At 46.5% G+C, this 144,179-nt stretch overlaps 3 protein-coding genes across 3 annotated transcripts in view; 1 reads left to right on the forward strand and 2 right to left on the reverse strand.

Annotated features, from left to right (window-relative positions):
* The first annotated feature begins 17,053 nt into the window (after nt 1-17,053).
* On the forward strand, nt 17,054-56,900 carry LOC142765952 (uncharacterized). Its single transcript, XM_075867757.1, has 10 exons — nt 17,054-17,216; nt 20,787-20,884; nt 27,589-27,715; nt 31,033-31,264; nt 34,855-35,017; nt 39,024-39,148; nt 42,060-42,180; nt 51,311-51,478; nt 52,845-52,979; nt 56,574-56,900. Exons 1-10 carry the CDS (start codon nt 17,054-17,056, stop codon nt 56,739-56,741), a joined length of 1,500 nt encoding a protein of 499 aa, XP_075723872.1. The 3' UTR covers nt 56,742-56,900.
* Nucleotides 56,901-62,547: 5,647 nt separating this feature from the next.
* On the reverse strand, nt 62,548-99,063 carry LOC119168069 (uncharacterized). The gene is made up of 10 exons (XM_075867758.1): nt 99,006-99,063; nt 94,285-94,394; nt 92,764-92,911; nt 87,330-87,561; nt 75,112-75,271; nt 70,982-71,106; nt 68,525-68,642; nt 66,803-66,970; nt 64,840-64,971; nt 62,548-62,995 (listed from the first exon to the last, which is right to left on the reverse strand). The coding sequence occupies exons 1-10, from the start codon at nt 99,061-99,063 to the stop codon at nt 62,825-62,827; spliced, it is 1,422 nt and encodes a 473-aa protein (XP_075723873.1). The 3' UTR covers nt 62,548-62,824.
* A 26,641-nt stretch (nt 99,064-125,704) lies between these two features.
* Nucleotides 125,705-144,179, reverse strand: part of LOC119168520 (uncharacterized) — a 57,218-nt gene continuing 38,743 nt past the window's right edge. Inside the window, exons 7-9 of the mRNA XM_075866270.1 lie at nt 143,326-143,493; nt 133,690-133,833; nt 125,705-127,115 (exon numbers count right to left, since the gene is read on the reverse strand). Coding sequence (XP_075722385.1) covers nt 126,945-127,115; nt 133,690-133,833; nt 143,326-143,493 — 483 coding nt within the window. The 3' untranslated portion in view covers nt 125,705-126,944. The remainder of the gene's footprint in view (nt 127,116-133,689; nt 133,834-143,325; nt 143,494-144,179) is intronic.

Raw genomic sequence — 144,179 nt, forward strand, 5'->3', positions numbered from 1 at the left:
AAAGGCAGATGTTAACATATGGGCTTAATTGTTTTTTGCTTCGGCGTTATGTTTGGTTGAACCTTACGCTACAGGTTACTGCTTGCACTACTGCGGTGTGATGTGTGTGTGTGTGTGTGTGTGTGTGTGTGTGTGTGTGTGTGTGTGTGTGTGTGTGTGTGTGTGTGTGTAAGTGCCTTCCCCGTCCTACTTTGTCGTTTTCGGCCCAGTCTACCTACACATATATACACTGGTCTCATGCAGCTCATTCAAGACCATGACACCTTATTTTATCAGCTGCATGCATGCAGGTATAAGTGCAGTTGGTGGCACCAGTATCTTCCTTCTTCCCAGTCAGCCGGAGAGAAGGTTCATATATGCTTCTCCCCGAGGACAATTGAGGCTTGGGCCAGTTGGTGATGCATATTTCATGGAATGAAGTGCTATGAACGTCTCTGCTCAACACAGAAGACTAAGCTTCACCTTCTGTGACTGAATTTGTTGTCCCGTTAATCGTGCTTAATTCGATCAAGTATGCTTATCCGTATAACTGCCATCGTTTCAAGGTGGTTTTAGTGTTACACCCCACTAGCATGGGTAGCATCATCCAACACCCATTGTTTAGGGCTTTTCACAAACACGTAATAAAGTAGGGTGTAACGTTTCTTTACACCCTATGGTTTCAGGGTGTTTCTAAACACCTTATTGTTAAGGGTGTTTCTATACACCCTAAAAGGGTGTTGCCCATGGGACAAAACAAATACACCCTTATGGGCGTAAAAATTTTTAGAGTGTAGAGTACATCGTATACTCTAAATTGTCAAACACTTGTTGTAAACATTTATTCAATGCTAATAGAAGAGTATGTGTCTTAAAACTGTGGCAGCTTGCTTTTCTGTAATACAGTACACCGTACTTTTAATCGTGACTCAATTGTTCCAAACACACTTTCATCGTTGCTTGGTGCAGTGTGGCACGATTTGCCCAACTTCTTTAGTAGAGTTCAAAATACACAAAGTGCTCTAATATAATATTTGTTCGACGTGCCAAAACCACCATATGGATATGAGAGACACCCTAGGGGAGGGATCTGAAAATTTCGACCACCTGGTATTTACCTAAATCTATAGGCACACGGGCCTCAAGCACTTTCGCGTCCACCGAAAGTTCGACCGCCGCGGCCGGCATTCAATTCCACGAGCTGCGGATGAGCAGCCGAGTGCCTTAGCCACTAGGCCACCATGGCGAGTCACAAAATGCTCTGAAACGTCCACCGCTTTAAACGATGCTGTTATTATTGGAAGCTTTGATGTTCGCAGGCCTCCGTAGATGGGAAAAGAAGTAGGCGCCACTACTCACGACATTCACCACTCTTCCCACTTCTTTCACCCACTTCATTCAACCCCACCTCTTACGATGTCCCATCATTCAAGCGGCTAATATTACTGGCGAATTGGTGGCTCCTTTGTTAGCCAACAACTTCGCTGTATCATCAGTGTCAACTACGCAAAGCTAATTGAAATTATTTTACAACCGAATTGGTAATTCAGCACGTCGGCTACCTGGCCGTTTATTTTAAACGAAATCACGAATATCTTCTGCAGTTGCCCCTCTCAATGCTGTGGAGCGCAATGGCGGCTGAAGGAGGGTACATAAGGGCACAAACGTGATTTTCGACCGCGGCGTCTAGGTACGACTGATGCGAATAATTATCACATAATCACGTCACTTATGGCGTCATCCCGATGGCACAAATCGCCAAAATTTCTGCCGTCATCTTAAAGTCATCATGACAACGTCACATGGTGATGCCATGACATCGGATCGTAGCTTGGTAAATGGTGGTCAGGTCACGGAGGCTATGCAAAACCAGGTCTGATCCCTCCAATCTTGACGGCCACGCGAAACTATGTTAGGTCACAAGACGAACGCGAACACACGCTGTGCTACTGCGACAACAATGTTCGTTTTTCGAGACGTTTTCGAGATGTTAGCCACACGGGTTGGCCATCATCAATATTTGGTACATCTATTCAATTGTGAACTGCAGCTTCTAGTGAGGATTTACTATAAAAACTTTCAAAAAAATTAACCTACTCCTCTGCCATTCACCTTCATGTGGTATTAGTCATGGTCAGAAAAAAGCAACTTGTTTATGATCATCACGAAAACTTAATTGAATGCACAGAAAAAAGCACAGTTGCATTGTTTATATACATGTACTGTGCATATAATGCTATTCATGTGCTTCGAAGTTCCATGTATATAATGTACTAACGTGTTTCATAATATAAAATGTTATCCGTAGATTTATCAGCTCATATACATGAGAGTGCACGTGCAGAAGGGGGCAGAAATTAATAAAAAACTGAACAAAACAAAGTTTTTTTACAGCAAACATGTCAAAGGCAAACGCTGACAACCGCTAAGATTTTCTAAAACTTGTATTAACTCGTATCAAGGTGGATTCACTAGCGGGGAGAGCAATGGAAGGGGAGCCGGCATTCACTGTCAGGCATGAAGAGTTCGACGGAAGTTCATCTGATCAAGTATCAATATAAGGATGTAGATGCAATCACTGATGAAGTCAAGGTGAAAAAAACGCGGCATATCCATGAAGTGAATGATGATTATACGAAGCAGTGGAATCGTTCGTTGTTACCGTAAGTCACCAGTGACATTGACCATTCACGCGTGTAAATGAGTGCCAAAACGGTGTATGTTTATATGAAAGGTGTGCTCCACTTGTAAGGACGCCTTAACATTGTGCAAGGTGGCCGTGATGAACGGAACTTTAAATCGACCCATGCGCGGCTTCGCATGCTACTCTTGGTTCCGTTTAGTGGGAGATGGTGCAATTTTCGCCCCCGCCCATTTCACCTTCAGCCAATCGTCCATAAAGGATATAAGCCACTAGTTCAAACGTCATCGTCATCATCATCATCAATTTTATCACACTTATAATCATCATTCATCGTGATAATCATCAGCACTAGCAAATTCCTATGCAGCACGACAAAATAAAATAAACTAAAATATCTGCCTTTACCGTTTTAAAGCTTTATGAATTATGAAGCACTTTTCAAAGTGATGTAATTTGTCTGGTCTATTTTGGTCAGACTGTACGTTTTTGACCAATCTTTCAAAGTGGGTATGGGCCAATCACGTTCCAACTTCAACTTCAACTTCCGTTTATGCACTGATTTCCAGAGCAAGCTCCAGGAGTGTCTCTTCGTGACGGATTCGTCGAGAAACCTGGGACACAATGGGTAAGAAATGGTCAAAGTTCCTCACGTGTGACGTTGCATCCATGACTCGATCGCTTGACGCCTTTACGTCGTCGGTTCTGAGCAGCAGTCACTGCGGCGCAGTCTTACTGATCCTTTAACATGAGATCTCAAATGGAGCGGTTGTCTTCAGACGTCCGCGCAAGCTCTAAGTCATCGGCGCGGCAGGAGCTATTTGCGAACCTCATTGACACGATTAAGCGTGGTCGCGTGACCGATGGGAAGGACTTCGCCCTTGTTCTGGATGAGCACAGATGGTGTAGACGCTTTTCCGCAGCAGCGAATGGGCGCAGCCACGTTTGAACACGTGTTCTAATGGCCTTTTCCTTTCCACCTTCCCCGTCGATGACGGTCGGCCAATTAGCCACCGCTGTTCCAGGGTAGAAGTCCAGCAAAGCGGCCGCAGTGCTTACTTCGGTGAGGTTGCGTCATCTAGTTTTGCTTAGAAAACTATCTGCGGAAAACAGTCTATAGCTTGGATAGTTGGTTCATCGTATCTACCTTGCAATAATTTTATCCATCTCCCTTAAGTCTCTCTCACCTTCTCTGAAGCCATTTCTGTCATTGCTGTGGCAACGAGGCTGTTAGGGAAAGTGGCGTAGGTGTTAAATATTTGCCAGGGTTATACTCTTGGAACATCCAGACGTCCTTACCACGCGGTCGAAGACTCCAGTACTGTCACAACAACCGCGGTTGCCACGTGCAGCCTTGTAAAGCGCGCTGACAACACAAAAACTCGTGCTCAACAGTGCTATCAGTCACACCTGCCTACGCTGATATGAAACTCCGCACATGCGCGGTTCTTTGCGGTGCGGTTATTTCACTGTAGCCCGCATCACATCATCGCTGACCATCTCTGACGAAGAAGCGTTCAGACGACGCGCTCAGCGCAGTGGTAAAATATAGTCTCATCACTCAGACAGCACGCATGCATGCGCAGTGGATTTATGTATGTAAGCGTCAGCGAGTCGCTGATAGTACCGTGCAGCAAGCGTTCTATGTTCACGCTTAACGTGTGCATGATTGTACAACTTAGGTTGAGACGCAAGGAAGCTTAATCGCACTTTCAACATTCCTCAAAGGTACACTAACGGAAAAACAAATTTTCCCGCATTGTAAATTACACGTTCACGATAAAGGAAAGTGAAACGCCTACCAGTATGAGACACCTGGTAAGCTATAAGAAGCACAAAAAGAATATGAAGGAGGTGACGGCATCTTAAAGTTACCACACAACTTCGCTTTGACGTCTCTGATTTTGACGGCATCTGATGGGCTCTTCACAATTCTTAATTGCTAAAATTGAAGCACGCTGTCTGCCGACAGAACCAAAAACATAACATAGTTGTAGAACTATTTCGAGCTAATATGACAAAAGAAAACGCAAACAAAATGCACTTTTAAATTATGACGTCTGATACAGAAGTGTTTCGCGCTCAGCCTGAAGAGTGAAATTTGATCTTCATTGCCGCTTATATTAATGAACAAACCATAGGAAAATAAAGGACAATAGAGGGCTCATGCACAAACTATCTGTCGAAGTTGACTCGTTCTTTCAATTCGGCGTCCCTTTAAGTAGCCCTTGCTTTGTCCGGCGGTTTTCAATGTGCGATGCCAATGAATAACGCGCTGTGAATGTCCTAAGCGCAAAACAATATACACCCCCACGTATGTAAAAATTAAAGCAAACCTATTGTTCCGAACCAATATCGGACTTTCTCATGTGTGCTGATGGGTAAATAGCTTCGCTAACATAAGAAATGGGAGTCATTTAGAAATTTGCGATGTCAATCGCATAATCGCACCAAGTTGGTTCACTCTATATGTAGGTCATGGTGGTGGAAAACATTTATTAATATTTCTAAAGTGAGAAGTATAAATGAGGCGAGTCTCTAAACAACTCACCCTGTACAAATACTACGAGGGTTCCCTAGTCAACTCAATTGCTGAATTTCGTGCCGACCGGTTGTTCCCCCGCCATCCCCGACGACAGCGGAGCTCTGGCCGACTGGCTCGCCCTACGCCATCTCCTGACGCCGACAAGAGCTCTCGCCGTGCGGTGCCCCATCCTCGAACTCCTGTGACCATGTCCATGTTTCCTATCTTCTCCTTACCTCCATATATGGCTCTCCCTGCGCCTCGCTCTCTTCTTCCGCTCTCTGTATCTCTATACTTGTTAATCCTATGATTTTGATTCCTCCATACCCCCATCCCTCGTGAGCTACTGTTGAGGTGTCCTCCCCTGAGAGACAGTTAAGGGGCTCACTTTTCTCTCCTTTTCATTTCAGAATGAACCCCCCCCCCCCCCTAGTACGGTATTCCTGTAGAGGCCGGTGTGCCCCGCCGCGGTCGTCTAGTGGCTAAGGTACTCGGCTACTGACCCGCAGGTCGCGGGCTCGAATCCGGGCTGCGGCAGCTGCATTTTCTATGGAGGCGGAAATGTTGTAGGCCCGTGTGCTCAGATTCGGCTGCACGTTTAAAAACCCCAGGTGGTCGAAATTTCGGGAGCCCTGCACGTTAAACCCCACATACAAATCAATCAATCTGTAGAGGCCACGGCGGCCCCGGCTTTCGTTACCAATGTCATTAGGCCTTGGAGGTCACATCAACCGGGCAGGACAGCTTCCCAGTCCTCTCGGGTGAGATGTGGAGGGGGTAGATAGGTGGTATTTGTGGGGCGTGCGCACACCATGTGATAGGTGTCACAAGACTCCTCCGCACAGTGCGGGCAGGAGTCCAAAAAGACCGAATTGAAATACTTTCAGTACAGCCCGGCACAGTACAGTAATGGCGAGGAGGTGGGGTGGAACCTTGAGTTAGGGCGGAGATGCACCAATTCCGATTTGCTCGGCGAGCATTCAAGGTCACAGCGACGCGCACAATCGTGGGAAATAGCTGCCGCTTGTTGCAGGTTGCTCTCGATTTCACCAACCAAGCCTTGTGTTGCCCAGATGATGATGTCGTCCGCATAAAGCGCATGCTGCATACCGCCGAACTCAGAAAACCGTGTAAAGAGCCTAAATAATAATAATGGTTAAATAATGGGTTATATAATAACAGAATAAATATTAGTGGTGACAGAACCACTCGCTATGAAGTTCCTCGTGTGCCTAATTGACATGGGCCATGTTCTGTGCCTTCTGGTTGTATATATAAAATTTGACATTTGTGAGGAATCGTCTATTGTGACGGAAAGTATTACTACCACAGCCCGTTTGCGACAGGTCCATGCGATAGGACAATGTCATCGGTCACATTGTCGAAGGCACTCCGCAGGGCGAACCACTTTATGTAGGATGTCAATGAAACGTGGTCATGTGGCTTTTCTAGCGAGAACTTTTTTGTTGTTGTTGAAAGAGCGCCCACAACGCGTAAAAATACAACACTGTACACTGCTATAGTCGGGTACAACATAAGGAGGCTTGAAGGGCTCCGTCTTCATACACAGAACGTGGCATACGATGACTACCGCGGCTAAAGAAATAGTTTCACTCACCAACTCGGGAATTCTCTCCCAAAGCCGGTTTGCCGAGCGTCTGATTCATGACGTCAGCACGGGGCGCGCGCTTATTGTGGCATTATTGTGTGCATCCGCCCCTAAGTTGTACTAAAACTGTTTGAAACGCCCTAAGTTTGAAATGCCGCTAGATTCTAAGGTTCTATGCAACTATCGGTATTCTGTTGTTCGCTTGCGCGCCTTTACTGATGACTGCTTCCTGTTTGCAGCGGATCAAGGCTTTTATGACTACAGTTACGCGGCTGACCCTTATTACCAGCAAGGTTCTTATATCGGGGATGTGGCAGACTCGTCAGGTAAGTAAGGAAAGCCGAAGTTGCTTTTTTTTTTGCACTCACAGTTTCTGATGGAACACGCTAGCGCTTTTCCCGTATAGCACGCCGTTATTATGAACTATACGCTATCTCTCATATACATGTAAAGCCCAGCAAAGCTCTAACACCATCGTTACAATATTGCCAGCTGCAGTAAAGTCTGCGGTGTTGTTCACTTGAGGGCCTGGTGTTTAACAATACTTTTCAGAATTTTCTTCCCTTCGATTGCCTCATCTTGTGCAGTGTGTGCTAAAAAATACTGACAGGCAATATTTATGGTATTTGTTTTGCTTGGTGTCGTAGAAAGCGTATCTGTGAGTGCGTCGAATTACCGAATATTCACACGGAAAAAAACATGAGACATTCATAATAAAAAAATTTCGTTCTTTAGGAACTGCGAATTAGCATACACGTAACGCATACATATAACAGCTCAAGGTGAGCTCGAGAGCCTTTCGTGTATAAGCGTGGTGGTTTGCTACGCATGTGTGCACTGCACGCAAATTCACCGAAGCTCGATCCACGTGTTCCACTATATAGTTGGTACAATGGTAGCGCCGCTACCAAGTGGGCGAATTCCTTTATCTCGTAGGCAGCACAAAACAGAGCGGGAAAGGGATCATGACTCGCATACTCCAATTTTGAGCACTATCTAGATATAACGCGCATCAAAGCACCAGACTCTGTGCAGCAAGGTGAACGATACCATAATCCAGCTTCAAGGCTCTTCTGCTAAATTGTGGAACATTTATGTTTTCTTTTGTCGCTTGTAAAGATGATTTAAAAATATAAATTCTACTCAGAAAGCGAGCAAGATGCTTTAATTTGTCACCATAATTCACGGCCGCTTCGTTTCCACCAGAATTACGAGGATAATTCGGACAATACATTGACCACGATTAAAAGCAACTGAAAGCACGACGTTTTGGGTCCCGTATGGGAGCCATACTCACAAGTGAAAAATGACTCATTTTTAACTTGTGAACAAGGCTGCCGTATGGGAGCTGAGACGTCATGCTTTTGTTTGCATTTAACTTTGGTAAGTTTGTCGCTTGATATGTCCTCATGTCTGTTCTAGACAACACGGGTTTTCATCCAACTATCGATTTCACCACGATAATCAGACATTCTTGCCAGTTGCAGGTCCCATTATTTTAATGTTCTATATAAATCACTCGTTACTAAGGGTAAATGACTGGATTCCAAGAGAAGGCAAACACGTTAGTGGAAGACAAAATTAAGATTGCAGATGATATTTAAATAGTTTGCAGATATAAGGTGGCAGCAGAGAGAACGACTGGATTGATTGGTGAAACATGGGAGAGGCATTTGCTCTGCATTGGGTGTAGTCAGGATGGCAATGATAACGATGTTTTGAGAATAAAAATCTCCATACATTTCATCGCGCTGCTTCTCACGACTGCCAGTCGCAAACGTAAGCCTGTTAATACGAGAGGCTTATATGCTTCATTAGGGTGTTTTAACAAGTTACGGAGATACGGTACGCAAACATGCTTTGGTGGTAGCATACCGCTCCTCCTTGCACACTCGTTGTGAATTTGCTGCACCTAATTACAGCAAAGGCATGCCCAGACACAATATAAGCGTTTTTAAAACATTACTGTAGAGTAGTCACGCCTCATCGTTGCCTCTCAGCTGACACATTTTGTCAGGGAGTCATAGGACAGAGGAGCATGATTGCATAAGACAAAGACTAACGGGACACGACGCTTGTCCTGTCCGGGAAGTCGCGGGATCGAATCCCGGCTGCGGCGGCCGCATTTTCGATAGAAGTAAAATGCCGCAAGCCCGTGTGGTCAGATTTGGGTGCACGTTAAAGAAACCCAGGTGGTCGAAATTTCCAGAGCCCTCCACTACGGCGTCTCTCAAAATCGTATGGTGATTTCGGGAAGTCAAGAATCATCAATCAATCAATTAATCATGTCCTGTCCATGTCACCTGTCCTGTTAGTTTTTCTTGACCAGTGTGTCCACGCTGTTTCCTCCTTTTATTAATCAAAGCCAACAAGCTCATGTGATAATCTTTTAAATTGACGAGGAATGTGTGGTTGGGGGGGGGGGGGGGAGATGCACTGTCACTGGAACTAGGAATAGCGAAATCACCACCAACGAGAAAGGAGGAGCTGTACGATGACACTGTTTGGAACCATAAGTTCCGTGAACGAGCCATAACACCCTATTTGACGCAAAAAGCGATACTCGGTGTCAACATGAGTGACGCGAAAAATCATGCTGTGATGACGAGGGCTGTCACAGATATTCAAGTGGAAGTAGCCAAATGACGAGCGAAAAGTCGCCAAAAGCTGCCATTGTTCTTGAATATGCGCCAAAAAAAGACGCCTTTATATATAAGCGTGGCATGCCTGTAAAAACTAATAATTATGTACAGCCCACGGAGTACAGTACCATTCATAACTCCTAACTAATATTGACGTTTCTATTTCCGATCACATCACCGGCTTCACCATGGGAGCACTTGAAGGGCATGCATGCACCAGCAGCGTCCCTGTATGCGAGCTAGCGTCTCATAAGAAAAGTATGGGATTGTTTGAGTTGCGGCGAATATACAGGGCAAAATGTCGCTAGAACAAGAGATAAAGCGCTTGCGTGGCCTTCCTACACATATAGAGAACATCATAGTAGTGGAATCATTAGTTTGATAATTGAACGACCTAACCACAATGCAATGGTAATAAGTTCGAAAGTACTGCATAACAGTAGATAGCAATGCCCGCACGGCGTTCTTGTGCGGTCATTTCTACGAAGCACAATCGCCTCAGTGGGGTTTCCGAAGGTTGTCCAGAGAAACCAAGGTTTTGGGGGGCCTAAAAAGAATGGTAATAACAAATTTAAACTCTACGTTCTAAATTAGTGAGTACTACAGCAGTGAAGAAGTCGACAAACTATTCAGGGCAGTTGGAGCAGTTGTCGGAACACGTGGTTTAACCGTCACCTAGCCACTTCAGATGCATAACATTAAAGAAGCCTAGAGCTTTTGAAGCACCTACACAACTCAGTACGCCCAACCACCTCGCGACACGCGATGAAGTCTCTGGCGCACTGGTGCATGTCGGTGAATTGAGAAAATGTGCACGTGTCACAGGACAGACACAACTGAACGGCGCGTAAAGTGCGCGTCGTATACGGGTGAGTCTAAAACTACAAATATTCAAAAAACGTTCTGACCCCTTTGTCTTGGAGACCACAAGTATAAAATACATAACTCAGTCGAGACCCAAGCCGAAAATATTGAAAATTTGCCATGTCGCCATTCATAACTTTAGGTCGCCACGGGCCTCTGAAATTCGACATTATGGCAAAAAGTAGCCACCTGTCGTAACCCTGGTGGTGACGTATCTACGTGACGTCATCATGACGTAAAAATGATGTGGCATAACGTGACGTCATACAAAACGTCACCACGTTCAATTGTCACTTGTTTCAAAGAGGGAGCCGATCCAGGAGGCGCTGCATAGCCCAGTGAGAAGTACATAGCAGAGAAGAACCGAGCATTGGGCGAGTTGGTATTGCATTGTGGAGAGGAATTTGGCAGGAAAATCCTGCGCCTCACCATGCTCTCCTTTTTCCTGGCCGTGTTTTGTGTGTGTGTCTGTGATTTTGGCGAGTGGTCTGGAGGGGGCGCTCTCAATGCAATCAAAGCCTTAGAGCCATCTTGGTCGAATTCTCAGAGCATGTGTGACTTTTCTCTGCTTTACCTTAGGTATGCCCCTGTGTAACCAGAAAAATAAGAATGGGGTGGAGCACATTTGACAAGCACTCTCAAATTATGACAGGTAGATTGCCACTGTCTCTCAAGAAGAAGGTATATAACAGCTGTATCTTGCCGGTACTTAGCTACGGAGCGGAAACCTGGAGACTTACAAAGAGGGTTCAGCTTAAATTGAGGACGACGCAGCGAGCAATGAAAAGAAAAATGGTAGGTATAACCCTAAGAGACAAGAAGAGAGCAGAGTGGATTAGGGAACAAACGGGGGTTAAGGATATCTTAGTTGAAATCAAGAAGAGGAAATGGACATGGGCTGGGCATGTAGCGCGGAGACAGGATAACCGCTGGTCATTAAGGGTAACTAACTGGACTCCCAGAGAAGGCAAGCGGGTTAGGGGGAGACAGAAGATTAGCTGGGTTGATGAGATTAAGAAGTTTGCGGTTATAAATTGGCAGCAGCAAGCACAGGACCGGGTTAACTGGCGGAACATGGGAGAGGCCTTTGTCCTGCAGTGGACATAGGCTGATGATGATGATTATGATGATGCCCCTGTGTGGACAAAGAAGCAACGTCAACGTGAAATCTCGAAATTGGACATTTGCCAGGAGTGTTGGCAATGAAGTCGTGCGTCCAGTGTGTATAAAATGACGACAATGGTGCGCGAGCGAGAAAACTAAGAGGCGCTCCTCTGTGTATATGTGCTGAGATTGTAAAAGATTGGCTCAGTCATGGAGGTTCTTACAAGATTACCTAGCGGGAAATCTGGTGTTGGTGAGCTGCTGGATGCAACGGAATGCTGGAATATGTGAGCTTCGAACTTGACTCGGATTCGCATACCTCGAAGACGCGTCTGGCTTCACGTTAAAATGGTTGATATCATACTAAAAGAGCATTTAATGACCTATTTATTTTTTGCCAATACGCAGAAACCTGTTTTATTTACCACTTGAGCCTTCTGCGGAAATGTATAATCCAGGAAGCGTAAAAAGTAACCAACGGCCGCTAAAGTTAGCAGGCAGATGACAAAGCCAGAGTTACCTCTGTTGCTTCACGTCGTCTGTTTCTTTTTCTCACCATTTGGTTGTAACTTCAAGGTCGGTAGACTTTTATTTTAGGATATATTACGCGTGGACGAGCACCGTTTACAAACGTTTGTTTTAGAGACGCTTTATTTACGCAGCCATATTCGATTTGGAGCTGAAGCCTCGCTCTAAACAGACCAACAAAAGCCTCGCAGAGACATACGCCGTAATTCCCAGAGCTCCAATGGGGCGCTAGAAATTTGCATAAGCGGTGGTGCCACATTTCGCTCTTGGTAGTTTTGTGAGAAACTCAATGTGTTTGGTGAGGCCTAGGTGTATCCGAAAGACTGCGCGTATAGAGTGCGCTCGGTTTGCGAATGGTGCAAAGACTGTGCTCCGACTGGAGACACTAAATTATCAGCTGGGTGTGCAAGTAGTGTCAAAAACAGCTGAGTGCCTTGGTTCTGCAGGGTTGGTTTGGGCTGCTGAGGGTCTATAGGACACGTGACATATCTCTAATAAGCAGAATATGTTTTCATGTTGAAAAGAGCCCCGAAAAAATCTTGTGTGACTGTGGTCAAGCTTATACAAAGGTTTTAAGCGATTGCGAGGTTTATACATGCGCTCATCGGCAGTTCGGTGTCTTAATGCAAAATTACACGTATCGACATCTCGCGTAAAAGCCCAGTTCAAATTATAGAAATATTTATTTATTTATTTTATTTATTCAGTTACCCTCAAGGCCCGAGGGCATTACAGAGGGGAGTGGGTACATACATACATGTACAGCATACAAAGCAAAATACAACAACCGAAAAATTGCAATCATCGCTTGCTACAGGGTTGAACTGAGGCTACGTACAAATAAAATTAGTGAGGGCAATTTTAAATAAAGCAGCATCTTTTATACCAACAATATCACAAGGAAGCTGATTCCAGCATACAGATGTTTTTGGCACAAATGAATTATGAAAACACTTGGTGTGCGCTAAAGGAAGTCCTACTTTATGGCGATGATCAATGCGAGTGGAAACGTAAGTTGGTTGGGCCAATAATCTGCTTCTGAGTAACGGATTGGTGAAGTAAATTTTATGGAATATACACAGCCGAGACACTTTCCTGCGAAGAGACAGTAGGGGTAATGCTAGTGTAGTTTTCATTGATGTGACGCTCGAGGTGCGATGGTAATTTTAAAGGATGAAGCGCGCTGCCCGATTCTGCACTCGTTCTAATTCATAGATAAGCGAGTCATGACCAGGGTCCCAAAGAGATGCTGCATATTCTAATCTGCTACGTACCAATACTTTGTAGAGTAAGAGTTTCAAGGAAACGGGTGCCTGATTAAAATTTCTTCGAAGGTAACCCAACGTGCTATTAGCTTTACCTGCAATATGTTCAATGTGTGTCTTCCAAGACAATGTAGAAGTTATGTGGATACCTAGATACTTATAAGAATTTACTACTTCGAGAAGAACATTATTAATATGATACGACCTGATACTAGTGCTGTGTCGGTTAACATGCATGTACTTGCATTTGTTAACGTTTAACGCCATGCCCCAAGTCTCACACCATTCCTGAACCCGATCCATATCAGCTTGCAATTCTAGAACGTCTGAATGTCCCTTAATTGCCCGATAAATTACGCAGTCATCTGCGAAAATACTCACTGAAGAAGTAATGTTTAAAGGCAAATCATTTATATAGACCAGAAAGAGCAATGGTCCCAACACGGAGCCCTGTGGGACCCCAGAGCCAACCGGGACCCTGGGCGAATCAAAGTTATTAACAGTTACAAATTGGGAACGGTTACTGAGAAAAGCAATCACCCACGCGACGACGTTATCATCTATATTGAGGCTCCGTAATTTTAAAATGAGTAAATCATGAGGTACTTTGTCAAACGCTTTTGAGAAATCTAAAAAGATACAGTCAATAGGTGTGCCGTTGTCGAGAATAGAATGCAAATCATGTATAAAACATATTAGTTGCGTTTCACAGGAAAAGTTTTTACGAAATCCATGCTGCGAATCAGTAAAGAAAGAATTGCCCTCTAAAAATTTTACAAGCTGCGAATAAATTACGTGTTCCATTATTTTGCATGGTATCGAAGTGATTGATACTGGTCTGTAATTTTCCGGACAAAGTTTATCACCTGACTTAAAGAATGGAATAATTCTTCCCACACTCCAATCATCCGGAAGACAGCCCGCTTCCAGAGATTGCTCAAATATTTTTGTTAAGATTATGGCGCTGTAGACTTCAGTGTTGATTAAAAACTTGGAAGTAATGTTGTCAATTCCGGCGGAAGACGAGACTTTAAGATTTTCTATTATTTTTTGTACACCTGCTGTGTCGAAACGAATTGCTTCCATCGGGAGATAACCACTAGCTTGACAAACAGGGTTTGAACCTTTGTTGAGGAGACCTGACACTGCCGCCGCGAAGGTGTCACAGAGAATAACAGCGCAATCATCTTTATGGGTTACCCCGTCCGAAGTTTTAAGTGTTATTTCATGAGTATCTTTTTTATTCACCACCCTCCAAAATTGTCTCGGGTTGTTGGCTAACATATTGGGGAGTGTATTATTAAAGTAGGTTTCCTTTGCTGCTTTTGTGGCCCTCCTATATTCCCCATTAGCAACGTAGTAAGAATCCCATCTGGCCTGCGTGTTAGAAACTTTAGCGGACCGAAACAGCCTTTTTTTCTTATTAGCCAACCTTTTCAAAGATTGGCTATACCAGGGAGCATGCTTATTGATGGTGACTAGCCTCAGGGGAACAAACGTTTCAGTCAGGTATGCTACTTTTTCTTTGAACAAAATCCAGTTCGAATTAACGGAACGAGCCTCGAATTCATCAAGATAGCTGTCCAGAAATAAACAATGTACTTACATAAACAAATATGTACTTACATAGGCCCGTGATAGCGTTGAGAAACTTAACCAACTTGTGGGTGCTGGTATCGTTATACAATGACAGATTTATATATATATATATATATATATATATATATATATATATATATATATATATATATATATATATATATATATGTATATATATATATATATATATATATATATATATATATATATATATATATATATATATATATATATATATTATATATATATATATAAATATATTTGTATATATATATATATATTTATTACTTATAGTCTTACTGGGTACTTCATCTTTTTCAGCTTCCGGTGACTCGCAGTTCTCGCAATCGACTGAAAGTAAGGAGACAATATCTAACTTGAACATAAAGCTTCACGTTCATTTTCTCTACTTAAAATCTAGTACGTACAGTGTAATCTGGCATGTTGACTTTTTTAAATACGCTCCGAAGTAGTAGGCATGACAAATATTCAACAATATTGGAGCTCATGAAGAGAATATTATTTACCTAACAGGCTTTTTTTTTACATGAATCATAACAAAGGCATCTAAAACAAAAATGACTTGCGGATCTTTTTCTTACGAATTCAATGGCGTATTTGTTTAACTTGATTCTCTGAAACTAGATAAGAGTTCAGGAAGCACATTCTCGTCTGTAATACGTCCTTTATCAAGAACTAGCCTTTAGTAGATGTTTTCGAAGCTTTTTTGTATCGCTAAATCACGCTCAATTGTTTGAACGTATGCTAAATGTGATGTTATTTATTCCCATTGCATACAGTGGACTTGAAGTGGTCGTTTGATTTCAATGTGGGATGGAAAGATAACGCGATATGAAAAAGGCTACACGATGCAATGAATCACCTTTAGTGCCTTTAGTCAATAGCGACAGGGTGTAATTATATGTTCTTTAGCAAGCTTGGTCATTCTGGGTCCTTCATGCATTGCAGATTGGTAATCTAGGCAATGTGGGACATCAACTCTCTATTTTTTTTTTTCGTTTAGGCAAAGCGTAAGTAGAAACCGGAAAGTTGTTTTATTTACTCCATGTGGTCCAGGACGTAACGCACATGTAGCGCCATGGTTGCATCACCCGAAAAATGCAGGACGTAATCTTCATGGCACCTTTATAAGCACTGTTGAGCAAACCTACTTCACAATATATTTTCCCACTTTTGTAATTTACTCATTGATTTAATTTGTTAAAGAAATTGGGAATATTTTGGGGCATGTGGTGCTTAAGTTTATTGCAATATAAAAATTTAATAGCGCAATAATATTTATTGTCTGAAAACAATGACCAAATATTGCATCACACTTTATGAGAAATTGATATTAGACTTTATATCGGTTATCTCAGGGTTTCTTGACAATGCACCGTCGTTTTCGCCTAACAGTACTACAGAACATGGGCCTAGCAATTTGAATCGTCTTAAAACTGATCAGTTGTCAGACAAGTGACGTACCCGAAACATGTCATAACACCATAACTAGTAAAAATAGAGATGACTTCGTCCTCTTTGCTATTTCGTGTTATGGTAATATGGGACGAGGAAGACGAAGTAGGCCCGCTGTTATGAAGTATATGTCAAGCGTTACGTTCACGTGTTATTTTTTATGAACAAAACTCGTCCTCGGATCGCCATTCTTACAGGCGAGATGGAAACCTTTACTTTAAAGGGGCCCTGACACACTTTTTCAAGTAGCCATGGAATAAATCTACTGGAAGAGCTTATTGCTTCATGAATTCAACACCGCAGAAATTTTCAGAGTCCATCTAGTGCGAGTGGAGTTACAAAGGTTTGTCGCATGGTGCAATTGCATTCTCTCTTCTCTCGTGACGAGGAAAGCGCTGGAAGGTAAGAACGGAGGGATGGCAGGACCACAGAAAAACGTCACGCGTGCTTCGCAACCTTGGGTACCTTTTTTTTGTCTTCGAGTGCGTGGCATTTTTAATGTGATCACTAACGCACGCGTGGGCAAGTAGCGGCCTCTCGTGGCGATCTCTGTAATGAGCGAGCGCACCATGTTCAAATCAGCCAATGGCTCATAGATGGGTCGTGTACGTTTGATTTTTTGGTATATACCGTAATTTGTCGAGAGAAGAGAAGCAATCTTTAGCTGATAATGATAATTATTGTGAATTTCAGGCCACGTGTTGTGCTATGATAGTTGGCTCGCGTGTTGCTCGGATCTTCTACTACCGATCAGCAGCGTTTTCTGACCGTGCTCAAAAAAGTGTTGCAGGGCCGCTTTAACGAAACTGTTCAATAGTAAACATGGTGTTGTCCTCACCACTCAACGCCTCACCACTCAACTTTCTTCTCTCAACCAGTTCCGAAGGAGAAAGCGTCAGGATATGGGCCGGCATATGCATCTTCCTCGTCATCTGCCTCATGTTTGGCGTTATCATTGTTTTGCTGATTGTCCTTCAACCAGACGGTGAGTGTTGCGGGGCCCACGTGAATGCCGTTGGCAACCCTAGTGAAACAATCTTTATGCTATTAGGATAAGCCCACATGATTTTTGTGTCATTGCAACAAGGCTACTCATGGCTAAGTACTGGCGTATCAAGTGTGCAGGCAAATCGATGCATAGAACGCTAGCGCATCCACACTCGAAACGGCTAGCAGAACGCATTTCTGCGCCCCTCACCTCTTCGCCACTGGTGCCCCTCACCCTTATCGTTTTCTGTCTTCACCCGCTCGCTACAGGTGTCCCTCACTCCTATATCTGTTGATAGTCGCTCCCTCACCACTGGTGCCACTCAGGCCTATTCCTGTAGGTCCTTTCCCCTTGCCACACGTGTCCCTCACCCTAATCTTTGCGGATCCTCACCCGATCGCTGCAATTTCTCCTCGCTTCTGGGCAGCACCCACACCTCTTCGGATTATCTCTCTCTCGTCATAGATGCCCTTTAGCTCTTCAGTTTCTCCCCTTTGCCAAAGTTTTTTCTCAGCCCATTTTCTCTCCCCCCCCCCACCATTGATGCCTCTTTCACAAGTCCCACGACACATGGAGGTGGCACTTTGCAACAATCGTTGTGTGTGCCTCTTCTAGAGGCACACTTGTGTGTGCCTCTTCTAGTATAAAGGCAGACATAGAAAACATCGAAGCGTTGTTGTGGCACCTCAGATATGCGCAATAATTGCTTTTTAATTGACAATCGCACAACTATGAACGCCAAACCTAGAACAATATTGGTGGGTGCTGCGGATAGGGCAGGCGGGCGGGCAGGCAGGCAGGCAGGCGGGCGGGCAGGCAGGCAGGCAGGCAAAATTTTTCCGTTGAAGGTCTCCAAGAAAGACTATCGTCTTTAAAAAAAGGGCGGCAAGTGTTAAAGTGCCAATGTGCGCAGAAGTGCCAGTTGTCACGCAAACGACGAGAAGCCAGTGCCGCAGAGTGTGGAGCCACCATCGCGGGGTTCACTGGCTTCCGTATGCGGAGTGCATGTCCATGGCATTCAATGTCAATTGCAGTCTTGCCGATAAGATGTGCTATTGTTATAATGAACACGGTATGCTTCAGCCGCGAACACTGGCAGTGAGTGGTTAAATATTCGCGTTTGCCATATGACGAGGGCATGTGGTTGGGCCATGTTTTAGGGCTCGTCGCTAAGTTCTTTCTCAGTTCAGATTAGCCCTGAGCGCTGATACGTTCCATCTTTTTAGCCAACACGATGCCCGTCTTTTCAGCGTTACACATTCTGATGGAGCTTGACAAAGTGCTCTTCCTGGAACAGTTCTCAAAATGTTGCCGTGAATTCCGGCACAATGACGTAGGAAGTGAACATCGTCAGTTCCCACCGTAATATTCAATTCTTGGGACAATATGTTCATGTGGTCGCGACGTTGACGAAGGGAGGTACAGCCTGTCAACAAAGAAGCTCTATTTTGGGCCGAACATGTGGCCGGAAAAATGGAAATTCAAACTACAGCAAGCAATGCACGCTGTACATTGATATCGATTGACAGAGCCTTGTCAGTCGAAAAAATGACAAGTAGCCGTGCGCGTTCGCTTGTATACATGTATTATCAAAGGTTCCAGCGTTGTCGCTGGAACCTTTGAACCAGAACCAACTCAACTGTTCATGCTGTGCACGTAATCTTATTGGAATATTCTAACGTTATCTAAGCGATTCGCAGTCATTCGCATGCGATTTGCGCAAGGCAGTGGTTACATTGCAATGGTTCGGTCACATGAAAATAGATGAAAATAAGCCCGTGCGGCAATATCACAGGAAGTGGTCCACCATCGGAAGTAGATCACCATTCAGGAGAAAAGGCAGTGTCACTTTTTGGGCATTTGTGTGTCCCTGTTCTGCGCTTCTGGCTACGATGCCCCTTGGTGTTCCGAGTTAGGACATCGCCGTTTCTCAGACATTCAAGTAGGGGGGTCCCTAGGTGACAGTGTGCTAAACATGTGAGGGTAAATTGGTTTAAAATGACGTCATGAAGGCAGTCAAGTGTTCACCGCGCAGATCCTTCATTTAGAAAAACTATTCCCGCGATTTTTTCCTGCGCCTGACCAATCCTCCTTTCACGCGCAGTCATGCAAAGTCACCAGTCGGTGACTTTATACGTATCACACAGCTCAACGATTGGCCTAAACCAGTCACGACGACGGGCTGCTCCTTACGCTCCTTGCGAGAAACAAGGGTGGCGAGGACGCGCGGAAATTCGAAACTAGCTGAAACCAATGTTCTAACCACTATACGTTTCTTGAATACAGCGTATATTCGTAAAATTATTGAGGCAGAAGCAGCGTGTTCACCAAGCAAAAGTTCACCATTGGTAATAATTTTTGGACCTCGAGGTGTTTACCAGCCCTTTAAGAAGGAATGTCGTATTTGGGCACAATGTAGCGTGCTTAGTGAAGCCCAGCCAGCAGGGTTGCCGCTGGGCGGAATCAAAAAGGTGACACAACTCAATCCAAATGTAGCCAATATATAGCCATGGTATTTAATACTATCGCCCAATTTGTTGCCAAATAGAACAGGAGTTGTATTATGAACAGAGTATGTACTGCTGACTAGAAAAAAAGACCATTTTGACTCAGTAAAATTATAAGTTTACATGTATTCAGCAAATAGCCATGGCGCGAACCGGAAATTTTCGTCGACAAACGGGTCGAAAAGTAGCCACTTTGGCGGATCGTAGCCACCAACGGTAACGCTGCCAGCCATATACACAGTATGACGTTATTGCACGTACTCATCAATGTGGTTTACGTGTTTGTACGTGACAGTATTCGTTGTTGAAGGAACGCTAAAACAATAAAAATAATTTTTCGCGTAATAACAAAGTACATCTCGCACTCCTGAAAACACCCCTCTTACCCTGAGGCGACACTCGGCGAGCAAGAAAACGCGCTTAAATGAGTGCGGGTGCAGATGCCACCTTCAGATTTTTGCACCCGAGCACACCATACATTTTGAAGTCGTCTACACGGTCCAACGTAGTTTCCAATCGGTAAAAATGAAGTACAATATAATATTTTGGTGCCATAGACCTAATATACGAAGTTTTGGAAAAATTTCATCGAGCCCACGTCGCGAGAATACGAAAAATACATTTTCAAGTTCGTGACGTAACTCACCTAGATTCGCATGCAAAGTTGAATAATGAAACACATAAACCTTCGTTTCCTTCGCTAATAACAAATTTTTGTTAGTAAAACTTCTGACATTGGAGTTTTTCAAGTAAAATTGATGAATCTAAACCAAGTCATTGTCCCACTTTAGTGCCCCTTTATAACTAAAACCCTGGATGCCTCATCAAATGCTTGAAGTGACCGCTGGCGTCAGTGCGAGTGAGGCAAGCAATCAAGTGATGGCGATACCATTTTACGCCATCATGACGTCACCGTTCACTAAAGTGCGAAAATGTATAACGAAATGTGCAAAATGTATGAGTCGGAGACGACTAGCCGCCACTGTTTAGGCTAATTGCATTGCAGAAAGGATAGGATAACAATAACAAAAACAGATAGTTAATCCACTTTCATTTTCAGGGACTGACATGGCTGAGGAAATCAACGCCAGTGGCTCTGCCTCTGCATCTGCGGACTTGAACGTTCCACCTCCCGGAGAACAAACGATGCCTCTAAAGGTAACGCTTGGTTACACGTTTTTAAACTTTGAGAAGCTTTTCTGTCGCACGCATCAGTTTACAAAGGGCACGAGATTCAAAACTATATACGAGGTTTACAAACAAGCAAACTATCAAGCTCATCTCATCTTGTAGGCTGCGACGAGAGACGCGTTGGATGTTTTTTTTTTTTTTTTGCGATTATCAAGTTGGGCCCCGGAACACCAGGGTGTTACTGGGAAGCTCGATGCTGATGAGACCGCTGGAGGTTTCACTAATTACTGAGTTGCCGATGACAACACCGTGGAGGACCCGACACCCATCATTCCAAGTTACAAAGCCATCCTACACATAGTATTACAGAGATTTGCCGACATTACCCAGCACCACACAAGAACCTTTCGGTAATAGATTTTGTGACGTTACGCCGACTCCAATTTAACACATACATACACATGCAGAGATTTTTATGCGTCCTACCCCACAGCATGCCGATACACATAGGCGTATCAGCCGGGGTTGGGGCAAGGGGGGCGCCAGCCCCTACTGAGAAAAGTTGGGGGAGGCTGAGCCTCCCACATTCGGCAGTGGTCACTCTTGGCTGCACGATGGGTAAACCAACAAGTAAGGCGTAACTTTTCATCACAACACTAATCACTCAAATATGCTTTGGGAGAATGAAATTGTTTCGAGGATATGTTACAACATAGTGAAAATTTGCCAACACTACCACTTTGCTTGGGACGTAAAAACAGCACAAAAAATTTAGACAAGGACAAAGGAAGAGACGACACCACGTTGAACTCGCAACTAAACTTCATTGGAAGACACACGCACATATATAATGCATTCGACCCGGTCACGTGGAAAACCAAAGGCGTCTGCGTAGCATAGCAAACAAGGTACGAAACAAGGCTAATCATAGTGAACAGCAACACGTGTGTAACAACCGTGAAAAGGCAAAACAAACACACACACACACACATCTTCATACTTGCCAAAAACAATAAATTGATAAATTGATTAATATGTCCTGCCACATTTTTCAGTATGTTGACAATTTCTTAATTGTAATTAAAACCGACAGTCAGCATAGCATGAGAGCTAAAATATTAAACTTTTTAAGGATTCTGGCCATGGGCTAAATTTCACTTACGAGCTCCCTGAAAAAGGAGAGCCCAAGTTTCTAGATATTAGACTGCAATTTCTCGAGGAACATTTGTGTTGGCGGTGCAAGCCCCGATCCGTAAAGGGTATCTTGCCGTTCACCTCAGGCCATTCTAAGATAGTTAAGCCCGGTATTATTTATGCTGCGCTGCGTGCTGCGCTCCTGAAAACGTGCACGCTTGCGTTGAAAGAAAGTTTCATGCGCCAGGTTTAGAGGCTGAAGTTGGCGGGCTACCCTGATACGGAAATCTTGAGGAGTTGTCAAAAGCTTGACTGATTGATATGTGGGGTCTAACGTCCCAAAATCACCATATGATTATGAGAGACGCCGTAGTGGAGGGCTCCGAAAATTTGGACCACCTGGGGTTCTTCAACGTGCACCAAAATCTGAGCACACCGGCCTACAACATTTCCGCCTCCATCGGAAATGCATCCTCCGCTGCCGGGATTCGAAGTTGTCAAAAGCTAATCAAGTGGGTCAAGGGCATAAGTGATACGCACAGAAGAACAGAGCGCGTGTGCAATGAAAATAAACCGGTTGTGGTACCCTGCGTGCACAAGTTTTCACATTGCTTGAAAAATGTGGCCAGTAAGTATGGGGTACGAGTAGTGATGTCTGCTCCCAAGAATTTGTCCTCTGTTTGCTCCCGCGTGCATAAAAGAAGTACGGCTTCGCGAAAGATCTGCTTGTTCTCTCCGGAGAAGAGAAAAAATGGATATGTTCAGTGTAAATCGTGTGTTGTATATATGTTGCCATTGTCATGCGGGGGGGGGGGGGGGGGTTATATAGAACCAACCGGGCGGTGCATTAACGTAAGACTAAGGGAACACTTAACCTCTATAATGGCTGATGGCGGGTTGCACCTGCCAGCTCATTGTAGGGAGTGTGGCTGCCAACCTATGACTGATAAAGTCAATTGTTTGTTTGGATATCAGGACAAGTGTACTAGGGAAGTGATGGAGGGTTCTTTCATTGAAAGGGAGAGGAAAGGTGTGTAAGTAAACCGTCTGTGGCCCTTGGTGAAAAGAATGTTCGGTACCTATGTTCAGCGCTGCCTTGTTAAAGTGATTATTAGTTTGTTATGGACTGTTGCGTATGATTTTGGCGGGTATGAGGGTGTGTTTTTTTTATTTTTCACGGTTGTCACACACGTGTTGCTGTTCACTATGATTAGGCATGTTCCGTAACTTGTTTGCTATGCTACGCAGACGCATTTGATTTGCCACGTGACGGGTCGAATGCTTGATATATGTGCGTGTGTCTTCCAATGAAGCTTAGTGGCGAGTTCAGCGCGGTGTCGTCTCTTCCTCTTTCCGCTGTCCTTGTCTATATTTTTTGCGCTGTTTTTCCATCCCAAGCATAAACCACCAACTAGCCCAACTCTTGCTATTATTACCACTTTGATAATTTTTCTGCAAGGCTCCTTTACACACACACACACACACATACATATATATATATATATATATATATATATATATATATATATATATATATATATATATATATATATATATATATATATATATATATATATATATATATATATATATATATATATATATATACGTGTGACGCTATGATGACTGGGTGACGTGGCCTGGCTCATAGGCCATGTTTTTTTCCATTCTCTCTGACTTCTTCCTTCTCTACCTCTACTAACCATCACTTGATACGTCACACGATTTCCCCTCCCCCCGAAAGATGGCACCGTTTATAACCTACAAAAAATTGAAGAAGCCAATAAACAGACAATGTCCAAATTCACAGTATCACGTCCCGACGAAGTTCCACAGTCTTTTTAAATCTTCAAGCCCGAGGGAGCAGTCCGGTGAACTCTATAACAACTCTGGCGGGCGAGGCTGACTGTTGCGTTCCGGACAGAGCTGGATACACGTGGATAATGACAGTACTGCTAGAACTCTTGTTCGGGCTGACCAAGGTTGAAACGCCTTGTTGCATCGGCAGCTCGGATGTCGCCGGGGTTGTATTTTTCGCCGTGAATAATGCAATCCCGATGCTTCTTGCTTGCGTGCTTCTCGACAGACTGTGATGGAGTGCCTGAGTGCTTGCGGTTTGCAAGCAGTGCTTCCGCGTCTTTCTCGGCGCTTCCTGTGGTGTTGCAGTCGGCGGAATAGCAGGCGCTGGGAGCGTTTCTGGCGACTTTTTTTTTGTCCGAAAGTGTATGACGCCTTGTTGGTTTGGAGATCTTATTTTTCGATGTTCTTCAACTGGTGAACGCGCTTTCATTGAATTTGACGTTCGTCGATGCCCTCGTTGCAGTCTCTCTTGTTGTTTGCTTAGTTTGTGAACTTCGTTTTGCTTGCTTTGCTGGTACTGCTCAGGAGAAGGCTGTAGTGGCACCCGTTCCAGAATGGGGCGTTCATTTCGTTCGGTGTTTGACGCGTCCTGTAGACAGCTGATAAATGGTGAACTGGTGTCTTGCTTGTCGGGCATAGTTGGCGATGCGTCATCATTGCTAGCATGCTCTTCAGAGGCTTCGGTGACGGGGTTCATTAAGGGCGCTTCCGAAAGACAACTGTGTACAAGGTTTGATGTATCATGCACTTCTGAATTTGTTCGATTCTTGGATTGGTGACCACTGCATGAGGGTACCACATGTGACGTCGCATCACCAGGTTGAAAATTCAAATTTTGGCAAGTCTGCGGTGCCGTGGAAATGAACTCTTGCGACAAAAAACATTCAGAGTTGACAGATAGTTCATCAGGGGCTTCTTCTTCGCGGCTCACTATGAGTGGTTCTTGCGCCTGGTAGCATGCGACGTTCGATGCGTCTGAGCCTTCTGTGTTTGGAGTTTCTGGTGGCTGCGCACTGGACGGCAACATTGCAACAGGGGTAGTTCGGTAAGGTTTGAGTTGTGAATGGCCCTCTTTCTGTGCGACTAACGATGCGAGCTGTTCTGGCGCATGAATCTGGGTGGTAAGTCCAGGGCTTGGCGTAGCATCGTCCGAGCTCCGCAGCTCTATTTCGACCATTGTGAGCGTGCTAGATGCGAGATGGACATTGTGAGCGATGAAAGAGCCAAGCGATGGAAAACCAGGAGGCAGGCCAAGTCTGCGAGATGGGGAGTAAGCTGCTCCAATGCGTGAAGACTGATTGTCACTCTTTGAGTCATCTTGACATTGTTTGGTATTTTCCCCATGTGTCAGCTGGTCTACCATGAACAAGGCGTCTTTATGACACGAATAGTGACCATTAGGAGCCTTTGAAGAGCTGCGTCGTAGAAAACCAGGTGGTGGACCATGTACGCGAGACGAAGCATGAAAGGCATCAGTAGGGTGAGCGACGTCTCGTGTCGTATGTTGGTGCCACGACTTTGGAAATGCCGACTTTCGTGAAGAGAAACCTGGTGGAACGCCACGTTTCTTGAGAAATAAGCGTGGACTGTGACGGTCGAGTGTGGTTGTATGCAGATGGTCGGTAATGAGGAAGTCCTTGTCATAGTCATTAAAACGGGCAATCATCTCTTCCCTGATCTTTTGCCATGATTCGTCGTTTTCGAATATGTGTGTCAGGTAAAACTTGAATGCCTCACCGGAGATGTAGTCAGTGAAGTTGGTGATCATTTCCCGTTCCGACCATGATGCAGCGGTTGCGTGGTGCTCGAACAGGTCAAACCAGTCCTGTACAGGTCCATCGTCCGCTGCTCCGGTGTACTTGGGGATCGGAAGGTCGTCTGATGGTGCTGTCATAATGCTGGTCTTGGTGTAGTGTTGGGATGTACTTTCGTGGTCCACGTTCGGTCACTGCGTCTTGCTGAGACGTTCGGAGATGGTGGCTGGTTGATGAAGCGGCCGCCAGGTCTTCATCCTGTCGACTCGTGTGACGCTATGATGACTGGGTGACGTGGCCTGGCTCATACGCCGTGTTTTTTTTCCATTCTCTCTGACTTCTTCCTTCTCTACCGCTACTAACCATCACTTGATACGTCACATATATATATATATATATATATATATATATATATATATATATATATATATATATATATATATATATATATATATATTACGCGTGCAAGCGCGACGTATCTATAGTAATGCTGTGCACTGTGGTCACTTCCCTCTGCCATAAAGAGCCTCACAGATGGCAGTACATTATCTAGGGTTTGCTGTTTGCTTGATCAACGCAACTCCTCGTCTACGCCTCTGGAAAGGCATGATATGTTTTCCGCTAAACGTACATAGTTGTCCATTTTTAGAGCTGTTTGAAAGTTCTCGTGTGTTTTTAGCGGTGATGGCTGCATATATCCCGGCCTTTTTCGGCGTACCTTTATGGCCTCCGAAATGCGCCTACAAATCACCGAATGAGCTCGTTTTCGTGGTGACACCTGTCGAACAAAATGCGTTAAGGAGATTCCTTCCATACACTTCATGGCATTTATGTAGTGTTTATTCCCGAAGCAGCTGCAGGTAACATCGTGGCTTAGTGGTAGAAAACCTGCTTGCCTCGCGAACGGCCAGGGTTCGATCCACAATGGGACGAGAAATTTTATTCTTCATTTTGTTCGCTTCTTTCCCGATTTTTCGCTCAGGGACAATTTTTCCCTCACAACCAACGGTGCCGACGCCGACAGCGGAATTTCTGCGACATGAGCTCTCTAGCGCTACCGCGTTAATATGCAACGAGCGTGCAGCCTCCTGAGATGAACTCTTGGCAGCGTGGATCTCCGATGCCATGCTCTGAATCTGCGATCGTATTAGTCCTAGAATGAAATTTATTGCGTGGCCTCCCGTTTAACACGCCAGCGTGATTAAGTCATGACTTACCACTTTTTGCAACAATTGAATGCGCCGTGATGGCATCAGGTCAAGTTGACATGCCCATTAGATGGTAATAATAACAGTGTCACGCAAGGACACAAAGCGAAGACACAGAAACACGTATCACAGGCGATACTTTAGACAATAATGAAAAATTCATGAAAGACAAAACATATAGTGCTCCAAACGTGCCGGCGCGCGAGTGATATTAGGCAGGGGGCAGTGGGAAGAGACAATACATCAACTGTATACTATTAAACAAAAAAAGATATGTGCAGCGGCAAACAGGACAACAGGCGTTTGACTTACACAGTCGCTACTATTTTCTTTATTAAAAGCGCTACTGAAAGTTGACACGTGTTTTTTTTTCCTACTCGTACTCAGGATTTGTCATAACAAGCTTTGCAATACGAAGAAAGATTCACATTTACTTGCTTGTTCAAAGTTGTACATTTAGAAGCCCAGTTCCGGAATACTTTTCCAGTTAGGTCGCACGCCGGTGGTGGGTTTCAGCTGTCAATAATTTTTTTTTTACGCTTGGGGGTGCAGCCACCGGTAGCTGCCACCACTGGAAGTGTGTTCACCGGCAGATGCCACCTTTGTGCCTTCATCTAATAGCCCGTTCCCGTCGTAGCTCACGAAAGTGTCACATTTATTTACACTTGCTCTGTGGGTCAATTCATTTATCGTGACAGCGGTTAATGTCGTGCATGCATTGCTTGATACATTTTACTGGTGTAATTTGAGTGCTTTTTCATGCTTTTCTCATTAGCCGACTCCAAGCCCTAGCCCCCGTTCTATGCGTAGTAAGAGGACTCGTCCGTCCAGGCCGACTCAAAGGAGCACTACCAGCCGGAGGACGTCGACGACTCCCGCACCGTCAGGTCCCACTACAACAAGTAAGTGTCTTCGAAAACATCGAGCGATGCCTGCAGATGGATGAGCTTATAACTTCACACTAAATTGACAAGCTTACGCTATATTTCGCACAAACATACCGTCAATCAGAAAGTATCTCTTTGCGCGATTAACAGTGAAATACTTATGTTTCCCGTTTCCCTTTTTGTTTGTTCGCCTGCACCGCTTTCTAAGAGAGAGCTGCTTTGAACATTCTAAGTGGAGCTCATGGACCTGAAGTTTTGTCAGATGTTAATAATTTGATCACATCCCGAGCGAAGTGGCCTTCATCATCAGCAGCATCAGTCGAACTGATGCGAGGTGATGGACACTCCCATGTCTTTTTTTTTCACAACCCGGCTAGATGCTAATAGTCCCCACATTATCACCGCAATCTTACTAAACTAATCTGTCATCTTCTTCTTCATGTCATCTGTAAAATGTCGTTAACGCACGTTTGTTCTCTCACCCATTCTGCTCTCTTTATGTCGCAGAGGTATGCTTGCAATGAAATTATGTAGAGCCATCTCGCAGATGCTCATCACAGAAGAAATACGACATCCAAACACGGAAGGGAGAGAACCAGACAACAAGGGCTTGGGTTATAAATGGAGGTGCTGCGCAGTGCCATGTACGAATTTAAATACAAACATTTCGAGTTAAGTGCAACACTGTTATGACGTCATAAAGATACAGTTTACTTCATACAAAACTTTTGCCGAAGGATGTCTCAAACGTAGAAGCGTCAAAGAAACTTTCTTTCAATTTTATGTATAGGTTAACTATAGGGCTGCCGAAATGAAGCGCGTATACGGGCACAGAATCCGGAAACACTGACACAAGAAATAACGGATCTTATGAACACGTAAAACTAAATAACAACGATAATAAAGCCAGCCCATTGTAATGTACATTTACCACAACAGAATGCTTTATGACTTACAGAAAAGACTAGCGAACAAAAATTCTTAATTAGCGAAGTAGCTACATTTGTTGTAACGCAGGGTAAAGACAATTTATAGAGCACGGCAAGATGCCTTACACGATACACGTAATAGGTATATAAAATGCAAACATTAGGAATGTTTAGGTATGTCAAAGAATAGAAATAGGACAGCTGATGCGATCAAAAGTATACTTACCACTTTGAAAAAATGTTGCTTTATTTGGACTTTCTTTAATGGAACACGGCGTTGATCTTTTTTATAGCGAGTGAATAAAGAAAAGAGACGCTGGCATTCATAGATTAGCATTTTCAAGTGGTTGATGGATGATGAAAGGAAAGAGAACTGACCAACTCCAGTTTTTAAGCACAAAGATATCAGGAAATCCACACAGATTTGTTGGATCTAAAACATCTAAGTCTGACGAAAAGTTCGCCCTTGCAGCGGGAATGAATGCGGGACCGATATCTTCTAGGATGGCCCCCCTGGGGGGCATGACGAATTGTCAATGGTCCAGCGGACCAGCCACTCTTCTCCAATGCAGGAGTATCTTAGCTGGATTTTAGGTAAAAAAAAAATGCGCGAGGCAATTATGAACGATATGGTAGCTTTCCACTAGTGGGGCCGAGAATAGTTTTTGATTTCCAACTTTTTTGAGAGGTATGATTTTTCTCACGTATTTCCCCATTCATTTAAGGCAGGCCACCGTTCTTGCTGCCGAGAGATGTCGCCACGTCCCGATGTCCCCTGATTCCTGGGAATATTTTGTACATTGAAATAAAAAAAAAACGCCCCGCAATGGAGTCACCATGCGCTGCCTAGCAACTGGTTGCGCAGCTGTGCGCCAGCTTTGCTAGCCCGTACACTCATCCACCGCTAACCCTACTGCCTGTACACTGCGCGCAACCTTGCAGTTGTGCCAGTCGTAATGTCTGGTACAACACGGCAGCCACTTGTTTGTGCGGTATAATGTTGGCATGTGACAGTGGCGTGTGGCACCAGACGCTGACACTGGGATACCGAGGAATATTCACGCACTGCTTGTCAGGAAGCCACTTAGCGAAAATCGCGGCGCACTGCAGGCTGGTCAGCTGTCAAAGTTGTTCGTGACGTCATGAAACTGTGCTGAACTCGAATGGAACTTGGTATCAGTTTTGTATAACGTTGCATCATTTCGTATCACCAGGACGACCCCAATAACATGCTGTCGAAATTTACTACCACGTTAACCTTGTGTGAGGAAAGCTCCCTTTTCTTCCACAAGGGGCCAGCTCTGTTCAAAACTTTGCACATGGCACGGCAAAAAAAGGGACAATTTGCTGCCTTCACGGAATGAAAGAGCCCTTTTCAGACTTTCTGGGCGTGAACACAGGAAGTAAACAAGCAGTGGAATCACAGATCACGTTTCCTCGGTCGCCCGTATTGTAAACAAACTCACAGGGCCATAACCCTGAACATTAAAAAAAAGGTAACGTCAGAAGCCAAATTAATAAAGTTATGAGGAAAAATTAGCACCTGCTCCCTGCTCCGAGAAAAAAGAAAAGGAGGCTGCCCCCCCCCCCCCCCCCCGTTCCCTGCCTGCCCTCTGCGCACGTCCTTCGCCTTGCACTAGCGTGTTGCAACGCTGAACAACCCATCAGTGCGAACAAAGCTTCGTTCGCTTTCAGGCACTGCCGTATCATCGCGTGGAGCAGTAGTTAGCGTACATGCACGCGGCTTCAGTGGTCGCCAGTTCGAAATGTGTGTGTTTGTTGCAAGTCCTGCGTAATTCATTTCTCAATTAGATGTCTTTATAATAAGGGTACTTAGAATCTCATGCCCCTCAGATAATCCTCAAAATCCTGGATTGCATAGGCCCACCAGAAACTGTTCTCTTTTGCGAAAGTAGTAGCTGTTGCTCCCTTGGAGAGCCGTGAAGAAGCATCTGTTGCTCCTGCGAGGAATATCGAGAAATATTAATTGTTAAGGAGTAAGTGGCGGGGCGAGTAACAGCTTGTCCCTTCGCAGTTACCTCTATAGATGAGAGACGTAGTGGAACACGAGTTAGTTCCTTAAAAGATGCACCAAGATGTCCCTCTTTTTCTTTTACTTCTTAGGGTGTCAATAAGCTTTGCGGTGCCTTTAAGCTTGCTTCAGTAATGTAAGCTATATGCCAAGCTACTTGTTGGTTGTTCTTTTTTTTTCCTTTTTTAACGCAGATTTCTCTCTTTTTCTGCTCCTTTGCACCCTTAGTTGCTTCGTTATTCTAACGCCCATTATGTAGAACGCTACGAGTAGGTGTAATTGTCTTCCTTTATACATCCATTTTTTTTCACCCCGGTTGAACGTATATGCCTTTAGTGGTGTTGTAATTCATTGTACCAACGCTTGCGCAGCGACGGCGCCAATTAAGCCGCCTCCTCTGCTGCTGTGCTCGGTCGGCTCGCCGGCAGCCGCCATTCAGCCCCTGTACCCTCCGGACAAGGCGTGCGACATCATCTTCTTAACGCACGTGCGCATCAGAAACAGCAAGCTGCAGCCGGTGCTGAACACGGTCAGCTTTCCGACGTTCAGGAATGCCTGCGCCGCCTACCAGGACACCACTTGCGGCCTGTCTTTTCACTCATAGTAAGTGTAAAATTTCACTTGAACGAACTAAAAGGCATCTCTGACAAGTTTGTTAAAAGTGATTGAACTCAGACAGCTGCTCAATAAACAGTGCGCAACTACCAAATAAAAGGCTAGATGAGGAAAGAGACAGCGCTTAGATTAACCTCACTGGTCCTGGGCATATATAAACTCGCATCTGTAACTGAAAAAGAAAGCGTGTCCATTTATCTTCTCTGTTATTGACAGTTGTTTCGTTTAGCCAATTCTAATGCATTTTCACATTATGCTGACTTTCTTCAATAAAAACTTAAAAGAAAGTAAGTGCCTTTTAAGGCCCCATTTCATGTCTTGTACCTGCATGTGAAAACAACATGGTGCGTGCTTCTGCAAGCTGTAACACCAACGCTCACGCATATTGCACCTCAGAAACGCGGAACGTAGAGGTTCGTAGATAGAGCCACAAACGCTAGCCAGCGTTCCACGTCCTGCCGGCCTTAGCTTCGCTCCACCAAGGCACGACATGCTCTCGTCGACATTAGAGAGTTTTCGAATAGGGGGCTCAAAAGTTTTGGGCCCCAAATAAATAACGTCAAGGCAACGGCACATGCGTGAAACCCAAACCGCATTTGTGTTTTGGGTTGCGGACCCTGTTTCTCGATTTTAGTGGGAGCCCCAAAACCTGCCTACGAGAGTTTTGGGTCAGACAAATGAGACGGCACCCAATGAAGTGACGGCTCTCGGCCAAGACTAAAGAGTAACATAGAATACGCAGTGTGGGCAAAGCGCCACAGACCCTATTCGAAAACTCATAGCTCCTGCCTGACCTAAAGTGTCCATACGCAAAAAGCTTTGGGGCTCCAAACTTTTGGGGCCTCTATTCGAAAACACCCTATTGTTGCCTTGCTACAGTTTTCTTGATTAAGCCGGTGCTATCAAACGTGTGTGTTGTGCCCAGCGTGGCGTAAGATGATGAGAGGAGTGCTGGCTGTGAACATAGTTGTTCTGATCGTGTTGTCAGGCATGTCAAGTTTCTACCACTAATAAATAGTTCTTTCCGAGATTCGTGGTCACCGGCTGCCTCCCGTTTTTGGCCAGACGGCAAACCCCACAACCGAAAAAGAGCGGACCTGCATCACGAAATAACATTAGGAATTACACAATTAAAATTGCGCTACGATTGGCTGATATAAAGCTCTACACTCATCACAAGAGATTTTTGACATAATTATTAAATCATCAGCCATAGGATGAAAAACGCGTTACCTACGTGAAAAACGCGAAAAACGCGGTGGGCTGATTTCATCGCACTTTGGCCCTTATGGAAATAAAAAGATGCTAGAGTGGTTCTTGATTGTATCGTCGATTACTCTCACGGTTTGCGAGTACAGTACAGGCTGCAACCGATTGCTAGGATATGCGAAGGTACAGTCAATGTATTGATGCATTGTTAGCGTTTCTTTCAATTACCACCGTACGAACACACTACCTTACGTATGCTTTTAGGTAGTTCGTAAAATTATCATGATTCATGCTGTTGTATAGACTTCGCGACTTTAATTCCAGTAGGCGTCTTTAAACTACCCTATAATGGTCGATAAAGAGGCCACTTTTTCAAGTTGCACTGCGACGAGGCTGAGTGCTTCGTACTGGCCCGATATATAGTTATTTTGTTTATTTGCTCTTCGATGTTGCCATACCGTACATTTGATTGAGAGCCCGGAAGCCCAAGACAAGCATACATGGAAGACCTTGAGTAGCAATCACAAGTCATCAACAAACTGGAGTTGGATACCGGAATTCAATCAGGGGCCTGGAAGTGAATACTGAAATGAACGTTCTATCGGAACAGTGTAACCTTCCCTTCTTTTTTTTCGCGTGGTCTGGCATTTTTTGCGTTTTGTTTTTGTATGAAACCGGTTATCGCAGATCACAAGGCAATGGAGAATATATACAAAATAGGTCTTTGAAGGCACCGTATTCTAGAATGAAAACAGATCTTCTGTCACTGATGAGTAATCGCCATAATGTTCTCTTGCCTTTTTTTTAATTATCACCCCTAGAATGGCACATTCCAATAGCAAATGGCGTGGGCACTATCAAAAGCATGTCGCACGTTTCGTCGTCACATACACACTTTATCATGTCCCAGTTAAAGTGCTCGATACAGCCTGGAAACCAGATATTTTTAATTGATTGATTGATATGTGGTGTTTAACGTCGTAGTGGAGGGCTCCTGAAATTTCGACCACCTGGGGTTCTTTAACGTGCACCCAAATCTGAGCACACACGCCTACAACATTTCCGCCTCCACCGGAAATGCAGCCGCCGCAGCCGGTATTCGATCCCGTGACCTGCGGGTCAGCAGCCGAGTACCTTAGGCATTAGACCACCGCGGCGGGGCAACCAGGTATTTTTTGTCTGGTTCCCTGGATATAGCCACCATTTAACCAGGACCTGATTAACAGTGTAGCCAGCGTGCAGTTTCTGGAAAGTGGAACAAGGATATAATAAAGGTTACTGTTGTTGGACAGAAAGACATTTACCCGTAACGACGCTAAAAGATATTGCAACAGTTTACGACGTTCCACAAAAGCAGTGAGATTTTGAGCGCTATAGGGAATTAACTGAAGCTCAAGCTTGACCGGGAAATTTGCGTGGTCGAGCTGCGTATCAACGGGTGCAGAAGCCGTGAGCGAGAGTGCTTTGTCGCCGAATTCGGTGCTGGAGACGTCAAGGACACGTGCGCGCGTGCGATTTTTATTCGGCTCGGAGCACTTCTTATCAGTAAGAGTTTCACTGCTTCGCCCCACAGATGCCATTTGAAAGCTCACCGCGCGCGCGGTGAGACTACGCGGGGCAGTAGTCGTCTAGTAAAAAAGCACCATGGATATTGCCAATCACGATAACAGCAGTGATGCCCTCTCAGTTACTGTGTAAGTCTATATAGACTGCCACAGAATAATAACAACTTCTAGGGTTGTACTCGGCAAAACTATGGTATGATTAGTAGGCACGCCTTAGTGGAGGGCTCCGGAAATTTGTAACACATAACGTTCCTAGCATGCACATATACATAAACAAACGAGTCTTTAGTCTATTGGCTCTATCGGAAAGTGGCAGCCACGGCCGTTGTCGAACCCGCGTTCTTCGGGTGAGCAGCTGAGCGCCAACACCGCGCTGTATGACGGCCATGGCCAACAGCGATTAGTCTAACCGCCGCCGTGTACAAGTGATATAATGGTGCTTGATTGCTGGCCTGAAGGTTGGTGGGCCGAATCCTGGCTGCGTCCACCGCATTTCAGTCGATGCGAAATTCTGGAGGTCCGTACTAGAAAGTACTAGAACATCCTAACACGCCCTAACCCTAGGCGGTCTGTTATAATGACTCCTTTTACTAAAGCTCTCGTAAACATACCGAGATTTCGGGAAGTCAAAACCTTCAAATTATGATAAGCACTTACACTCTATTGCGCCATACCTTAAATAAAAAGAGCCAAAAGCAGTATTCGTGTTTTTTTTACGAAGCAAATGGCATGGTTCACCACAGCCACTATCCTGTTACATAAGTAACCTCAGCGTAACCATCGGCGAACGATATTCTATCGCAGCTTCCTCCATCATGAGGATTTTTATCCTACGGAATTAGTGGAACACTTGAAAGAGCTCACGAAGACGGCCCACATCAACCATTACGGCGTACTCAACGTGTACGGGGCACCGGCCTACGTCACTAATGTCAGCACCACCATGGAATTCACCGAAACTCTCAAGGTAAGCTCCGGTAACATGCTAACATGTGGTACGCTAACTAAAGATTGAAATTTTGGGGTCTCGTTGTAGCGAGGGAGCGCCATGCTCTTGGAGTGAACGGAGACAATAGACACGGTCGGATCAAACCAAATAACACATATTTACCTACTTTTTGATCGACTTTTTGATCGAATTATTATAACATCGATCGCGATCAACACTCTAAGACATCCTAACACAATACTGGACAGCACTCAACACCATGACAAACAAGACGTCGTCGCCAACGCCTGTCTTAGCACGTGGGCCCACCGCAGACAGCCAACGGTGCCGTACATGGCAAACCCGCTGCTGGAGGCAACCGTCCGCGCTACTACCCCACGCAAAAAAGAGCCCAGCTTATTTCTCGCTTGCCGCCACCAAGGTGGTAGAACTTTCCGGAGCCCTCCACTGAGGCGTCTCTCATAATCATATGGTGGTTTTTAGCCGTTAAACCTCACATATCAAATCACTTTGAACAAAAGTTATGGCTTAATGGGTATTTGGGAGTGAATCAATTTTAAGCTGCAGTTTCACCCGCGAATGTTTCTACTTGTCGGTTTTTAACATCCAGTTATCGCACTGCACACAACTCTTATTCCAGATTGCTGTATAAGCTGATTTGTCTATAATACTCCAATTTTCAAAAGGAGCTTGCGGCCCCAAAACTAAAAGAAATATATTGCATTATAAAAATAGCAATTCACAATAGAAAACAATCATCCTCATATCCAAAGAGGCAATGTTGTTAGAAGAGCTTGCTAGGTGGAGCATGGGGCGTTTATTGGGGACACCTTTTCTGCAGGAAGGCTTGTTCACAGGTTGGTGCATTATGTGTACGTCGACGGAAGTGTTGTTAGGCACGTTCCGCGGCCGGCATTGCATAGTGTCGACCCCGTCGATATTCACGTTAAACACCCACGCCTTTATGTCATACTGGCCGCTGACGTGAGTCTAAGGCTTAACGCTCTTAAATGTCAGCCGTGGAGCTTTCAGGCGTTCTTCAACGGGATTGAGAGTGGGCAAGTGAGTCTTGGGAGGATATCAGTACCCGTGCGTAACATTTATCGTAGGGAACTTTTCACGTACCGCCGTGCTTAAGAAGCGTCGAGAACAATGCCGCAAGGAGGCGAGAATGGGGGTCAACGGACACCGACGCCTTCGGTGGTGGTGCGCAATCTAGTAAGCATTGTTGGAATCATCGGAGTGGACAACCTTGAGCGGTGACTTGAGAAGTGTACACGCCGAACACCCACCGCCACTACCGGACAAGGCGTGAGCATTAGAAGCTTGCCGCGCTAGCTCCGAATGTAATAGCATAGTTGAAATAGCCCACAAATATACATAAACTGATAGTTTAACGAAAATTGACAAATAGATGAAGAAAAGTACTTCGCGGAATTGTTGGAAGACAAAGAGACGCAACGCAGTATGAGTGGCACGTATGGTGGCGTAACAATAAAATTGGCCTCGTTTCTGCATGTTACACCACAAATTAACTATCAGTTAAAGCGCACGAAAAACAGACAGGAAGACAGGACAAGCGCTTATCCTGTCTTAATAAGCGCTTGTCCTGTCTTCCTGTCTGTTTTTCGTGCGCTTTAACTAATAGTTATACCATGCATATCCAACTAGCCTAACTTTCGATTCTGCTACACCGCAAATTTCATCGAAAGACTTTAGTCTTGCGTCTGGAGAGAGTGAACAAAACGTTTATTTGATGTTCGGCGCAAGAAAATCCTGGAATGGTATCTTGGAGGTGCTGCGTAGAGTGTCTCGAGCGTGCAGCGGAGGCGAACGAGCGCCTCAAGTCAAGTCACACGTGATACATGAGCGCTATTTGGCAGTTATCCTGGAAAACGGGGCACGTGCCATGCGCGCTCGTTGCTGAGGTGATAACGTGTACAACGCAAGGTGAAGGGTAGGTGCTACCACCGTGCCGTCGTAGCAAAGCGTTGGAAACACTTTCCGTTTCGTGCAAGCGATGCATTGCCAGCGCAGCGTTATAAATGCTACGATCCCTAAAATTACTTATGTGTGCCTTTTCTAATAAAAAATGCGCATGCAGAATATTGACGAGTTATTATGGTGCCTCACATATGCGCAATAATTGCTTTTTAATTGACAATCACACAGGTATGAACGCTAAACCTTGAGCAATATTGGTGGGCGCTGCGCATGGGGTCGGCCGTTTGGAGTATTATTTTGTCACTTTGGTGCCATTTAGGGTACCGTTACAGGTAAACAAACAGCCTCAACGTTGCAAGGGACGGCTTACTGCTCTCCCATAGTTGAGTACGAAGTACTCTAAATCGTTAAACATGTTTTCTGAACAAACAGACAGACTAATATGTTTGCGTCGAAGGCCTCTAAGAAAGACTGTAGTCTTTAAAACGCTTGATGTGGTGACACCATGGCGCCACAGATTTTGACCATCTGCGAAGCTCTCACTGCGTCACGGGATCACGTTACAACAGGCCATTTCCTCTCTACCCGCCACACAATCACAGGTCACATGGGCATTTTGGGCGGATATCGCGACAGTCGTGAAGCCTCACCGAGCCCCGCGCGCAAATCTCGTGGTGGCTAGCGCCAATAGCCACATAACAGAACACTCAAAAGAAGAGATGTCTCGGTGTATATCTAGAAGCTGCCCTCTGACAACTCTAAGGTCAATTATTTTACTTTCAAAAGTTCATTATTAACGGATAAATTCAAGGTTGAAGTTTTATTTTTGAATTTCACGCCAAAGTTTCCGTACGTGACGTCAAAATTTTGAAAATGCATTTGTGTTGTGGGCTTTTCTTATTTACTTCTTCCTTACCTCTGTATGACCATTCCGCAAATTTCAAACTTTTCATATGTGTATATGTTGCACGCGTTTCCACGCGTACCCACCTGCACATACAAACACGTGAACGAACATATAAATGAACATGTCAAACACATGAACACACCAACCAATATGTCTAATTTTTGCGCTACGCGAACAGTTTCGCATTACCAACAAGCCCGACTTTCTACTCTTGTCAGCTATATTTCTAGTACAGCAGACGCTTTTATGTGTTTTCCTTATAACTCCTCTGCGATAATTCAGTTAGCGCCTATTTTCGTGACATTTCTTGTCCTCTCGCACATATTTGCGCTTCATCAACATAAAGGGTTATCGGGTGGTTCATGCTGCCCCCGTCTGAAAAGTATTTTTAATACTCCCCTCCTGGACTCACGTTAAGCTTCGCGCGCCTTTCAAAGAGTTGAACGCGATAGCGATATTTTGTTCCTAGTGCGTATTCCAAATACTTAGTGTGTGGAATCATTTCGAACTTGCTATGCAACCACTACGTAGCTTAAGGGCAAAGTAGCATGTGTGCCTTTTGTGGCGGGTCATTGACTCTAAAATCATCATGAGAATTCCATGCTCTGACACCTGATGACAATGTGCGCTTGTACTAAGCATTATAAGGCAATACTTCATGTTGTATAGGGAAGCATGTACACAGGATGCATTTGTTTGTAAAGCAAGAAAGTTGCTTTACCTGCATTTCGAAGCAGAGGAAGTTATTTTCCCTGTATTCACAAGCAGAGGCGTGGCTCTGTGATAGAACCCCCGCGTCCCACGCAAGCGAGCCAGATTATATTTCCACTCAGACCCTGAGTTTGTTTTAGTTATTTTATTTTCATCTTGATTATTTTGGTCGTGCAAAGATGATGATTTTGCGCTCAAAACCAACAACGCCAACGCCGTAATTTCTGCAAAACGAGCTCTTAGACGCTACTGCGGTAATACGGTACATTGACTGTACTTATCATATTCTAGGGGCTTTGGTATATTACTCCAAGACCAGCTATTGTTAGCTCCTTGACTATCTTTCTCTAATGTTGGCTAATGCCCATTAGCATTGTCGGGCTAAGTTTTAAGCAGCTGTGGCTTCGCTCGCTTTTTAGTTCATTTTGTAAAGTTTCGCAGTAATGTTTGTTATTTACGCAGGAGTTCCGTACCCTGTTGGGAGACGACCGGGAAAAGCATAAGGTCGTCGTTGGCGTCGGATATTACTTCTACAACGACTCCGACTCGTGGGACAACCTTGCCAGAACAGTCGACAGTATCGTCGCGTGAGTTTGAAATTCTTTTCAATTGGACGTAGTGCTACTCAAAGCATTTCTAGAGATCACCGCAACTGTAGCACATGAGTTTTGCGGATTTTCTCGAAGAGACAGAAGGGTGGTGAATTGAATAAATCACATTCACTTATTTGTGGCTCAAACTCCCATGAAAAAATATAGTGATTCAATAAAGCTGATGAATAGATTGTTCAAATGTACACAAAGCAATGTAGTTTGCAATTACTAGACAATTATTTGACACTACTTTTGAATAACTTATGCACAAAGAACATTGTTATAGAAAACACTAGAAAAATGCAAATTTTGAACATCTTTTCGAGCAGATGATACCTAATATTACTACAGAAACGAGTAGACAAAGCTTTGGCCAAAAAGCACCAAATAATTGAAGCCGACGAAGTTATAGGGCATGTTAATTGTGCCGTTTGGCTTATGCAGAAAGGACATTGTTATAGAAAACATTAAAAATAGCAATTTTTTAACATTATTTTGAGCAAAGGATACCTGGTATCACTACAGAAACAAATAGACAAAACTTTAGTGAAGAAGCAGCAAATAATGAAGCCAACATAGTTATAAAGTACGTTAATTGTGTCGCTTAGCTTGTGCAGAAATAACATTGCTATAGAAAACACCACAAAATAGCAATTTTCCAAGATTTTTTCAAGCAAAATATTCTTAGTTATACCACACAAACGAATAGAGAAAGCTTTAGTAAAGAAACAGCAAATAATGAAGCCAACAAAGTTATAGGGTGCGTTAACTCTTCCGTTTATGCTTATTGTAATACTGGACAGGGCGCTGACTAGCAACCAAATATGTTTATTTCTTCAGTCAGCATACATATATACCACCGCACTATCGCAAAAAACAGCCTACGCAGCGGCATGTGAGCCTGCGCAGAGGCATTCAAAAATTAGTTTGACAGAAATTTGACCTCCTTAGGAAGGAGGGAAATGGAAGGGAGGCTAACACATGCCTCACCACTGTTATGAATGTGAAAAGCTTCCGAAATGAGACGTGCACGTTCATCGTGGTAGTATGATAAGAAAATGGTATCTTTAAAAGATGGGTGGCAACCGCAGTTGTTACAGTGAAGGGAAAGCTGACTATCTGTAGCGCGATTATGAACTTTGTTTGAATGCTCGCGCAAGCGGTCATTAGCACAACGGCCCGTTTGCCCTATATAACACCGACCACAGGAAAGAGGAATCTTGTAAACAACGCCATGACGACATTTCACAAACTTGTGCCTGTGCTTCTTAGTACATCCTTTTTTGTACGGTGCCTCACGATTAACATGCTGGCACAAGCTGCCTAGCTTATTTTGGGCAGAAAATAGCAGCTTAATGCCTGCCCTGGCGACAACTTTTTTTAGATTGTGCGCTACCTTGTGCACATAGGGGATAACTGCTACGCTTTTCAGCCAGCTTTTTTCGGACTGCACAGTGGCCAGGCGCTTGTCCTTACAGACTGCTACTAGGCTTTCAGCAATACTAGTCAAAAGCGTTGCAGGAAAACCTGCAAGCTTCAGGCGGTCAACTTGCGAAAAGAAACACTTTTCAACTTGGTGGTCACAGGACCTGTAGAGCGCCGCCTTCATGCAAGCTCTTGCAATGCCGCGTTTAACAATTTTTGAGTGCGCCGAAGAAAAGGGAAGAAGGGCCTTTTTTGACCTGGGTGCGTAACCCCAACACACGTGGCTGTTTGAGAACACACGTGGCTGTTTGTGTTGGGGTTACGCACCCAGGTCAAAAAAGGCCCTTCTTCCCTTTTCTTCGGCGCACTCAAAAATTGTTAAACGCGGCATTGCAAGAGCTTGCATGAAGGCGGCGCTCTACAGGTCCTGTGACCACCAAGTTGAAAAGTGTTTCTTTTCGCAAGTTGACCGCCTGAAGCTTGCAGGTTTTCCTGCAACGCTTTTGACTAGTATTGCTGAAAGCCTAGTAGCAGTCTGTAAGGACAAGCGCCTGGCCACTGTGCAGTCCGAAAAAAGCTGGCTGAAAAGCGTAGCAGTTATCCCCTATGTGCACAAGGTAGCGCACAATCTAAAAAAAGTTGTCGCCAGGGCAGGCATTAAGCTGCTATTTTCTGCCCAAAATAAGCTAGGCAGCTTGTGCCAGCATGTTAATCGTGAGGCACCGTACAAAAAAGGATGTACTAAGAAGCACAGGCACAAGTTTGTGAAATGTCGTCATGGCGTTGTTTACAAGATTCCTCTTTCCTGTGGTCGGTGTTATATAGGGCAAACGGGCCGTTGTGCTAATGACCGCTTGCGCGAGCATTCAAACAAAGTTCATAATCGCGCTACAGATAGTCAGCTTTCCCTTCACTGTAACAACTGCGGTTGCCACCCATCTTTTAAAGATACCATTTTCTTATCATACTACCACGATGAACGTGCACGTCTCATTTCGGAAGCTTTTCACATTCATAACAGTGGTGAGGCATGTGTTAGCCTCCCTTCCATTTCCCTCCTTCCTAAGGAGGTCAAATTTCTGTCAAACTAATTTTTGAATGCCTCTGCGCAGGCTCACATGCCGCTGCGTAGGCTGTTTTTTGCGATAGTGCGGTGGTATATATGTATGCTGACTGAAGAAATAAACATATTTGGTTGCTAGTCAGCGCCCTGTCCTGTTGTCCTTTCTTGTCCCGTCTTTTTAGCGCTGTTTTTTTAACTTCTGTGAACATGAACCAACCAGCCCAAATGCGTACGCTTCTGCAGTTTATTGTAATAGTCTTGATATAGATGTGCAAGATGTAAAGAGGACGAAAAGACAACATGCACCGGGTAGGAACCAAATCTGCGACCTTCTTATTCGGAGGTCGTATGTTTCACTTTTGCGCGGGTATACGAATATGTCATTCACGCTCTCTTGTGCTTTTTTTTTTGCGTCAGGTACGACGAAGTCGACGTCGTGACGATAATCACCACTCCTTTGGAGCAGCCCGACCGGCGGCAGTGCATCACGCTGCCCGTCAACGTGTTGGACAGCCAGAACGAATTCGTACCGAAAATGGCAAGTCCTACAGCCTTCCTATTGCATTATAAATTGACCAATCGTAAGGCTTCGTTTGGGCAGAATTTTTATCACCACCTAATGCCCAGCACTTTAGGAAGTCGTTCGTCTGTCTGGTGCGCGTGGTATCAGAGGTCAAACCAGGCCCAAAAAAGAGCTCGAAGGGTTTCAAACTAAGTAGAAATCAACTGCTGTGGACTGAAGTGTCGTAAAACTACAAAATTAAAGAGGAAAGAATCGCATTTATTTAACAAAAGGCACGAAAAACACTTCCGAAACATCCCTCCGCTATACCCGCGCAGCGCAAGACAGACCGCCGTCATATGGGGAAGCTCGTGATTACCAACAAAAACACTGGCTTGACCATGCTCCGCAATTCCTTAGATTTCACTGCAGCGAAGCTACGCTACGCTCAAGGTTTACAACTACACCAATGTGTGCATTCGAACTACGTTAGCTTTACATTAACCGCAGAAATCAGCGTGGGATTTGGGCAGCATTAGCGCTGCACTAAACACCGGATTTAGCTTTTTTACAACGAAAGCTGTTTATGGTTAGGAGAAACGAAAATCTGTCCGGCAGCGGTGTCACGAGCGGTCTCCATTGGCTGTACTATCTGCTACGTCGCTTTCACCGTCACACCCAAGCACGCGCACCATTGGCTAGCGCCATTGTGCCGTTGCGGGCGGGACGTCACCGTCAACGTGACGATTGCGGGAGCACGTTCGCTGGTGCGAACGCCCACTTTTGGCTAGAGTTTCCGCAGCGGCACTTTGGCGTCGGTTGTGACGTCTGTGACCACCCGTAGTTTGAGGATAACCACTGTGATTAAGGCATTATGACACACATTTAACCGCCCATTACACTCCTCCCGGACCATGATCATATGCGAGGCACATTGTGCGGCAAATTAAATGAACACTCTAGTAAGCACAAGCCAAACGTGCGTCTAACTTCATTAAAAAGCACGAGCATGTAACCAATTATAGTCAAGGGCTTCAGTGAGGGGTCGGGTTGGACTCTCTGCTAAAAACCGAGGCTGCACGTTTCATCTTTCGCTGGTTAACAATTCATGCGGTGTGTTTTGGTCGTCATTTTTGTCAAAATCCCCTGGAAGTAGTAGAAATATATAAATCGGGTTGAGGAAGAGATGACGAGGTCTTCGTACTGTGAAGTTACCGTCTTTCCTAAGCCCAAACTATCATCATTCTCATACACCTATGATTTCTGTTGTCTAGAATACTGCCGCATTCAACCTGCAGAGGAGAGCTCGCACAGCCAGAGAAGAAGACGAAGCTCTTACCCGGTCCTCTTTCTGAGCGCCTTTCATTTTTAATTAAAGTGAGCTCTTCTATATCGAACTCCTGCTGTGTCTGCGTCGTGACACTGGTGGAGGAGCTGGGTACATGTCCAGGACACCTTCCAACAGCCCGGGATCTAGTCCACAAAGACTTCCGCTCGTCGAAACACCCGTTCACCGCGCCAGCCGCCGCCTGTTAGGCCTGAGCCCAGAGTTCGGTCCTTGGACGGAAAACATGACCGCGCCGGGAAGCAGTTGCCCCACCATGACGAGCCCAAGCACGACACAGGTGACTGTTTTCACCCCTAAAACTCCTGTGGACTTTCATGGCAACACATATGAGGACGCAGATGACTGGCTTGAGGAGTTCGAGCGCACAGCCAACGTTAACGGGTGGAACGCCACACAGAAGTTGGGGTACGTGTATTTCCCTCTTCAAGACGGGGCTCGCACGTGGTTCACGAATTGCGTAAGGTCAATGTGGGACGAGTTCCGGTGGAAGTTCCTGGACACCTTCGCAAACACCGAAAGGCGGGAGCAGGCACAACGACTCCTTGAATCACGGATACAAAAGCCCAACGAGTCTGTTGCAATGTTTGTTGAGGACATGGCTCGTCTCTTTCATCGAGCCGATTCCGATATGTCCGAGAACAGAAAGATCAGCCACCTCATGCGTGGTGTTAAAGAGCAGCTGTTTGCTGGTCTCGTACGGAACCCACCTTCAAGCGTCGACGAATTTTCGAAGGAGGCGACCGCCATAGAACGCGCACTACAGCTACGGTACCACCAGTACGACCGTCCAAACAACAGCGGACAAATCAGCGCAACCGCCGTGACTACCGTGACACCTGACGAGCGTTCTTTGCGTGACCTGATACGCGAAATCGTACAAGAAGAGGTGAAGAAGCTCGCTGCCACACCGAATGACTGCGCGATTGCGTCGGTCACAGAAGTTGTTCGCCAAGAAATAAGGCAAGCGCTTTCACTTCCCGAGCCGAACATTGAAATAGTTAGGCCAACATATGCAGATATTCTCCGTCGACAGTCTAGATCTAACGTGCCGCCACCTCAACAGTACCACCAGCAACAGCCGCCGACAGTGCCTTGGTACTACAGGGAAACGTCGACGCCGATGCGACCCCCACTCCGCAAAACCGACATATGGCGTACCCCTGACTACAGGCCCCTGTGCTTCCATTGTGGGGAAGCAGGCCACATCGTGCGGTATTGTCCTCATCGCGTTGCCGGGTATCAAGGGTTTCTGTCCACTACCCCTCGGCGCTATTTCGACGGAAGACGCAACGTTGAAACGAGCGCGACGATCCCGCGAGACGTTTCTCCTGGGTTCCGGTCACGCTCGCCCTCCCCAGGTCATTTTCCCCGATCTAATAGGGGTAGCACCACGGCCATGGCGAGAGAAAGGTCTCCCAGTCCACGCCGGGGAAACTAAAAGCAGCGACCTTAGGAGGGAAGGTTGCGAATTGCCGAAGATTTGAAAATCCCCCATTACCGCCGCATGAAGTGCCGCACATTTCGAATGAACCGACGAAAGACGAGATTGTCACCGCCGACATTACACTTTCAATTGACGGTCACGACGTGACCGCACTGCTCGACACTGGTGCGGACTTTTCAATAATGAGTGCGAATCTGGCCGACCAACTCAAGAAGGTAAAAATGGAATGGACGGGGCCGCAAATTAGAGGAGCCGGAGGCCAGCTGCTGACACCTACCGGAAAGTGCACCGCACGAATCAAGATCGGGGATTAATCATTCGTGGCAACCTTCGTTATTCTTGCTGAGTGTTGTAAACAGGCCATCTTGGGTATGGATTTCCTGCGGGAGTACGGTGCCATTATAAATATACCGGACGGTGTACTGACCTTCTCAGCGGACCATAGCGCAGTGCTGCAGCGCAAGCCCATGCGCATGATTGACAACGTGACCATGCCACCGTTGTCATGCCGCCTCGTCTCTGTCACGTGTAACACGCAGCATAGTGGAGAAGGTGTCGCGGAACAAATATCGGCGCTTTTACTGTCTCTCTAGGAATCGCTATTGCCAGAAGTCTCGTCAGTGTAGTCTCTGGGCAAGCAGAGGTCCTGTTGACAAACTTCAACAACGAGCGTCGACACATTGCAGAGGGTACCACAGTTGCATACTTCGAAGAAATTTTAGAATTCCGCGAGTGCTTCGCAGTACAACAGGCAGAGACACCGGCCGCTTCAACACCACTGCCTGTCGACGTGAGCACAGATTTATCGCCAGCGCAGAGGCAGAGTCTTCTAGATATTCTCGGCCAGTTTGAAGATTGTTTTTCGTCGACCTCGAGGGTAAATCAAACGCCACTGACAAAGCACCGAATTATAACGGAAGAGACGGCAAGACCAATTCGACAAAACCCATACCGCGTGGCACCGAAAGAACGCGAAGCAATCCAAGAACAAGTCTAGAAAATGCTCAATGATGACATCATTCAGCCGTCAAAAAGCCCTAGGGCATCACCGGTAGTGCTAGTTAAGAAGAAAGACGGCAGCTTACGCTTCTGCGTGGACTACCGCAAGCTGAACCGCGTGACAAAGAAAGACGTATATCCACTACCGCGTATTGACGATTCACTTGACAGGCTGAGGCACGCACGCTTCTTCTCGTCGATGGACCTGAAAAGCGGTTATTGACAAATCGAGGTCAATGAGCGGGACAGAGAAAAGACTGCTTTTGTTACGCCTGACGGGCTTTACGAGTTTAAAGTCTTGCCCTTCGGATTGTGCTCAGCCCCAGCAACATTTCAGAGACTGATGGATACCGTCCTATCAGGCCTTAAGTGGCAGACGTGTCTGGTATACCTCGACAACGTCATTGTTTTTTCAGCAACATTCGAGATACATTTAAGACGGCTGTTATCAGTATCTTGAGCAATACGGTCCGCCGGCCTAACACTGAAACCTTACAAATGTCATTTCCGTTTCAAAGAACTCCGATTCTTAGAACATGTGGTGAGCCATGAAGGTGTTCGTCCAGACCCCGACAAGATGGATGCCATCCGAAAATTTTCGGTGCCAATGGATAAGAAGACCGTGGGACGTTTTCTTGGCCTCTGCGCCTACTAACGCAAATTTATCGCCAATTTCTCGCACATAGCGTCGGCCTTAACACGCATAACAAGAGACGATGTTTCATTTTTATGGGGCGAAGAACATGCAGCATTTCATGATCCACGACAGCGCCTGCAGACACCCCCTGTGCTTGCTCACTTTGACGAGGACGCTCCAACCATGATCCACACTGATACCAGCAACGTAGGTTTAGGCGCTGTACTCGTCCAGTGGCAAAACTCAGCCGAGAGAGTGATTGCATATGCAAGTAGGACGCTTTCCCGTGCCGAGTCCCATTATTCCACAACGGAAAAGGAATGTCTTGCTGTAGTATGGGCAGTTCTGAAGTTTCGCCCATACCTCTACGGCCGTCCCTTCCACGTAGTCGGCGACTACCACTCTCTTTGCTGGCTGACGAACTTGAAGGACCCATCCGGTCGGCTAGCGCGCTGGAGCTTACGCCTACAAGAATTCGATATGACGGTCGTGTATAAGTCGGGACGACAGCACTCTGATGCTGATTGCTTATCCAGGTCGCCTATAAAGCAACATGATGTCTCAGAAGATGATGACATGGCATTTTTAGGAGTGGTCGACACGGTCACCATTTCGTCTAAGCAAAAAGTAGACAGTGAGTTGCTCCCTCTTATTAATTTTCTTAACGGCCAGTCTACAAGCGTTCCCAAGATATTTGCAAGGAGCCTGCCATCATTCTGCTTGCGCAGTGGTGTCCTATACAAGAAGAACTTTGCCCCCAGCGGAAATGCCGACTTACTTGTCGTCCCGACATCCATTCGCGATGAGATCCTGAGCGCTTGCCACGATGAGCCAACCTCCGGCCACCTCGGATACACGCGCACATTGGCCAGAATACAGCAAAAGTACTACTGGCCGAAGCTTCCAGGCACTGTAAAGCATTACGTCCGCACGTGCCTCGATTGTCAACGACGAAAATCGCCACCTTTAAAACCAGCCGGATTGTTGCAACCAGTTAAAGTGCCCACCATGCCTTTTGCACAAATCGGAATGGATCTCCTTGGACCATTTCCGACTTCGCATACTGGAAATAAGTGGGTAATTGTCGCTACGGACTATCTTACTCGCTACGCAGAAACAAAGGCTTTATCAAGTGGAACCGCAGTAGAAGCGGCACAATTTTTCATTGAAAATATCGTTCTGAGGCATGGCGCTCCTAGAATTATAATAGCAGACAGAGGTACCGCTTTCACGGCTATGCTCCTCAAGTCAGTGCTTGAGTTGAGTGGAACAGCGCATCGAAAAACTACCTCCTACCACCCACAAACCAACGGCTTAACAGAACGCCTCAACAAGACAATTGCTGATATGCTTAGTATGTACATCGGCGTGGATCATAAAAATTGGGACGACGTTCTACCATACGTGACGTTTGCCTATAAAACGGCGCAGCAGGAAACTACACGGAGCACGCCATTTAGTCTGCTTTATGGCCGTGAAGTGACGACAATGCTTGATGCCATGCTGCTGCACGACTGCGAGGATACAGACACGGACGTTCAAGCTTTTACCCAACGAGCTGAAGAGGCGCGGCAGCTAGCACGCGTGCGAATCGCCCGACAGCAGAGTTACGACGCACAACGTTATAACCTGCGACACCGATACGTCACTTATCAACCTGGCGAGAAAGTGCGGGTCTGGAGCCCTATTCGCCGACGCGGCCTTTGTGAAAAGTTACTGAAGAAGTACTTTGGTCCCTACAATGTTATACGGCGCCTAATAGACGTGAATTCTGAGATCATCCCTGACAGTTCCTCGCGAGCTCAAAAATCTGAAATCGTACACGTTGTGCGCATGAAGCCATATTGCAGTGAGCCAGTTGCGTAATACGTCAACTATAGATACACCGCGTATTCTGTAGCCGAGCATCGGGTCGATGCTCTTCCTGGAGGTAGGCAAATGCCGCATTCAACCTGCAGAGGAGAGCTCGCACAGCCAGAGAGGAACACGAAGCTCTTGCCCGGTCCTCTTTCCGAGCGCCTTTCATTTTTAATTAAAGTGAGCTCTTCTATATCGAACTCCTGCTGTGTCTGCGTCGTGACAATACGACGCGAGGCAAGTGGGCTATTTTAGTGGGCGGAATGATATACTCGGACGCCTAGAGAAAAACATGCTTGAATGATTACCGCGAGACCAAAGAAGCAGCAGCTTAGTCACGTGATATCTGTACTCTTACAGCGAAGTTTGACATGGCTAGGAGGAGAGAAATTGTGGCTGCCTGTGAGTGCGCTCTAACTATGAAGAACACGCAATGCTAGCACACGCACCCTCAAAGGGTCTCGGCGCTTGTATGAGTTTCTATTCAGGTTTTGAAAGCAAATTTATTACGGATGATGCCTGAATCGATACCGGCAAATCAACGCCGGTGTTCTTTACGTATTTTAGGCTAATGTCATCGATAGTTGCTTGCTGGGCTCATTGATTCGTTTCAAAACAGCCGTCTTTACACTCTGTCTCTGTGGTCATTTTTCAGGCTTTGCGAACTGTTACATGTGTTGAAGCTAACGTCACCAAACGCGAAGGTTGAAGCCCGCGTCTCCTAATTTAGCTGATGCAGTAATCAAAAGGTACAGCCAAAGACACACTGAGGTGCCCCAGCTCGCTATAAGATACGGGCCCAATGTTCAAGCTCGCTTGTTAACCATCTATACCGACTGCTTGGGGTTCATTAACGTTATGACGAAAGCCTTAGAGACCTCATCGCACGTGAGATTCAATGGTTGGCGTCTCGCATCAGAGGTTGTCGGCACGCCGCTGCGTCGGAAACGAGTGATGCGAAGAATCACCGTCGCGTGATGACGTTGTCATATAACGTCACAATGACGTCACATTCGTTAGTTTCTGACTTCATATTGACGTCCGAACTGCGTCAATGTGACTTCACGTCCCCCGATGACGTCATCTTATGGCATCGTAGCTTGGTGAAAGGTGATGTGTTTACGGAAGCAATGGAAGTATAGCTGAAATGACTCCGATCTTCGAGGCTGTGCGAAAGTGTGTTAGGTGCAGAAAACTTTTGAAGGATGGCGGTGCAGGATCCATGCAACGACGGAAAAGACAAAGACAATGGCTTTCACCATCAAATCATCTCATGTGATTGCATAAGTGACCATGTGAGTTTTTTTTACACCACAAGGAGGAAGCGGATGTGCAGCTCGCATTTATGTGGTAACCTGCCCCTCACGCCGCTAGCTTCAAATAGAGAGCAAATGTTTTAGCCTTGAAACCTGGGAAGGTTGGCATAGAAAATGCCTCGTTTGAAGAAGTAGTAGTACACTTCATGCATTCCACCAATTTTTCTTCTGAAGAGTCAATGAAATGAAACGGTGCATCAGTTTGGATTGACAAATTATACTATAAACTCTGATATCAATAGTTTCACCTCCATAGGGTTATATTAACGAGGGGAAGCAATGTCAAAACTATCACTTTTGGATTTCTTGCCCGAATCTCCTTGAGGATGTTATGGTGTTGCTTCGTATTTCTGCCTCAATAGCTCTACGAAATGTCCTGAAATTTGATATGTTAAGTCTTTGGCTCCTTCAGGAGAAATGCTTGATTTTTGTAACGCAACTATCAAGCGCCTGTTCACGTGTTGAGCGCCTTCGCCGTTGTCGTAACCAGCCGAACGAACGAGCACGGAAGAGCACGAATGCGATGTCTGTCTAGATATTATGAGCCACTAGGCACTAACCTCGCTTTGTTCCTCTGTCAAGAGCACTAGAGCCTCTCGGTTGCAACTAGTACGAATATGGGGCAAGCAGGTGTACTGCGGCTGGCTTGACTTGTCGAAACTGCTGTCGGCATTTCGCTTGGTTTGCGACGCCTGCAGTTCCCAGAGTGGCGAGCGTAGCTCTTCAGCGCTGGTAGTTATTGGGACAGTATACAACGAATGTTACATTGCCACAACTGAGGATAGCTAGAACCTTAAACACAGTTGATGTTGCCCCAACAAGAAACGTGCACCTGCTCTTTCATAGTGTAGTTCTATAGGCCCTCGTCCCTTGCGTTTGACGGTGTCGGCGTTGTCGTCACCGCCATAGTGAGTGAGGACGAAAGATAGCGAATGCGGAGCGCAGCGAGAATGAACGACGGCGATTATGAGGAGAGTGCGAGAAGGGAACGACATTGGTAAAACGCCAGGTTTAGTGGCGTCTACCTGCGGCGTCACAGTGGTGCGTGTCGTCATGTGGTCACTGTTGACGTCATCGCTGAGGTATGCGGCGAGAGCATCAACCAACACCATAGAGGGAAATAAAGCACTGCATGAGTGGAGGCCTGTGTGAGGCGGCTGTTGTGGAACGCGCTCACGGGCTGCCTTTCATGATCTCCCGGTTAGCAAGGTGGTCGCTATATACTCCGTCTGCACTGGTTTTTATGAAATGGGCAGCATGAAACAATCCCCACCTGTCACCCTACGCACGGTCTGGTATGCAACTGTACATTCATACACGCCTCTCTCGAAAAGTTGCCTCTGATTATCGCCAAACCAAAACATTTGAACAGCTGCACCCAGAAGTTGCATTAGGTGGTATCGTAACCATCGTTGTATATTTATTTTTACCGAATAGGATACACCGTCACGTGTTGGTGGGTGTGGGAACTTAAAAACGCGTAATTTACAAACAGGAGAAAGATTCCTTTTGTCTTTAGTGTGCATTTAAGAACAGCGCCTCATTGGTGGCCTCCAAACTTGCAGGAGGCAGCGTACCGGTTCGCCAAGGCAGGATTCGGAAAGCCCTCGGTCCTGATAGCCTTCGCCCTCCAAATGGGCGTTGTGTACTACACCCTACACCAGGAGTATGACCTGCCCATATCGGCCCTCTACCAGGGATGTAATGGCTTCGGAGTGACCGACTATGCCCAGGCAGGCGCTGCATTTTTGTTTATCCTATATTAGACGTACTATCGTCTTAACCTGGTAACCAATAACAATAGGATGACTTTTACAAAAAAAGCTATAGTAGTATTAGTACTAGTAGCAGTAGTAATAGTGTAGTTGTTGTTGTTGTCGTTGTTGTTGTTGTTGTACTCCTGCTGCTACTACTATGATTACCACAACTTCTGCTAGGTTTATGGCGGCTCTGAGAACTAGTAATTAGAATAGTATACGTTGTTCTTTTTCTGCTGCTTCTCTTTTTAGCCGAGAACTGAAGGCTACCTCAGACGATACTTTCAAAATTGTGACGTCGAACGAACGCATAGGGCTGTGGTTCAGGTGCCGTCTAACCCAGGCAATGTTCTTGCATGTTTCTCTAATGTATGTAACCGCAGACAAAGGATAAAAAAACGGGTGCTCACTGGTTGTCTGTTTATAAAGGCGAAAGCCTTAGATGCTTCCTCACACGCGGAAATGGTCCATAGGTGGCGAGGGTGTGAACGCACGTTATGCAAAGAATCATCGTCATGTGATTACTGATAACATCATTATATCATGTGAACAATAGTTCACAGACCATCAAAACTCGTTATGTCTGCATGCAATTACTATGATGCCACATAATTAGGCAACGCATGATGATGTTTTCACGTAGCCTGTGGTTTGGCCAAAGGCTCACGTGGGCAGGACGCTTTCAAAGGCTGGGGGGGGGGGGGGGGGAAGGGGGCTGACTACTGCAGATGTCTTTCACCTTTGATCAGTCTTAGTGGGTGCATAAGAAGGTGCATATGGGTGGGTGAATAGGGCGGGTGCAATAAAAACCCTGGACATTTTTGGAAGCTGAACAAATACCTATTTTACACCAGTTTTCTGAGGTGTATCTACACTGCCAAACAAATTGCCTGTGTACAGAGCTGGCTCTGAGCAAGTGTGACACTCTGCAAATTCTGCTAACTTATAATATTTCGATGTTAGAATTAATTTTCCCGTGGCGAACGTACCTACATCGATATGTAACTTGAACTTGGGCTACAGTACGAATTCGGCCATGGTGACTTCACGTAGCAGATTGGCTATAGTTGTTACGACGTCACTGGGCACCGAAACTTCCAAAATGACCGCTTGTGGGTCACGAACGAAGCTACGGTGAGCAGCGGCTGTGAAAAACGTCTCGAACTAGCTTTGAAAAATGTGCTGCAGTTACTTGTTCAATCTCAATTAGCACACATTTTCTAGGCTCTAGAGTCTTGGCCTTTCATTTTACACAAGAAAACGGCAAATCGAAAAGAAAAAGTCGTGGGAGTACCACATTAACACATATTGATTTGTTTATTTTGTCGCCACACGTGTGCAGGCGTGCCAAGCGGACACGACTGAGCTCACCTTCGAAAGGACAATCATCGGGCTGATCCCGCCCGAAGTTGTCCAGATGTTCGGCGGCAGAAGGCTTTTCCAGTCTCACGACACACTGGACCTCATGGAGATGAAGGTGAAGTATTCGCGAGGAGCGACCAGCTTTAGCGGCGCTTGCCACGCAGAAGCAGCAACACTCGTCGAAACGTTGAACCAGGGGGTGTGTTCTTCAGAGGGTGGCAGAGTGATTTGATTACAAAGAAGAGGCTCGATTATTGTCTCACTAAAGGAAAACATCTAAACCTCTTTACTGCGCGAAGGTAGAATGCCCTAATAATAATAGTTATTATTATTGAATCATAATAGTATTATTATAATCCTGGTTCTGCCTACTACCTGGCGTCACTATTAATCTCCCTTGAAATATTGATAATATTATCCGGGTTTCACGTTCCAAAAGCACGATGGGATTATGAAAGACGCCGTACTGGAGGACTCCGGAAATTTCAACTGTTTGGTGTTCCTTAACGTGCGCCGACATAACACTGTACCCGGGCCTCAACCAATGCGCTTCCATCGAAATGTGACCACCGCGTCCGGAATCAAACACTTGACCTTCGGGTCAGCAGTCCATACCTTAACTACTGTTTCACGACGGCGAACGGCAGAATGCAATAGAGACAGGTAAACGTAGTCAAAGAGGAAAGCTGAAGAGATTAGGCAAGACAAGCATACCCGGTCATTCCGCAGGCAGCCGCTGCATTATTAGTGCTATGCGCAACGAGTGACGTTCTTAAAGAATCACGGGAAAGTTAATGTGGAAGCTTGCGATGAAAAAGAAGAACAAGGTGTCTAATGAGAAGGAAGAGAGGTCGACCTGGAAAGTGGACTTCTAGCCTGATACTCCTCACATTGGTTAGAGGGAAAGAAAAAGAAAGAGAAAGAAGATTGCATGATGAGGGGCGCTTGTGATATAACATGATAAATCACTGTACACACTGTCATGTTCGGTGTAGGCCACGCACAAAAGTCTCAACAGTAGCTACATTAGCAGGTGCTCCAAAGACCGGAATCCAAATCCGTCTTGCTTAAAATGCGAGCAAGCTTTTTAGGCTGCGTTGGGCGTGATCCACCCATTCTCAAGCACCGAAAAGCTTTTCTTACGAACTGGGTCGGCAGTCTAGGTGATCTGTGAGCTGCTTCAGAGATTGTCTTTCGCCCGCGTATTGAGGGCACACGCACAGGATGTGAATAATAAGTCTCTGGCGTGGGACACAAATTGGAGTTAACATTTTGCTCCTGTGCAATCTTGCATAGGAGCAAAATGCAACACTCGCGTAAATGCAACACTCAGCCGCAGTTTATGTGGTAGTGTTTCGTGGCCACTCCTTAGTCGGAACAGAATACGAAAAGCACAACCAGATTCAAGCTGATAAATGTGCTTGTGGTGATAATGCCTATCATTCCATAGTAATGTCATAGATGCTTTCATACCTTTAGACGACAGAGTGTAAAGAGTGTGCGTGTGTGCAGTAGCCGGCATTTGGACAAGTATACTTTTTTTTCGTCAAGGCTGAAACTGATTTCTTTAAGTGCTTTTGTTTGGGCTGTCCTAATGTTTTGTTTAAATTGCAAGGGAGGGTACGAAGCATATACACACATCCGCTACGGAAATCAGTTATAGCCTAGAAGAGACTTTTTTTTAAATTTTGGCTGCATCAGACACGTCCTGTTTACAAGGTTTTCACTGACTGGCACTCAGGTTATTCTTTCTGAGCACGTTAGTTTGAGCACTTGGGGTTTTTAGAATATTTACAAAAACATGCAACTGGAAAATAAAACTGGTTCTGATTCGATGGTTCTCGTTCAAATTAAAAGTGGCATTTAACAAGTGTATCAGACCCTAAGTTTACTCAATATAAGGATCGCCTAACTCAATAATAAACAAAAATTGATTGTATGAGTTGTTGAAAGAGCAGACGCTGCCCTTGTTGGGATCGTTTAGGCAGCTGCAGCAAGAAATTTCAACCAAGTACGCTTTCATTTACATGGCCTTCGGGATCCGCTCCAGCAGCGCGCGATACACATTTAAGCCAAGAAATACAGAGAACACGCGAGCGCTGACGAGTGTTAATAGCAGCTGATGGAGCCAGGAAATCAAGGAATAGGATCGCCTCCACAATTGTTAGCTGAAGCTGTAGTGCAAGTGCGTATAAAGTTTATGAAAAATATAAAAAAGCGGCAGCGCGGTTCCTTCGCCTCTGCCTCGTCTCTTAGCAGCTGCAGCAGCACATCTTGCGTGTCCTTCAGGAAACTTCGAATTTCTACCTTTGAAGTAATAACAGTTTGTTTCTCCAGTTGTACCTTTGTCTGTTCTCTGACACAACAAGTGTATATTACGAAGCATCCCCAACCGCCATGAAAAAAGACTCATGTGTGGTCGACCACATGGCTACACCAATCATCATCACCATCATCATCATCATCATCATCATAATCATCATAATAATCATCATCATCATTTTCACCATCAGCCTGAATACGTCCTCTGCAGGACAAAGTCATCTCCCATGTTCCGCCAGTTAACCCGGTCTTGTGCTTGCTGCTGTCAATTTATACACGCAAACTTCTTAATCTCATCTGCCCACCTAACCTTCGGTCTCTCCCTAACCCGCTTGCCTTCTCTGGGAATCCAGTCAGTTACCCTTAAAGACCAATCAAGTTACCAATCGAGGAGGTTTAAAAAAAAACCTCCTTGTCACCGACCGAGTAGACAAACTATAGACGGACGAATAGGCGGCTGCTCGCACGATCCTTAAAAATAAACACTGTACAACTCTTTAAACTACCGATTATTTAATGCCATAGAGATCGCATTAGCGCTGTCATCAAGAGCGGACACTTGAGTGCATCAGTAGATGGTAGAACATACAATTTTACGATGCCAGACATTATGAAAATACGTCACTTGCTTTTTAGTACATTACACTGCCGCATTTATCGCTACTACTATTACTCTTCATTTCGCAGACATCTCCTATCATAGAGCACACTAAAATTAACTAAAGGGGAGGCTAGTCCTGCGATTGATCAGCGATTATGGGAGTGATAGGTAGAACACAAATTCACCTAGTCTTCGTACTTGCTGGCGGCGAATCGCACGTTGTACGTGCCTTTGTTTATTGCCGTGTTTCGGGTTCGTTTTGAAGTAAAGAACGAACACTTTTGAACTTTGTGAACCGATTTGAAATGGTAAGCCTAAGACATTAAGGTAGTGAAGCGCAACAGCTGAACATTCGCCGATTTTCATTTCGTGATAGAACAGCTTCAAGCCGCACAAACACACACGAAGCCAGAAGTACGAAGATCGGACAAATCCGTGTTCTACACGTCATCCCCATGCTTTATGAAGTGGCATGCATTGCAGCTCTCATAGACACTAGCGCCAGAGTTCCCTCTAGTGGATGTATACAAAACTATATGTCTTCTATTTCGTCACTTTACAATCGAACAGCCCTCGGGTGCGTTAGCGGAAAAACTGCCCGAGCCCTTCTTTCCGGCCAATAGCTACGTTTTGCGAGCTTTTAAGCTCAACTAACTGCATTTGTCATCAACTAAGTGAGTAGGACAGTAAGTGCCTGTAAGCTGACATGAACGGTGCCACTTGAAGAATTTCCAGGGTCTCTAAGTGCGTGTACTTCGGGCGCGTGCTCCACGTTCCATTCCACAGGCAAGCCGGATCATGTCCAGGTCGGACATACGAGACAAGTTCACGTGGTTCTTGTTCAACGTCCATCTGACGGACCACACAAAGAGCTGCCTGCCGGGTGGACCTTTCGAGCGACTGAAAGGATTCCGGCAATACTTGGACCGAAGAGCCAGCATGCCGAAAGGATAGCTGCATACGCCTCGCCGGTCGCTGCGTTTCACCGAGGGACGAAACTGCCCTCGTGCTTCTTCTTGTTCCTCTTTTAAACCTAGTCCCTATAAATGGTGCAGAGGCATGGTTGTTTGCGGAGCAGGATGCATGACAGTAGAATAAAATTTAATGAAATGTCATGCAGATTTTCATGCGTAAAATACAATTACCATGTCATTATCACGCGCCTGACCAGTCTTTTTCACCCGCACAGTGACGTAATTTTGCCCACACTCAACATCAAGTAGCACCGTCTTCTGAGATTGGTTCTTTGAACTACTAAACGATGACTTCGACCTGAGGTGATTCAGTTCTAGCAGCGCAGTCGGCATTCTAATTTTCCTGCATTGCTTCCTTCAAAACCAAATAAAGTTTTTTTTTTCCTTCACTATGGCGCTGACAAGCCATACCGCCAGAACGAAAATCACCGAGATCTAGAGGAGTCTCGCGGATTTACCGCTGGGCAAGCGCGTGTGTGCCGTGACTTATTTATTTCACTATTCAGTGCCCCTCACTTCTCGCACCAAGCTTTCTCACGGCGCCATTCTGACGTAAAAACGTCACCATTGAGGAAGTTCTGCGCGGTCATTTGCAGCACGTCATTGATGAAACTGCTGGTGTCGTTTTAACGCTGCTGAAATGTGTATTGTCGAAATAAAAAAAAGCTACGCCTACCCATCTTTGCTACCGATAAGAGTGTAGTGGACGTGCCATACATCGAAACCAGCCACAGCGGGCATTTCCACGCTAGTAATTTCTTCATTTCGTAGTGCATACACCGAGAACCGAAGCCAGGCTGCCAAATTATAAGATGATGCGTACGATGCTCGTTAGCTCTGCCGTGTTATGTTATTGAAGGCCACGCTTAAGCAACTTCTGTCTTCAATTTTTTTTACCCGATTTTCTGTCAATAGGTATTTTCAAATAGCGTACGCCAAGTAAGCAGGTGTTGCAGGCATATTGTTTTCGTATGGTTGCCATATGAGTGTTTTCGAATAAAGTTTGTCCTCCGCAACCGCTGACTCATGTGGAGTGATCGCAAAGGGGCTTTGAAGGCCTTGCTGGTGGACCGCAAACGCTATCGACGGTTAGCGTTATGACGCATGCGCAGTGACAGTGACAGCAACGGAGATTGTTTGCGTAAGCTATATACTCGAAAACTCTCTATTGCCAGTTCTAAAATACTGTATTTAATGCCCAAATGAAACCTTGCAATGCCGTCGGTAATCATGATATCCGTTTCGCTGTGTGTTCATGAATGATAAGCCTAAACAATTATGGCTTCTATTGGCCACCCAAATTTCAAGCTACTAAACTCGTGGACAAGGTTCAGAATAAAACCGCCAAATTTTTCTTCTCATGCTTATAGATCTCTATCATCTATCCCCTAATGTGCCCTTAAATGTTCGTATACTCCTGGATTCGATAAGATGCGCGGTTTCATTAGACCCTTTACAAGGGTCTACGCATACAGCAGGCGAGTATCCGTGACAGAACTGCGCAGGCGTTCTGACCTACCATCGCTAGAGTCCCGCCGTAAATTACATCGACTTAAAATATTACACAGCATAGTCAATGGTTATTCAAAGCTTGACTTCAATACTTATCTCGAATTCAACATGTCAAGCCCCACCCGGAACAAGCACAACAAAACAATCCTAATGCCTTCCACGAGAACAAACGCTCACCGTCTATCCTTTTTCCCGAGAACGATAGCAGAATGGAACACTTTGCCACGCGACGTTACTAACTTAACTAATCAAAATGCTTTTTCAACGGCTATTCAAAATTGTGTATGATTGGAAGTGCTGGTCTTGTTCCCCTGTTCTATTGAACTAACGTATTTCACGTGTTATCTTGCTACCATGCCACAACGCACACTGCTTGTCTTTTTTTTTTGTTTGTTTGTGCAATATTTTTAATCTTTACATGGCAACATCCAATTAAATTTTTTTTACGCTTCCTGGTCAATGCGCGTAGTGTACTTTGTGTGTTTTGCATTAGACTAGCATTGCCGGTTTTATTGTATATTCATGTAGCTATTTGTAACGAGAATTACTGCTGCTTTGCGAATCGTGGGCCGTGTTACTGATTGCGTGCGCTTGTGTGTCGTGACAATCTGTAAGCTTACTGCATTATTGCTTCCCTGTGTACCGCGGACCGTGTTACTGGTCGCGTGTAAACTTTGTGTTCAAACTCTGCACTGTACCACTCCTGCCCTGGCTGCCAAAGGGTGGCTGGCAGTATTGAATAAATATAATAAATAAAAAGTAAATAAGAGGCTAGTACCCACTACGGGGATTGACCACCTTCAACAGGCTATTAATATCATAGAAAATTCTAATGTTTAGATGAAGGAAAACGAATCAATAGGTAGTCTACAGATTATAATCGAATTCTAATATGCAATACCGTAAAATTAGCCCGGCCCTTTCGCGCAGGCCTGGCGTTTATCTTTTTGTTCTTAGCCGATTTCTCTATTCTCCGAACGCTTCCTTCATTAAACGGAGTTTTGCGCTACCCTGCAAGCTTTCTGAACTTGTCCTACACTGCCTTCGTGATCGGCCCCACCTTTGACAAAGTGACAATCTGTTCAAATCCCGCTATATGGAGCCATGATCTCATGGTGACGGCACAAATTTCGGGGATCGGTGACGTCACGATACCGTCACCATCTGAGAATTTTCGGAATCGCACTGGGTGACGCCACCGGCCCCAACGAAGGTCAGTTTTCCCGTTGACTTAGGCTTGACAAAAAAAAATAAAAGAACGATGTCAGGTATTCTCCATAGGGCTACGTTGTATTGGCTTTTATCACGTATATTTCTCAGAACTTTGTAGTGTTTATTGCGAGAACCGGGAAAAAAGACTCCAGGAAATGTTAGCATTTTTTGTATATTTAAGAAAAGTAAAGTAGTGACAACCACGTGTTCGTTGTACCAAGCCGTGAGAAAAAACACTTCCATGCTGCCAAAATTTTTTAATGTTTTCAGTTTTTTAGCGGTTGATCGCACAACCAACTAAGTTGAACTGGAAGCTATTACAGGAAATGACAGCGTTAGGGTGCTCCGGCTTTGCTTGAGCCACCCCATGCCGTGCTCTCGCCTCCGGAGAAGCAGCTTATTGTCATCGTTGCCGCTTTGCCTTTCACGGGCGTTAGCGGTGTCACGATCACTTTCATTCATGGCAGGAAGGCAATATTTGTTTGTTTTTTGGTTTGTAGCCTGGAATTCATGGCACAAGCCTACTCTGCAAGATTGGCAATATGTGCTCTGGGACGCACCTATTCTTCATCGTCATCAGCCTCATCGTCACGAATTATGGTAGATGCCTTGCATGTGCTGTGAACCTCCTTGAAGCCATGATACTAGAAAGAGCATGAATGTGTGGTCTCAAAGCATTTACTTTTCATTACCCTCAGCGTCATCATCAATGCGTGTAGAGGCTACCTTGCTTATGCCATTACGTATGGCAACTTTGAATGTGCTAACGCGCTTATTCTTCATCGTCATTGTCTTGGCGTATAGTGGGTACCTTGCATGAGCCATGCCGGACAATGGACAAACCTACAACCTAAGGTGCCTCACCCCTTTCTCTATTTCTATCTTCCCATTTCCCTCTACCTATTTATTTTTTCGTCTTTTTCTTTTCCCCCATTCTTTCATGGCTTTTTTCCTTCAACTGTTAGCTTTATTTACCTATTTCGCTCACTATACACTCGTTTTCTACTTCGTCAGAGCTATTGCATCGCATGCCGGACAAATCAGAGCCGCGACAGAGCATGCGCCGGCATCATTTGTTCGGGGAGCGAAACAAAGGATGAAGGTAGGGATGAAGACAGCGCGCACCAGTGTGATTGCGACAATTTTCGCGAAGGCCCAAGGGGATTCGCCGAAACTAAGTAGTTCTGCTGTTAATTAAAACCAGACAAATCAACCTGGATGGGGTACATAGTAGAGAAAACTTGGAAAGCCCAGATCAGAGAAAAGAAATAAGAGGAAGCAGACAGGTTACAACCCGACCTTTCTGCTCCCTTCTATAGTTCTTTTCTGCCCCACCACCCAGGCAGAAAAGAACTAGAACTGAGCAGAAAGGTTGGGTGCTAACCTGTCTGCTTCCACCTATTTATAGCGGCTAAGAAACTCCAATGCTGACCCGCAGGTCGCGGGCTCGAATCCCGGCTGCGGCGGCTGCATTTCCGATGGGGGCGGAAATTTTGTCGGGCCATATGCTCAGATATGGGTGCACGTTAAAGAAGTCCAGGTGGTCGAAATTTCCGGAGTCCTCCACTACGGCGTCTCTCGTAAACATATGGTGGTTTTGGGGCGTTAAACCTCACATATCACTTACTTCTTTTTTCTGATCTGAGTTTTCAAGGTTTGTGACGCCATGTTACCCAATTGAAGTCAACCAACTCGCCCATCAACAAACCTTACTCAAATCAACTTGGGATGGAGCCAGACTGAAAATCATATTCTGCGCTGAACATTGGTCAATTCTAATAGGGCGTGCACGGCCGTATTTGAACAGGCTCTGGAAAAGGACTCCATGAAGTCCAGTGTTGTTAGGCAAGAAGTGGCGTAAATCACCCACAATTACGTCGCAACTGTAGCATCAGACCGAACGTCGCATCGTGTGGGTCGAGTAACGATTGCGTGTTTTAAACCTGCCAACACACTACATTGTTCAGGGAAACATTTCATTATCGTTATGATTATATCAGTTGACACAGCTTCGAAAAGCAAGCAGCTCCTCACATGCCTCTCTGATAGAACCAAACCCTATGGCTTACTCTTTCAAACCACCATAGGAATAACGAAGAGACTGTGACGCGTTCCCAAAAGACGCTTATTTGCTTAATGCAAAAGTTTTTTTTTATTCATTTTCCAAGGCACGCATTAGCTTCTAAAGGCGAATGGATTAAAGGGGTACTGACACAAAAGCTTTGGCCTCGCGTTTTTCTGCTGCAATGCGCTTGTGAGGCCCCGTTGGTCCTGACACGACACATCGTTTGTGGAGCACGCGACAGATAATTACAGGCCCCTCAATATCAATCAGTTTAATTCAGTTTCGGTTTGAGAAAGTTTCAAAAACTGGGTTCAACTGTCACCACCTAGTGTGTGCAACTATTGACCACGTCAGCACACAGAACTGGGACGCACTTCCGCACGGTCCGCATTAAGAATTACCTTCAAATAGGAAACGGGACTGGAATGTCCCCATACACAAAACTTTCTAAGCGTGCGCCACGGCCACGCACTCGCAACTAGCCGCCGAGAAATATACACTTCGGGAAGTAATGAGGCGAAAGAAAAATGGCGGCTATGACGTCATCATAACTTCTTTTTTTGACCGCAACGTGGTGACGTGAGGGAAGTAGGGGGTCACCTCGGGGTCACCTACGATGGTGTCTATAGCGCTATGGAATCGGTCGCTCACGCAAACTTCAAAATTAGTTATAAATATCTTCCAAGCTATATTCGCTGCTGCTATCTTGCAGATGATATACGAATGTTCACGAGAATTGACCCCGCAGGCTATCTCGGCCCCAAAATTTTGTGTCAGTACCCCTTTAAGCGCTTCAGCAGACGCTGCTATTCCAAGGTTGCGGGAGGGTATCCCGTCGCCTAAAGCGATTGTTTTTGATGCGCCTCAGGTCCTTTCAAGTTGCTTTAATAAATATAAACAAAAGTGAAAATATGGCCCGAGTGACTTCCTTGACTTGATTGGTTGCAGGACAGATTTGGTTGTGTTGAATAAAAAAACAAGCCCTATAAAAACCATATCACTTCTTTGGTGTTTTATTATGCCGCTAAGCGACGTGTAATTTTACGTGCGAAAAACTGAGCTCCTTTGCTTAGAATAACGAATACAGAGGACCATTCGAATGAACGCTGCCAACACCAATCTACGTTTTGATTTTCTTTTTTACTGCTTTGCACGCACCAAAGCCGGCAAACGAGCATCGGTCGACGTTGTTAAGTAAAAGAACAGAAAAAAATATAGCGCGAAAGCAGTTGGCCGATTTCCCGGTACTCCCAACAGCTGCCTAACGCGCCACGCTATCCCGTCCGGTTTTTCGACGTCTGGGTGAGATAAAACTTCTTGAACTCTCTGACGCGCTCGAAGGCTCCCCCGGTCAAGCACTTTCGCGTCACGTCCGTCAACTCCACGTTGAAGAGCATCCAACTGAAGTTGGCTCGCCTGCCGGGCGTCTCCATGATGAGCATCGCCTGACAAAACGGGACGACAAGAAGTGTTACACTCCGTAAGCGCAGGAGAAGCGCAAGTGAAGTGGTGCTAAAGTGAATTCCGCAAATATTGAACTGCCATTATACTGGGGATCAGTTCGATATATTTTCTCCTGAATCTTCGTTACTGCTCCACAAAAATCATATCTCAATTCACGTAGACTACATTATATAATATTTGTTACCGTGTATACAGCTCAACAAACGCGTTGAATAAGTCCACGCTCACACATGCCAGCTTATCAGAGTTTCACTACAAAGTAGCCACCGCTTCAACAAAGCGTGTAATGCCAAAGGGTAGTTTATGCTTGCTGTGACGGAAGGTGGGGGGGGGGGGGGGGTCTTGCTGATCACAATTGCTCACTCCTTTAAGCGCATAATGTGGGTAGGCAAGTTCTCTTTCATGAAGAAAAGCGAACTTCTTGAGTTGTTTCATTCTGCCCCATGTGCAATGTCTTCTGGTTATTCTTGTTCGACGCAGCCGAATAGTTTTATGTGTGTAGTGGCATCAGATCATTGTGGCGTCATATAATAGTGGCGTAAGATATAGTGGCGTCAGATTATATAAAGAATAACTCAACTAACCCAACTTCGGTGTAGTGGGTTTCACCGTATTTTCTTGCGTATTGCTATTGACCAGAATGAACTCAACTTTGATATGGTCGGGTTTGACTGTATTTTCTTGCACTTTGCCTTTAACCAGAATTAATGACATTTCATGCAACTCACATTCACCATACAACTTTCAGCTCATTCGAAATATGTCTCTCTCGTATTCAAGTACTCATAAGTCATATATCCCAGAATTCAGAAATCTAATTTTTAATAAGTGTAATCTGTGAAAAGCTCGTGTCTCCGTTTTGCGGATGATGAATGTGCATCAAAACACTCAGTTTTTGTATTGCATTAAGAATGTTAACGCAACATGACAGTTCACATAGGTACCCTCAAGTTAATGACACCACTTGCAAATGTCGTATAATATAAATATCTCCGACCGGAAGTACAACGAATGATCCCCATGGAGGTACAGTTGTTACGGAGTTGGGCTAAAAACCCGAGAGTGACGAATGCAGTTACGGTCACTGAGGTCCCATTTCAATGGAGGCGAAATGCTATGAATTAAATTATAAATTAAATATAAATTAAAGAAGTAAAGGACCTAGAACTGAACATAGCGGAGTTCTAAATATGACTCCAATGGTACTTAAGGAACAATTTGTAGCTGTTACTTAATGGTCATAGATAGTTAGACATTTAGTTACACAATAAATACTTCTGTGGCTACACAATAGATACTTCTGCGGGTGGTCGATTTCGGAGCCCACCTCTGTACGGCGTGCCTCGGTCATATCGCGATTTTGGGACGCAGTGACATTTGTTGATGTGTTTACGACGTCATGATGACGTCGTAAATACGCATTTCGGCCATCTTTGCCATCTTGATGGTGTCATGAGTAATCAAGTGAAACATCTTGTACCGTTTGCGCTGATACCACGGCCTCAGTGTCCCGTGAAGTCTCTTCGACACATGTCACACATGACTCTTTCGCTATGAAAAATCGTGCCGTTTAGCACCCGATTACTGTTTCCCGACATGCGATTTTCAAAAAGGCTGTCCATGCAGCACTGCAAGCCACTTTCCTGGTGCTCATCTGACGTCTTGTCGGCCCAGTGCAGGAACTCTTTACCTGTACCTCATGGAATACGATGGATATTTAGAGGCAGCCAATAGTGAAATGTCTGGGACTTGTGAACTTCATGGCGCCGTGTTCCGAGTACTGTGGAATTCACAGTGCTGCGAAATTTATAAAATTAGAGCTCACCTTTTCCGTCATCTGTTCGAGGGTGTCAAAAGAGTGAAGGACCTTTAGCCCCAGAACGTTGGTCGAAGCATCACTGTTGAAGGCGATGTTCGACTTCTCCAGGTTGAGCTCCGCTTTGGTAGCTTGGCAAGCCTGCGAAAGTGGAGTGGTAACAATTCGGCAATTATGCGCATCGTTATCACCACTAGTATAATTATATTCTTTTCAAAGAAGCGCTGTGACACTTTTTGAGCATGGTCATAAAATGCTGCCCATTGGTAGCAGATCCGAGAACATGCGAGCCAAATAATATGGCGCAGCACGCGCTCTGGAATTCACAGTAAATTTTCAAAGTCAGGTAAAAATTGATTTTTCTTCTCTCGACAAATGATGAAACAACCTAGAAAAACATCGTCACCGCGGATTTATCAGCCATTGACTGATTTGACCATCTCACTCTGTTGTTACAGGAATCGCCGTGGGAGGACGCGACGTGTGCACGCGTACGCGTGCGATCGCACGGAAAAGCCGCGTATAGGAAGGAAGAAAAAGAGAGAGAGCGTGTGACGTGTTTTATTTTTCGGTGCCACCTCTACCTGCTTAGCTTCCAGTGCATTTTACGGGACGAGAAAAGAGAGAGTGCAATTGCAGTGTGTGACAAATCTTTGCAACTTTGCTCGTGCTAAAATTTTTGTGGTGTTGAATTCGCGAAGCAATAGGCTGTTTGAGTACATTCCATGGGTTATTCAAGAAGCGTTGAAGGGCCGCTTTAATGTCTATACGAAGGTCAAGGAACAAAATAATGCTGTCCGACGAAGTCAGGTCTTTGTTGGTCACGGGAACATACAGGGTGCCTCAGCTATCTCAAAATATACTTTTTAACAAAGAAGGTACCCCTCAAACTCTAAAGACGTCCGCGAAAAAGGGGCCACACCATTGCCCAGGAACCACCGCGCAAAGTGTCCCAAAGCAGTTTTCTTAAAAAGAACATTCAAATAGCAAAGCTGGTGTGACGTTATAGGCAGGCGGAGGAGAGGGGCAAGAAGGTGGCCGCCCTTCCTTATTACGTAATAGGGGAGCATCCAAGTCTACCCCATACATAGAATTAGTAGGAGAGGAGGGCACTGGAACAAACTCCTCCCTCCTGAAGGGTGACCCTGCGCATGCTGCATAGTTGCGTTCTGCGGTGGAGATCCAGCATTCCGACCGATGGAGATGTGGTGCATAGCGTCTCATGGCATATTAAGGCCTCTGGCACTATGTGAGAGAGAAAGTGTTATAGAAAGAAAGATGAAGCAAGCATCATGAACAGACACAACACAACCTGGCCTATCTACGTATGAACAGAAATCAGCCTATAACTAATAAAGGGACATACGTAGAACCGCAGAAATGATGACGGGGGGAATATCTCAGCAAAAACAAATCCACTGAAAAAAAAAAAGTGGCCTGCGTTTGAATTCACAAAAAGCTAACAAGGTGTCACTACACCCGCTCTGCTAGTGTAAATTCTGCTGTCGTGAACAGCTAAAGTAACCCCGTCTTAACAGTCATATACAATGTAAGCAAACAGGAGAAACCTCACCTAGATGATTTTAGCGCGGGAGCCAATTGGCTCTGCAACTAAAAGAAGTAGTCCCGCCATGTTTTCGGCCATGTTTTCTGGTGTCGAAACTTCCGGGCGTGCAGTTATTGTGGTCCCATTGATGGTCTCTCATATTCCCCTGCCTACGAATGGTAAGAATCACTACTTTCTATTTTCACTCGACCATAGTGAGCCGCTTATGAAAAGACCTACCAATGGCCCTTGCCGAGGATCGTAGCCAGGGGTGCCACACCGGGAACGTGCCTCCCCTCCCCCCGAATTTTTTTTCGCCATGGCATTGAGAGCAAAAAATGGTCATTTTAAAGGGGTGCCGCTGCCGAAATCAAAATGGTGACCCCTCCCACAGAAAAAAATTTCTGGCTGCACGCCTGCCCTTGCCTGAGAGTAGTCGGTGACGGCGAAGCTGTTGCATGGCTCGTAGAGGGCGCTGATGGGGAGCTTGTAGTCACTCTCTAGCGTGTACAAGAGCACGCCCATCTGCAAGCTGAAATACACGACCAGGTTGCGCCTCCCAAAGCCATCCCTGGCCGTCTTGAGCGCAGCCTCCTGCAATTGATCGGCAGGTCGATTGCAGGACACATCGCATTGCTTTACATACTACTACATATATCAGAACCTAGAACACGCACACTGATGCTCGCACATCGCAGAAAGTACGCGAGGAAGAAGTAGCGCATTGTTTTTGCTTTGTCGCAGTTTTCAACCCATGCTAGAGTGATTCATAAGTGCTTTTAAAAGGTGCTGATGAGATTGTGCTTTGACGTGAGGTGTAATAAATATAGATTTTGGCTGTGCAAAAATTTTTTTCCGCAGAACTATCGTTTTTTTATTATCAGTTGGTTTTACTGAAGTTTGTCCGAAAAGTAAACAGACCCCTCGATTCAATCTCCTTCATTCATTTAGATACAGTATTTTACTTTACAAGTATGTTTGCATTCAATGGCTGCTGTCCGTTCTACGAATCCGAGCTAAATAGAGCTCGCTACAGGCTGATACGCCAGCATTGTAAAAGCAGGAGATTATATAAAAAGTTCAGCAGGCTATGCCGTGACAGATAGGCCAATGCCCGATTTTAACTAAAGACTAGCGATTCCGTTCCAATAGCAAAGTCCCGATTGCGATAACAAAAAGTTGAATTCTTATACAAAAGGAGCCTGACATCCAACCCTTTTTTCTATTTCCCCTCGTGCATATCTACAAAACGCTAGATAGATCAAATAAGACACATCGAATGATATAGCGTTTTTCGCAGTGCATGTCCTCTCAACAAAAAGCGGTTAGAGCATGCCACATATACGAGCAATATGAATTCGTCTAGCGACGGAGCTTTTAGCAGCGCACACGCCAGCGCTCCCGTCCGCACCCTCGTGATTAGGTTGACAGTTGCCACTTGAGCGAGGTGTTTTGCTCTCGACTTGATCAGTTATTGATGCCAGGCCTCGCGCGCTAATCGATGTCGTCGCGTGGACCTTTTGCACGGCGACAACGGCCGGCTGTTTTCGTTTCTTCTTACGCCTTCTGGAAACGAACTCCGGCTACACAGGTAAGACGCCTTCATGCAATAAAGGCACATGCAGCGTCCGTTTTTTCTTTCGTTGCGTTGTTCACGCTTATACAGTGCGAGAGATGGCCACATTTCGCAGCTTTCGCAGCAGCGTGCCAAACTGATTTACCTGGTTGACCGTCATTTTAACGTCAGAACAAGTTTCCCAGAATTGTGATAGCTCTACGCACTTCACTCTAATTAGCGAAATTATCAAGATACTTTATCGCCAAACTGCTTTTCCATTTTCCTATGCAGCCTTCTGCAGTTATGGTGGGGGCCCAGAGCTTTGCTGGTGATACGCTATGACTAAAATTGCTAGAAACAAAAGCATTCGAAATCGAAAGCTTTGCATAGGCCCTTCCAAAGAGCTTTGAGATTTTTATTTATTTATTAAAAACACGCACGCGCTGTGGCGTCATTAAGAAAGGAAGATTTTGCTGTGACACGAACGCGCACAACTTTATATTTTCGTGCTACTTTCGTCACAGCATGTTTGGACGTGTAGCCACCCTATGCGAGTCATTGTGTGTCAATATATTTCGATGCCAGCTTACCATATTTGGAGCGTACTCGTTGGGACTTTTGTGGGCGTTCACAGGCAGCGTGATGCATTGGTGTCGGGTGGGCACCGACAAAACCGTGCTAATTATAACGAGTGCGTCGACGTCTTTCCTGTGGAATAAGTTGGACATTGAAGAGGAGAGAACATTACGTTTTAAACACCTAACCGAATCATTTGACGCAAAACAAACTACAAATCGAGCAGGCAGCCTCTAAATGCGAAACATACATAACTTACATACATAACGGAGAATCTAATGGAGAAACACACATGCATAACAGAGAATGCAGTCGCTGGAAGAATGCGGTTGCTATCAGTTTCCATTTTGCTCCTGAATTTCGGTGTCGATTATCTTTAACTTCATAAAACATTTGTGGTTTCTAAAAAAATAGGCATACCTTGACCTGGCACGCACTGCAGTTTTGTAATTTAAGACCTGCCCTCAATTTCATAATTAAAATAGTAATTAACAAGCAGTTGATTAGTAGTCCACCTCGACTTGAAGTTCACGTGTGAAACCCACAGGAGCACTACTGTTATAGGGTTTTCATAGAAACCCTCTGCATCCACAGACACGCAATAAACGCCCTGTATATGTCCAGGTCTGAGTATAACGTCACAATATCGCAATAGCTCATGATGAATTCTCCAGTTGCCCCGCCACGGTGGTCTAGTGGCTAAGGTACTCGGCTGCTGACCCGCAGGTCGCGGGATCGAATTCCGGCTGCGGCGGCTGCATTTCCGATGAAGGCGGAAATGTTGTAGGCCCGTGTGCTCAAGTTTGGGCGCAGCTTAAAGAACCCCAGGTGGTCTAAATTTTCGAAGCCCTCCACTACGGAGTCTCTCATTATCTAATGGGGGTTTTGGTACGTTAAACTCCACATATCAATCAAAATCCATTCTCCGGTTCCCCACTGTTAGAAGTCGAAAGACTTCGGACGAGTGCGACAGAGCAGCATATGTGCTTGCTAGTGGTATTGATTAGGCAGTACATCATTATAATATACGTTCCCTTTACTGTAAATCCGGTGAGTTTGCGCATGTGAAGATGTTATTTTATATACTCGCACGTGCGTTGCACGCTAGCGTTTGACCTTTTGCGCTGTGTACACTTAATAGCGTTGATGGGATAACTTGCCGAAAATTCCGGCATCGGTTTCGGCGTCGTTGGCTGCGAGTGAAAGATCGAGATTGTTTAGGTAGATTACATTTCAAATTAATGGTTGTGGAGGAGAGTGGCAGTACCGAGTAACAACAATCAGAAGAGGACTATCCAGTGATTCTACTTAATTGTAAAGGGTTTATTGACAGGCAATAATAGCCTCATTTCAGGGCCATCTGTCACTTTCTTTTTCGCGAGTTCTCGGCTCTTTGTCTCAGTCTTCCGCCTGCTCCTACCCGACACAGTCTCTTTTCACCCCTGTGCCTTAAATTTAATCACTAGCCTGGCTGATAATTGAACAGTCACCTTCAGCGGAACAAGAAGGTGTTCAACCACGGAGTAACACCTGTGCTTGAAACTGTTCCATAAAAAAAGGCTCCAAGAATGTCATGTACTGAAAGGAGTGTCCTTAAGGAATGTAATGTAGCGTTGCAGATCAGTAGAATCGCACCAGGCGTCAAAAACATGTGAATTGTGCAACCATTGCGTGGTTTAAAGCTGCCGACCTATCGAAAAATGCGCAGCTGCGAAAGCGTGCGTCGCAGCTTGGGGACGTGTTGTGGGTACTTCACCGTGTCAAGAAAAGAAAAATTATGCCCCAGTGTGCTTTTTGTACTGCAGTTGTGGCAGGTACACCTGTTTAGCTTGAGAACACCACTGTTGCGTGCACAAACGATCGTTTCCTTGCAGAACAGTTGAAGGTGATGCGCGCAGGCCCCTGTTGCGTTATCGCGCTTTACTCCCGAAGACAAAGCTCAATAGTCGTCCATGTTTTTGCGTGTGCTAGCGTTTACGAAATATATGCATAAACGAATAAGTTGAAAGAAAACATTGTGCCAGTCTACATAGGGGTGTTACTGACCGTTTTCCCAAGGCGGGGAGGAGTGGTCCTATATATATATATATATATATTGTGACGACGAAGACCGAAACTGGCACTCTGGCACAGACGCGCATGCTATAGGCAAGCGAGGAAGAAGAAGCGGAATAAGAACAGCCGGCCCAGGATCGGGTGTTGTCGCTTGTTCTCTGTCTAGTACATCACATATATATATATATATATATATATATATATATATATATATATATATATATATATATATATATATATATATATAGCAAAACTGTTCGGAGTAGGCGTGCCCATGAGTAAGTGAGTGTTTGCAGTGGGTTCGCCAAATTAGCAGACAGCTTCAACCGCTAAGAAGCATGGTGGTGCCTACGACAAAAAATTGTTCGTAGGTTTGTCTTAAAGCAGGCGTGTAAGAGTCGATGACCATTACTCACGACGCGACGTTCTCGGCGGCATATGACAGTTTTTCCCAGGCATCTGAGCCATTGTAGTAGTAGTAGCCGATGCCGACAAAGACCTTGTGAATCCAGCTGTTATTTCCCAGGAGCTGTCGCATAGCCTGCAAACGAAAGCGACCTTCACTACACAGGTGCAACACACAGTTAGCGTCCACTCATGTTTAGGTATTAGTAGCATACGTATGTTAGTGGTATAATTAAACTTCTATATTAGTAGTGCATATTACAGGAACATATGACGGTAGCTTGCCACTATCCCTTAAAAGGAAGGTACATAACAGCTGCATCTTACTGTTACCCATGCAGCAAGAAACCAGAGAGCTTGTAACGAGGGTTCACTTAAACAATACAACGCAGCCAATGTAACGAAAAATGATAGGCGAAACCTTAACGGGCAAGAACAGAGCAGACTTGGTCAGGAAGCGAACTGTTCAATAGGGCATCGTACTCAAAATCAAAAAGGACAAGTAGGTATGGCTCGAGACGTAAAGCGTAGGCACTATTACCACTAGAGCAACAGATAGGATTTCAAAAGAAGAAAAACATGTGAGGGGGAGACAGAGGGATAGGTAGGCTGATGATATTATGAACTTTGCTTGGTACAAAGTGGCAGCAACAAGGGCAGGACTAAGTTTATTGGTGGCACATGAGGGAAATCATTGTGATTGATTGATATGTAGGGTTTAACGTGCTAAAACCACCATATGATTATGAGAGACGCCGTAGTGAAGGGCTCCGGAAATTTCGACCACCTGGGGTTTTTCAACGTGCGAAAATCCTTGTCCTGCAGGGTAGGATGGAAGATGGGTAGTCCGGTTTTTGATGATGACTAGGGGCAAGAGCCCAGTTTTCGTTATTCCAAGAGTTTTCAGTTGAACAATTGCTTCCGTTTTTTTTTAATATTAGGACACAGCTTTCCAAATCAATTGAATTGAATTGCTCTGGTTCAAGTTGGATACACATCGTCACGCTGCTGGAGTACTCTGGAACCAAGAAGAGAAAGCAGGAAAGAGGGCACGCGAGCAGTGAGCCGTCGTGGGGTTGACTGTCCTGCGACCTGAACTCCATCGGTCGGAACAGCTAGTTTTCCCGCTTGGACGGTGTAGGCGGGCGGCGGGGTGATTACGAACAACGCGTCCAGTTGGTGGTGGAGTCAGGCTGTGGTCAGACGCCACGAAGACACATTCCTAGGCATGTATACTCGAGGTGGCAGATGAAAAGGTGAAGGTTGGGCAGACGGTTGCCAAGGTGTGGCGTTTTACATGCGATGTGCGTATACGCGCGATCTCTTGCAGTGGGTTTCGGATAACATCCGCAGTGCCTCGTCTTGTGTTTTAGTACAACACAATTGATGCGAACAAGTGGGCTGCGCATGTTTTTGTTGTTGTAGTAAGCAGGCCTCTTGTCGACGCATAAAACTCGTCACTTGGGGCTGTGTCCTGGTGATCTTGATATGGGCGTTATAGCAAACTTAGTGATTGGTGCGCGCTAGCAGTGACCAGGAGACTAGTGCTTCCCGACAGCGCTCATACAATGCACACTGGTGACACACGTGGTTGGAATCTACACCTTGACAGTCAACGAGGTGGTATCGCACAACATGCCGTTTCATAGTGGCGAGTATGTCAGAGGAAGAGACGTCTATATTTGCTATGCTTGATCGGGACGTTGAGAAGTCGGCCAAACTTTGTAACTATTTACCTTGCTTTGAGAGCTTAAACGAAACGCAGTGATATCTCAAGTTAGATGGTGTGGTCGCATCTTCCTTAAATATAAGAATATTGAGCGACTATCCGACCTTGTTCTCGTCTGACATGTTTGGACTCACAGTTCTATAGAGTTTCAGGATCTCTGGGGTGTAGCTCGCACACTTCTTTCCAGGTATCTGTGCTTACCGTGAAAGTTTCTGCTCAGCCTTTTTTTTGTTAAAGATCGAATCACCATAGCTCATCTTGAGCTCAGTGACGAAGCCCTCCCAAGCTGTCAGTACACTCTCACTGTTGTCAAACCACAGAAGTGCTGTTCCGGTGAGGTAGAGGACAACGTAAGAATGGATGTTTTGCAGATGAACTCCATTCATTGAGACGGCTGTTTCTCTGATAGTGCCTCAACCAGTCATAGACATCCACTGTTTCTGGGAATGTGCGCGGCTCCCGATAAGGGGCACACTCAATAGGATGTGCGGTCTTGGGTGAACAGTCTCTTGAACGCCTCCTTCGTGACCATCGTCAGGTCTGTCCACGTCGTTCATAGCAATGACTCTCGGCGGCAACCAGCCAACCGCTTACTTCGTCGAAGGATTGGTAGAACTTGTTCGTCTAGTGTTACACACCCCACACTTCAACCAAAACTATAATGAAGGGATACATTTATTTTCAAGGTGATTTGATTTAATTTGATATGTGGGGTTTAACGTCCCGAAACCACCATATGATTATGAGAGACGCCATAGTGGAGGGCTTGAAAATTTTGACCACCTGTGGTTTTTTAACATACACCCAAATCTGCGCACACGGGCCTACAGCATTTCCGTTTCGACATTTTCAAGGTGAGAAAAGCGAAAGATGTGTAGTACGATGCAACGGACATGACGGTCAACCCCAAAATGGGTCGCTGGTCACAAGCTATTCCACCTTCTCGTCTTCTGTGTTTCAGCGCCCTCCTGCAGCGTGCCGATGTGATATCAGTACATACATTAGCTTCATATAAAAACTGATGGGCTGTCACTATCAATAGAGAAACATAATTTAGTTCACTGAAACATTTGAAAGAGCTATAATCGTTGAGAAACCTGGTGGAGCGAATCTCAAACACGTGCCCCCTTTTTTCGTAGCGAAGCTTCCTGTGCTGTGGGTCGTGTGTCCGTGACGCATGTAGTAGTAGTAGTAGTAGGTAGCCACCTCCACGGCCAGACTAGAGGAGTGGCACGTGCGCACCCTTCTTAATTGAGGGGGAACCCGCGCACATTATTCATAAATAAAAATATATTTCTTTCTTCTGAAATAACTTACCGAGACGAGTATTGGTAGCTTATTCCAATAAACTTTGCCTTCAAATTGGTGCTTGCTAAAAGAAACTAGTATCAGAAGGGCGCACTTTGAGCACTATCTGACCAAAAAGGGTTGCCACGTTAAACTCGCTGGTCGTTACCTCCTTGGTTCTAACAATGTTTAGTGAGGGTTGGGCTGCTGTGCCATGAATATAGTGAACTAGTATATAGCCATGAACTAGAGGCGGGGAAAGGTGGGAGGTAAACACCAAGTGCGGGCTGTAAGAAAGTGCGCGAGTACCATTTCTCGTTTAGTCCTTGGAGTGTCCGCTGGATGGCGGTACTTCTATATGCAGAATATATGATGAAAAGATGCGAGATGGCGGTACTTGGAGTGTTCACTAGATGGACGGACGGATGAATGGATGGACGCACAAACGGACGAATGGACGGACGGTCACAGAGACGGTTGGACGAAAGCAAGAACCAATGAACGCGGACCGACGGATGCTTCACCCCACTCATCATCATGCACTCCTTGGATATGCTGTGATTTTTTTGTTCTAAATGACATCTGGGATCCCGATGGGCAACGCGCCCTAAACACAGAGTTGACCAAAAAAATACACAAGGACAAACTAACGCTATCGTGCAAGTCTCATAACCTGCCGAGGGTTCACCTCTACACTTTTCCATGCCTAACTTTCAAAGGGTGTGTCTTATGAATATCCTTTTTTATAACTGCATTTTAAGAGGAAGGAAAAAAGTAATTTTAGTGTTTTTATAAATCTGGTTTGCGAGATATATGAACTCTTTAAAGAGGCACGCCGTTTCCCTCTGAGGTTTATTACATACTTACCTCTGAAAGTTGTGTGCCACATACAGTTGCCAAGTTCCTTTAAAGAGAGTCATGTTTCTTACCTTTGTTTTGCCTTCTTGAACACTGTCTTTTTATTACACCCGACTGTGTCCGTGTCAATTTCCACCATATACATGCGTCAACTGACCCCGCCAGAAATTCTACAAAAGTGAATGGGTGTCGTTAACGATAACTACAGTGCACGAACAACCATGTCCATGGCATACTCGCCAGACGCAAGACAGAACCGTTGCTTACGGTTAGCGCAACTGGCGCGCTCGTGGTGGACACGTTCTCGACCTGTTCTCTTGAACCATAAATGTCCAGGACGCCGTAGTGATTGACTCGCGACGTTCTCTGGAGCTGCGACAGGTGCGACCTGATCTGAGAGTTGCCGAACATGTTCGCCGTGAGGAAGCTGCAACAGACATACCAAACACATTAGCAGTGACGTGTTGTTCGAGCTTTCCGCACTGTTTTACAGCGGTCAGCTTTCTTGTCTAGAACTACAGACCGCCCTGCTCGGAACTTCACGGGCGACATCTGCAGTCGCAAATGTGCTCCACTGAGCATGCTCCACGTTTATCACCGCGGATATGCAACGACCACTTTGACCATCATAAGCGCTCTGAACGATATAGCGCTAAAACAAAGTTAAAAAAAAAACTAGAAGAAAAGAAGTGGGTAGTTCTTGGTGTAATATGATACCACGAAGCGAGAATAAGTCTACAGTTTAAAAGGCGTAAATCCGGGTGATTTCAATTTATCTTCGGCGCAACTGAGTTCGCAGCGTTTCGATGGCGAAAAGAGTAATTGCGGCTGAGGCAATATACACGAACGGAAACTTCGGGTTTTGCATGGCGAGATGGGGCCCATTTTGAACTGCAGATGTGGCTCGTAATGTATCTAGCTTGACGCTCCGTCGTTTTAGACATGACAGTTGACCTCTGTACACCTGACTCAATGAACCTGTGGGAATTGAGGCTGGCCCGCTGCCTTTAAGCGGGCTTTCCCGCCTTTTCTGCCGTTCTCATGTCCCGACATGTCTGCCCTCCTTGCTGTCTGCCGCGCTGGGAAGGGCGGAGTGACGTATAACTCCCTCACCCGGTAGCGGATGTTGACTGTGGCGCCGCACGCGGGGACCCCTGGGGGGTTTTCGCGCGCTGCGTCGGGAGCGGTCAGATACTCTCCGGGACAGCAAACGGTGAGCCACGCTATCTTTTCGTCCGTCGACTCCCGTCAGTCGGGGCTCGTCGGACTTCGCTGACGGCGCCTCGCGCCCGATGCGAACGCTCACCTTTTGTTGCCCCGCTGCGTACTCACGGCCGAAGGGCAGTACGGTGTCCTAGTGCGTGGCCTAGCTACGCCGACCCGTCTCCCTTCGAAGCCAACGCGAGCGCCTTTGCCCTCGCTCGAGCAACCGGGCCCCCTTTGTCCCGGTGTCTCCGTGGATTACCTTTACCGCGGAGACGTGCTCGTGGCACCCTGTGTAGTACTTTGTGCCCGTGGCGTGGATAAGCCTACTTGCTTTCCCGCCGCGCCTTTTTTGCAACGGGCTGTACTGCGTTTGGTGTTGCCACAATAAAGTGTTGCGACTTGAGCAGTATCGTGTTTCCCGCCACGGCGACTGACGGTTAACGCGTGCCCTGCGGCTCGCTAAGACCGGACCCACGCTGGTGGCCGTACTCCTTCGGGATACGCGTACACCACACTGGCGCCCAACGCGGTATCAAAAGCTCTAGCTTTTGATTGCTCTTAGCGAGTCAGTTCGCCTGCGCGATTCGGGCTCGTCGCAACATGGCTGCTTCGCGGGACTTTTGTCCGCTGTCCCTTTTAGCGGATGCCGCGTTGCACACGGAGGCCATTGCCTCTATGGACGGGAACCCTTCTGCACCCGTCCGTGTCGGCACCCCCTATTGCGGTGACGACACGAGGCGCCTAGCCGCTCCCTTTGGAGATGGCGCGTCGCTTCGGAATGGGCCTCTTGCCCTACCCGAACGTTACGCACAAGCGCCTCCGACTGCTAATGCGCCCTTTGGCATGCATGGCAGTTCGTCGGCGCAGCGCTCGCAGTCGGTTCCCTGCGGAATTGACGGGGCCCTCGCCGACTTTTGCCCGCTATCAGCCGTGCAACCGACACTTCGACCGCACGCTGAGCAGGCGCCTGAATTGTCGATGGTAGCCGCACCAAGTGCGCCTTTGGTTCGACAACAGGCAAATCCCACAAGGAGCCTATTTTGCTCTGGGAATGGCGCGCCGGGCGGTGGTCTGTTTGAAACCGCCCCACTGATCGAGCTGGGCGACTGCTCGCCTTCGCTCGACCGCGCCGCTAACGCACCAACGGTTTCCTACGAAGCCGGTGCGACGACGCAGACTTTGCTGCAAAACGCCGTGCAGATGATCCAAGCACTCTCGGGAGCTGTGCAAACGCTTTCGGCTGTTCCGAAAAGCGGTCACCCCGCTGTTATGTTGCCTGTGCCAACCTACAGCGGATACGGTGATCAGCTCACCGCCCGAGATTACCTCGACTCTCTGTCACGTTATCAGAGAGCGATGGGTTTGGATGATAAGGTGGTGCTCGAACGTGTTGTTCCAGCTGCACTGACTGACACGGCGGCGAGATGGTATCGGCTTTCCGGTTACCGTGCAGCAAACCTCGAGGAATTTCGTGCGGTCTTTTTGCGCGAATTCCTACCCGCTGACTACGAAAGTAGGATGCGGCGAGAGCTCGAGCTCCGTACACAAGCTCCTGACGAGTCTTTACAGGAGTATGTACGGGCGATGGATGAACTTATTTCTATCGCTGAGCCCCGAGCCTCGAACGAGGAACGCGTCGAACGGGTGATACGGCAGGCACATCCGACTTTTTCGGCATACCTGCGCGGCGGCCGCTTCAGTGATTTGGAAGCGTTGGCCGCCGAGGCGAAGCGCATCCAAGGCGACATTCTCGCCGCGCGTGCCTATCGCCCGCCACCGCCAGCCAGCGACGCCCTTGAGCCGCGCTGCGCTTGGAGAGGGGCCATGACCCTTCCCCAACGGCAACAGCCTCTCGGCGCCGCCTTTGCGGCTGCAACCGGCTGTGCGTGGGAGTTGAGCGATCGCGCTCTTGACCCCTTTACGCATGAAAGGCGGGCAGCCTGCGCTGCTCCGCCTGAAACCTCCACACAGGGACGCTTTTCGACCCAACGTAATGTTGGAGGTGCGGCTCGCAGAAACGTATCCTACGATAACGTAGCGAGCCGATCACGACAGCTCGAAGCTGCTCCGTCTGGGAATACAGACCGTGATGGAGTGCGCTGTTACCGCTGTCGTGAAAGAGGGCACATAGCAAGGGAATGCACCGGATCCAGGCCTCCTGCGAGGCAGGGAAACGGGCTTCCGGGTCGTTCGTGAATGCACGACCGACCCAACCTTTGCTTCTTCCCTCTGCGTGCAGGGCAAGCACTTTTCTTGCTGATACGCACGCGCCGTTCATTCCGGTCACCATTGCCGGCCGTGAATTCTCGGCTTTGCTGGACACGGGCGCTAGCGCCTCGTTGTTTGGCGAACAGGTGTTGTCCCACTTGCGGAAGCACTCGGTGCGCTTGCGGGACAGCCGAACGACATTCACCCTTGCGAAAGGCGTGGCCCATTCGGCAGGCGCTGCAAGGTTGACTGTCCGATGGGGAGATCGAATGAGACGCTGCCGTCTTATTCATCTTCCAGGGCTCAATGTTCCAGTGATTCTCGGTCGGGACTTTCTCCTTAAAACCGGTATCGTTGTGGACATTGCGAATGGCGGCTATCGTGATGGCCCATTTTGCCAACTCAAGCCGTTCATCAGCCCGCCGGCGCTTACCGTCGCCTTTGCGGCAGAAGCGTCGGAAACGTGCCTTGCGCAGAGTTCGGGGCCAAGCCCCCGCTCACCGCATTTGCCCTCTCACAGTCCCCTTCGGGAACGAGAGGCGCGGCACGAACCGTGTCGTGCGCCAACTCCGGGGTCGTACCCTGGCGTTCCGCGCTCGTCGGCTCGAAACCCCTGCTTGGATCGACCGGCACGACACGAAGAGGCACTGCATCCTTTGGTCGCCTGCGCGACTCAGTTGGATGAAGCACAGAAGGCTCGCCTGTCGACACTGTTACGTCAGTACGACGAGCTCTTCACCGATCAACCTGGCTGCACCGATTTTGTGAGCCACGTGATCGAAACTGGTGACGCGCTTCCTTTGAAGTGTAACCCCAGGCCCGTCAGTCTCGCCAAAAGGCAGATTATCGATGGGTTGCTAGATGATATGCTTGCGGCTGGCATTATTCGCCGCTCGTCTAGCTCCTGGGCGTCTCCAATTGTGCTGGTGCCTAAGAAAGATGGCAGTCATCGCCTGTGCGTAGACTATCGCCGTCTGAATGGAGTGACTCGTAAGGATGCCTATCCGCTCCCCACGATAAACTCCATCGTAGGTAACCTGGGTGATGCACGGTACTTTACCACGCTTGACGCCTCTAAAGGTTATCTACAGGTCCGGATGGGTACCCGTGACCAGTGTAAAACTGCGTTCACGTCCCACAGAGGGTTGTTCGAGTTTACTCGTATGCCCTTTGGTCTTTGCAATGCTCCTGCGACGTTTCAAAGACTCATGGACCGCGTCCTCGGGGAAGCAAAGTGGTCATACTGCATGTGCTACCTCGACGACATCGTGATTTATTCACGAACCTTCGAAGAGCACTTGGCCCATGTTGCCGATGTACTCGAGAGGGTGAGGACCGCCGGGATGACACTTAACCCCGCTAAGGTCCAATTAGCGCAGACCCGTGTTCAGTTGCTCGGGTTTACGCTGGGCGAAGGCTCCATAGAGCCGGATCGGGAGAAACTTCGAGCTATTCTCGAATTTCCCGTGCCCAAGGACGTACGTGGCCTTCGCCGCTTTCTAGGAATGGTCAACTTTTACCGTTCCTTCATTCCGTCCTGTGCCCGACTGCAGGCGCCCTTGAGCAAACTCTTGGGTAAGTCTGCTGAGTGGCAATGGGGACTTGAGCAGCAGGAGGCGTTTTGCCGACTGTCTAACGCCATAGCGGAGACAGCGCAGCTCAAGCTCCCCGACCTGACCAGACCGTTCGTTGTACAGACTGATGCGAGCGATCTGGGTTTAGGAGCTGTTCTCCTACAGGAATACGATGGCGTGTTGCAGCCGTTGGCCTTTGCCAGCCGCTCCTTGGTCTCTGCGGAGAAAAATTATTCCGTGACCGAAAAGGAGTGCCTCGCCATCGTGTTTGCACTGCGGAAGTTTGACGTCTATCTTGATGGGACGAAATTCGTAGTGCAAACGGATCACAGTGCGCTCAGCTGGCTGATGCGGCTCCGTGAGCCTGCCGGCAGGCTGGCGCGCTGGGCTCTCCTGATACAGCACTATGACTTTTCGGTGCAGTATCGAAAGGGGAGCACCAACGTGGTAGCTGACGCGCTATCTCGTGCCCCACTGTCGGCCGAGGACCTTGATCCCGGTGCGACAGCCGCTAGCGGTGCCTTAGCACTTGCAAGCGTCATGGGCGAAACAGCAGCTTCGCCGCCATTCGGCGTGAAGGGTGAGTCCCCATGCGGACAAACCTTGGCTGCTAACCAGGTAAGCGGCGCACCGCGAAGCGGCCGAGCGGGGGAACTTTCCGAAGGCCACGAGGCCGAGAGCGAACCCGTAACGCCGACTCAAGCGGTTGTTGCTGCGGTCCTGAGTGGGCGCGATACCAGACTCCCCCATTTTGGGAGAATGGGCATCGCTTTCAGCAGAGAAGAGCTTCTGAAGGCCCAGCAAAGTGACCCGTTTTGTCGCGAAATATGCGACGGTCTCAGAGAGATGGAGCGCCGTGACGCTGCTTGTCCTGCAGCGGGCGCCGATAACGACTGTCTCGACGAGACGGAGCGCCGTGACGCTGCTTGCCCTGCAGCGGGCGCGAATAGGGGGCTCGAACCAGCGTGTGTCGCTGAGTCCCCGGCGGATTCATATTTGCTGGACCATGACGGGCTCCTGCTGAAGTATATAGCCACTGACGACGAGTCCATAGACCCGTTTAAGGTGGTTATGCCCAAAAGTCTGAGAGCCGCACTGTTGCGATCCTCTCACGACGAACCCATGGCTGGTCACCTGAGTGGCTCGAAGGTTTTTGCAAAACTGAGCCGCGTTGTGACCTGGCCCGGCATGAAGCGAGACATTTTTCGCTACTGCCGTTCTTGCCGCGTCTGTCAAACGGTGAAATCAAGGGGTGGCAAACCGCCCGGTCTGATGAAACCGATTGTCAGTGAGCGTCCGTGGCAAGTGGCCACCTGCGATCTAATGGGACCATTTCCCAGAAGTAAGCAGGGGTTCATTCACCTGATGGTAGTCGCTGATCACTTTTCGAAATGGGTGGAACCTTTCCCACTTCGGAAGGTGACAGCGCGAGCGGTGCTTGAGAAGCTGCAGGAAGTGTTTTGCCGGTTCGGCTTCCCGGAAAGGCTCATCACTGACAATGCTTCGTATTTCACCGCTCGGGTGTTTGGTGTCACGTGCCGTTCCCTCGGAATTGATCACTGCACCACTTCACCCTACCATCCCCAGTCCAATTTGACGGAGCGCGTCAATCGTACGCTCAAACCGATGTTGGCGGCCTTTGCCGAAAGTCAAAGGGACTGGGCAGACCATTTGAGTGAGTTCGCGTTCGCTATTCGAACATCCGAGAGTCGCTCAACTGGTTTCTCGCCCGCCTTCTTAAATTTTGGAAGGGAGTTGGCAAATCCGGTGACCAGCGTCACTCAATGCCAGCTCGAGGACGAGGAGGCGCCGGCAGACTGCTCTGCTTACGCGTCGGCACTTCGGGACAGGCTTTGTCGAGCTTTCTGCAAAGCAAGGCAAAGTTTGGCGTCGGCCAGGGCTCAGCAGAAGGCCCAATATGACCGCAAGCATCGCGACCTAGTTTTTGAGGTGGGCGATCTTGTCCTGAAGCGCAACCACGCCCTTAGCGATGCCAGTAAGGGGTTCTCAACCTCGCTCGCTCCTAAGTGGCTTGGTCCGTACCGAGTGGAGAAAGCTTGCACTCCACTCGCGTACTTGCTGAAAGATCCCCATACGGGAAAACTCAGCCGTGCCCATATCGCAGACCTGAAACCCTTTGTATCACGGTCTGACGAGCTCGCGCAAGAGCCCTGCGGCACTTCGCGCCAGCAACGAGGCACACCCGGAGCGGCGGACCGCATTCGGACCCCGCGCCGGTATAATCTGAGGAAGCGGTCACCTTTGTGATTTCGCGCCGGACGGCGGACTTCTCCGCAACCGAAGGCCCTCAGTTTACTGTCTATCCTCAGTATAGGTTAGCTTCTTTACGGCCTTTTCTCGTAAAGAAGTTGACCCCGCCGTGTCTGCTGCCAGTGTTTCTTTTTTTTTTTCAAGTGTTCATGTGTATTTTATGTTTCTTTTTCTAATATTGAGTGTTATCTGTGTTTTGTGTTTTTTTGCCAGATCTTGAGTGTCATTTTGCTCTGTTTTTACTTTTTTTTTCTCGCGGTCGTTTCGTCTACCGCGAAGGGAGCTGTGTGTGACCTTGAGTGTCGGTGCTTGCCGGGGGAGAGAGACGAAGGACGCTTTGCGCCTACGCTCGCGCAGCCGTCGGCGGTGTGTGTGCGTGTGTGGGTGCGTGACGCTTCGATGCGAGCCCGCGAAGAGTGCGTCATGGCTTCCCCCATCGATGCGGACGCTGGAGGTACTGGGGGGTCATTGACCCACTGACGTCAGACCATCTGGCTGTGCTCTGCTCTCGGCTGTCGCCGAAGAAGCCGTGCTGCCTTTCCCACCATGGCTCCTGCGCGAGGCCAGCTGAAAGCAGCTATATGCTGCCGGCCAACGCCATTCGCAGCCAATTTGGGTCGGCCTCCCTGAGCACTGGAGGGGCCCAGCTTCGCGCAACGTTCCAGCTTCATCATCGAGCCAGAAATGCGGGGGCCTCCGAAGCACAGCCGAGGCAGCGTTCGTCGGACTCGCTGCTTATCAAGACCAGCAACGAGCCATCAGTGAGCCCCCTCCCGTACCTCTGACCTCGCACTCGGGCATCGCACCCAGCGGACACTGTCACGCCTTTACCGCCCCTCCGCGCACTGGACGCTATTCCCGCTTCAGCACCACGAACACTAATCCCACTTTTCTGTGCTCCCTTTCGCAACTGTTTTATAGTGTTATGTGTTTATTTTGTTATTTATGTTTCTCCTTTGTAATCATTTTTTAGCAGCAGTAGCAGGGCTGGACTGAGGTTAGCTGTCGCTCATAGCAGTGTCATTTTAACTGTATGGGTGACGCCCGGCTGCCTTTTGCAGACCGGTAAAGGGCAAATTTAGGAGAGGGGGATGTGGGAATTGAGGCTGGCCCGCTGCCTTTAAGCGGGCTTTCCCGCCTTTTCTGCCGTTCTCATGTCCCGACATGTCTGCCCTCCTTGCTGTCTGCCGCGCTGGGAAGGGCGGAGTGACGTATAACTCCCTCACCCGGTAGCGGATGTTGACTGTGGCGCCGCACGTGGGGACCCCTGGGGGGTTTTCGCGCGCTGCGTCGGGAGCGGTCAGATACTCTCCGGGACAGCAAACGGTGAGCCACGCTATCTTTTCGTCCGTCGACTCCCGTCAGTCGGGGCTCGTCGGACTTCGCTGACGGCGCCTAGCGCCCGATGCGAACGCTCACCTTTTGTTGCCCCGCTGCGTACTCACGGCCGAAGGGCAGTACGGTGTCCTAGTGCGTGGCCTAGCTACGCCGACCCGTCTCCCTTCGAAGCCAACGCGAGCGCCTTTGCCCTCGCTCGAGCAACCGGGCCCCCTTTGTCCCGGTGTCTCCGTGGATTACCTTTACCGCGGAGACGTGCTCGTGGCACCCTGTGTAGTACTTTGTGCCCGTGGCGTGGATAAGCCTACTTGCTTTCCCGCCGCGCCTTTTTTGCAACGGGCTGTACTGCGTTTGGTGTTGCCACAATAAAGTGTTGCGACTTGAGCAGTATCGTGTTTCCCGCCACGGCGACTGACGGTTAACGCGTGCCCTGCGGCTCGCTAAGACCGGACCCACGCTGGTGGCCGTACTCCTTCGGGATACGCGTACACCACAAACCATATAGACGGGCCCCTATACACCGGCAAATTTCTGCTGCGACCGTTTTAGATTCAGGGTAATGGAGCGAATAATCAACCTGAAGTGATCAAGAAATGAACTTCGGGCAAGACAAAAGGCAAGGTGAATATGAAGAATACCAAGTAAAATAACAAGAATGTGAAAAACATGGCGATTTCTGCAACATAAGGGGCTGACGACAGTTTGCTACATCAGGACTGAAACGCACATGAGCAAATGTTCACAAATCTAAAATGCATTCACGCGCAATCTGTTCCAGAAGTTGTGATGATATGCCAGAATATTGCACTAACGAAAACCATGCGTGCATCATACAGAGTTTCTGGGATTTAATGTAGGGGCTGGAGCCAGTGAAAGACTCCCAGAACCAAAAGTTCACGGGTGAGCGGTCATTTGATTGTCTGGCATACGCACCAACCCCTGATTAAGAATTATTAGTGTTCAATATTGTCTTTCAAGGCTCCCGGGCCACACTTTTCTTTGTATTAGTCGAATTCCTTTTATAAGGGGAGCTTATAGCGTCCTCTTTCGGGACAGTAAGAGCACTGAAAGATACGCAATAGAGAAAGACAAGGGAGCTAGAATTTATGTGTGTTGTCCTGCGCGCACAATGACTTTCACCAAAAGTTAATCGCTCTAAGGAGCATGTTATTGCTTGATTTTCATTTTTGCATTCATTAAAAGACCATAAACCACTTCGAGGTTCAAAAAATGTTACGAGGAGAAATATGCGCACGTTTGGTATGTGAAAATGCTGCTACAAAAATTTTATAAATGCGTGCTCTAATAAAGAAGTTACAGAAGGTTCATTACTTTTTGCGCAGCCTCCTTTTTATGGCAGACAGGTCACTTCAACAACGTGGCGCAACTTCGGAGATACGTCGTTGGCGCACAGCCCACGAGCATCTGTCACAGCCTGAGCATCTGTCATAGCAGCGCGGGGAGAAAATGCTGTTCGAGGAGCACCCCCCCTCCCCCTAGTGGTACAGTATCGAGACCCCTCTTCCACTCGGAAGCTTTAGTTTTTGCAATACCGCTTCTCAGTAGTCTCGGATTCTACAAAACGGCAGCGGGCAGCACAGGAAGATGTAAATGTGGACTGCGCGACCGAAACTGCATCACCACCGGGCCAAAGCACCGTCTGGCAGGGCAAATGTCGAAGGACCAATCGATGAGCTCAGTGGTACGTAAAGTTGCCCACGGGCAAGCTTTCGTTACTATGCGCGTACGAGGAGAATTCGTCAGGCGAAGAAAATGGGCGCGAGATTGTTTTTCGAAGTGGAACCTCTGCGTGGCGTTCAGCGCTGTAATATTCGAAAAATGTGATCGCCTTCTCTTGTGCGAGTTGGCGAGCTTTTTTCTGGGGTGTAAAAATAGGTGGGAGCCTGTTTACTGACCCTTGTTGTTTAAATTGTTCTCTTTTAGATTCCTCCCCATCGCGGTAAGGCCACTAGTTCGATCCCCCCCCCTACCTTTTCTTAATTAATATGTGGGGTTTAACGCGTATATTTCAAAACCATCATATGATTTCTCCGACAATTTCGGCCACCTGGGTTTTTTTTTTGACGAGCACCCAAATCTGAGCACACAGGCCTACAGCATTCTAGCCTCCATAGAAAATACAACCGCCGCAGCCGGTATCCGATCCCGCGACCTGCGGATCAGCAGCCGAGTACCTTAACCACTAGACCACCATGACGTCCTCCTCCCCTTCTTAAGTACATGCCTGTTACTATATTGAACTTGATCGGCCACGTCGCGTTCAGTAACGCAGTTTTCTGGGCGAGTTGGTTTCTAGTAATGAAATCTGAGTAACAACAACCACGAAGGACAAGCGCTGAATTTCACGTTTAGCGATTATCTGAGTCTGGGTCTGCAAGCATTCATACTCGCATTCACACATTATTGGGTCTTTTTCAACGCGCTTCTTAAAACCGAAAGAAGTAATCTTGGCTGGCGGCACTGATGGCTATAGCGGCCGCATATTAGTTCACGTGTGTTTGAGCTCAGTTTAAGCGTACACACATTAACAAGTTTCTGCCACTCTTATCCTGAATTTGAGTTCAAGTTTGTTCACTTTTATTGCGTGTACAAAAAAAAATGGGTCATATATTACATATGCAGAATACGGAAGTCCCAAAGGAAGAAAACGCCAGGGTATGTAAAGTGACTAGACATTAAACCCCTGTAAGTCACCTGCAGGCTACTGCTGCTCCGTGAAAATTAGGTGAAAGGGCGACCGAGTTGTAGAGTTTCCGAAGACACAAATTTCTCGTTGGTTGCACCAAGTCGTGAAAAAGGACCGCTCTCACAGCAAGACAGGAGGACAGCGCAAATCAGCTACTATGCTAGAAAACCTGGTAAGATTTATGTATGTATATTTTGGTAAAACGTGACGGTAAAGTTATGGTAAAAAGTACTCACAGTGGTTGATGTTTAAAAACTAAACGTTAATTGTGGTAAAAATCACTCGAAAAGAAAATTCCGTGAGCGTGCGCAGAAATCTGAAGCGCTCCTCCAGTGTCATTTCATTTCATCTCAATGCCATGGGATGACGTCACTGAAACATCCCCCCATCAAAATGTGCCTTGGTGAAAAGAGAGCCAATCTCGGAGGTGCAATGGATTACGTGACGTTCAGAAAGTATTCAATGCCTCAAATCCCCCCGTTTCTTCTCTGCGGTGAAAAAAGAACGGGCGAAGGCTATGTACCACACATTCCAAGTGCGTACTCACAATGTATGATTTACTCATAGTAGTTAAGGCCGTAAAAAACACCGAGGCAATCATGAGTCTTCCCCGAATTCATATAGAGCAGTTGATGCTCTTCGAAGTACACCTGCAACGTTAAATACCCAAGTGATTTTAGGGCAAAAGCCATTATTGTCTCATACTGGCATCCGTTCGTCTGTGCCCTGGAACAGTGCAAGCAACGGTCACTCCCCCTCACACTGTCTTGGTAATCACGTAATAGCACAGCGGCGCGCAGCCACAGTTGTGCCGCCACAGCTGTTGGCTCTCCCCACACACCTTATTAGCAATCACGTAATGGCCCAGTGGTGCATCGCAAGAGTTGCACCGCCAGAGCTGTGGCCCCTTCCACTTTCTCAGCAATTACGTGATGGCACAGTGGTGCAGCTCAAATAGTTGCATGGCCACAGCTGTGGCCTCTCCCGCTTACACTCTCATCAATCCCGCGATTGCTGAGGAACTGTAAAAGAAGACATGGCACAGTCAGTCTAATGGTCACAGGCTTTCGCCAATGCCCTTTGGAATTCACAAGACTTCCTTGAATTTTCGCCTCTCGCCTCCATCAAAACGAGGCCTCGGCATGTAGGGAAGCAAATCCGAGGCCAGTACGGCGACTTACCGCCAGGCGAAAGAGAGGCCGCAAGTTGTGCGCGTATAGGTGCGGCAGATGTTCCTGAACGTCTCGTAGCCAAACTGGTTGATGACCGCGCGCACCGTCTGGTTGAAGACCCGCACGTGCGTGTAGATCAAAATGTCGCACGTATTGTCCGGAGGTAGCAACGGCGTGACAGCTGCCGCGGTCGTGCCCACCGAGCACAGAAGCGGTGGTGGAGTTGTAATAGACGTCGGCACTAAACGAACCAGTGCAAGCGAAATGGCGTCAGTTATCGCAAAGTCATCTTAGCGATTTACATAGAGCTTTGCTTGAAATAGGCGTGAAAAAAAAATAACAAAGAAGTAGCCATTTTAATTTGAGGACCAAGTAAAGGATGCTATACAGCAACAAACTGGAATGTAACACAAACGTTATAGCTGCTACTTTCTTGAAAAACGTTGAACGCAAGGTTGGCGATCATAGCAACACATACAAAGGTATGAGCCGTCAGCGCACTCTTGGAAATAAAATTATGCGTGTGTGACTGGGAGTGACCAGTCAAGGTTGTTTGAAGTACTAAGGTACTAACAGGGTGACGTAACGAATAACGGTAAATAATCCGGACACAGCAAATGCGGTAGACAGAACAAACACTAGCTTTGCATGCAGCGTCTTCTAAAGACGATAGTCTTTGTTGGGGACCTACGACGCAAAAATTTTGGTCTGTCTGTCTGTCCGTACGTCTGTTTGTCTCTCTGTAGATTTGTCTGTTTGTTGCTCTTAACGGTACCCAAAAGAACACCAAACGAAACCCGAAACAGCGGACCCCATCCGCAGCGCCAACTAATATTGCTCGAGTTCTATTGGTCATACTTGTGCGATTGTCAATAGAGAAGCGACTATTGCGCATATCTGAGGCACCATTACAACACGTAAATATTCTGTACAAGTTCAATTATACTATAAAAGGCATGCATAAGTCATTCTAAAGTCCGCAGCGTTTATCACGCTGCGCTGATAATGCAACGCTTACACGAGAAGGCGTCTCCAACGCTTTGCTAAGACGACGCGGTGGTGGCACCTACCCGTCACCTTGCGTTCTACCCCTTATCGCCTCCAAGACGGGCGTGCACGCCGCGTGCTTCGTTTTACAATATAACGGCTAGATAGCGCTCATGTCTCACGTGTGACGTGACTCGATGCGCTCGTTCGCCTCCGCTGCACGCTCGAGGCACTCTGACACAGCGCTTCCAGAATACGATTCACCGATTTTCTTGCGCAGAAACATCAAATAAACTTTTTGTTCACTCTCTCCAGATGTAAGACGGGCGCCGCTGTTCAAGCAGAAAATAAAACGCACCGGCCGCAATGTGTCATCAGGTGAACCGAGCTTGAAGAGATGTTAGTGAGTCACGGGCAGCGAGCGACCCATAGCTAAGGCAGCAAGTGGGAATTTCGATAAAAATGACGTGATCGCACGTGCTAGCTTCATTGGGATAGACAGCGGATACCCTTGTACGTGCTGCGATTACCCCGCTTCGTGTTGAAGTGAAAGACAGCACGAACGCAGCTTCGCTTACAGCGGTGGTATTCCCTTGTGCCGGCGTTTTGTATAAGTACGTGAGATAATATTTTAAAGGAGCTAGTCTCCTCCCCTCCTCCCTGAGAGCCTCATTCATATAACATTCCAATTTATTGCAACTACATTCATTGCCTATCCCTTCAGGCCAGGGCTCAGCAACCTGTTTATGCGGAAGGCCACTTTATATGAAGCCGGCACAGTAGCGGCCGGACAGCAAACAGGAGGGAGGAGGGAGTTCAGTCCAAGAAAAAAAAAGCATGGCTTATTGACAATGCTGCACCTAACTGGAATAGAGAGTGTGTTTATTTTCTGCATCACGCATGACGCAATGTTGCAGGTTATGAAGACAGGTTAATAGGGCAAACCTCACTAGGTGAAAAAAAAGCAAGTCAACTTTCAGAAAGGAAATAACAAAGAGAGGGGAGGACTTCTAAAGTCGTGCTAAGGGTTGCAGGTTGCCAACTGCTGTTTTAGGCCACATGGGCACTTTCTTTTTGGCTGGCTATTAAGTGCCCTTAAACATGTCACAATTCTAGAACTGTATTGCTAGTCGCTTACACGTTCGTACCTTCTTTATTACATTTGAAAGTCTTGTGCGAGCCCGTAGCACAAAAGAAGTGACCTGATTCCCACCCACTCCCCAATTTTTAGTTCAGAAAGGTGTTTTACCGCAAATAATTTGTTAAAATAGTTACTTTCCCCAGATTGGGCTCGTCACGAAAAAAAATTTTTGATTACAGGCCTGGAGTGATGGTATCTTGGTCGCGGCATGTCCTCGCTGCATTGCATGAAGATTGTATCCGACATCTATTTTGCCTGGTTTCTCTTTGGAAGGACCCTGGGGAAAATGCAGCCCTGAAAGTTGCCATATCCTAGGCGATTCATGAGGCGTCTGCTAAGAGAATCGAATTAAGAAACGCCCGAAGTTGTGGACCTCGGGGAACGAAACGTAAACACAGTCAATCGTTGTCAGGCGGAAAATGTGGTTCATAGTCTCGGAAGAGCTGACAGCCTGCACTCATACTATATAAAAAATGAGGCTCAGCTTCTGTCCCCAATGCTTGCATTCGAGCAGACTTCGTTGAATAGTCAAATTGATTTGAATACACTGCAGCCTAGGTACAGGGCTATGTGAGTTTGCGCCAAGTGAAGACATCACCAAACAGTGTGAATTCCAGGCCATTCTTGTAAGCACCCCCCACCCTCAAATCATACAGCACAACACTCAATGTTGCCCCCTGCGTGAACCCCACAGCCCCAGCACCGGGCACAGTTGAGTGTAAACATCGTCCACACCGGCGTGGCAGAAAGGCTGCTCTCCTAAAATAGGTGACCAGTAAAAGAGCGAGGGATTGTGGGATGCACCGTCTGCTACCGGCTTCCGGTTCGAAAAGAGTAGACGACGGCGAACCACTTCAGCGCAAGCCTCAATTTATTCAGGATTCGCACGCGTAGTCGGCCGTTTATCTTCGTCCTGATAAACCATGGTCGGTTGTTCAGACGTCGGCTGCTAAAAATCGAGCGTCCAAGGCAAACTCAGGTATCAATTCTTATGTAATGAAGACAGAAAAACGAGCGGGGCCGTGACAGCCCCAGCGACAGGTAGCCGTTGAGTACAGAACTTTGAAGCCAGACTGGGTTAAAACCATTTTATCACAGGTATACCTATGTATTCCGCACTAAAAAAAGCTTACGCATGAATTTATAGCGAATATTATATTGAGAAATAAATTGTCGCGCAGGCGCACTTGCAAAGATATAATATGACCGGGCAGGCGAAATCTACCTGTCATGTGAGATTAGCGGCGGCCATTTCACCCAATATATATGACAAAAACGAGAAAACTTCACTCGAGTAAGTTTACACGAAGCGCTGGACGAGTTCATTTGCGTTTATCTTGGTCAAACTGTGTGCCAGGACGGCACCCAAAGGAAGAAGTGCGTTAAATAAGCGCAGGGTCTCGATTATTCGGCACTGTCAATGTCTGACTGTATTGTTTATGTGCCGCCATGCCGCGCCGCTTGACCAAGATCAGCGTTCAAATAAGCATCTGGCTTCAACTAAGATATCTTATAGCGCGCTGAAGGCTAGAAAAAAGAAAATATTTCAACGCGCCCAACAAGGGCTGCGCTTTATGCCGATCGACTGACGATGTCGGCCGAAGCAGCGATCCCGAAATGAACTCTTAGCATATTGCTACAGTCATCGCCATTCCCTGAGATATTGAAAATGGTGACTTTTTATCTGCAGTAACGTGTCATACAATGAAAACTGTATTCTGTATCGGCTGATCTGCTAGCCAAACTGACAGTACCCCCGAGCAGCATCAAAGCATTGCAGATCATTTTAGTGCGATAAAAAAATTTCCTACCCGTACATGGCTTTCGTAGCTTGTCATTGTCATAGGCACGGTTAGCTAAGAAAAAAAACTACTTTAGAACACTGACATTGCAAGCAGAGGTGCTTTTTTCAACGGATCAGTGCAAAAATGCGCGCGTGCCGCTGCTGACTCGTGTGGAGCGTCGAACCGAAAGCCATGGTATCCCACAGTTCCCTGTGATTGCCCATTTCACCGGTCACCTATTGACTTCGAAACGATCTCTAGAGAGGGCAGCATGATTTCGAACAAGCTGGCCGAAAGCTCGACGCAGTCGAACGCCTTGTTGGGCGAAAGAAAAAGGCACTGTGACTCCGTCTGGAACTCACCTACATCGACTGCTGTAGTCTCTAGTTTCAAGTCGCCCCCCCCCCCCCCCAATGTACGCCCTGAGGGCTCCAGTCAAGTGCGACCCCGCACCCCGACTGCCACAAAAAAAAAAAAAAAATTTGAACTTCCTTGTTTTTTACGTGGAGCGGTATTAGGTTGTCATTTTGCATTCTTCAGTGGCTATGTCGATTTAAAACCAGCCATAAGAGATGAAACACTAATGACAGCACCTTTTGTGTGTATATTTTGTTCAAAAATAACTAGCTAAAGTAAAGAGTATGTGTGCATCACTCACGTTTATTTACTTTTCGAAGAGCGACAGTTTCCCAGCACACAGTGTTAGGAAAAGGCCGCAATGTTTTCGCCATATGTTAGGTGCCCTGTCATCTGTACACTGCGGCTGCGGAAGAAGCTTCAAAAACAACAAAATAGCAGCCTTAAGGCTGATCTAAGCAAAGAAACCCCCCAGTTTATTTGGGTCTATTAAATATGAAGCGTCACATAGAACTGTACCAAATACATGTTACAACGTACAGTAAGAAAACATTGCTCAGAAAATTCCATCAGGAGTGAGAAACGTATCAATGCCGTCATCATCATCATCAGGAGGGAAGAGGCGTATAAGCACGGTAAGCCAAGCAGCTCGTATACGATGACACCTAAATGTATAGTTGAGTTGTCGCAGCAAACATTAAACGTACGTAAAGAAGTAAGAACAAGCATTCTGCGATTCCAAAGAGTTGGAATACAAAGTAAAGCTCAGACACTCATAAAAACGTCATAATGGGATCAATCTGGGCTAGTTGGTGATTTTGTATACTGAGGATGCAGGAAAACCGCTTAGCCCGTTCAATTTTGATCATCCAGCCAGTTATTTTTCAAGCTGTTTTATCAAAATGCACAATGTTTGCAGCAACCACTCAACACACATTATGTCCGAATCGCCCAGATGCAAGCCGTCCTTGTATTAGCTAATGTTTTTGGCTTATAGTGTGAGCATACTGCTTAACATGACCACGAACCCTAGGAAAACAAGCCATGGCATTCTAGGCATGCTAAATAAATGATCAGCTGCAAGTAACGCGACCAAAAAGCCTTCTACGTTTTCGCTGATACTTTTCGCATCTCTACACGTGTGGCACGTGTAACATGTTCTTTCGCAACTCACCCATGTGGGTGGTACTTTGCACCCCCGGGCTGCTCGCAGTCGACGGTGTCATCGGAGCCGATGTTGCGTCGGGTGCTGGAGTCACAGGCCTTGGCCTCGGCGTCGTTAGTCGAATTCTGGGAGTAGTCGGTGCCGGTGTTGGCGGCGACTATAAAAAAGAAGTACACCTCAGAATGGTGAGATGATATTCGGAGATTTTCCGCAAAGTCTTTAGCGTTTGCGGATTAGTGGGAAGGCGCGAAAGACAGCCGCTCAACATGTGGTGCATTCAGGTGGTGCCTAGACGAACCGGATAAGCCCAAAATTCTTGTTGCAGTACCGAAGCGTATTGTACTGATAGTCACTCACACAAAAAAGGGGGTGGGGGAGGGCCTGGGATGACCACCTATCCTAATTATATCAAGGATGTGCGAATAAGCCGCATGTCTTTCACCTGCCACATCCGCCACGCTATTGTTTGATATGTGTGGCGACATACTGCGCCTAAATCGGCGCAGCCTTCGCCTCGTCCTCTTCAAACCCGTCGTGATACGGCTGCACGCTGCACAATGTATTCGATTAGCGATAGGGCCACTGCAGCCACACTAAAGGATTACGTCACCGGCAGTGGCTACAAAACCAAGTTTCCAAGATTTTAAGATGCATTTTTCGCTTCACTACCGAGACGAGAATAGCGTCAAAATGTTTGCACGGTGATTTTGCAAGGGGAATAAACAGCTGCCTTGTTTTTACTGTAGGATTCGTCGTTCCGTCATTAGGGATATCCCACATATGCACAAGGAGCACTTTTTATGGGGCTAGTTGGTTCATATTTATGACAGGTCTAACACACGGACTTCATGAACACAAGTGACAGTTTGTGTCGCTCATTGTGTCTGTCTCGCTTGAGCCTTACTCCTGCCGTTTTAATGAACAGAGTTGTGAAATTGCATATGTTTGACGTTGCTGGTGGCCGAAGACTTCTGATGTAGCGTTCTGAAGAGAGTTCACATCTCCCATTTATCCCCGGTAAGGGGGTACAAAAACATGCTTTAAAGGGACACTAAAGATAAAAACAATTTTTGCGTATTAGTAAAGTACATTTAGACAATCCCAGAAACGCCACTCCTATTGCGAGACGATGCTCAGTAAGCGACCAAAAGCAAGCTACAAAAAGTGGGTGGGGACATTTTGAGATTCCGGCACTAAATGTGACGGCATAGATTTCGACGATGTCTACTAGTTCTATGTGGTTCATAACCAGTAAAAATGAAGCAAATCGTCATCTATAGGTGCTGTAGCTCAATGTACAAAGTTTGCAAACCGTTCATTGAGGCAACGTCGCAAAAATAATACAATTTTCAATCCGTGCGTCACGTGCGAAGATGTGGCAAGAAATTTAAAAATGCAATTTTAACCTAGATTTTCTCTCCTAATAATAAACCCATGATGCTGGATCTTACGACTTAGAGTTGTCAGAGTTGAATTTATGAATCTAAACCAGGTCACTGTTTCTCTTCGGCATCCCTTTAATGTACTCACAGGCACCGTTTGTTCCACAACCTCTGGGACAACCATGCGAGGGGGCGCATCGCCACCACCGCCACTGCTACGCGACTGGTTCGCAGCAACTTCCTCCTGGACTTCGGCGCCTGCTTTGTAAACAAACAAACAAAAAAGCCTATCGTGATCAACTTCTGGGTTACTTCCGTGAGGTATGCATGACATCATGAAACTCAATTCATTCGCGAGGCGCTCTGCGAAATTCCGTACAAGAGGAACTGCACAGCTGAATTCCCAACAGTTTGGCGCTTGTAATGGTCACTGCCTTAGAGTCTCCTGTAAATACAATAGAAAAAATTCAGGCACTATTGCCTGTGGGAGCTACAACGCCCGGCGTTTCAGCGAGCATGGGAAAGATGGGTAGTGCCCGAGTTTGTCTTATCTTCGCATCGCGGCTCCATTTGGCTTCGCGGGGCTTGGTGCTGCTTTGTCACAAAATGACAATCGGCGGATGTTCAGCAGTTGCGCTTCGCTACCTTGTCGTTCCAGGCTCACCAATTTAAAGCGGGTCCCGAAGTTCACAACGGTCTGTATTTTTGTTAAAGACAAAACCAAAACATGTCAATAAACAAAGCAACAAGTGCGTTCGAAGGTCTCAAGCAAGAAGACCAGGCAGATTTGTTTACTACCCATCATTTCGGTAGTCGCTGAACGATCGCAGCGCCAAAGTCTGCAATAGCAAATTCTCAGAAATTCTATGGTCGCTAGAACACCTGGTGTCGGTGTTGCAGTGACCACACTAGTACAAATCATGACTAGTCATACTTAGTATAACGCATGAAAATCAGTTTTAACAGCGTTCTCGGGAGAAAGCCTATCATGCCGTGTATAGAGTTTCGCGGTTTGCATTTGATCTTGTTTTCTGTCGGTGTTTGACATTGAAAAACGGAAAAAAGAATCAAGTTTTCAACTTTGCGGAATGTTTGACGCAGCCCGGAACAAAATCGTAAGAAGAATACAGCTAAATGAAATGGGTCAGTTCTCAAAGAATCGCCTTGCATAAGCCTAATGACAAGTGACAATCAACCCAAGGATACTATTGGTGACTTTTTTGTCAGTAATGACGTTATGAATATGAATAAATTAAAGCGAATGAAACAACAACTTTCCAGGAACCGTATGTTGTAATATATAAATAACACACCACCTGACACTCAACTGAAGTACTATATATATATATATATATATATATATATATATATATATATATATATATATATATATATATATATATATATATATATATATATATAATATATATAAGGGAAAGAAGTGTATACCTAAGGGCTCGTTTTTCCTTGTTTTGACACAATGTTAATGAGATCTAACAGGCAGAATAGCCAAGGAATGTACAGGGGAAGTTATTGGAACCAATGGAATGTAAATAAGAAGATAGAAAAGTGGGTGAAAAAATAACCAGCCATGAGCAGGAAATGAACCTACGACCTTCGAATAACGCGTTCGATGGTCTAACCAGTGAGCTATCACAGCGGCCTTCCCTCCATCCACTTTTTGGGTTTTTATATGTGAATTTAGAAGTAGGAGTGTTTGTCAGCGCCATCTATAAGCCAAGCGACGAGTGTGAAACACTCTTTTATGCGCATGTGTGGCGTCACGTAGCACGTGAACTTATCACGAGCGGGCAGCTGATTAATAGTCCCTCGTATACAACCTAATGACACCAAGTCTGCCAGTACGAGAACCTCGTTAATGAATAAGCGAAAGAAGTGTATACCTAAGGGCTCGTTTTTCCTTGTTTTGACACAATATTAATGAGATCTAACAGATAGTAATGCCAAGGAATGTACAGGGGAAGTTATTGGAACCAATGGAATGTAAATAAGAAGAAAGAAAAGTGGGTGAAAAAATAACCAGCCGTGAGCAAGAATATATATATATATATATATATATATGTGTGTGTGTGTGTGTGTGTGTGTGTGTGTGTGTGTGTGTGTGTGTGTGTGTGTGTGCACTCGCTATGTGTTTGATCGTATTCATGTGTATATCCAAACCATTGTAAGGATCATTATCTTGGCAGACGTACACAATAATATATCGCAATGCTAACCCATGTATGTATTTTAGCCTAGGGCTCATAAGCAATGTTAGCAACGCTTTCGCACAAATCACACCGCAATGATTCGGAAGCTTCGGGGCTTTTGAGATTATTCTGTTAAGAGTGCGCTGAGGACACAAGTACACCATTTTATTCGAAAGTGTACGCGAGCACCAGTGAGCACCAGGTTCAGTGACTTACGTATACAAGAAGGCCGCGAGGAGTAGCCGGTGCCACGCATTGGCACCAACCTCTCCTTACATACATGTAATAAAAAAAAAAGAAGGCCGCGTTACACCTATGACTAGAACACTCCACGGCTGCTGATCGCTCTACTTGTCATCAGTACAAGGTGCGTAGGCGCAGTGTCCATTGTATCCAGTATTTCTGGGCCATTGAGACCTTCTATTTTCTGTTATTCCTCTGTTACACCGACAGTCTAAACCATACTTAACGTAGCCGTGATTACGAGTAACCACGGTTCTTTAAGATATGACCTTGTTACACTGGCTACAATCTAAAGCATGGTAAACGTTACCGGTGTTTGCTTATGTTGCTCGGTACATCAAACCACGGTTTTGCCGCTAACCGCGGTTGTAGGAGACCGGGCTTGGCGACCTCAGTTTGGTGGTTACCCCAGGAAATGGCGGCGTCCGCAGAGGATGGGTGCACGCCGGCGAGCGCCTTAGCCGATCACACTTTTGCGTTGTGTATACCACCGGTGAACCGTGGATAGCACTCACGGATATTTAATACGGTTAACCATGGTTGGTCGCAACCATGGGTAACTTGCCTGTGCAACAAGAGTATTATCACACAACACACCAAATCGTGGTTAGGCCGCTATACGGACGGCTGTGAGAAACAGAATTCGGGAACCTTGGTCTGGCGGTCAACCGAGGAAATGGTGGCGTCCATGGTGTATGGGTTAGTCGCCTTAAGCGAGACCATTTTTGCGCTGTGTAACATTCCTGAACTATGATTGATGCTATTCACGTGTCAAGGCGGTCAACCATGGGTATTGTCACAACGGCGGGCAACGCCTCCCAGAAAAACTATGCCTGGAACGTTGCTTTCTTTTCAATTGAGAGCTTCCTGCCAGCACTTCCTGCCTGCCACACCCCCAGCATTGTGTTGTGACCGGCCGCCGCATAAGACCGCTCGCCTCTGTACCGCTCAGTCACGTGAGATTACCGTAAGGCTCTGTCACGTGACATCAGGTTGCTCAGAGGCAAATGTGAGAGCATTGCTGTGTTCGCAGGGGGCGGTTGTCGGAGACACTTGCCTTCGTACCGAAGGAGCAGAGTAAAATCACAGGGTAGAGCAGCGCGTTCGCAGCTCACGTTCAAGGCAAATTTTTTTTAGGAGGCGTTTTGGTGCGGAACTTGCCTGTGTAACAAGGGTGCAAGCCGGCACCGCCATTAACCGGGACGGCTACTTGAGCATGATGTCATGGATACTAGGGGATCTGACCAATACTTCAGGACTTAAATGCACATATATACCCCTTACAGTGTGCGGGGCGATGCTCACCTCCGTAGCTCAGATGACAGAGCATGGCATGCGTCATTCGAAGGTCGTAGGTTTGGTTCCTGCCGACGGCTAGATATTTTTTCGTCCATTTTTATTCAGTTGGAGTTACTGCTTTTATTACTTACCCTTACCTTTTCATTAATGTCTCAACTCATCTATAGAACCAGCGATGCATAAGGAAAAACAGGAGTTCACCCATTGCTTCTTAACGCCTAAAGATAACCCCAAGAAATGGTGACATATGTGTTTTAAGAAGCTTGTTCTTAGGTATATATTACAGCGTGGTGCCATAGTACTCAATATTCGTGTTTGTTCTGTTGCTGTTTAACGCAATGCTGTCTAGTTTATGTGGTTGTGACAGCCCGTGCGCGAATGAGCTAACGGATGTGGTGTTGCGCTGCTGAACACGTGCGTACGGGTTGAAGTGCCGGCCAAGGCGGCTGCTTGTCAAATGCGGCGAAATATAAAATCGCCTGCGTACATAGCCGATAGTGCATGTTATAGGGAACGAAGTGCCGGCCAAGGCGGCTGCTTGTCAAATTCGACGAAATATAAAATCGCCTGCCGATACTGCATGTTATAGAGAACGCCGCAGTTGGCAAAATTTTTACCGTTGAGGAAACAAAAAGAAGGAGGAAGCATTATGTCAGGAGCATTTTGAAGCCAGCCATATCGGCCCAACATGTGACCGTTTGCGTCAAGCTGACGCAAGCAATGAGACTTGCCGAGACTTCCGGGTGTGGTGCTCGGAGATTTTAACCTAACCACGCTCGTTCGGCGCTGAGCGGCCAGTTCATACAGGAGGTTCAAAAACAAAACGCCACGTAGAGTACCAAAACCTACCGAGTGCTCTGACGTTCAGACCATGTGTTCGGCCTTGAGCTTCACTTGTGTGACGTAATAGGCCCTCCGTTCTTTTTTCTTTCTTCTATGATTTATACGAATACCGACTCGTAACCCTACGGCCTACCGCATTGTGATATGATTAGTGGAGCACGCGTAACCCACTTTTTTTTATTTCATCCGGAAAAGCCTAATACATACACCTTCACTAGGATTTCATTCTTCACAACGGCACAAAGTCACTGGCTGCGCCGTCGGGAATACTTACCCCCGACTTCGGAAATGACCAGCAGCACCGCGACTGCTCCGGCAAGTGCGAAAATCATGGCGCAGCAGCACACTGCGACTGAGTACCTCGTGTCCCAACCTTGCTCCCTGTAATTTTTCAAAGAGGGGATTGGTTGCACAAGGGCGTAAACACACAAACAAAAAAAGAAACGCGAGGCCAGAACTAGATAGTGCCAAACTGTTATGACGATAGGTCTTATAAACTGTCTGTAATTGCGAAACCAGAATTGTGCTTCTTGCAATCAAAGACTGCGTTCTCCTCTCATTGTTTCTACGCAGATTGTACTATGAGCATGTATTTTTCGCTTCTGAAAATGTAAGTGCTTGTCTCGGTTAGTGCGTCCGCTATATGGTTTAGTAGCACAATGGGGCAACTGGAACAGTCTGTTGCCTGTTAAGACCCGCCGCGGTGGTCTAGTGGCTGAGGTATTCGGCTGCCGACCCGAAGGTCACGGGATAGAATCCCGCCTGTGGCGGCTGGATTTGCGATGGCGGTGGAAATGTTGTAGGCCCGTGTGCTCAGATTTGGGTGCACGTTAAAGAACCCCAGGTGGTCGAAATTTCTGGAACCCTCCACTACGACGTCTCTCATAATCGTATGGTGGTTTTGGGACGTTAAACCCCACAAATTAATCAAATCAAAATCATGTTGTCTCTTAAGCCGAAAGCGGGGTGCATTTCACGCGAACGTAACGGCGAGCGAAAACCCAGCGCGTGTTCTGAGCTGCGCAATAATTTCATCTTTTCTACATTTGCGTGGGTTAAAAGAATTAACTAAAGAGGCATTGACGCGTTATGAAGTGCACGGTAAGATAATGACACCAGAGAGAATTCATCATTGTGACGTCTAAAGGCCGTGGCCGGACCTTACGCATCCGTTGCAGCAGGTCAGCGCGTTGCTTTTTGGCGCGGTGCCGCTCTCTCTCTCTCTCTTTAGAGAAAGCTGCATTGCGTGGTCATGTACCCCAAGAGATGGCGCGCAGCTTCTATTAGTCATGCGCCCTCACCCTCTATAAAGGTCTGACCACACGTAGCCGTTGCAGTGAGTCAGCGCATGACTCTTGCGTGGCACCACGCCCTTGTCCCATTAAAGGGGCCCTGCAACACTTTTTGAGAACGGTCAGGAAGCGCTGCCAATCGGTAGTAGAGGCTTCCGACAATACGTGAGCTAAGTATAGCGCAGCACGTGGCCTGCAATTCACAAAAAATTATCAAAGTGAGCTGAAAATTGCTTTTTCTTGTCTCGAAAAATCATAGAATAAGCCCAGAAATCACTCGTACTAAGACCATCTATCATTCATTGGCTGAATTTAAACATAGCGCGCTCGGTCGTTACAAAGATTGCCGTGGGAGGCCGTGATTTATCCACGCGTGCGCGCACGATCACACAAAAAGAGCCGCGCGTTCCAAGAAAAACAAAGAAAAAAAGCGCCTAAGGTCACGAAGCACGCGTGACGTTTTTCTTTGCCCCTGTGATCTCTCACTGGTTAGCTTCCAGCGCTTTCGTCGAACCGAGAGAACAGAGAATGCGACGAATCTTCGCAACTCCACTCGCACTGGACGAATTTCTAGAATTTTCGCGCTGTTTAATTTGTGAGGCAATAAGCTTTTTCAAAGAGTTCATTCCATGGTTACTTGAAAAAGTGTTTATGGGCCCTTTAAAAGAAAGGATGGACATCTTCACGTAGCAACGCGCTCTCTCTTTTCATAGAGAGAGGGTGGGTACCACGTGAAAAAGCCACGGGCTGACACGCTGCGACGGGTGCGAGTGGTCCGGCCTTAAAACGAACGCACAGGCTTAAATGCCTCCTAAAACGCGAACGTTTCGTGGTCGGCATCAGTATGAGAGTTGCCAAAAATCCTAATCACGTGAGTATTCGCGCCGTCATTATCACGTCATGCCGTCATCTTGATGGTGCACCGTGGCGTGGCCACAAGATATTTATGCTTGGTGAAAAATGCGCTGATCAGGGAGGCAATGCAAAACCATGGACGCTAGGTGCAGAAAGTTTTCATAGAATAGCGGGGATGAATCAAAGAACCAATTTCGAGGATAGGATGGCTTTAGCCTTTGATTTATCTTAGGGGATTGCATAATGAACGCTGCAAGCTTATTTTTTCCGCAAGCCGAATGATATACTCATTTTATTCTAGCCACATCACATGGTACGGTTTCTACTTGCGTCACGTGCATGATGTCTGTAAAAAGCAACTTTCCCGAAAAGGCGAAACAGTGAATGCGATAGCAACAAATTGGAATTTCGTGCGAAGAATGGAAAGCAGATTCAAACGCGCCCCACGTTGCTCATGCACAAATGACGTACGAAACGTACTCACAGGCACAGATGAACAAGAATAAGTGTCTCAGTTGTCATTTCGATGTGTCTGAAAAACACACCCTTTACGCAAACGAAGACTGTGCAGCCAATGCGGTGACCTTTGCGTGCCCGGTAACTACAACAGAATCGTTCCTGTGAAAGCCCAATGCCTACCATTCTCCCCTCCACAAGATAACCGTGAGTACGCCTGAACATCCACCTTCTCGTCTCTGCGCTTGGCACATTACGCGTGGGAGATGAAAGCGCGTGCCGCCGCGTCTTGACGATCTGGCAACGCGCACTCTTTGCGCCATCGCACTGGTAGTGCTCAAAACACTATAGTTTTTCAAAGGTCGGCATCGCCAGCGGTAAGTGGTTGATATATTAGCTTGTCATTTCAACATTCAAGGGTGTGCTCCTTCGTGGCATAGGGGCTGACACTACGTACTCACAAGCAAGAGGTGGGGCGTTCGATTCCGCACACCGGAGTCTTTTTCTGAATGATTTATAAATGCCAAGCATTTCTCAGCGAACTTCGGTGACATAGCGCATCTATATCGATCAACCCCCGACTAGTAGCTCTCCTGGCCGGTTGGATGGGAATTATACCAAATTTTTTAAGGCGTAACATGACTTTATGACGAGCATAAGTGAGGAGTCATAACATGAAAATTATGACATTTATGTTATGAATGTCATGCTTTACATTTCCTGGCATTTATGCTCTTGCAGTGGTTTCGTCCACACGACATGTTTCAAAACTGGTATGGTATGAAAAGACTGCATGGCATACACAAGCGACAGACCTTAACATAAAAATCATGACATGCGTGTTATGAACAACATGACTGCATGCTACACTCAGGATGCGCTCGCGGCCGTTTCACTTGCTTCAAATTTACCAAATTTGGTATTACGAGACATGAATGCAGGACAAATGTATGTGATTGGTGGCAAACATGATAATCATAGGATGCGCGTCATGCTGCAACATGACTACAACCATGCTCATGATGCATGGCCATTTCGCTCGAGCTTCACATATACCAAATTTAGTATTACTTGACGCGAACGGACGACGAAGGTAAATGACACGTTCAATCATGATAACCGTGACATGCGTGTCATGTGAAATATGAATACACACTACGCTCATAGTGCACTCACGGCCGTTTCGCTAGCTTCACATATACCAATTTTGGTGTTTCGTGACCTCAAAGGATGACAAAGGTATATAACTGGTGCTAACATGATGCATGTCTTGTAAGAACATGACAACATAACACGCTCATAATACACTCACGGCCGTTTTGCTACCTTCAAGTATACCAATTATGGTATCACGTGACCTGAATAGACGACGAAGGGAAATGACACGTCCAAACATGATAATCTTGACGTGCGTGTCATAGTAAACATGACTACATGCTACGCTCATAACGCTGGCGGCTGTTTCGCTAGGTCCACATATACAAAATACCGTGTCCTCACGCGAATAGATTACGAAGGTAAATGCAACGTCGAAACATTATAATCATGTCATGGAAGTCATGTACGACATAATTTACGTTCGCCTCGCAACGTTGCCCTGATCTTAAAGGGACATATCAACCTTCCTCATTTGTGCTTCGCAAGTCATCGATTCCCACTGTATGTGAGATCTGCCAATTTTTTTTTCTTTCTTGCGTTTTCTGTTATGAACGACGGCGATGGAATCCAGCCCAGAGTAACCACACAATTGCTATCGCATTAAAAAAAAACCTTGCGATGACAATGCTTCGTAAACAAGAATTGTTCGCTCGAGCACCCAATCAGTGTTTATGAGTGATATACCCGTTTTTATTTAGATAGCGATGTGGCCTCAGTCACGCCTACAACATAGAGACAGCTGACCATTGCTTACTTTGAAACAGTACATTATGCTAAGCAAGACGCTTAATTTGCTCATTCTTGGTTCTGGGCCATTTGGTTTTGAAGTATTGTGACGTAAGACAATGTTTTAGTGTTGTGTCGCAGAGCAAAACTCATGGATCACTAACGAAAAGGGGGACAGCACAAGTGGTGCACGTCCTGTGGTGATAGGAAAAAAGACAAGATCAGTGGTGCGCGATCACCACTTGTCCTGTCCTTTTTTTTTTCTGTCACCGCAGGATACAACAAGGCACCGCTGCCCTGTGGTGTGCGTTGATGACAGAAAAAGGAGAGCACGAGAGGTGCCTTGTTTTATCCTGTGATGACAGAAAAATATATGTGGGTTTTAATGTCCCAAAACCACCATATGATTATGAGAGACGCCGTAGCGGAGGGCTCCGGATATTTAGACCACCTGGGGTTCTTTAACGGGCACCCAAAGCTGAGCACACGGGCCTACAACATTTACACCTCCATCAGAAATGCAGCCGCCACAGCCGGAATTCGAACCCGTGACCTGCGGGTCAGCAGTGACAGAAAAAAGAACAGAACAAGTGGTGCGTGATTCCCAATTTGTCCTGTCCTTTTTTTTTGTCACCATTGGACACAACAAGGCACCATTTTTGCTATAGCCTTTACTGTCCCCACAGGAATCCTTCTTGAGGAAACCACAGGGCACCGTTTGCCCTCTCCTAACAGGATAGGACAAGTGGTGTCTAATTATCCTAGCACATTTAAATTCCAAAAAGAAAACCTGAGGCGTTTAAACTGAATAAATTTTTTGAATGGATGCAAAGTTCCTCGACAAGTGGTGCCACTGTAGCCAACGTTTCGCAAGTGGACTTGTCTTCAAGAATCAACACATATACCTGCCGAGTGTGTGCAGTTATCATTGCCTTGAATACAGGACCACTCATCGAAACGTTAGCACAAGCAGCACCAATTCTTCAAGAATTTTTCATACTTTCAAGCCTCCACCATCTCCTACACCATAATACTCTCATTAAAATGCTCAGTACAAGAACAGTATAACACCAATAAACACTTGAAAGAAGACAATTACGTACGTGCTCCACAGTGATCATCATCATCAGCCTGACTACGTCTACTGCAGGACAAAGGCCTCTCCCATGTTCCGCCAGTTAACCCGGTCCTGTGCTTGCTGCTGCCAATTTATACACGCAAACTTCTTAATCTCATCTGCCCACCTAACCTTCTGTCTCCCCCTAACCCGCTTCCCTTCTCTGGGAATCCAGTCAGTTACCCTTAATGACCAGCGGTTATCCTGTCTACGCGCTACATGCCCTGCCCATGTCCATTTCTTCTTCTTGATTTCAGCTATGATATCCTTAACCCCCATTTGTTCCCTAATCCACTCTGCTCTCTTCTTGTCTCTTAAGGTTACACCTACCATTTTTCTTTCCATTGCTCGCTGCGTCGTCCTCAATTTAAGCTGAACCCTCTTTGTAAGTCTCCAGGTTTCTGCTCCGTAGCTAAGTACCGGCAAGATACAGCTGTTATATACCTTCCTCTTGAGGGATAGTGGCAATCTACCTGTCATAATTTGAGAGTGCTTGCCGAATGTGCTCCACCCCATTCTTATTCTTCCACAGTGATAACCTCCGCTATCTATCAAATTTCAATAATTGAGAAGAATGCTGACAAACTGATATAGAAGCTTTTATCGTTCATCATTTCACTTTTAAGCAGCGACGTCGTCGCAGAAACATTTAGCTGTCGCTCAATATTTCGTCGTTTGTGGTATTTTTGGTAATTGGGCATTTTTTGCCTTTTTTTCACTCGTTACAGATTTCACCATCCGTCACATCCGAGGGCAGAGAATCCATGCGTTATATTGACCATCATAACTTTCGACACCTCGCTGATCAGTTCTTATAAAGTATGTAGTTAACGAAGTCGTAACTTCAAACCATAAAACAGCATCGACTAGGCCATAACTTATAATTAGAATGGTCAGCTAAATTATCAATGCTGCAAGCAGGCGATGCTTTTTCTAGTTTGTCTGGAATATCCGGAGTATTTAGGAGAATGTGATACTGTCAAGACAGGAACCCCATACCTGAAGTATATAAGTCCCCCTAGAGTTCTCAACACACTGCTTCTAAATATAGACTGTGAAGACCACCACGGAAAACAGTTTTAACAAGTACATTTTTTTACATCTGCGATAACGAGGCACGTGCTGTTCTGCGATCAGTTGTAGAAATGTGAACTTACTCAGTTTTCGCTGGAAAGAAATGAGAGAAAGTTCAACTTTTATTACAATTACCACTTATTCAAAATAATGCTTAGAAAAAAAACGCAAGACCTGCGCGGAAGGCGCAGCACAGTCACAGCGAAAGCTAGAATAGCGGCCTTTCAGGGTCTTTTCAGAACACTCATTGGGTAACTACTGCAAGCACACTTGCTTGATCCCAACTGTGGCATTAATAATAATTTTTTGGATAGTAGGCTGGCCTTCGCTATGCTATTTTTCATCATTCTTCTGAGAAGCGTGGTATATGCTCAGCACTTTCAAGGAATTTTGTGCCAATTGTTCGTGCAGTGGCTGACGACGATAAGGTGTTACGGCTGAGGTGCGTATGCGCCACTGTTAATACGGGAACGAAAACAAGCTTTTTTGTGATGGGATGGAGCATTGGATGGCCCACTCGTCACGCTATTCGCATTGGGCGACGAGTGGTTGATCTTTCGCGGTTTTAAAACGCTTTATAAGTCGTATTAACGTGATTGCTGTGCCGACATCAAGCCCGCCTAAGGCAAGTTTGCCAATACGTCACAAGCACCGGCATGGCTTAGTATTAGAATACTGGGCTGTCACCCAGCAGGTCAGGCTTCAAGCCCCACTGTGTCATTGATGCTAAGTCTTTTTTTTTCTAATTTTGCGTGATGTGGTTATGCAGACACCAGCGGCGGCAGCGGACAATGGCGGGTGACCCGAGTTGTGATCACATAACAACTTTCGCTCTAAAATTGGGTGCGTATCCGCATGCTTCGTTGCAAATATCGCCGGAAATACAACAGTCCTCTGCCGGCCTCCTTTCGTGCGTAGCGTCGCAGTTTTGGCGCTAACTACGAAACGCTACCTTCTTTATAATTGCGTATTTATGTATTTCTTAGTAAAGTAATTCATCGCCTAACATGTATTGATGGTGCACCTCAGATATGAGAAATATTTGCTTTTTGATCGACAATGTTCACGAGTATGCGCACACATTCTTTCGCATTGCGGGAAAAGAATAAGCGAGCGTCGATAAGCGGCCACGAAGCGAATTGTCTAGATTGATGGTTGATAATGGCAAGGGAAACAGTGTCGTCATTTAGAGAGTTGTCGAAGTGAACGGTAGATGCACTGTTTGATGCATAGGTTTCAGTTTGGCCAGCTAAACTGGCCAGATTTCATCATTTCACCGTGATTAGCAGTGGTCGCCTTTCCGAAACTTCAAAGCGGCTATAGTCTAATCGTAGCAATTACTTTATTTCTTACATTGTACTCGATGCCCCATTTCACTGGTCTAAAAGTTAATTGTTTTAGTTTCTGTAATTGCTGCCGTAATTATTATTTGTACAGATCAGAAAACGCCTGTCACAAAAGTGAAAGGAACGCTGCAGGTATACCAGACAGATGCTCACTTTCCGTAATTTTTAAATAATATTGGACATATTTCTTGAAACGTCATGTATGTGCATTTCTTTTGTGCGTTTACAGAAAGAAAAAACAATGTGATGATATTCAGGTTACCACGTAACTTGATCGAAACCACCAGAGATGAGAAGTGTGTTAAAAGCGAGTTTAACCAAATGTGTAACAGTGGCATGGGCATGCATTTACTAACGCATTTTTCTTAATTTCGCTCCACGCAACAGATAGTTATTTTATTATACCCAGCTTTTTTTTAGATCGCTGAAGGCCTAGATTATGGAGACAGTGTTATTATAGAGCAGCTTCAGAAATTATGTGCCTCACTTGGACATTTTTTCGTGTCACGCAGAAAACCCGCAATGTATTTTGCACTTCGTGAGATCTAGTAATAACTATACTATTTTTCTATAGTTATTATCATACGATTCTTATATCATAAGTGTGCTCCTTTGTACTACCATTGGTCTGATTCATTATCATCATTATTATCATCAGCCTGACTACGCCCACTGCAGGACAAAGGCATATCCCCTGACCGCCAGTCAACTCAGTCTTGTGCCCACTGCTGCCACTGTATACTCGCAAGCTTCCTAATCTCATCTCCCCACATAACTTTCTGTGTCCCCCTTACCCGCTTGCTTTCCCTGTGAATCCGATCAGTAACCCTTAATGACCAACGGTTATGCTGCTTACGCGCTACGTGCCCGGCTCATGCCCAATTCGTCTTCTCGATTTCAACGATATCTTTAACCCCGGTATGTTCCATGACCCACTCTGCTCTATTCGTGCATCTTAAAATTACACCTATCATTTTCATTTTCATCGCTCGGGGTGTCGTGGTCCGTTTGGGGTGAACCCCCTTTGTAAGTCTCCAGATTTCTTCTCCGTAGGTATGATTTGAACTTGGACCCAATTATTTGGAGGGAAATGTCCTGGTTACCTAGTGTTTCCTTGTACTCGTTTTCTTGTTTTCACTTGTTTTACGAAGCAAGCCGCGCTTGCTCTTCTCAGTCTTTCGAAGAAGAAATTGAACTAACAAACACGTGCAGTTACGTATCATTGACAAAACTTCTCTCACCGCCTCCACACAGTCGACTGCCATGCAAAGAACCGAGTATAGCCTCACAGCTTTGAAGAGATGTCTGTAGGCAACGATGGTCGATAAGCTATAGCTCTACTCCATGATTAGCTTGGCAATACTGAGCTCATGTAAACGCAACTACTGATAGCGTGCACATCGTACATCACGTAGTGGACACAGGTTCTTTCGGCATCTTGTTACTTCGACATGGCGGCTTAATGACGTCCAAGCAGCAAAAAAACACTTGTCGGTTAACCCCCTTCAGTGTGGCAACACCACCAGGCTGCAAAGTTATCGGATTATTTGCAAGAATAAAACGAGCACCTGCATCACTTCGCAATTTGTCTGTACTTCAAGGAGATGGTTTAGCTGTTGTCAGCCCAAGCCATCTGTGGCATCATGGTCTAAGTCTATCATCATGATGTTGCCTTCCTTAAACCACCTGGATTTTCTTCCCGCCTTCTATGAATACGACTGCAGAGTACACGTTATCTGCGAACATCGTTCAATACGCTTAGGGAGGAGGGGGGGTCTGCCCAGTTTTCCAGGAGCAAATAAAGTTTATGTCCCTTCACGTGACAGTATTTTCATACTACAGAGTCCTACAGCATTTCCGCTCAAGCCAAGATATCAGTAGTCGACCACCAATTGACCAACAACAAAAATCAGCGCTTAAGCACCCCATAAACGTGGTCTACCAGCAAGCTGGAACTTGCGGCCATAGATAATGGCAAATGTCGCAGCCGAAGCCGCTAAAGAAAGTCTCGCCGAAAGCCGGTAGAGGTCCCGGCGAACACGTTTCCATCCTTGCCTAATTGACGGTGCTCTCCCAACAATGCCGCGTCTACGACCTGGCGTTGTTTTTTAAGGAAGCAGAATACTATATAGCTTTCGCGTGAATTTGGCTCAGAAGGCTGCCGGATCCTCAGTGTGCATTACCTGTTTGCGCTTCTCCACCCGAGCCTCTTCTTTTACATCGACTGCAGCATCAGCCCGGCGAGCATGCATTCTCTCACGGATCAGATGTCATCGCTGTTCTGGCAAAGTTGCCTTCACTTCGGTATTTCGTACTATCCGTGTCTTTCCCATAGGAAAGTTTCAAGTTCAGCGTTCTTGGCACTCAAACTCTTCATCCTACCGCGGGCCCTTTACGTGATGTTTGTTTACAACCCTTATTTGCCTGTAGGCCTGCTTGAGGGCTTTACTTACTGAGAGGCGACGCGCGCGCTTGAGCAGAGTGGGGCCTAACTACCTCCTTTCCCATCATATCTCTTTCCCTTCTCTCCTATATTTGTTTTTCTTTTACTCCCCATTCCCGCTGTTGAGCTAACCTCCTCTGAGAGACGGTGCTGCACTTTCTTCTATATTCTTCTCTCTTCGAAAGACACTCCGTCGAAACCACTGCACGTGCCCTCGACTGCTTACGAATGAACGACCTCACTGAGGGCGCTCCCAAGGGCGTGCGGTTTTGTGGGACGTATAGAATAACGTAACTGTCGCAAAAGCCAATGAATGCGTTGTTTGCTTCTTGTAGTGAACAGTTTCTCGGCGGCTCACGACCCTTGCCGACCGACGGTATGCGGTGAACGGCTGACAACGAGCCGGCACATCGCACGTATGGGGCTATGTTGACGCGCGTGTGAGGAATGGAAAATTGACTTTGGTTAATCTTTTAGGCCAAATGCGTACACAAAATGGGTTCGTGGCCTTGTAACGGAAGCGCTAGAGCAATCTCCCTTAAAATGTAACATTGTGATGAATGACCCAACTAATGAGAACACCCAAAATACGCAATGGAGCATGCTAATAAAAGTCCACAAAATGGTAAGACCTGAAGTTCTATGTAGAAGTTTGCCAATATTTGTAATACAAGGAACAAAAAAATGGTGGCTAAGCCATCTGACAATGCATTTTCACTTCGCCGACGGCAGTCTTTTGTATGCCCCAACGCCGTTGGTGACGATGGTCCACTTAGGTTCGGTTGGGCCTCTTTCCCCGTAAAAGCCAATGCAGAACCAAGATTCCTGGCACTGTTTTCCTACGACGGGGCAAACTTAGCAAAACAAAGGTGAACTGCTAGAGTTTGTAGTTTCACTCCTACTCTCCAGTTCAGTTGTTGAACTAACCTCCACTGAGAGACGGTGCTGCACTTTTTCTATATGCATAGTTCGCTTACCGTATTGGCTGCCGTACGCCGAAGAATCAGCGTATTCAGATGTCTGGGTTCCAGAGAACGGCGAGACGTCGGGGTATCCCGAGGCATCTGGGTATGCCGAGGCATCTGGGTATGCCGAGGGATCTGGGTAAGCAAAGGCTGGAAATAAGAGTAGATGGGCTTGAGCAATCGTGCTTGATTTACTCGTGAACAGTGTAACGGGTAGTTAAATATCGCTAGGCACACACTGATCATTAGCGTCCGGTGCTGAGCAGATATTGCGCATTGTATTTACTAAACCTAAACACGTGACATAATTCAGGTAATTCAATATAATTAGAAATACTTCCGATTAATGCAAATCCTTACACTGGTTCATTACAGTCCCATCAAGAAACCATGGCAAATACTGAACGCAATCGATTACTTAAGCGTTGCATCAAAGTTTGATAGGTGTAACACAATTAAACAGGTTCACACAGACTACAATAAACATTTATATCTAGCTAAAATGATGTATTTTCTAAATTCAATGCACTAGCTGGACGAGCAACGAGTCCTGCTACACGAACTTCAAAGAACTACTGTGGCTTGCGTGCTCGAGAGCAGGCTCAAGAGAAGGTTAGAGGCTTGCGCGAAGCCTCGGAGGCTAATCGTGGCTTCTGAGATTTAGAGTTACAAGTTTCTAGCGTCAGACATGAGTTGTTTCTCAACGTTGTCTCTGATTGTTCAACGTTTCTTCAATAAGTGATCAGGTGCTGCACTGAATAGTCGCCGATTATATCAGATGGAAGGAAGAGTAGTATTATAACGTAGTAACGCCGTGCGTGGCAGCTTGTAGTTTGGCAGTGTTTCGACGCTTCAGCATCCTACGTTGCGCTTCCCTCTTCCTGCACACGGATAAACGCAGAAGGAAAGGCCGAAAATACGGTGAATATGTATAGTCGTGTTGGGCCTTTTCGTCTGACAGGACGTCGCATATATTTATACACGATAACTTTGGCCTACGAATTGAGACAATTTGATTTAGGAAATGTAAGTCGTCGGTTACCTGTAATTAACTCCGAAAAAAAGTGTAGTTAAGTTACCGGAACGTTAGCTCCGAAAAAGAAGTCTACTGCAATACAAAATTACACAAAAACGTAACTGATTACAAGTAATTTACTAGTTTAAATGCGTTCCCTACAACTCTTGACTATTCCCTGTTGGAGTGAGAGAGAGCAAACTATTGAGATATGGGTGGAAGGCTCAGCGTCACTGATGACGATCTAGCTTGACACTTCATGCCGGATAAAGATACTAGGGGAGGAAAGTGGAGACGAAAAGTGATCGTCGACACTCCCCCTATTCTACACCACGCTAGTATTGGCCGAGAGCCAACACTTCAGTTAGTGCCATCACGTTTGTCCAACGCAAAGGTTTTGGAGCAACCTTTTAAGCTGCCGATAAATTCAAAGAATTGCGTCTCTAACGCAAAATACAAATGCTGTTTCAGTCTCGCTCATGCGCTGTGGTCTCGACGCTATCTTTTTGGGGCAGCAATACGATTGCGTCTCCTGCTTAAAAACTCCCTATATGACAGGTTTAGTTGAGTGTCCGCAATACCTTGCCCCGCCGTGGTGGTCTAGTGGCTAAGGTACTCGGCTGCTGACCCACATGTCGCGGGATCGAATCCCGGCTGTGGCGGCTGCATTTCTGAAGGAGGCAGAAATGTAAACCCTTGTGCTCAGATTTGGGTGCACGTTTAAGAACCCCAGGTGGCCCAAATTTTCGGAGCCCTTCACTACAGCGTCTCTCATAATCATATAGTGGTTTTGGGACGTTAAACCCCACATATCAATCAAGTCCGCAATAACTCTGCGTATGGAGCCTCCCACAAACAGCCGGAAGTCTGCGTACGCAGAGCTGCTGCGGGCGCCAAACTAAGTATGTCTCCTCAAAAAGCAATTATCAACGCGTTGACGAGTATGGTTATTCGATGCTTAAGGCATGTGTAACCTCACCCAAACGTCAACTTTTCTGATTCAATAAACTATTCATTTTAAAGCTGACTCCCCAGAACATATCCTGGAGCGATGGCATACAACACTGATCAGCTCTAGAAAAAGAAACCTAGGCTCTGCAGCAGACCAAGGAGGCTATTTGGAGGCACGGTTTTCTCTGCTCCAAATGAGTGACCATGCCTGGAGCAGCAACTAGCCGGATCACACAATAAAGTTCCCTCATTAAACACAGGATTAATAATCGCTTCTGGGAGATGCATTGATGCTCGATCGTGCCTGACGTAGCAATGCGCCACATAACTTGGGGACCGGCTCACGAAAGCATCGCCTAAGGGAATTCCCACAGTGCGGTGAGAACGCGCACCGAATAATCCTCCAATGGGTACTGATGTTTCTTCCGCTTCAGTGGCCGAAAGAAAACCACGTGAAATATCGACTACCCACGTGAAAAAAAGAAACTGCTTGTGCGCTTACCCATTCTGTAGGGCTGCTTAGAGAATCAGAAAAAAGGTATCGATCGAGCTCGCTGGAGGCCAACCGTTGTGGACTGCCGAAACAGAATTAATATCGTGCTTGCGCGCGTCTCGAGCAGCGCGAAATAGCCTTGCTTGAATCAGCGAACATGCTACTTGCCCACTACAAAAAAGCCTCAAATGAACAAAAAACAAAAAAAAACGAAAACCGATTTTTCTGCTACGCCTCGCGGACACCGATGAAACAGCAAACCAGTAACGTTCTCTTCGTCAGGCTAACGCGTTTCCGTGTTTTGCAGATATAATGGGTTAATATGTCACTGCTCTTTAGTAAGCTCTCTTTGTTTAGCTTTTTGCTGGTAGTATATCTTTATTTCTTCTTGACCATGCCACTCTTATACAGAATCACAAAGCAGCCTTCACTTAAGATGCTCTAATAAGTTGTAAGACTGCTCTTTATTAAGCATACTTTGCTAAGCTTTGAGGTAGCACTGCACCAACTGCCTTTTATAACAATGACGTATCACGTGACAGTGGTATGACTATGGTTACGCGCACACCGTTTGCTGAGCTAGCACTTGCTTACTTCCTTTTATTGCGATAGCAATCACGTCAACACTCTCGGCTGATTTTGCCGTTGCCGTCATGTCCCGGATATAATGTAAAAGGTACAAAGAAAAATAAATCACAACAAAAGTTTTTAAGGCACCCACCGGAGATTCCAGCCAGTGGCCCCTCCCTCCTGACCACGCTGCATTAACTAACAAGACCACGTCGTTCATACTGTTCATCACGCTAACGGTGAGTTATGTAGATACACCATTTGCCACTGGCTTACTGTAAATGAATTTATAAGAAACATTCTTGAACAAACCGTGTGCTTTGTTTGGACAAGCTATACATGCTTTCACTAAACGTTGGCGTATCCGATGGCTTGAATAATGAAATGGTAGATTCACTGAATCACAGTCAGTTGGATGAAAGGGGCATTGTACAGCACCTCTCACTCCACTTTCACTCTAAGGCAACAGGAAAAATTGGTCGCATCAAGTCTACAACTATTCGGAAAGTTGCCGGTCCTGTCGTGCCCGTAAATTCGGTTACCATTGAAATGCACACCACCGCTATCACTCTAAACGGGCAAACTCAACTCGCTGCCCAGATGGGTTGTGGCAACGCTTGCGCCATTAAAACGTCGCATGGCTTTGTCGTCGCCACAGTGAACATTTCACCGGGAATCTTGCGGACCGACGTCATGAACTTCTTGCTCCACAACGTCCATGAGGTGCACCTCTAGGGTATGCCGGGTATAGTTCCTGAAGACTTCAACGCTAACGTACTTCGACGTGAAAACCAGTGGTTGTCATGCTTTTCGATGCTGAACTTAGACTTCGCCTCCTGTCGGACGTTACGCAGTCGACTATTCACAACACCTGTTTAGCTGCTGTGTTACTGCATTACTGTCAAGTCCCGAACAATCGACCATGTTCACTACATTTCGCGTGGTTCCTAAATCTCCTAGCCTCACTTCGTAGAACACCCCAATGTGTTGCTATCGCATTCGTTGCTCCGGCCTTGCGCAGAACCCGTGACTTTTTAGTGGAAGTAGTGAGAAGTGAGATTTGCCCAATTGCTATGGCACATAGGCGTTGGTAGGGACAGTTTTTTTACAGCGAAAGCTGTGATCAGACCACGACTTGGATCACGCGTAGTTGTCCACCACCGCAAGTGTCCGTAACCACATCGCGCGAAATAAATAAAACAAACCTGCAAATAATGACACAGTGGGGCTCGAACCCGGTTCTGCTGGGTGCCAGCTAAGTATATGCCGTTGCTTGTGACTTCTTGGCAAACTTGCCTTAGGCAAACTTCATGTCGGGACCCCGCAGAGGCGTCTGTGAGAGCAGGCGTTTGGTGCGTAGCGTCACCACGGGCCCGAGCTAACAGGGGTAGTTTCGACTCCCTCCCACGCCTGGCCGTGCGTGGCTTTGCCGTGCCCGGGGAAAGGGGAATCTTAGAGGTTGAGCCGACGCCGGGTGATTGGACCTTTAAGGCGCCTCGGCAGAGGCAACACACCCCTTGGCGTCTCCAAGTATTCACCATTTAAGCTTGTAGCATCTCCTTGTTGGGCTCGTTGGTGGATGGCCACCATCAGCGGCGAACTTAAATTGCTTTTTATGGAAAACCCTTTTCCCGCACTCCCTGATCGCCGCCTGAAAAGGTGGCGCACCGATGACAGCTTCTTTACTACAGAGCCTAAACAGACCTTCCCCAAGTATCATGTTCTCCACAGCCAAAATGAAAAGAAAACAGTTCGATTTATTTCACCATTTATTGTCTCGAAAACGCTCACAGATGCAATTGGCCCTGGCTATAAAGTAACTAAGATAGGGAATGGCGATCTCCTTCTAGAAGTTCACGACAAGACTCAGTACGACAAGCTCACAAAACTCGTATCATTTGATAACATCCCAGTGTCAGTGGGCCCACATAGGTCGATGAACACAGTGCGTGGTGTCATATCTGATGATGACCTCCTCAAGCTGTCTGAAAGTGAATTGCTCGAAGGCTGGCAGGAACAAAATGTAGTGAAAGTACAAAGAATAATAATCAGGCGAGATAATAAACAGACCCCAATGAAGCACATCATAGTTACCTTCGGTACAAGCAACCTTCCTGACTCCATTGAAACTGGTTTCTGCAAGCTTCGTGTCAGACCTTATATACCGAATCCTCGCCGATGTTTCAAGTGTCAGCGCTTCGGACACAGATCCCAAACGTGCGGAAGGCGCGCTAGGTGCGCGAAGTGCGCATCTTGCGAACATGTATCCGAAAAGTGCACTTCAGAAGCCTGTTGCGCTAACTGTGAAGGAGATCATGGTGCCCACTCCCGATCATGCCCTGCATGGAAAAAAGACAAACAAATATTAGAACTTAAGGTCAAGTTCAACCTGTCTTTCAAGAGGCACGTCAATGTTTTTCTACACAATTATTCTGAACCTTCCTTCGCCGACGTGGTGCGTCGAGGCGCCGTGCCACGTCTTTCGGCACCCACGAGATTCACATCAAGTGTGACTGCGGTTGTGCCAGAAGCGCCTCCGGCTGGAGCAGCCTGTACTGCTCCGCCTCCTGTTCAAAAGGGCCAGCGGACTTCAGAATCTGCTGGACCACAGACCACTGCAAGTGCAGTCAGGTCCGAAACTGCCATAAATGCGCCTGCCAAGCAGGCACCATCCGCCACACCAGAAGAGGTGATAGACACAAGCCATATTCCTCCGGTGCCCCAGACGCTGAAGGAAAAGCGCAGCTCTTTGGAGCGAAGCAAGAAAGAGAAACCCCGTAATACAGGGCCCTCAACAGGCCCTGTAACTTAAGGCAACGTTTCTGTACACACAGCACTTAACTACATTAAAAATGGAGACACAAATGTTACAGTGGAACGTCAGAGGACTCCTCAGAAACCTTGACGATGTTCAAGAACTTTTACATAAACAGTCATCAAAGTGCTGTATGTACAAGAAACACACCTGAAAACTAAGATCACTAATTTTCTATGCCAGTATATCATTTTTCGAAAGAACAGGAATGAAGCCGTCACGTCATCTGGTGGTGTGGCCATTATAGTCAATCAAGGGATTGCATGTACTCATCTACCACTCGAAACATCTCTCGAAGCAGTGGCTATTCGTGTAGTTCTCCTGAACAAACTCGTCACCATCTGCTCTGCCTACATACCTCCACACTACCATCTTGAAAAACATAAATTCCAGTCTATAATAGATAAACATCCAGAACCCTATATCCTCCTTGGAGATTTCAATGCACATAGCAATCTATGGGGTGACTCTCGCTGTGATGCTCGAGGTCGCCTGATTGAACAGTTCCTTTTTACTTCTGGCGCGTGCCTTTTAAATCGGAAAGAGCCCACATACTACTGCCTCGCCAGCAATACCTACTCGTCAATGGACCTCAGTATTGTCTGACCATCCCTCCTTTCTTTACTGACATGGAATGTCATCAATAATTCTTACGGAAGTGACCACTTTCCCGTAACGCTAAGCACACCCATATCAAATGAATATCGCCCACAGGTCCCCAGATGGATCACTGACAAAGCTGACTGGGAACAGTTCTCGCAGATTACTCACTTAAGCTGGACTGACCTATCTGGTTTAAACATGGACGCAGCTGTACATTACTTTTCTGCTTTTCTGACCGACGCTGCGATGAAATGTATCCCGCAAACTTCTGGACTGCCTGGCAAACGACGTGTCCTATGGTGAAACACTGAATGTCGCAATGCACCCAAACAACAAAACAAAGCGTGGAGATTGCCACGGGACTCACCGACAGCAGAGAATCTTGAAAGCTTTAGGAAAATCAAGTCCCGAGGCAGGAGAACGCGCCGGAAGGCTAGGAGGAAATGCCGGCACAAGTTTTTATCAGGCATCACTTCATATACGCAAGAAACTTAAGTCTGAAACATGGTTCGCAAGGTAGCAGGACGACACGCATCTTCACAACCTCTCGTAGACACACAAGGGGGCACATAGGAAGACCAGGCCAACTTCCTCGGTGCCCACTTCGAAGAGGTGTCCAGTTCGTGGCATTGTACTGCAGCTTTTCAACGACACAAAAGAAAAATCGAAAAAGAGAAACTACAGCGAAAATCCTCTTAACATGAGTCGTACAACAACCCTTTCAGTTTGGCAGAGTTACAAGCATCGCTACATGTTTGTAATAAATCAGCTCCAAGTTCGGATCATATAGTATACGAAATATTAAAACAACTGCCTTCTGAAACACAAAAAAACCTGCTTTCCCTGTGTAACTCTATGTGGTTTTCCGGTGAAATCCCCTCTGCCTGGGAAAAAGCCATTAATATTTCGATTTTAAAGCAAAGCAAGGATCCATCTTTCGTTAGTAGTTACAGGCCGATCGCGCTTACAGTTTGCATGTGTAAACTTTTTGAAAAAATGATAAATCGCAAACTTGTACATTACCTTGAAACGAACAATCTGCTCGACCCATTCCAATGCGGGTATCAAGAGGGTAGATCCACCGCCAACCACCTCGTACGTATTGAGGCACAGATTCGAAGCGCCTTCGTTCACAAACAATACTTTCTTTGTGTGTTCCTCGACATCAAAAAAGCCTACGATGCGACATGGACATTCGGAATATTAAGAGACCTGTCCAATCTTGGTGTGCGCGGCAGGATGTTTACTATTATCGAAAACTACTTGTCCAATCGTACATTCCGTGCCAGAGTCAGCAGCGTTTTTTCCCGAACATTAGTCCACGAAACAGGAGTGCCGCAAGGTGGGGTACTTAGCTGTACTCTTTTTATTGTCAAAATGAATTCTTTGCGTCATTTCATCCCACAAAATATGTTTTACTGTACATATGTCCATGACGTCCAGCTTGGATTTAAGTCTTGTAACCTAGCAGTTTGTGAGCGGCAGGCTCAGCTTGGCTTAAACAAGGTCTCCCAATGGGTGGAGGAAAACAGATTCCAATTAAACCCCAAAAAAGCACGTGTGTTTTGTTCTCTAGAAAGAGAGGCATTCACCCCGACCCTCACTCGAATATCGTTTGATGGCTCCCGCAGCATGTCTGACACCATGGCGGTGGAAATTGATAGATTGTGATGTGTCCTATTTAGAGATTACAAAGCACGCACCCATTGTACATATCTGCACAAACTTCCTAGAACTACAACAAAAGTACACATGCCCTGAGTTCTTTACAGATGCCTCAAAGTCCAACACTTCTGTTTCATACGCAGCCATTCGCCCATCCTTCTCAGATACTGGCGTCCTGCTTCCTGATGCAAGCATTTTCACAGGAGAAGCCTACGCAATACTTGCAGCTGTTAAACACATTGCACATATAAAACTACAAAAAGCGGTAATTTACACTGATTCTCGGAGTGTGGTGAAAGCCTTGAAAACACTTACAAAACGCAAAACCCCAGTTCTTGAGTCCCTTTATTCACTCCTATGTACAGTCTACTCATCCAAACAGCATGTTGTAGTCTGCTGGGTGCCGGGGCACCGTGAGATACGGGGAAACGTTTTGGCAGATCAGCTGGCTGCATCCGCCAGCAACGATGCCGCTAATGCATCAATACCAATCCCTGTACTTCACATGAAACCTTTCCTGAAACGAAAACTCAGAGGTTATTGGCAAAACTTGTGAGATAGACACACAAGTAATAAACTACATGTTATTAAGCCACAACCTGGTCGTTGGCCGCCACTATCAAAATCGCGACATACAGAAGTGACACTCACAAGGCTAAGAACAGGGCATAGATACTCTACACACTCATATATTCTGTCTGCTAGTGATTCACCATTGTGTGCGAGATGTGGAGAACCGTAATCCTCGTCCAGTGTAATGAGTTGAACGCTCCAAGGAAAAAGCACTTTTTACTGCCCTACCGACAGCAGCTCCCACTACACCCTGGGATGCTTATCGGTAGGGATCCGATTTTTAAAATTCACTCATTGTTTACATTTTTAAATGATGTACGCAGTTTTCACTGCATATGTCAAGGTGATCTGTAGCAGGACCTGTGGTGACTACATCTCAGCCAGAGTCTTATTATCATGACCTTTTGACATTCACTCTCACTGCACATATTTCACGCCACTGTCATGAATTTAAGTTTTAACCCGCATTAGCGCGAAGAATATTAAGGCCCCTTTACAGCCACTCATCATTTACAATACCATTGTTCATATCTCTAGTCTATCGAAATGGTGATCTTTGGCCATCAATTGGCCCTTGCACCATAAAGCGCCACACATAATCATCATAATTTATGTCGGGAAAACAATCGCATTAATATGACTTTTAAAACATTTTGAAACAGCGAATGAGCAACCAGTCGTCGCACAATGCGAATAGCGTAACGAGTGTGCCGTCTAATGCTTCAATTCATTACAAAAGCTTCTTCTTGTTCTCCTATAAACTGTGGCACATACCAACTTCAGCCATACTTCCTCATCGTCGTCAGCCACTGCATGAACAATTGGCACAAAATTCTTGGTGAATGTTTAGCGGATACCACACTTCTCAGAGAATGATGAAAAGTAGCATAGCGAATGTCGGCCTACAACAAAAACATTATTACTATTGCCCTAATGGGTATCAAGCAAGTGTGCTTGCAGTAGTTACCCATTGAGTGTTTAGAAAAGGCTCTGAAAGGCCGCTCTTCTATAGCGTTCGCTGTTACTGTCCTGTGTCTTCCGCACAGGCTTGGCGTTTTTTTTATAAGCGGCCCAGATTTCTGGGGCACATACCCATCCGTTAGGCTAAGTGGTTGTGGGGGTGGTGGTAAACATTTTTTTTGTGAAACGCACTAGAGCTTTAGTCGGGGATACCATTGGAGATGGCAGCTACTCGTGTGCTCACTACGAAAAAAGCGTTCCGCACCCAAGGTGAAGCAACCGAGCAGCTACTCCTCCCAAGCCTCTCCCACTGCGGTGGGGAGGCGGAACGAGGAAGGAAGTGAGAGTGTTGCCCACATTTTTAGCGACCCACTGGTGAGCACTTCTGAGATTTACCCAATATCTCGACCAAAAACAGCTTCCCCGCTAAAAGTAGATGTGGGGAGTGAAAAGTGGGATGAAAGTTTCAGTCAGCGCAACTGCTAACGTGACAAGAAAAGCGCGAGAAGTGTTAACAAAATTGGAGGCGACATTACCTTTTTTTTGTTCTCACGCGAAAATTGTTGTTTTTCATATGTCAACAAATGGGACAAGGACGGCAAGTTCACAAACTTGATGTTCTACCTTGCGGGCATTGCAAAATTGTGGTACAGCAACCACGCGTCCGATTTCGCTACATGGTCCGATTTTAAGACCGCTATCACCAACGTTTTTGGCCGCCCTAAATTTCATAAGCTGCAAGCTGAGCAGCGCTTACGCGAACGCACTCAGCAGGCCGGTGAATCATTCACCAGTTGCATCGGAGATGTCCTGGACTTATACAAGAAATCCAACAACAGCATGTCAGAATCAGACAAGATCCGGAGCGTCATGAAAGGCATGGACGATGATGCCTTCACGGTGCTGCTTGCCAAAAATCCAGGCACAGTGGCTGAAGTCATCACGCTGTGCCAGAGCTACGAGGAGCTCCGCCGACAGCGTTCGATGACCCGTCGCTCCACACCACGAGATGCAGGGCTTGCTGGCTTGGAGGTGAGATGTGATCAGGTGGCGCTGCTGGCAGGCCTCAACTCCTTCATACGTGAGAAAATCGTGCACCAGTTCTCTCTTCTGCCGTTTGCCCAACCACCGGCTCTTCAACAATCGGCCACTACCCTTCTCCCTCCCATCCGTCAGGTGATTGAGCAGGAAACAGCCGAAGTCATGCCTGCGTACCACCTTCAACAACCTCCGGCTCCTGCGCCCCTCAGCTACGCCCAAGTTGCCGCCAGGCCGCCTCAAGTCGTTCCAGCACCGGCCCTTCTCCCTTACGCCGAAGTTGCCTCTCGACCTCCGTCCTTTGCAGCGGGTATGCCCGCTGCGTATGTTGACGCAACCCCTCAGCCTCATCTTCAGCCCAATATGCAGCCTTTCCAACCACTGGTTTGGGCGAGACCCACCCCGGCGAACCGATGGCGCGCACCCGACAACTGGTCCATCTGCTTTGCTTGCGGTTATGCCGGTCACGTAGCCCATTATTGCTCTCGAGTACAGCCGGCTCCAATTTCTTCACCTGTTCCTGGTCAGCTTAGCCATCCGTATAACGACGAACTTGTCATCTACGCCACTGTCGTCTTGCCCAGGTCCGTCACCTCAAAGGTCGCCGTCTCCACGACGTCGTTCCTGGTCCCCCATGAGGCCAAGTTCGGTTGCTCATGAGCGGAAAAACTAGTCGTCGCAGTCCCAGAGGCAAGGACTGCGACGCTATCGCATTGTGAAAGCCCTCAGAGCCACCCATCTAATGTCTTTGACGTGCTTGTGGACGGTGTTCATGCACTGCTCTTATTGACACTGGAGCTGCCGTATCAGTCATGGACGAAAACCTTTGCCGCTTGCTTCGAAAAGTGACGACGCCAATTTCCGGGTTGTTTCTTCCTACCGCTGGTTCACATTGTGTTGATCCTACAGCAGGGTGCACAGCTCGCGTTGTCGTTCAGGACGTGCTGTATGTCGCCCAATTCATCATCATTACTGCATGTTCTCATGACGTCATCCTGGGATGGGATTTTCTCTCCCACAACGACGCCGTCATCCATTGTGCCGCCGCCGAAATTGAACTCTCACCCTTCTCGCATTTGACGCCAGAAGACAGTCCCTCGACACTGAGCAAGATTCTCGTGAAAGACGATACCATAGTGCCTCCAAGCTCGACGATGGGTGTATCGGTCTACTGCCCCAGTCTCTACGACACAATTTCACTCGTTTCGCCATCCGACCGTGCTTCCAGAAGAAAAGGGTTGCTAGTACCTTTGGCGACTGTGCAAATCACCCAGAGCAACGCCACTATTTTTGTAACCAACCCCTCCCCGTACACTGTTACCTTGGTTCGAGAGGAATGTCTCGACAGAGTGGAACCAGTCGACGACGCACAAGTCCTGGACGTACCCGATGACTCGCGTTGTCCCGATTCGCCTACCATCAGCGCTGTTTCCACTTCTGATCCATCATCTCTTGATGTATTTGGCCCCTACATTGATGACAAACTTACGTCAGTACAGCGTTCCCAGCTTCTGGAACTGTTGCAAGAATACCGTTCTTCTTTCGATGTCGGGCGAAGTTCTCTCGGTCGCGCGTTCACTGTTACACATCGTATCGACACTGGTGCCCATCCACCATTACGGCAACTTCCATACCGCGTGTCACCTGCTGAACGTCGGGAAATTAACGATCATCTTGACGATATGCTCCGACGCGATGTTATTCGGCCCTCGGACATTCCATGGGCGTATCCTGTTGTTCTTGTTGCAAAGAAAGATAGTTCTGTGTGGTTCTGTGTGGACTACAGCCGGCTCAGTAAGATCACTCGCAAGGATGTTTACCCCCGCTGCGCATCGAGGACGCAATCGACAGCCTTCACAGAGCAAATTATTTTTCTTCTCTTGATCTGCGCTCGGGGTACTGGCAAGTACCCATGGCTGATGACGCTCGACCGAAGACTATTTTTATCACACCCGACGGCTTGTACCAATTCAACGTCATGCCGTTTGGTCTGTGTAATGCACCTGCGACCTATGAGCGCATGATGGACACCTTTCTGCGCAACTTGAAATGGCACACGTGCTTGTGTTACATCAAAGACGTTGTTGTCTTCGCTCCAGATATCTCCACGCATCTCCAATGCCTGAAAGAAGTTTTCGCACGTGTGAGCGATGCCGGCTTGCAACTAAATCTGAAGAAGTGCCGCTTTGCAGCACGGCAACTCACCATCCTACGGTACGTTGTGTCCAAGGATAGCATTCTTCCTGACCCAGCCAAGCTTCGGGCCATGGCCGAATTCCCCAAACCTGCGTTCGTCAAAGAACTGCGTAGTTTCGTGGGCCTGTGCTCAAACTTCCGACGCTTCATACGAAACTTTGCCACGATCGTATCACCGCTGACGAAGCTCCTTGGAAGTAACGGGCCCCTCAATTCGTGGTTGTCCGAGTGCGACGATGCCTTCGCGAAGCTCCGCCATTTGTTGACGTCTCCTCCCATTCTATGCCACTACGACCCTACGGCGCCAACGTATGTACACACGGACACCAGTGGTGTAGGCCTCGGCGCCGTCCTGGCACAGCGCAAGTCCGGATTCCCTGAATACGTCGTGGCATATGCAAGCCGTACGCTGACGAGAGCCGAGACAAACTACACCGTCACGAAGAAAGAGTGCCTGGCAATCGTCTGGGCCCTTACAAAGTTTCGACCGTATTTGTATGGTCGTCCATTCGATGTCGTGACCAACCATCATGCACTATGCTGGCTGTCATCATTGACAGATCCCCCAGGTCGTCTCGCCCGTTGGGGTCTTCACTTACAAGACTACAATATCTGCGTGCTGTACCACAACGGACGCCAGCATGCTGACGCCGACGCCATCTCGCGCTCCCCTCTGCCTGAATATGATGTGCTCTGCTCAGTATCCTCGGGTGCTGTTTCTGCCATTGATGTTGACGTCATCGCTAACGAACAGTGAAAGGATAATTGAATCGCCCCGCTGATCGACTTGCTCTCTGGTCCGTCCGCAACGCCATTCATGCGTGCCTTGCGTCGTCGAGCTCACCATTTCGCCCTCCTTGACGGCCTCCTACACCGACGCATTTACGACTCCGACGGCCGGGCAGTGGTTACTCGTCATACCCCGCAGTCTACGGTCGGAGATATGTGAATCCTTCCATACTGATCTGCAGTGCGTGCACTCTGGGTTATTCAAAACCTACTATCACATTCGACAACACTACTTCTGGCGCGGGATGTACCTATACGTGCAGCAGTTATTTCGCTCCTGCCTCGCTTGCCAACGCCACAAACCGTGAGCACACATGTCACGAGCCGGTTTGCCACCATTACCTTGCCCTGACCGTCCGTTTGGGCGCATAGGTATCGATTTGTATGAACCACTTCCTCTGATGTCGGCTGGTAACCACTGGGCTATCGTCGCCGTAGATCATTTAACGCGATACGCTGAAATCACTGCTCTTCCTGCGGCTACTGCGCGTGATGTTGCGTCCTTCCTACTGCATCGATTCATACTGCGCCACGGTCCACCTCAGATGCTTCTCAGAGATCGAGGCCGCGTGTTCTTGACGGCTTGTACGAATTCAACGTCATGCCGTTTGGTCTGTGTTATGCACCTGCAACCTTTGAGCGCATGATGGACACCGTTCTGCGCAACTTGAAATGGCATACGTGCGTGTGCTACCTCGATGACGTTGTTGTCCGCTCCAGATTCCTCCACGCATCTCCAACGCCTGAAAGAAATTTTCGCACGTGTTAGCAATGCCGGCTTGCAACTAAATCTGAAAAAGTGCTGCAGTGCAGCAAGGCAACTCCCCGTCCTAGGGTACGTCGTGTCCAAGGATGGCGCTCTTCCTGACCTAGCCAAACTTCGCGCCATGGCCGAATCCCCCAAACATGCGTCCTCAATTGAAAGCCTTCACAGAGCCGTCAGAAGTCGTCAGAATTCGTCGAAGCCATTCTCACTGAGTGCCATTCTGTCCACCGCAAAACTACTGCTTACCACCCGCAGACGAGTGGTATCACCAAACGCCTTAACCGCACCCTCGGCGACATGCTTTCGATGTACGTCGCCGCCAACCACGCGAATTGGGATACCATACTGCCCTTCGTCACTTACAGCTACAACACTGCCCCTCAGAGCACGACCAGTTTTTCACCTTTCTTCTTGCTGTGCAGAAGGCACCCGTCACGCACCATCGACACAATACCCCTGTACACGCCGGGGGCATCTGAGTGTGCACCTATTTCTGAGACAGCCAGGCTCGCTGAAGAGTGTCGTGAGCTTGCCAAGATATTTACGACGCATGAGCAAGAGCGCCAGAAGAGTATTCGTGACGGCTCCACCACTTCGGAGCCTACGTTCCTTCCTGGTTCCCTTGTATGGCTCTCAATCCTGACCTCTGTAGCTGGCCTTTCTTCCAAACAACTCCCGAAATACGGAGGTCCCTACCATGTCATCGAGCGCACATCTTCGGTCAACTATATGATCGAACCAATCGAAGAATCTGCGGACATGCGCCGTCACGGGCGCGACATAATTTACGTGGAGCGCCTGAAAGCTTACTATGACCCGCTAGTAGTGACAAGCTGTTAGGTCGCCAGGCGGCTCCCTCTTCGACCCCAGGGTAATTGTAGAGAAGCCTCTGAACACTCAAATGGGTCGAACTCTCAAGTGCTTTCTATAGAGGGTCTACCCAAAAAGGACGCTGCTCTCGTGGAGAGTCCGTGCTTGGACGTTACTGTCGCCATTGTGTATGCTCGCTGTGTGCCGGCTAATAAACGCCCTAACAATTTTTATTTATCAGTTCAGTTTCCTAACGCACCCGACTGGCGTTATCGTAGGGGGAACACCAACACAAGGTAATGCATTACATTCTTTTATTGAATTCGTCAAAAAAGATGATGCTCAGCGACACTTGGATTCCTTCCAAAAGAAAACCTTTTCGAGGTTCTTTGTTTGCTTAGACATCTCACAGCTTTAAATTATTACCTATATTACCTAACTATTCCAACCCTTCTTTTCAAGAAGACAATTTAAAAAAGCAAGGCACCATCCCATTCATGGCCTATCTCCCTACGTGGGTTGCGCCAAGGTGTTGACGAACCAACCAACCCACTGAGCGCCACTTCGTTGCCACGTACTCAAACACGAACGCTGACTCACTGAATGTAGATACACGGTCACTGTTGAAGAGAACGCCTTCATGCACAGCATGTTTTTATAAGGTGCGAAGCAGCTCTGACTAGCCTGGGTAACGCTGTCCCACCATCCGCAACCCGCTCTCCTGGCCGCAGGTGTCGGGTAGGTGCCAAGTAGGTGAGGCCTTCCCTCGCAGTGCGCGCGCGTTGATGTCACTCTCTCTCTCTTGCCTGTCACCATTTGCCACGCGTCGTCTCCCTCGCTTCACCCTCTCCACCACTCGCAACGTTCTAGCGCACATCAAGCGAACAGTCTATCTGCGACGAAGCTTACACGAAATTCAAATCACCTCATGCGACGTTGCTATTTTAACAGGCGTTTACTCGAATAAACGCTACACCAAGTTTCGCTTCAGACCATTCATCAAGTACTCGCGTCGACGCCCGTTTCTACCTGGTCAACGTCGTGCGCACCGCTGCTGCTTCGCGCATAAGACTACTGGCAGTTCACAGTTTTCACTGCTCTTGACACGCTACTAACATGCATGAAGATTGTTTTGTTATTCACTTGGTGTTAAAATATATGGTGTTGATTTGAGCGTTCCGTTTAACCGTGAACCATACTCTACAGAGCCAGCTTCCCTGATTGAAAAAGCGTAGGCCTGGCCATGTCGGTAGTACCCCTTGTAGTGGACAGTGCCCAATTTACTTTTTAAGGCATCAAAAAAAAACGCAGATGAGAGACGCGATTTGAAAGAACATGCGCTATGTTCACGTTTCCACTCTGTGACCTGTTGTTTTTGGCATGCTATAAAAGTTAAAATATATTTTACGGGTTCGCTTGTTCCGAATACTATCAGATCACTAGTTGGCAGGGTTATATAAATAACAAAATACAAAAAAGAGACGAAAGACAGTAGGTAGGCTTCCTAGCACTGTTGATGGCGGAATAGTGCATCACGCTATGTCGGCGGCCCGTTTCTTGCTTCGTTCAGATAAAACTCCTTGAATTGCTTGAGTCGATCGAAGGGTCCCTCCGTCAAGCAATGGCCTGTCACGTCCGTCAGCTCCACATTGAAGAGGAACCAACTGAAGTTGGCTCTCCTCTCCGGCTTATTCATGATGACTTTCGCCTGGCAAAGACGACGACAAAAACAATTAGGAAACATCAGTGACCATCATAGCTGAGGTGCTTCCTCAGCGCGTAGCTATACGCGAAGATGGACGTTGTTTGGCAAAGCAGGAATCAGGCTAAGCTATGAGCCTTGAAAGCGATGTCTGCCCTTGGCAACAGTCTGTGTTTTCGCTCTATGTCAGGCTGCTTGCAATTTTATTTCAAGGTGTTGAGTTTGTGTCCCGCCTAATACGCCCCCCAGTGGTGCAATAGAACCTTTAAAATTGCATTCTGGCAACATTGCTCTTCCAGCATATTTTGTTCACTTGTGCGAGCTGGCGGGCTGTGTGTCCCAGCGATGTCGATGAGCGTTCCTTGCAGCGCATACGGACACCGCTTGCATTCCTGCAGGACGTGTGCCGCGTTTGGACGGTACGCCAATGAGCGTCCCTTGGGTGAACCAGACATGGCAGAAAAAAGGTGTTTTTGGTTTTGTTCAATAGTTGGCGCCAAATTTCGAACAGGGTCTATTTATTTCATTTTTTGCTTCATGCGTGTTGGTTTCTCATACTGAAAAAAGATAGAGCGAGAAGAAAAATTTGAAATTCTTGGGCGATAAAACCGCGAAGACTCATCCGCCTTTCTCATTATATTCTCCACGAACTCAACATAGGACAGTTGATAAGTTTATCCAAGAAAGCTACGCGGCTGACAACATTTTAGCACCCTTGTTCTAACCCCAATAACAACATAGAAAGGTAACCGTTTAGCAGGTAGCGTTCTCCGATTGATTATTTGCAACACAGTGGCGCAACAAACATTTGGTTATTTCATATGACAAAATTTTTTTTAAGTAAATAATGTCCGCTGCTTTCATCAGTTTGTAAATCAACGCCGCAAAAGCGCTCCCGATAATGTAAAAAAAAGACGTTTTGCGTGAACCTTTACAACATAAATGTGAAGCACGTCGCCATGTAGAATAATAGTTCACGATCTAGATTCTTCAAAAGCAAACCCGAATTTGAGCACACCGGTGCGCATGTACGAATTTCGCCCAATGTTAAAATTTCGCGTGGCGACTACAGTTTATTTACCTCCGTGTCATTCTATTTTATGTTTTTTTAAGGAACAACTTATGTACCGAATTGTCTAAACAAGGAACAACTTATGTACCGAAGTGTCAGAATTCACTTGACAAGTATTCCGCTGTGGTGTTACTAGGACCGTACAGTAAATGAAGCACAACAGCGCCGCAGTTTAACAACAATGCTAAATTTTGTTTGCCACTGAGTCGCAAAAACGCTGCGTTCACACAACATTTAACACTCCTCGTGCTTGGGACGACACCAAGTGGATCTAACTATGTGCTTCAATTAAAGAGCGACCCTTAATCCGACAAGATCCTGGCGAATGGTGACAATACACAGCACTCGCAGAAGTGCACGAACTGATCGTATTGCAGAGCATATACAGTCGAGCAAGGCTAAATGTGTCTTCGAATCGTGCTAGGCTAACGTACATGCAATGAAATTTGCGCTAACAGAACGAAACGAACCACCGTTTAAGGACGAGCATGACCTACGCGCACATGGCGTGGCTAGCATACTATCCTGGGAGCGAACTACACTAGGCGCACTTCCACTAGTGGCTACCACGCGGCGAATCTGCTCGATCTCGGGCCAGATTTTCATGGGTTCTCTGAAGTTCACTCATATGGGAGTTCACTGCAGTTACCTTCTGGTTCTCTCTAGTCTATCAGGTGATTCGGACGTTGAGTGCTTATTTGATTGATGTGTGGGTTTCAATGTCCCAAAACCACCATATGATTATGAGAGGCACTCTAGTGGAGGGCTCCGCAAATTTTACCACCTGGGGTTCTTTAACGTGCCCACAAATCTGAGCACACGGGCCTACAGAATTTCAGTCTTCATCGGAAGTGCAGCTGCCGCAGCCTACGGTGAAGGCGTCAAGAGCATGCGAGTGATATAAGTATTGAACTTTACACAAAGCTCAACTTAGATCGTCCGCAATAAAGAAAGGTTGGCTATTGGTTGTGTGAATTAAATTTTTAATCTATATACACACTTGAATCGTAACAATGTGCTGCTCCTTGTATTTGCTTCGAGTTGCTTAGATAAGAATTCTAGTTCATATGAGGATCTAGTTCATATGAGTGCGTTAGTAGCTGGCATGTCCTTTCAGTTCCCAATCCTGATAATGGTGAAAATGCATTGGCGAGTAAAAAAGACAGAATATGTCTTTTAGGGGTCAAACAGTGCTCATACAGAGGCCAACTTTCAAAATCGTCATTTACATGCAATTATAGTCAATTTGGCACAAACGTCACTAACTATAGACACTTTAGGAATACTTTAAAAGCGCTTAAACTCTAATTGTTGCTCGTATATCAAAATTATGTGATAAAGAGAGAGAGAAAAAAGTTTGGTGAACGGCAGGAAGGTCAACCAGAACAAAATTTTCAGATTTCTACCCTGCACTGCGGAAGGATAAAGGGGACCGAAAAGAGGAATGGTTAAAGAAAAAAAGTTACCACGCACGCACTCAAGCACGGGAATGTCATAACCGTTTTGCGAGTCCTGTTTACCGCTAAAACTTCAGTAGCGCCTTCATCGCTTTCTGGCTTGAAGCTCAAACGTGCCGGGACTACAAAATTGACTGCGCTAAAAGTGGCCAGCCATCAAGCCGTGCTAATGGTGAACGACAAAATAACAAAAATTGGCCCCGTCTCTGCATGTTCATCTGCAAATGTCGTCGAAAGACGGTACTCTTGCGTGTGGAGAGAGTGAATAAATCATTTGGTGCTCTGCGCGAGAAATCAGTAAATGGTATTCTGGAGGCGCTGCATTAGAGTGCCTCGAGCGTGCAGCGGAGGCGAACGAGCGCATCAAGTCACGTCACACATGAGACATGAGCGCTATCTGGCAGTTTTCTTAGAAAACGAAGTGCGTGGCTCCGAAACGGGTATGCTCGCCCCACTCAGAGGTGATAAGGTGTAGAACGCAAGGCGACGGTTAGGTGCCGCCACCGTCTCGTCTTAGCAAAGCGTTGAAAACACACTCCTTTTCGTGCAAGCGTTGCATGGTCAGTGCAGCGTGATAAACGCTTCGGTCCTAAGAATTACTTATGTATGCCTTTTCTAGTAAAAGTTGCGCTTACATAATATATACGCGTTGTTTTGTTGCCTCAGATATGCGCAATAATTTGTGCGTCAAACGTCTCGAAAAACACAATCGTCTTTGAATGGGCATTCGCCTAAAATCTGGTCTCTAGTGATCAGCCTAAATATCAATTAATAAAAGAATATTTTATGATTGTTACGGTCTAGCGCCCCAACACCACAATATGATTGTGAGATGCTGCAGTAGAGGACTCCAGAAATTTCGGCCACCCTGGATTTTTTAACGTGCACCCAAATTAAAGACACGGGTCTGTTCGCATATAATGTTGGTTTAGGACGAGGCATATAATGTACCTTCCTTTATGACACTGGTTCTCGTCCTCAATCGACTTACTTTTTTTAATCTGCCCTGATTGCCACGTCACATTACTTCATGAGTTCAGAGTGCCCTATGAACATGTTCACCAGTTGCCAGTGGCAATCAACTATCCTCGTTTGCTGCTTTTTGAAAGTAAACCTGGAAGTTGTGTCTTTAGCGGCACCTGGTTAAACGTTTCAGGCACAAAAATTCACGCTGCTTTTTTCCAAGTACCTCAATTGTTAGCGGAGCCTCATTTCTTTCTTACGCTGTTGGCTTCATTTAAATGACGTCGACATGACTCGTTGTACAAGGACCGCAGACAAGAAGGAATATCATGCTGCAGTTCAGGAATACATCGCTCATAAGTGTTCCACTTCGAGTAAGTTTTACGGTTCCCTGATAACTGCATCTAAAAGTGGTTTCAACGACAGCCTTCAGGTCGCTGGTGAAGTGATCAATCTTTGGGGACCGTCTAGTAAATGTCAGAAGCCAGTACCATGTATCAGAATTCATGTGGCTGCCATGTATCAGAATTGTTCACAACTGCATAGTTACTTTCGCACAGACGCTTCGAGGCCGTATTGCTGAGCGGAAAGCTCGTGAACTTACCCTCTTTAAGTACTTACAATGCCTCGACAGTAAATGTCATGACGCTATCCTGGCCTCGCAGAGTCAAAGCTGCATGGCGATTGCGCTTCCCATATCGAGGCTTTGAGATGCCGAACGTGACAAAGAGCTTCCTGTTTCCCATCTGCTCGAATACATGATCTGCTCAAATACATGTACCTAGGCTGGCACTGTCGAGAACAATGCACACAAAAAAGTTTTGTGTTCTAACCATAATTCACACCCATCTTTGTTCGAATACTGCAATGATTACACTCAGTATGCTTGGTTAGGATATCTCTGGAGATGTGCAGGTGTTTCGCCAGGTGAGGCGCAGCTCCTCCTAATCCTGTGTTTTCATGTTTGTACGGACGTTTGTACGGGTTGGTGCCGCTGGTTTTATAACACTCAGAGGATGATGAAAGGTCGATGATGGTCCTTTCTACATATCTGTGAAAGCCGGCAGAAACGAACCATGTCATTGTTTTTTCTGTAATGGCGGCAACCTCAAACTAAGCGCTCAATTTATCCGCTGAGAACTGCACGTCGCATTCCGCGATGACGTGACGATAATTGTTGCAGCTCCTATATCAGCTACAGACTCAGCAGCAACCATGGACATAACTGGGACGTATTTTACTCCTGCTTGAACAGGTAAGACGTTCTTCACAGGTATGGACTGCTTTGATTACACTAAGGATTACCACGCGCATGGCTTTCCTCCCTTTCTGATCTCAACGTGGACGTGCAGGAAACTAAGAATTTTCGCAGCCTAGCCCTTTCTCTCTTCAGCACGTAGAATAACGAGTACATCTTGTTGGGTTCCCTTTTACTTCTGCGATACGGCATTGCGAAGTCATCCTGCAAGTATTTCATCTAGACGCGCATGGTTGAGAAAAACGGTGTATCGATGAAGTTAGACGCCCCAACAAGTCAATCCTGAAACTCGAAACTGGACCTTGCTGACGAGAAGCCTACAGAAGCCAGTCGCCTCGACCAAGTCTTTTCATCAATGACTTGGTCGCGATGCTGTGATTGTTTTGGTCTATTCGCATGCCCTTTATTGTGCCCTTGACTGCGCCACCCAAACATAAATGCAGGTATCTTTAATGTGAAAGCAGGTACATTTTGAGTTGCACGACTTCTGTGTTCGCGTGTATTCTGGCACTCAACTGTTCTACGGAGCACTCAAGCGCCCCGTAAAACAGCTATCGGCAGTGTCGGCAGGACCGCTGTGCCACGATGTGGCAAGGCTTGTTGATTTGGAGTCATCTCTACGACGTGAGGTGAAGAGCCACTACTTTCGTTGTGTGCCAGCTGCCAGAGGACCAGTGTAGGCGTTTGGTAAAATGGCCGCGAACATTACAGAAATCGCAGCCGTCGCTCTCTTAACCTTTTGAAAAAAGAACCGCGCTCGGACCATGGCAAAAGACACCTTTCGGTAGCACTCTTCTGTGGTCTCGAGTTCATCATGAATTTATACGTCCATCACGTCAAGACTTCTTTGTTGAAAATTATGAACTCTGCGTTCTTCTCAATAAGGTAGTTAACGTGGGAGCACACTGGAATTTCATAGAAAACGCACGCCTGCAGTTCGTCGGTCATGAGCGCAACTTTTTCCGCAACGCTGGCGCGAAAAACACTATGTTTTATGCGTAACCGTTCACAGATGATTACAAGACTTGGAAGGATGATGACATGAGAATTTCGGCACTAAAAACTGCCACTTAATAAAGACCCACGGCACAGACCAGTCATTCCGCCATCTTTCTTGTCCGGTGCTCATGCGCCGCGTCCCCCCTTATTACCACCCATCTGCTTCTTATTGCCACTAATCTTCAATCACAATGATCATACAACATGCTACTTTTGTCGCCACACCATCTTTTTTTGCGACATGAAAAAAGTCACGTATACCTCATGAAATATGATTACACGTTTGACAGTATCTGTGTGCTGAAACACAAACTTAAAGACGTCGTGTGACGTTGAGTAACGAGCACATCAGAACGCCTTTTCTCGTCTGAAAAGGAAGAGCAGGATAAACCTTTATTCTAAAAATTCAGTAGCCTCAGTGATGCGGATACCATGCCTAGGTGCCAGCCAGAAGCCCTTGGGCCTACGGCGTCTTCGGCCCGCCGGATTGCCCAGAACTGTTCCTCTCGGTCAATTCTGAGCAGCACCGTCTCCAACTTATCTGCAATTACTAGACCATCTTAGACTACCACTGAACAGGCTCAAAGATGTCAGGTATATACGCCCGTTCTTTAAATGGCTCACTGCTGTAGGTGTGGTAACCTGTGTAACAATGGCTACAGGCTTCCGATTGGGAATCGTATTTGCCTAATGAAAGTGCCAGGTAACCGCTCGAGCTTGTGAAGGGTCTGGCGTGCGGACGGACATTACGTCACTTCTAATTATTAAGAGTTTGTAATTTCTTTGTAGGCAGCCATACGATCTCCTCTAGACTACCTGAGGATCACTCACCTTGTCCTTCATTTGTGCAGCGGTGTCAAAAGTTTGGAACATAGTTCTGTTGATGGTTCTGTTGAAAAGTGACACCGAAGCATTGTTATTGATGGAAATCATCGTCTTTGCCGTGCCCAACTCCTCCCCTCTAACCTGACATGCCTGCAAAATCAGAATGATAGCAAGTCAGCAAACAAAAATAGTTCTTTGTAATCGTCCAATCTGACATTATTACATCTTTCATTTCGACTACAGGGTAAACGTTACCCGACCTAAGTAAGGTTATGTGTCCTACAAACAATATATTAAGGAATGTGTCACTATTATGTCTGCGTTTGCACTGTTCCTAGCTTTTTCAACGCGCGTTTGCAGCTTCCGACGCCTTTATTAAAGCACGTAAACAACAGCAAGGACACTGCTCCCTTCGCAGTGGCCAGTGGCACCAACAACTGTGAAACGTTACTATTGTGCTTGACAAGATAGCAGAGGCCGTCTGTCTAAACGCTTGCGCGTCTGTTCAGGCCGTTCGTGGCTAAACACGGCTCGCGATGCAGACCGAAAGACTTGAATCCGCAAACAATATGCAAACCGCAAAACGTGCGACAAAGTGAAAAAGAGCAGAATGAAAGCAAGAATATTTCGTAAACTTCCCGTATCTCACTTTATATCACCACACACATGATTCAACACCAGCGCCATCCCGTAATCTGCCAGCTGCCAGAAATAGTTCGGACAGTCCTAGACCCTCCGCAGGCCACCAGGCACGCGTAAAACGAACATGCATGCGAACATGCATCAAAGTGGTCTTAGAGCAGTTGGCAGAGCTCCCTGTTGGTCCCCGCGAGAAAATAGCACCATATTCACGGGCTGAATGATGCAGAGTGGGGCGAAGCTGGGTCCTCGCACCGCTGCCGTGCCGCTTCGGCTTCCCGTTGTCGTACTGCAGGCTCTTCGCGGTGCACTTCTGCCGCGAGCTCCCGTATGTTGGAGGAGGAATAAACATTTATTGAACCGACATACTAAGGTTTCCGTAGGTGGAGCCCTTATTCCAGGGCCCCACTGGCTCGAGCGGCTCACTCGGCCTGGTACAAGGTTGCCCGCTGGCTTCCCAGGTCCTGCCGGTTGAGTCGCACCTCCCACGACCTTTTGAATTCGTTTCGTGTGATGAGGGGTGAGTTGCCCTCTGCTGGTCTTTGTTGGTAAGTCCAAGTGATGTGCTGGAGTGTTGGTGTGTCACCGCACCAAGGGCAGCGGTCAGCGAATTGGGATGGCCGAATTTTGTTCAGTGTGTGTATGTTGGGATATGTGTTCGTCTGTATTCGTGTCCAATCCATGGATTGCCAGCGGGTGAGTTTATGGCAGGGGGTCACTTCGACTGCGAGCTGCTGCCACCGCCCTGTGCACACGCCGCTTAGCAGCCTTGTCTATTCTCCACGGCCAAGCCTCTGATGCGTGCGCGCGCGCCAAAACGGTGCTTTTATTGTACCATAGAGCGCCCCCTGACGAACGGCGCCGCCGAAGAACGGGCAAGCGTATTCGAGCGATCGTCTCTCTCTGCTTCCATACGTCTGAGGTAAATCCTTCTTTTCTACAAGTAAAGCCCTCCAGTGTCATACCATTTGCATTTTTCAGCGTACATTAGAAGTACGGCCCTCTATGGCTGGGTCAAGAATTAACGAGGGGTGGTTACCCACAAAGGCGATGCACAAGTCAAGCCATAAGGAGCTTCGAGCCTAAAACAAATGCAGCACCGGCGCTCGGCCCCGTCCGGAGCTTTGAGGAAAGAAGAAAGTCCGGAGCCATCTGGGAGTGTCAATCGAAAAAGGTCGATAATGCATCGTGGTCGTGGCCTTCACGATTAGCGTCACTGCTACACGTCCTTCCCGATCGGTGCAAATCCAACAGGGGAACTGCAATTTTCTCAATGTCTTAACACACCACGAAGTGCCAACGTTATCCCAAGCCACGGGCTCGCTCATGTTTTTCATTCATACTAAAGAAAATAAAAACACCGCCCAAGCGCTTCATACAAATGGTTAACAGAGAAGTGGCTATAAGAGGGAAAAGAAGAGAAAAGTGAGCCCCGTAACTGTTTGCACCAGGGTGCGACACCTCAACAGTAGCTCACGAGGAATGTGGGTAAGGAGGGATTAAAAGGATAGAATAAAAGGTATAGAGTTAGAGAGAGAGATGCGCTGGGACAGCGAGCGAAGACATATGAGGGAATAGGAGAGATAGGAAAGATGGAAATATGGTCACAAAAGTCCGAGGATGGGGCACCACTTGCGAGAGCTCTTGTCGGCGTCAAGAGATTGCGTAGGGCAAGTCCAGTAGTTCAGAGCTACGCTGTCATTGGAGATCGGCGTTAGGAGATGACGTAGGGCCAGCCGAGTCGGCCAGAGCTTCGCTGACGTCGGAGATCGCGAGGGCACAACCGGTCAGCATGGAATCCAGCGAGCGAGTGAAATGGTTAACAAGCGGAAGCTTAAACGTGCAGTTTCAGTGTGTTTAGTAGTGCGCTCCACCCGACTCTGCACTGAAGCCATTCACCGCCATTGAATACATATTCTTGCTTTTTAATGTTTAGACATACATTTGGCTTCGGTTTACTACCGTGTTTATTTACCATGCCGCACACAGATGTCACAGCCCCAGCCAAAGTTCCGCTGGACGAACTACCACCGAAAGCGGTTGTTCTCTCCTGCGAACGCGTTTCTGCACTCACGTTAACGCCTGCGACGACACTTGCTCGGCGCGCCGTTGTTGCAAGCGTTTGACCTTGCAAGCTAATTCGTCGGTGAGGTTTGCAAGATGCGCCCGCCACCGGCGCTTGCATTCGCTTTCGCTATTTAGCGCGGCTTCGAAGGCTGCCGGACCATCGGTACGCAGTTACTACGGGCACTCGGCCTCACGGACCTGTTTTTGTGCCCGGACTGCCGCATCAGTCCGGCCAATGATGCGCGCTCTTTTACGTTTATGCTCTCGGCGCTCTTCCAAATTTGTCCATGATTCGGGAGTTTGTGGGATTGGGGGCGTAACCATTTGGAATCTCTGAGTAGAGACTTATGCACACGTGCTCCGCGCCTCTGCTGAGACGGAATGGACGACGTCTCTCACATCACAGCCAATTGCGCGCGTGCTTCGGTATGACGCCGACAACGAAGTAATTGATGACCTAGCAAGTGGAAAACACTCGTGACGTCGATGCCGAATGGTTTTCTGTTTCTCCTTGCCATGTAGAGCTATCGCTGTGAAAGCTCTCCGAGGCGCACATGTTTCGCCTGGCATATTGCACTCTCACTTCGCCGTAACACCGTATTCCCCACGTACGCTCGCCCCGAGATAAATGGCGAAAGCGCTAAACAGAACACACGAGGCGCGTTGCGCTTTCTTCCATGCGTTTTCCTCCATTGCGTTCTCCTCCAGATCGATTTATTGATATGAGTTGTTTAACTTCCGAAAACAACTATATATATATATATATATATATATATATATATATATATATTTATTTTTTCATTTAATAAAAAAACTATCATATTATTATTATGAGAGACACCATAGTGGAGGGCTCCGGAAATTTTGACCTGCTAGGGTTCCTTAACATGCGCCCAAGTCTAACCACAAGGGCCTACAGCATCTTCGCCTCCCTCCAAAATGAAGCCGCCGCAGCCGGAATTTGATCCCACGACCTGCGGGTCAAAAGCCGTGTACCTTAGCCACTATACCACCTCAGCGGGGCTCAGATGCATCAGGACAAACTACGTTCGTCATCATGAAACTCGCACAAGAAGTTCAAAAAAAAATAACTTGCTTCCAATCAAAGATTGCTGGTACGAATACAGTGCTGCAGGTCCTTCAAGTGGATGTGGCTAAGGTGTGCCTACAGTTTTATGAAAATAACACGGGCATTGCCTGTACCATAAAGAAACATTATCGATCGTGAACAGCGCAACGACAACAAAAGAGTGAAAACATGACACAAAGAATCGCAACTCGCCCAAGAAACTACATAATATCAAACTAACATTTGCTATATTAAGGTTGACACATCGCCGACACTCATTTGGAAGAACGATTACCATTTCAGTTAACACTATAGCAAGTTTATTGTCACTTTTAGCTCACTCAATTTATTGTTAACCAGCGAAAGCTGAAAAATTCGGCCCAGTCGTTTAGCAGTGGCTTCAACCCGACGTGGCCCCAGAGCATTTCACAATTACTGGTTACACGTTCGTGCTTCCTAATGAAATGAGGCGCCCCTATTGCTCCGGTTTACCATACTGTTACTTCACATGCCGCGCATTGTGTCTCACATTATAGTGGCCATGAATAAATGTAGTGAGCGGTTAAATGCGTTGCGCAATGCGTCAATCACCATGGTTGTTCTTGAATCTAAGGCTGTCACAGACGTCGCAGCCAAAGCCAAAGTGCCGCTGGTGAAACTCGCGCCAAAAGCGACTTGCCGAATGCGCTCCCACAATCATCCCATTGACGCCGCAACGCCCCGTTCTTGCAAGCGTTTTACATCGTGAGCTAACTCACAGCACAGCCAATAGCGTGTGTGCTTTGGAATGACGTAGCTGTTAGCCCATCCGATCGAGACCGCTCAAGAATATTGCAGAAAGGATTCTAGTTTTTTCTAGCCTTATACAGCTATCACTATAAAACTAACAAGCGTACAGCATCTGTGCTGAAAAGCTGCGCTCTCGCTTTAAATCTCTCTACAGGCTGCCCTTCTAGTGGCGCCGCGGTGGCAGCCCGGAGCACTATGCACGTCATGCAGCATCCGCTCTACGCAGCAGGCCCCATCATGTGTTTTTTTGTCGAGCAGCCATGTCTCCCTACACTCCTATAATCCTAATTCTCCCGAATCTAGGCCACTGAAAACTTCCTGTTAACACTTGGTGAAGGGGATTGGACAGATCGTGTCATCCTGCCTTGCTATCTTCTTTATTGAGATTCTGTTGCCTTCTTTATGGAGGACTATGGCGACTGCGGATTCACTGCATACTTCTTCCACTATGTTTATAGAAACACCGCTGTTGTCCTAATTTCAAAGAGTGTGCATTACAGCTGATCTCTCGTCAAAATCAAATGCCTTCCCGTAATCTATGAGGGCTATGTATACGGGTTGGTTGTATTCCGCGCATTGCTTTATCACTTGATTGATAATATGAATACGGTCTCTTGTGTACGGACTTCTGCTCGGCCCTTCGGTTAATTGAACTCTAAAGCCATTTTAATTCTATTACCCATTATGTATACATAGCTGGTACAAGACAGACAGTAAGTCGATTTGCCTGTAATTTTTCAAGTCCTTGACGTCCTCTTTCTTATTGATAAAGATGACGTTGGCAATCATTCGATTTTCCGGTACCCTGTCTCTGAAAAGACACATCGTATATTAGGTGGTGAGTTTTGGAACACACTCTGTCAGCTATAATATGAATACGGTCTCTTGTGTACGGAGTTCTGCTCGGCCCTTCGGTTAATTGAACTCTAAAGCCATCTTAATTCTATTACCCATTATGTATACATAGCTTGTACAAGACAGACAGTAAGTCGATTTGCCTGTAATTTTTCAAGTCCTTGACGTCCTCTTTCTTATTGATAAAGATGACGTTGGCAATCATTCGATTTTGGTACCTCTCTCTCAAAAGACACCTCGTATATTAGGTGGTGAGTTTTGGAACACACTCTCTCGGCTATCTTTCAAAAGATACCAACGTTACCTTATTCTCACCAGTGACCTTGCCTCTTTTCATTCCTTCTTGGGCTTTCTTTACTTCCCCTTTCATTACTCGTTGTATGCCAGATTCCTCTGGGCCCTTCGCTGGCTACTCAGGCTATGGGTCCAAATATTTGTCCACAAGTTTTCTATGTTATATTGCAATGAAATTCGCTTTTGATTTGACTTGATTTGATTAGATTTCTGTTGTCTCGGCGGCTGTACAGGTCTCTGCAGAAGTCTTCCTTTGTATCATCTGAGCACGTCAATACTTTGATTTGACATTGATGCGTACAATATATTTCAGTCTATTTCATTGCCACCTTAGCCATTGTTGTGACACGTGGGGTCAAAAGTATATGACATACCTTATTCCCCTAATCTTCTTAGAAAAATGAGCTGTGCGTCTAATTACTTTGTCCCCGTTGCGTTACCTTTCGAGTATTCTATTTCAGAGACTGCGTATACTGCCATCTACACATTTACGCAGCTACCAGATTTTCAGTTTAGCAAATATAACAATAAACGCAAACATGTCTCTTGCCCACACAATTTTCACGTTGTCATCGCTAAATACGCGACACGCTAGCATTGGTAACCTAAACCTATCTTTATGTTGAAATGTTTACGGTGAAATATTATTCCAATATTCTAGTGCTAAGCTTTGAAACAATTAGCCTCTGTAAATAAAATGCGCTAGAAGCTCTGACATCCCCTGTAAACGATACTCTTTAGCTAATTAGATATTCTATTGAGATTTTAGGCATTCTTATAATTGGTATTATGTGTGTTCGCAGTATTATGTGACTGTGTTTTTTTATTTTTCCTTTCTTTGTATAGCACTAAATTGCTCAATTATCCTGCTTTCACGACTGTTAATTTTTCCTTAAAGACTGCTATTATTTATTTTTGTGACAACATTTCTGTATTGGACCCTTCACAAGCCGCCCAGACTATGTGTCCAAATATTTCTGTACACGTTTTCTATATTATATTGCAATAAATTTTCCTTCTAATTAGACTTATTTGATTTTATTCTTGTTGTCTCAGCTGCTGTACAGGTCTCTGCAGAAGTTCTCCGCTGCCTCAACTACTCATCCATATTAGTTGTTACCTTGCCACCCTTGTCCCTTAATGCATACATCTAATATATGTCTGTGCACAGTTTTGCCTTCACAGCCTTGAGTATTCGTCCGTTCTTTTCAAGATGCTCAATTATCTCCATGGTATACATTCCTACGTCGGCTACATTACGTCTATTGATCAACTTCGAAAGTTTCACCTGCTCTATTTTGTCTCTTGAAATTTATCCTTTCATAGTTTTACGTCTCTTAATGATAATCTTGTCTCCTGGAATAGCTTGCGAGCGTGCTGTCTAATGACCGCCCCCCCCCCCCCTCATTTACATTGCGCACTCCTTAATGATACTTGTCAGATTATCGCTCACTGCGTCAACGCTACCGTCGCTTTCTTAGGTTAAAGCAGTCAATCTATTGTGAAGCTAAATTCAGAATTCCTGTATTTTCTCTCTCAGCGCTAGCTCATTAACTGGCTTCTTGCGTATTAGTTTCTGTCATTCGCTTCTGAAGTCTAGGTAAATTCAAACCCTTACAATTTTAAAGCCACTGCATCGGATCTTCAGAACTATTGCCACATCGTGTACGATGCCCGGGTGTGCACACAAACTGATGTCTATTTCATTTTAAATGCCAAGCATTTCCTAGCGAATTTCGGCGACTTTGAAGGTATGTATCTATCTATTTATCTACATATCTAGCCACTTTCCTTTGGGTGCTCTCGTGGCCACTCTCTGAACTTTGTGTGAACCAAAATTAGCATGGGAGGGTAAGATCGTTTGACGAATATGACGCGCTAGTCAAGACATTATTAGTGTCACAATCCCGTCGCGCACGTCGTCAAACACTTCCCAACAGACAGTGGCACATACCTAGTGGGGGGGGGGGGGGGGATGTGCCGCTGGTATGCGGGTATGTGCCACAAGTGATTGACACTTTGTATCTACCCAGGACCGAAGAGATGACACATGGGCAATTTTAACGCGTGGGCGTTAAGAAATACCCACATCGGTAGCGTCGACCCGACGAATGCAAACAATGAATTTCAGGATCCCAGCTCGAATCGAACCCAAGCATTTTGCATGTATATGAAGCATTTTACCACAGAGCTACACCCCATCTCGGAACCACTTTTCAAATACACGTAAATCCTTGTGAAACGTCAATAGTGCTTGCAGTGCCGCCCACCCAATTTTATCAACATTACTTACGTACTCCTTTAATACAGCCATCACGTGGGGTTAACGTAAATTTTGGTTAGTTGTCATGCGCTGAAGTTCATTTATGTAGCAGTGTCCAGGGCCAGCATCTTCGCTAGCATCAGCGCTTCATATCAGCTTCTGGTGTTGCTAATACACACGTTCCAGTTGGCATTGTTGCGCAAGTGCAAACAACTGGCTGTGCAAACATCTGCAACTCTTCAACATATGTCTGTGCGTGCAGCATTGGTACATATATTTAGCATTATTTTATGACGTGTCACTCAATGAAAATTTGCAGCACGGCTACCTTCCCTCCGCATGCTTCGTATTCCCAGGTACGTGGGATTTGCCGAGTTTTTGTTTTTCTTTAGTTTCGTCATGAGGATTCTTGTACGTCGCTTACGGCTAGCCCGTTTTCTGTAAAAAAGTATTCTAGATTCGTGAGCAGCCTCAGCTGTTGAATAATTATGCACGTGGTTGCCCTGTGCATTCCAAATAATCAATGAGATGCTGGCCACAAATGCTACTAAAGCAGTGAGGCATCGCATTCAATTAAAAGTCCAATATTAAAAAATTACAAATGTTGCAAAAAATCTGTCCGATTTGTTTTTGATTGTTATAGCTGGCGTACTTCCCCTTCACTTCTACTAATTAAAGCGGACCTCGAAAAACTACAGGAGAAAAGAAGAATGGAGAGGCTGAAGCCTTTTTACCTCATTTTTCACAACAAAATTGGTATCAACAAAACAGTGCACATATGCTGTGCGCTCACATCATTCAAATAAAGTTTTAGATTACGTAAACCGCAGAGACACATTCAGGTATTCATTTTTTCCAAGAACTACCCATGAGTGGAATTGCCTATCACCCGATGCTGTACAGTGTCCAACAGTTGATTTATTTCTACATGCTCTCAATAACCACTAACAGTTTTTTTATACAGTCATGCAGCCCGGAGTTACGCAATGCTACCATTATTTCTGGTACGTTTCAGTCAGCAAAGCTATGCCATTGTTGAAATGTTATTCTTTAGTTTTTTGTAAATTATTACAAATGTGTTGAATTGTAAACACTGTCAGTATGCTGTGTGATGTCAATTATGTTTTTTGAAGAAAAAATTTCTGTATGCCCATTCTTGTTTAAGACCTGGTAAACAGGTCAGCAGTATGTAATAAATAAATAAATAAATAAATAAATTTATTAAATAATTATTCGATCGATTATTCTGTTGATTGACAAGAATCATGGTTCAGAGAAAACAAAGTACCACTTTGTCTATGTTGTCACCGTTTGCGCATAGGAGGTTACCGGTGAAATACTTGATGTGGCCGTACTGGAAGTGACCTCAGGTATGGCAGTGACCTCAGCAGCTGTAAAAACAAAAGCTAATACTGCCGTGGCGTGTGTACTTCCGGCGTCAAATAGTGGGAGTGACCCTATCGTTAAACCGCAATAATTTGGCTTTTCACGTTGGACGAGAAAAACTGATGCGATCACAGAACAACGATTCCACACGTGCTTCCGGTAAGAGGCTGTCAAAAGAGGTCCGCACCTCTCTCCTACTGCCACCAACGACTTCAGTATTTCGGCAATCTCAGCTAGACGGAACACTCCGGGCAAGCTAAACGTCCCTGGTGCCACTCGCCTGTGAGTAATCGGTGATGCCGAAGCCGGTGCAGTTCTTGTAGAGGGCGTCGTTGGCGCGGTCGTGAGCGTCAGTCATTGTGTATGTGATCACGCCCATTTGCAAGGCAAAGGCGACGATCACACTGCTCCTCCCAAACGTGTCCCTTGCCATAATGGATGCACCCTCCTGGAAGCAGTCGTAGGATAGCACTGTTAATTTACTGGATAATAAATGTCTTAGAGCACTCACACAAGCTTTGCAATGCTTGCATGCCGCAGAGAGAATTCAATTGTTGACACATTTATCTCCTTTTTTTTCTCCTCGCAGCCTTTTTTGAGCACAAGACTTAGTCAGGCATGCTTTCCCGTCCTGCACACGACTTTTCGTCTCAAGTGAGAAGGCTGCTTTGTTACTAAATTATGTACAAGTTGAACATGTACAGCCAGCTGTAACACGCTATATTAACGGAAAATATTATTGATAATGAAACGAATACCACAGATCTGAATCACGTGTAATCTGCCGCTAATGGATCTAGTTTTGCGGCTGTGTCCTTATTTTCTGTGACAGACAGGCACCGTCCACTGCCCAGAGAGAGATGCGTTTCTCGCAGTGGCCTTTCCCAAGTTTTCTGTCAGTGGCCGCCGTTGTGAGGCACCAAAATAGGCCTACTCATGCCTTCACCACCCTCTAATCCGGCCACACTCATGCGAGAGGAAGAGGGGAGGGGAGGCTCACGCATGGCGTAACATTTCGATCGGCCCCATCATAGTGCACTCAATTTTTTGTATGGGGGCGAAGCTTCTTAGGACTTAGCTCTGTCTTCCGTCGTGATTGCGGCGTGCAACTATTGCTATAGTAGAAGCATATGA

This window comes from Rhipicephalus microplus, chromosome 6 (assembly GCF_043290135.1).
Source record: "Rhipicephalus microplus isolate Deutch F79 chromosome 6, USDA_Rmic, whole genome shotgun sequence".
Taxonomy (NCBI): Eukaryota; Metazoa; Arthropoda; class Arachnida; order Ixodida; family Ixodidae; genus Rhipicephalus; species Rhipicephalus microplus.

Bases quoted from the DNA above. Each gene is read 5' to 3' on its own strand.
- LOC142765952 (XM_075867757.1), top strand. From the start codon at position 17,054: ATGGTGTTGTCCTCACCACTCAACGCCTCACCACTCAACTTTCTTCTC. The intron at 27,716-31,032 runs GTAAGTGTCTTC...ACGCTTGCGCAG, and splicing joins GTCAGGTCCCACTACAACAA to CGACGGCGCCAATTAAGCCG. The intron at 42,181-51,310 runs GCAAGTCCTACA...CCAAACTTGCAG, and splicing joins ACGAATTCGTACCGAAAATG to GAGGCAGCGTACCGGTTCGC.
- LOC119168069 (XM_075867758.1), bottom strand. From the start codon at position 99,063: ATGATTTTCGCACTTGCCGGAGCAGTCGCGGTGCTGCTGGTCATTTCC. The intron at 64,972-66,802 runs GCAAGGGCAGGC...CCACTTTCGCAG, and splicing joins CCGTCACCGACTACTCTCAG to GCTTGCCAAGCTACCAAAGC. The intron at 62,996-64,839 runs GTGAGCTCTAAT...CCGTTTTGTCAG, and splicing joins TCGAACAGATGACGGAAAAG to GCGATGCTCATCATGGAGAC.